Source organism: Dendrobates tinctorius, unplaced genomic scaffold (genome assembly GCF_039654945.1).
Source record: "Dendrobates tinctorius isolate UK_male_01 unplaced genomic scaffold, ASM3965494v1 ptg000099l, whole genome shotgun sequence".
In the NCBI taxonomy this organism is placed as follows: domain Eukaryota; kingdom Metazoa; phylum Chordata; class Amphibia; order Anura; family Dendrobatidae; genus Dendrobates; species Dendrobates tinctorius.
The window spans coordinates 9692024-9836202 of record NW_027361767.1 but is presented as its reverse complement, the minus strand read 5'-3'; the positions used below and the strand labels follow the sequence as shown (position 1 = coordinate 9836202).

The 144179-nt window shown below is 39.8% G+C and overlaps 36 non-coding genes across 36 annotated transcripts; all 36 read right to left on the bottom strand.

Annotated features, from left to right (window-relative positions):
* Positions 1-42708: 42708 nt before the first annotated feature.
* Positions 42709-42781, bottom strand: TRNAK-UUU (transfer RNA lysine (anticodon UUU)). Its single transcript has one exon. It is a non-coding gene; the product is annotated as a tRNA-Lys (tRNA).
* An 11912-nt stretch (positions 42782-54693) lies between these two features.
* On the bottom strand, positions 54694-54766 carry TRNAK-UUU (transfer RNA lysine (anticodon UUU)). Its single transcript has one exon. It is a non-coding gene; the product is annotated as a tRNA-Lys (tRNA).
* Positions 54767-56003: 1237 nt separating this feature from the next.
* TRNAK-UUU (transfer RNA lysine (anticodon UUU)) lies at positions 56004-56076 on the bottom strand. Its single transcript has one exon. It is a non-coding gene; the product is annotated as a tRNA-Lys (tRNA).
* A 1237-nt stretch (positions 56077-57313) lies between these two features.
* On the bottom strand, positions 57314-57386 carry TRNAK-UUU (transfer RNA lysine (anticodon UUU)). Its single transcript has one exon. It is a non-coding gene; the product is annotated as a tRNA-Lys (tRNA).
* A 1237-nt stretch (positions 57387-58623) lies between these two features.
* On the bottom strand, positions 58624-58696 carry TRNAK-UUU (transfer RNA lysine (anticodon UUU)). The gene has a single exon. It is a non-coding gene; the product is annotated as a tRNA-Lys (tRNA).
* Positions 58697-59933: 1237 nt separating this feature from the next.
* On the bottom strand, positions 59934-60006 carry TRNAK-UUU (transfer RNA lysine (anticodon UUU)). Its single transcript has one exon. It is a non-coding gene; the product is annotated as a tRNA-Lys (tRNA).
* Positions 60007-62794: 2788 nt separating this feature from the next.
* On the bottom strand, positions 62795-62867 carry TRNAK-UUU (transfer RNA lysine (anticodon UUU)). Its single transcript has one exon. It is a non-coding gene; the product is annotated as a tRNA-Lys (tRNA).
* A 1237-nt stretch (positions 62868-64104) lies between these two features.
* On the bottom strand, positions 64105-64177 carry TRNAK-UUU (transfer RNA lysine (anticodon UUU)). The gene has a single exon. It is a non-coding gene; the product is annotated as a tRNA-Lys (tRNA).
* Positions 64178-65414: 1237 nt separating this feature from the next.
* Positions 65415-65487, bottom strand: TRNAK-UUU (transfer RNA lysine (anticodon UUU)). The gene has a single exon. It is a non-coding gene; the product is annotated as a tRNA-Lys (tRNA).
* Positions 65488-66724: 1237 nt separating this feature from the next.
* On the bottom strand, positions 66725-66797 carry TRNAK-UUU (transfer RNA lysine (anticodon UUU)). The gene has a single exon. It is a non-coding gene; the product is annotated as a tRNA-Lys (tRNA).
* A 2788-nt stretch (positions 66798-69585) lies between these two features.
* On the bottom strand, positions 69586-69658 carry TRNAK-UUU (transfer RNA lysine (anticodon UUU)). The gene has a single exon. It is a non-coding gene; the product is annotated as a tRNA-Lys (tRNA).
* A 1237-nt stretch (positions 69659-70895) lies between these two features.
* Positions 70896-70968, bottom strand: TRNAK-UUU (transfer RNA lysine (anticodon UUU)). Its single transcript has one exon. It is a non-coding gene; the product is annotated as a tRNA-Lys (tRNA).
* Positions 70969-72205: 1237 nt separating this feature from the next.
* Positions 72206-72278, bottom strand: TRNAK-UUU (transfer RNA lysine (anticodon UUU)). Its single transcript has one exon. It is a non-coding gene; the product is annotated as a tRNA-Lys (tRNA).
* A 1237-nt stretch (positions 72279-73515) lies between these two features.
* On the bottom strand, positions 73516-73588 carry TRNAK-UUU (transfer RNA lysine (anticodon UUU)). The gene has a single exon. It is a non-coding gene; the product is annotated as a tRNA-Lys (tRNA).
* Positions 73589-74825: 1237 nt separating this feature from the next.
* Positions 74826-74898, bottom strand: TRNAK-UUU (transfer RNA lysine (anticodon UUU)). Its single transcript has one exon. It is a non-coding gene; the product is annotated as a tRNA-Lys (tRNA).
* A 4174-nt stretch (positions 74899-79072) lies between these two features.
* On the bottom strand, positions 79073-79145 carry TRNAK-UUU (transfer RNA lysine (anticodon UUU)). Its single transcript has one exon. It is a non-coding gene; the product is annotated as a tRNA-Lys (tRNA).
* A 4207-nt stretch (positions 79146-83352) lies between these two features.
* On the bottom strand, positions 83353-83425 carry TRNAK-UUU (transfer RNA lysine (anticodon UUU)). Its single transcript has one exon. It is a non-coding gene; the product is annotated as a tRNA-Lys (tRNA).
* Positions 83426-84747: 1322 nt separating this feature from the next.
* Positions 84748-84820, bottom strand: TRNAK-UUU (transfer RNA lysine (anticodon UUU)). Its single transcript has one exon. It is a non-coding gene; the product is annotated as a tRNA-Lys (tRNA).
* A 1322-nt stretch (positions 84821-86142) lies between these two features.
* TRNAK-UUU (transfer RNA lysine (anticodon UUU)) lies at positions 86143-86215 on the bottom strand. The gene has a single exon. It is a non-coding gene; the product is annotated as a tRNA-Lys (tRNA).
* Positions 86216-87570: 1355 nt separating this feature from the next.
* Positions 87571-87643, bottom strand: TRNAK-UUU (transfer RNA lysine (anticodon UUU)). The gene has a single exon. It is a non-coding gene; the product is annotated as a tRNA-Lys (tRNA).
* A 1355-nt stretch (positions 87644-88998) lies between these two features.
* TRNAK-UUU (transfer RNA lysine (anticodon UUU)) lies at positions 88999-89071 on the bottom strand. Its single transcript has one exon. It is a non-coding gene; the product is annotated as a tRNA-Lys (tRNA).
* A 1322-nt stretch (positions 89072-90393) lies between these two features.
* TRNAK-UUU (transfer RNA lysine (anticodon UUU)) lies at positions 90394-90466 on the bottom strand. Its single transcript has one exon. It is a non-coding gene; the product is annotated as a tRNA-Lys (tRNA).
* A 1355-nt stretch (positions 90467-91821) lies between these two features.
* TRNAK-UUU (transfer RNA lysine (anticodon UUU)) lies at positions 91822-91894 on the bottom strand. Its single transcript has one exon. It is a non-coding gene; the product is annotated as a tRNA-Lys (tRNA).
* Positions 91895-93216: 1322 nt separating this feature from the next.
* On the bottom strand, positions 93217-93289 carry TRNAK-UUU (transfer RNA lysine (anticodon UUU)). Its single transcript has one exon. It is a non-coding gene; the product is annotated as a tRNA-Lys (tRNA).
* An 8690-nt stretch (positions 93290-101979) lies between these two features.
* Positions 101980-102052, bottom strand: TRNAK-UUU (transfer RNA lysine (anticodon UUU)). Its single transcript has one exon. It is a non-coding gene; the product is annotated as a tRNA-Lys (tRNA).
* A 1322-nt stretch (positions 102053-103374) lies between these two features.
* On the bottom strand, positions 103375-103447 carry TRNAK-UUU (transfer RNA lysine (anticodon UUU)). The gene has a single exon. It is a non-coding gene; the product is annotated as a tRNA-Lys (tRNA).
* Positions 103448-104802: 1355 nt separating this feature from the next.
* TRNAK-UUU (transfer RNA lysine (anticodon UUU)) lies at positions 104803-104875 on the bottom strand. The gene has a single exon. It is a non-coding gene; the product is annotated as a tRNA-Lys (tRNA).
* Positions 104876-106230: 1355 nt separating this feature from the next.
* On the bottom strand, positions 106231-106303 carry TRNAK-UUU (transfer RNA lysine (anticodon UUU)). The gene has a single exon. It is a non-coding gene; the product is annotated as a tRNA-Lys (tRNA).
* A 1355-nt stretch (positions 106304-107658) lies between these two features.
* TRNAK-UUU (transfer RNA lysine (anticodon UUU)) lies at positions 107659-107731 on the bottom strand. The gene has a single exon. It is a non-coding gene; the product is annotated as a tRNA-Lys (tRNA).
* Positions 107732-109110: 1379 nt separating this feature from the next.
* On the bottom strand, positions 109111-109183 carry TRNAK-UUU (transfer RNA lysine (anticodon UUU)). Its single transcript has one exon. It is a non-coding gene; the product is annotated as a tRNA-Lys (tRNA).
* A 1355-nt stretch (positions 109184-110538) lies between these two features.
* TRNAK-UUU (transfer RNA lysine (anticodon UUU)) lies at positions 110539-110611 on the bottom strand. The gene has a single exon. It is a non-coding gene; the product is annotated as a tRNA-Lys (tRNA).
* A 1322-nt stretch (positions 110612-111933) lies between these two features.
* TRNAK-UUU (transfer RNA lysine (anticodon UUU)) lies at positions 111934-112006 on the bottom strand. Its single transcript has one exon. It is a non-coding gene; the product is annotated as a tRNA-Lys (tRNA).
* A 1322-nt stretch (positions 112007-113328) lies between these two features.
* On the bottom strand, positions 113329-113401 carry TRNAK-UUU (transfer RNA lysine (anticodon UUU)). The gene has a single exon. It is a non-coding gene; the product is annotated as a tRNA-Lys (tRNA).
* A 1344-nt stretch (positions 113402-114745) lies between these two features.
* TRNAK-UUU (transfer RNA lysine (anticodon UUU)) lies at positions 114746-114818 on the bottom strand. Its single transcript has one exon. It is a non-coding gene; the product is annotated as a tRNA-Lys (tRNA).
* Positions 114819-117363: 2545 nt separating this feature from the next.
* TRNAK-UUU (transfer RNA lysine (anticodon UUU)) lies at positions 117364-117436 on the bottom strand. Its single transcript has one exon. It is a non-coding gene; the product is annotated as a tRNA-Lys (tRNA).
* A 19862-nt stretch (positions 117437-137298) lies between these two features.
* TRNAK-UUU (transfer RNA lysine (anticodon UUU)) lies at positions 137299-137371 on the bottom strand. The gene has a single exon. It is a non-coding gene; the product is annotated as a tRNA-Lys (tRNA).
* Between the last annotated feature and the right edge of the window lie 6808 nt (positions 137372-144179).

Here is a 144179-nt window from a genome sequence, read left to right as displayed (position 1 = left end):
CCCTTGACTGAGTTCGCCATCCCCACCTCCTCAGACAAGGAATTCCAGATTCTCCCTGCCCTACCAGTAAAGAATCCTTTTCTATGTTGGTGGAAAAACCTTCTCTCCTCCAGATGCAGAGAATGCCCCCTTGTGACCGTCACCTTCCTTGGTATAAACAGATCCTCGGAGAGATATTTGTATTGTCCCCTTATATACTTATACATGGTTAAGAGATCACCCCTCAGTTGCCTCTTTTCTAGACTAAATAATACTTTTTTGCTAATCTCTCTGGGTATTGTAGTTGTTGCCCTTCTTTGTACTCGCTCTAGTTCCACACAGATCATAATTTCTTTAGACCTTTTATCAGCATACAAGTTACACCCACATTGCACCCCCATGATGACCTCACCTATTTTACATAACATTACCATTTATTAAAAGCTTACGTCCGAACAGGGACTTGAACCCTGGACCCTCAGATTAAAAGTCTGATGCTCTACCGACTGATAATATCGCTGGGTACCGTGATTGTTCCATCCCGTTACTAAATTTTGTTGCCCCTTTTTGGACTTGCTCTAGTTCCACAAAAATCATAATTTCCAGGCTTGAATTGGGCAGGTTAATCTTTGCGAAGAACATGTGAATCAAGCCACATACAAGGTTATCCTGGAAAAATAGTTGATTCCTTCTGCTCAGGCAACGTTCCCCAACTCTGAGGACTGGCTTTTCCAGCAGAACAATGCACCATGCCACATGGCTAGGTAAACCAACGTGTGGATGAAGGAACACTAACTCAAATCGCTGTCATGGCCAGCCCAATCTCCAAACCTGAACCCCATTGAAAACCTCTTGAATGTGAGGAAGATGGATAGTCACAAGCCATCAAACAAAGAAGAACTGCTTAAATTTTTGTACCAGGAGTGGCATAATGTCACCCAAAAGCAGTGTGAAAGACTGGTGGAAAGCATGCCAAGACACATGAAAGCTGTGATTAAAAATCATGGTTATTCCACAAAATATTGATTTCTGAACTCTTCCTGAGATAAAACATTAGTATTGTTGTTTCTAAATAATTATGAACTTGTTTTCGTAGCATTATTTGAGGTCTGCAAGCACTGCATTTTTTTTGCTATTTTGACCATTTTTCATTTTCTGAAAATAAGTACAAAATTTAGTGCTTGGAAATTCGAAGACATGTTGTCAGTAGTTTATAGAATATAAGAGCAATTTACATTTTACTCAAAAATATACCTATATAGAGAAAATTAAGACAAACTGAAGATTTTGCAGTGGTCTCTTAATTTTTGCCAGAGCTGTAGTTAGCAAGGCCGAAAAAAGACATTTGTCCGTCCAGTTCAGCCTATATTCCGTCAGAAGAAATCCCCAGATCTACGTCCTTCTAAAGAACCTAATAACTGCAAGATACAATATTGTTACGCTCCAGGAAGACATCCGGGCCTCTCTTGAACCCCTTGACTGGGTTCGCCATCCCCACCTCCTCAGACAAGGAATTCCAGATTCTCCCTGCCCTACCAGTAAAGAATCCTTTTCTATGTTGGTGGAAAAACCTTCTCTCCTCCAGATGCAGAGAATGCCCCCTTGTGACCGTCACCTTCCTTGGTATAAACAGATCCTCGGAGAGATATTTGTATTGTCCCCTTATATACTTATACATGGTTATGAGATCACCCCTCAGTTTCTAGACTAAATAATACTTTTTTACTAATCTCTCTGGGTATTGTAGTTGTTGCCCTTCTTTGTACTCGCTCTAGTTCCACACAGATCATAATTTCTTTAGACCTTTTATCAGCATACAAGTTACACCCACATTGCACCCCAATGATGACCTCACCTATTTTACATAACATTACCATTTATTAAAAGCTTACGCCCGAACAGGGACTTGAACCCTGGACCCTCAGATTAAAAGTCTGATGCTCTACCGACTGATAATATCGCTGGGTACCGTGATTGTTCCATCCCGTTACTAAATTTTGTTGCCCCTTTTTGGACTTGCTCTAGTTCCACAAAAATCATAATTTCCAGGCTTGAATTGGGCAGGTTAATCTTTGCGAAGAACATGTGAATCAAGCCACATACAAGGTTATCCTGGAAAAATAGTTGATTCCTTCTGCTCAGGCAACGTTCCCCAACTCTGAGGACTGGCTTTTCCAGCAGAACAATGCACCATGCCACACGGCTAGGTAAACCAACGTGTGGATGAAGGAACACTAGCTCAAATCGCTGTCATGGCCAGCCCAATCTCCAAACCTGAACCCCATTGAAAACCTCTTGAATGTGAGGAAGATGGATAGTCACAAGCCATCAAACAAAGAAGAACTGCTTAAATTTTTGTACCAGGAGTGGCATAATGTCACCCAAAAGCAGTGTGAAAGACTGGTGGAAAGCATGCCAAGACACATGAAAGCTGTGATTAAAAATCATGGTTATTCCACAAAATATTGATTTCTGAACTCTTCCTGAGATAAAACATTAGTATTGTTGTTTCTAAATAATTATGAACTTGTTTTCGTAGCATTATTTGAGGTCTGCAAGCACTGCATTTTTTTTGCTATTTTGACCATTTTTCATTTTCTGAAAATAAGTACAAAATTTAGTGCTTGGAAATTCGAAGACATGTTGTCAGTAGTTTATAGAATATAAGAGCAATTTACATTTTACTCAAAAATATACCTATAAAGAGAAAATTAAGACAAACTGAAGATTTTGCAGTGGTCTCTTAATTTTTGCCAGAGCTGTAGTTAGCAAGGCCGAAAAAAGACATTTGTCCGTCCAGTTCAGCCTATATTCCGTCAGAAGAAATCCCCAGATCTACGTCCTTCTAAAGAACCTAATAACTGCAAGATACAATATTGTTACGCTCCAGGAAGACATCCGGGCCTCTCTTGAACCCCTTGACTGAGTTCGCCATCCCCACCTCGTCAGACAAGGAATTCAAGATTCTCCCTGCCCTACCAGTAAAGAATCCTTTTCTATGTTGGTGGAAAAACCTTCTCTCCTCCAGATGCAGAGAATGCCCCCTTGTGACCGTCACCTTCCTTGGTATAAACAGATCCTCGGAGAGATATTTGTATTGTCCCCTTATATACTTATACATGGTTATGAGATCACCCCTCAGTTGCCTCTTTTCTAGACTAAATAATACTTTTTTGCTAATCTCTCTGGGTATTGTAGTTGTTGCCCAGAGAGATTGTTGCCCTTCTTTGTACTCGCTCTAGTTCCACACAGATCATAATTTCTTTAGACCTTTTATCAGCATACAAGTTACACCCACATTGCACCCCCATGATGACCTCACCTATTTTACATAACATTACCATTTATTAAAAGCTTACGCCCGAACAGGGACTTGAACCCTGGACCCTCAGATTAAAAGTCTGATGCTCTACCGACTGATAATATCGCTGGGTACCGTAATTCTTCCATCCCGTTACTAAATTTTGTTGCCCCTTTTTGGACTTGCTCTAGTTCCACAAAAATCATAATTTCCAGGCTTGAATTGGGCAGGTTAATCTTTGCGAAGGACATGTGAATCAAGCCACATACAAGGTTATCCTGGAAAAATAGTTGATTCTTTCTGCTCAGGCAACGTTCCCCAACTCTGAGGACTGGCTTTTCCAGCAGAACAATGCACCATGCCACACGGCTAGGTAAACCAACGTGTGGATGAAGGAACACTAGCTCAAATCGCTGTCATGGCCAGCCCAATCTCCAAACCTGAACCCCATTGAAAACCTCTTGAATGTAAGGAAGATGGATAGTCACAAGCCATCAAACAAAGAAGAACTGCTTAAATTTTTGTACCAGGAGTGGCATAATGTCACCCAAAAGCAGTGTGAAAGACTGGTGGAAAGCATGCCAAGACACATGAAAGCTGTGATTAAAAATCATGGTTATTCCACAAAATATTGATTTCTGAACTCTTCCTGAGATAAAACATTAGTATTGTTGTTTCTAAATAATTATGAACTTGTTTTCGTAGCATTATTTGAGGTCTGCAAGCACTGCATTTTTTTTGCTATTTTGACCATTTTTCATTTTCTGAAAATAAGTACAAAATTTAGTGCTTGGAAATTCGAAGACATGTTGTCAGTAGTTTATAGAATATAAGAGCAATTTACATTTTACTCAAAAATATACCTATAAAGAGAAAATTAAGACAAACTGAAGATTTTGCAGTGGTCTCTTAATTTTTGCCAGAGCTGTAGTTAGCAAGGCCGAAAAAAGACATTTGTCCGTCCAGTTCAGCCTATATTCCGTCAGAAGAAATCCCCAGATCTACGTCCTTCTAAAGAACCTAATAACTGCAAGATACAATATTGTTACGCTCCAGGAAGACATCCGGGCCTCTCTTGAACCCCTTGACTGAGTTCGCCATCCCCACCTCCTCAGACAAGGAATTCCAGATTCTCCCTGCCCTACCAGTAAAGAATCCTTTTCTATGTTGGTGGAAAAACCTTCTCTCCTCCAGATGCAGAGAATGCCCCCTTGTGACCGTCACCTTCCTTGGTATAAACAGATCCTCGGAGAGATATTTGTATTGTCCCCTTATATACTTATACATGGTTAAGAGATCACCCCTCAGTTGCCTCTTTTCTAGACTAAATAATACTTTTTTGCTAATCTCTCTGGGTATTATAGTTGTTGCCCTTCTTTGTACTCGCTCTAGTTCCACACAGATCAGAATTTCTTTAGACCTTTTATCAGCATACAAGTTAAACCCACATTGCACCCCCATGATGACCTCACCTATTTTACATAACATTACCATTTATTAAAAGCTTACGCCCGAACAGGGACTTGAACCCTGGACCCTCAGATTAAAAGTCTGATGCTCTACCGACTGATAATATCGCTGGGTACCGTGATTGTTCCATCCCGTTACTAAATTTTGTTGCCCCTTTTTGGACTTGCTCTAGTTCCACAAAAATCATAATTTCCAGGCTTGAATTGGGCAGGTTAATCTTTGCGAAGAACATGTGAATCAAGCCACATAAAAGGTTATCCTGGAAAAATAGTTGATTCCTTCTGCTCAGGCAACGTTCCCCAACTCTGAGGACTGGCTTTTCCAGCAGAACAATGCACCATGCCACACGGCTAGGTAAACCAACGTGTGGATGAAGGAACACTAACTCAAATCGCTGTCATGGCCAGCCCAATCTCCAAACCTGAACCCCATTGAAAACCTCTTGAATGTGAGGAAGATGGATAGTCACAAGCCATCAAACAAAGAAGAACTGCTTAAATTTTTGTACCAGGAGTGGCATAATGTCACCCAAAAGCAGTGTGAAAGACTGGTGGAAAGCATGCCAAGACACATGAAAGCTGTGATTAAAAATCATGGTTATTCCACAAAATATTGATTTCTGAACTCTTCCTGAGATAAAACATTAGTATTGTTGTTTCTAAATAATTATGAACTTGTTTTCGTAGCATTATTTGAGGTCTGCAAGCACTGCATTTTTTTTGCTATTTTGACCATTTTTCATTTTCTGAAAATAAGTACAAAATTTAGTGCTTGGAAATTCGAAGACATGTTGTCAGTAGTTTATAGAATATAAGAGCAATTTACATTTTACTCAAAAATATACCTATAAAGAGAAAATTAAGACAAACTGAAGATTTTGCAGTGGTCTCTTAATTTTTGCCAGAGCTGTAGTTAGCAAGGCCGAAAAAAGACATTTGTCCGTCCAGTTCAGCCTATATTCCGTCAGAAGAAATCCCCAGATCTACGTCCTTCTAAAGAACCTAATAACTGCAAGATACAATATTGTTACGCTCCAGGAAGACATCCGGGCCTCTCTTGAACCCCTTGACTGAGTTCGCCATCCCCACCTCCTCAGACAAGGAATTCCAGATTCTCCCTGCCCTACCAGTAAAGAATCCTTTTCTATGTTGGTGGAAAAACCTTCTCTCCTCCAGATGCAGAGAATGCCCCCTTGTGACCGTCACCTTCCTTGGTATAAACAGATCCTCGGAGAGATATTTGTATTGTCCCCTTATATACTTATACATGGTTATGAGATCACCCCTCAGTTTCTAGACTAAATAATACTTTTTTGCTAATCTCTCTGGGTATTGTAGTTGTTGCCCTTCTTTGTACTCGCTCTAGTTCCACACAGATCATAATTTCTTTAGACCTTTTATCAGCATACAAGTTACACCCACATTGCACCCCCATGATGACCTCACCTATTTTACATAACATTACCATTTATTAAAAGCTTACGCCCGAACAGGGACTTGAACCCTGGACCCTCAGATTAAAAGTCTGATGCTCTACCGACTGATAATATCGCTGGGTACCGTGATTGTTCCATCCCGTTACTAAATTTTGTTGCCCCTTTTTGGACTTGCTCTAGTTCCACAAAAATCATAATTTCCAGGCTTGAATTGGGCAGGTTAATCTTTGCGAAGAACATGTGAATCAAGCCACATACAAGGTTATCCTGGAAAAATAGTTGATTCCTTCTGCTCAGGCAACGTTCCCCAACTCTGAGGACTGGCTTTTCCAGCAGAACAATGCACCATGCCACACGGCTAGGTAAACCAACGTGTGGATGAAGGAACACTAGCTCAAATCGCTGTCATGGCCAGCCCAATCTCCAAACCTGAACCCCATTGAAAACCTCTTGAATGTGAGGAAGATGGATAGTCACAAGCCATCAAACAAAGAAGAACTGCTTAAATTTTTGTACCAGGAGTGGCATAATGTCACCCAAAAGCAGTGTGAAAGACTGGTGGAAAGCATGCCAAGACACATGAAAGCTGTGATTAAAAATCATGGTTATTCCACAAAATATTGATTTCTGGACTCTTCCTGAGATAAAACATTAGTATTGTTGTTTCTAAATAATTATGAACTTGTTTTCGTAGCATTACTTGAGGTCTGCAAGCACTGCATTTTTTTTGCTATTTTGACCATTTTTCATTTTCTGAAAATAAGTACAAAATTTAGTGCTTGGAAATTCGAAGACATGTTGTCAGTAGTTTATAGAATATAAGAGCAATTTACATTTTACTCAAAAATATACCTATAAAGAGAAAATTAAGACAAACTGAAGATTTTGCAGTGGTCTCTTAATTTTTGCCAGAGCTGTAGTTAGCAAGGCCGAAAAAAGACATTTGTCCGTCCAGTTCAGCCTATATTCCGTCAGAAGAAATCCCCAGATCTACGTCCTTCTAAAGAACCTAATAACTGCAAGATACAATATTGTTACGCTCCAGGAAGACATCCGGGCCTCTCTTGAACCCCTTGACTGAGTTCGCCATCCCCACCTCCTCAGACAAGGAATTCCAGATTCTCCCTGCCCTACCAGTAAAGAATCCTTTTCTATGTTGGTGGAAAAACCTTCTCTCCTCCAGATGCAGAGAATGCCCCCTTGTGACCGTGACCTTCCTTGGTATAAACAGATCCTCGGAGAGATATTTGTATTGTCCCCTTATATACTTATACATGGTTATGAGATCACCCCTCAGTTTCTAGACTAAATAATACTTTTTTGCTAATCTCTCTGGGTATTGTAGTTGTTGCCCTTCTTTGTACTCGCTCTAGTTCCACACAGATCATAATTTCTTTAGACCTTTTATCAGCATACAAGTTACACCCACATTGCACCCCCATGATGACCTCACCTATTTTACATAACATTACCATTTATTAAAAGCTTACGCCCGAACAGGGACTTGAACCCTGGACCCTCAGATTAAAAGTCTGATGCTCTACCGACTGATAATATCGCTGGGTACCGTGATTGTTCCATCCCGTTACTAAATTTTGTTGCCCCTTTTTGGACTTGCTCTAGTTCCACAAAAATCATAATTTCCAGGCTTGAATTGGGCAGGTTAATCTTTGCGAAGAACATGTGAATCAAGCCACATACAAGGTTATCCTGGAAAAATAGTTGATTCCTTCTGCTCAGGCAACGTTCCCCAACTCTGAGGACTGGCTTTTCCAGCAGAACAATGCACCATGCCACACGGCTAGGTAAACCAACGTGTGGATGAAGGAACACTAGCTCAAATCGCTGTCATGGCCAGCCCAATCTCCAAACCTGAACCCCATTGAAAACCTCTTGAATGTGAGGAAGATGGATAGTCACAAGCCATCAAACAAAGAAGAACTGCTTAAATTTTTGTACCAGGAGTGGCATAATGTCACCCAAAAGCAGTGTGAAAGACTGGTGGAAAGCATGCCAAGACACATGAAAGCTGTGATTAAAAATCATGGTTATTCCACAAAATATTGATTTCTGAACTCTTCCTGAGATAAAACATTAGTATTGTTGTTTCTAAATAATTATGAACTTGTTTTCGTAGCATTATTTGAGGTCTGCAAGCACTGCATTTTTTTTGCTATTTTGACCATTTTTCATTTTCTGAAAATAAGTACAAAATTTAGTGCTTGGAAATTCGAAGACATGTTGTCAGTAGTTTATAGAATATAAGAGCAATTTACATTTTACTCAAAAATATACCTATAAAGAGAAAATTAAGACAAACTGAAGATTTTGCAGTGGTCTCTTAATTTTTGCCAGAGCTGTAGTTAGCAAGGCCGAAAAAAGACATTTGTCCGTCCAGTTCAGCCTATATTCCGTCAGAAGAAATCCCCAGATCTACGTCCTTCTAAAGAACCTAATAACTGCAAGATACAATATTGTTACGCTCCAGGAAGACATCCGGGCCTCTCTTGAACCCCTTGACTGAGTTCGCCATCCCCACCTCGTCAGACAAGGAATTCAAGATTCTCCCTGCCCTACCAGTAAAGAATCCTTTTCTATGTTGGTGGAAAAACCTTCTCTCCTCCAGATGCAGAGAATGCCCCCTTGTGACCGTCACCTTCCTTGGTATAAACAGATCCTCGGAGAGATATTTGTATTGTCCCCTTATATACTTATACATGGTTATGAGATCACCCCTCAGTTGCCTCTTTTCTAGACTAAATAATACTTTTTTGCTAATCTCTCTGGGTATTGTAGTTGTTGCCCAGAGAGATTGTTGCCCTTCTTTGTACTCGCTCTAGTTCCACACAGATCATAATTTCTTTAGACCTTTTATCAGCATACAAGTTACACCCACATTGCACCCCCATGATGACCTCACCTATTTTACATAACATTACCATTTATTAAAAGCTTACGCCCGAACAGGGACTTGAACCCTGGACCCTCAGATTAAAAGTCTGATGCTCTACCGACTGATAATATCGCTGGGTACCGTAATTCTTCCATCCCGTTACTAAATTTTGTTGCCCCTTTTTGGACTTGCTCTAGTTCCACAAAAATCATAATTTCCAGGCTTGAATTGGGCAGGTTAATCTTTGCGAAGGACATGTGAATCAAGCCACATACAAGGTTATCCTGGAAAAATAGTTGATTCTTTCTGCTCAGGCAACGTTCCCCAACTCTGAGGACTGGCTTTTCCAGCAGAACAATGCACCATGCCACACGGCTAGGTAAACCAACGTGTGGATGAAGGAACACTAGCTCAAATCGCTGTCATGGCCAGCCCAATCTCCAAACCTGAACCCCATTGAAAACCTCTTGAATGTGAGGAAGATGGATAGTCACAAGCCATCAAACAAAGAAGAACTGCTTAAATTTTTGTACCAGGAGTGGCATAATGTCACCCAAAAGCAGTGTGAAAGACTGGTGGAAAGCATGCCAAGACACATGAAAGCTGTGATTAAAAATCATGGTTATTCCACAAAATATTGATTTCTGAACTCTTCCTGAGATAAAACATTAGTATTGTTGTTTCTAAATAATTATGAACTTGTTTTCGTAGCATTATTTGAGGTCTGCAAGCACTGCATTTTTTTTGCTATTTTGACCATTTTTCATTTTCTGAAAATAAGTACAAAATTTAGTGCTTGGAAATTCGAAGACATGTTGTCAGTAGTTTATAGAATATAAGAGCAATTTACATTTTACTCAAAAATATACCTATAAAGAGAAAATTAAGACAAACTGAAGATTTTGCAGTGGTCTCTTAATTTTTGCCAGAGCTGTAGTTAGCAAGGCCGAAAAAAGACATTTGTCCGTCCAGTTCAGCCTATATTCCGTCAGAAGAAATCCCCAGATCTACGTCCTTCTAAAGAACCTAATAACTGCAAGATACAATATTGTTACGCTCCAGGAAGACATCCGGGCCTCTCTTGAACCCCTTGACTGAGTTCGCCATCCCCACCTCCTCAGACAAGGAATTCCAGATTCTCCCTGCCCTACCAGTAAAGAATCCTTTTCTATGTTGGTGGAAAAACCTTCTCTCCTCCAGATGCAGAGAATGCCCCCTTGTGACCGTCACCTTCCTTGGTATAAACAGATCCTCGGAGAGATATTTGTATTGTCCCCTTATATACTTATACATGGTTAAGAGATCACCCCTCAGTTGCCTCTTTTCTAGACTAAATAATACTTTTTTGCTAATCTCTCTGGGTATTATAGTTGTTGCCCTTCTTTGTACTCGCTCTAGTTCCACACAGATCAGAATTTCTTTAGACCTTTTATCAGCATACAAGTTAAACCCACATTGCACCCCCATGATGACCTCACCTATTTTACATAACATTACCATTTATTAAAAGCTTACGCCCGAACAGGGACTTGAACCCTGGACCCTCAGATTAAAAGTCTGATGCTCTACCGACTGATAATATCGCTGGGTACCGTGATTGTTCCATCCCGTTACTAAATTTTGTTGCCCCTTTTTGGACTTGCTCTAGTTCCACAAAAATCATAATTTCCAGGCTTGAATTGGGCAGGTTAATCTTTGCGAAGAACATGTGAATCAAGCCACATAAAAGGTTATCCTGGAAAAATAGTTGATTCCTTCTGCTCAGGCAACGTTCCCCAACTCTGAGGACTGGCTTTTCCAGCAGAACAATGCACCATGCCACACGGCTAGGTAAACCAACGTGTGGATGAAGGAAAACTAACTCAAATCGCTGTCATGGCCAGCCCAATCTCCAAACCTGAACCCCATTGAAAACCTCTTGAATGTGAGGAAGATGGATAGTCACAAGCCATCAAACAAAGAAGAACTGCTTAAATTTTTGTACCAGGAGTGGCATAATGTCACCCAAAAGCAGTGTGAAAGACTGGTGGAAAGCATGCCAAGACACATGAAAGCTGTGATTAAAAATCATGGTTATTCCACAAAATATTGATTTCTGAACTCTTCCTGAGATAAAACATTAGTATTGTTGTTTCTAAATAATTATGAACTTGTTTTCGTAGCATTATTTGAGGTCTGCAAGCACTGCATTTTTTTTGCTATTTTGACCATTTTTCATTTTCTGAAAATAAGTACAAAATTTAGTGCTTGGAAATTCGAAGACATGTTGTCAGTAGTTTATAGAATATAAGAGCAATTTACATTTTACTCAAAAATATACCTATAAAGAGAAAATTAAGACAAACTGAAGATTTTGCAGTGGTCTCTTAATTTTTGCCAGAGCTGTAGTTAGCAAGGCCGAAAAAAGACATTTGTCCGTCCAGTTCAGCCTATATTCCGTCAGAAGAAATCCCCAGATCTACGTCCTTCTAAAGAACCTAATAACTGCAAGATACAATATTGTTACGCTCCAGGAAGACATCCGGGCCTCTCTTGAACCCCTTGACTGAGTTCGCCATCCCCACCTCCTCAGACAAGGAATTCCAGATTCTCCCTGCCCTACCAGTAAAGAATCCTTTTCTATGTTGGTGGAAAAACCTTCTCTCCTCCAGATGCAGAGAATGCCCCCTTGTGACCGTCACCTTCCTTGGTATAAACAGATCCTCGGAGAGATATTTGTATTGTCCCCTTATATACTTATACATGGTTATGAGATCACCCCTCAGTTTCTAGACTAAATAATACTTTTTTGCTAATCTCTCTTGGTATTGTAGTTGTTGCCCTTCTTTGTACTCGCTCTAGTTCCACACAGATCATAATTTCTTTAGACCTTTTATCAGCATACAAGTTACACCCACATTGCACCCCCATGATGACCTCACCTATTTTACATAACATTACCATTTATTAAAAGCTTACGCCCGAACAGGGACTTGAACCCTGGACCCTCAGATTAAAAGTCTGATGCTCTACCGACTGATAATATCGCTGGGTACCGTGATTGTTCCATCCCGTTACTAAATTTTGTTGCCCCTTTTTGGACTTGCTCTAGTTCCACAAAAGTCATAATTTCCAGGCTTGAATTGGGCAGGTTAATCTTTGCGAAGAACATGTGAATCAAGCCACATACAAGGTTATCCTGGAAAAATAGTTGATTCCTTCTGCTCAGGCAACGTTCCCCAACTCTGAGGACTGGCTTTTCCAGCAGAACAATGCACCATGCCACACGGCTAGGTAAACCAACGTGTGGATGAAGGAACACTAGCTCAAATCGCTGTCATGGCCAGCCCAATCTCCAAACCTGAACCCCATTGAAAACCTCTTGAATGTGAGGAAGATGGATAGTCACAAGCCATCAAACAAAGAAGAACTGCTTAAATTTTTGTACCAGGAGTGGCATAATGTCACCCAAAAGCAGTGTGAAAGACTGGTGGAAAGCATGCCAAGACACATGAAAGCTGTGATTAAAAATCATGGTTATTCCACAAAATATTGATTTCTGGACTCTTCCTGAGATAAAACATTAGTATTGTTGTTTCTAAATAATTATGAACTTGTTTTCGTAGCATTACTTGAGGTCTGCAAGCACTGCATTTTTTTTGCTATTTTGACCATTTTTCATTTTCTGAAAATAAGTACAAAATTTAGTGCTTGGAAATTCGAAGACATGTTGTCAGTAGTTTATAGAATATAAGAGCAATTTACATTTTACTCAAAAATATACCTATAAAGAGAAAATTAAGACAAACTGAAGATTTTGCAGTGGTCTCTTAATTTTTGCCAGAGCTGTAGTTAGCAAGGCCGAAAAAAGACATTTGTCCGTCCAGTTCAGCCTATATTCCGTCAGAAGAAATCCCCAGATCTACGTCCTTCTAAAGAACCTAATAACTGCAAGATACAATATTGTTACGCTCCAGGAAGACATCCGGGCCTCTCTTGAACCCCTTGACTGAGTTCGCCATCCCCACCTCCTCAGACAAGGAATTCCAGATTCTCCCTGCCCTACCAGTAAAGAATCCTTTTCTATGTTGGTGGAAAAACCTTCTCTCCTCCAGATGCAGAGAATGCCCCCTTGTGACCGTCACCTTCCTTGGTATAAACAGATCCTCGGAGAGATATTTGTATTGTCCCCTTATATACTTATACATGGTTATGAGATCACCCCTCAGTTTCTAGACTAAATAATACTTTTTTGCTAATCTCTCTGGGTATTGTAGTTGTTGCCCTTCTTTGTACTCGCTCTAGTTCCACACAGATCATAATTTCTTTAGACCTTTTATCAGCATACAAGTTACACCCACATTGCACCCCCATGATGACCTCACCTATTTTACATAACATTACCATTTATTAAAAGCTTACGCCCGAACAGGGACTTGAACCCTGGACCCTCAGATTAAAAGTCTGATGCTCTACCGACTGATAATATCGCTGGGTACCGTGATTGTTCCATCCCGTTACTAAATTTTGTTGCCCCTTTTTGGACTTGCTCTAGTTCCACAAAAATCATAATTTCCAGGCTTGAATTGGGCAGGTTAATCTTTGCGAAGAACATGTGAATCAAGCCACATACAAGGTTATCCTGGAAAAATAGTTGATTCCTTCTGCTCAGGCAACGTTCCCCAACTCTGAGGACTGGCTTTTCCAGCAGAACAATGCACCATGCCACACGGCTAGGTAAACCAACGTGTGGATGAAGGAACACTAGCTCAAATCGCTGTCATGGCCAGCCCAATCTCCAAACCTGAACCCCATTGAAAACCTCTTGAATGTGAGGAAGATGGATAGTCACAAGCCATCAAACAAAGAAGAACTGCTTAAATTTTTGTACCAGGAGTGGCATAATGTCACCCAAAAGCAGTGTGAAAGACTGGTGGAAAGCATGCCAAGACACATGAAAGCTGTGATTAAAAATCATGGTTATTCCACAAAATATTGATTTCTGGACTCTTCCTGAGATAAAACATTAGTATTGTTGTTTCTAAATAATTATGAACTTGTTTTCGTAGCATTATTTGAGGTCTGCAAGCACTGCATTTTTTTTGCTATTTTGACCATTTTTCATTTTCTGAAAATAAGTACAAAATTTAGTGCTTGGAAATTCGAAGACATGTTGTCAGTAGTTTATAGAATATAAGAGCAATTTACATTTTACTCAAAAATATACCTATAAAGAGAAAATTAAGACAAACTGAAGATTTTGCAGTGGTCTCTTAATTTTTGCCAGAGCTGTAGTTAGCAAGGCCGAAAAAAGACATTTGTCCGTCCAGTTCAGCCTATATTCCGTCAGAAGAAATCCCCAGATCTACGTCCTTCTAAAGAACCTAATAACTGCAAGATACAATATTGTTACACTCCAGGAAGACATCCGGGCCTCTCTTGAACCCCTTGACTGAGTTCGCCATCCCCACCTCCTCAGACAAGGAATTCCAGATTCTCCCTGCCCTACCAGTAAAGAATCCTTTTCTATGTTGGTGGAAAAACCTTCTCTCCTCCAGATGCAGAGAATGCCCCCTTGTGACCGTCACCTTCCTTGGTATAAACAGATCCTCGGAGAGATATTTGTATTGTCCCCTTATATACTTATACATGGTTATGAGATCACCCCTCAGTTTCTAGACTAAATAATACTTTTTTGCTAATCTCTCTGGGTATTGTAGTTGTTGCCCTTCTTTGTACTCGCTCTAGTTCCACACAGATCATAATTTCTTTAGACCTTTTATCAGCATACAAGTTACACCCACATTGCACCCCCATGATGACCTCACCTATTTTACATAACATTACCATTTATTAAAAGCTTACGCCCGAACAGGGACTTGAACCCTGGACCCTCAGATTAAAAGTCTGATGCTCTACCGACTGATAATATCGCTGGGTACCGTGATTGTTCCATCCCGTTACTAAATTTTGTTGCCCCTTTTTGGACTTGCTCTAGTTCCACAAAAATCATAATTTCCAGGCTTGAATTGGGCAGGTTAATCTTTGCGAAGAACATGTGAATCAAGCCACATACAAGGTTATCCTGGAAAAATAGTTGATTCCTTCTGCTCAGGCAACATTCCCCAACTCTGAGGACTGGCTTTTCCAGCAGAACAATGCACCATGCCACACGGCTAGGTAAACCAACGTGTGGATGAAGGAACACTAGCTCAAATCGCTGTCATGGCCAGCCCAATCTCCAAACCTGAACCCCATTGAAAACCTCTTGAATGTGAGGAAGATGGATAGTCACAAGCCATCAAACAAAGAAGAACTGCTTAAATTTTTGTACCAGGAGTGGCATAATGTCACCCAAAAGCAGTGTGAAAGACTGGTGGAAAGCATGCCAAGACACATGAAAGCTGTGATTAAAAATCATGGTTATTCCACAAAATATTGATTTCTGGACTCTTCCTGAGATAAAACATTAGTATTGTTGTTTCTAAATAATTATGAACTTGTTTTCGTAGCATTATTTGAGTTCTGCAAGCACTGCATTTTTTTTGCTATTTTGACCATTTTTCATTTTCTGAAAATAAGTACAAAATTTAGTGCTTGGAAATTCGAAGACATGTTGTCAGTAGTTTATAGAATATAAGAGCAATTTACATTTTACTCAAAAATATACCTATAAAGAGAAAATTAAGACAAACTGAAGATTTTGCAGTGGTCTCTTAATTTTTGCCAGAGCTGTAGTTAGCAAGGCCGAAAAAAGACATTTGTCCGTCCAGTTCAGCCTATATTCCGTCAGAAGAAATCCCCAGATCTACGTCCTTCTAAAGAACCTAATAACTGCAAGATACAATATTGTTACGCTCCAGGAAGACAACCGGGCCTCTCTTGAACCCCTTGACTGAGTTCGCCATCCCCACCTCCTCAGACAAGGAATTCCAGATTCTCCCTGCCCTACCAGTAAAGAATCCTTTTCTATGTTGGTGGAAAAACCTTCTCTCCTCCAGATGCAGAGAATGCCCCCTTGTGACCGTCACCTTCCTTGGTATAAACAGATCCTCGGAGAGATATTTGTATTGTCCCCTTATATACTTATACATGGTTATGAGATCACCCCTCAGTTTCTAGACTAAATAATACTTTTTTGCTAATCTCTCTGGGTATTGTAGTTGTTGCCCTTCTTTGTACTCGCTCTAGTTCCACACAGATCATAATTTCTTTAGACCTTTTATCAGCATACAAGTTACACCCACATTGCACCCCCATGATGACCTCACCTATTTTACATAACATTATCATTTATTAAAAGCTTACGCCCGAACAGGGACTTGAACCCTGGACCCTCAGATTAAAAGTCTGATGCTCTACCGACTGATAATATCGCTGGGTACCGTGATTGTTCCATCCCGTTACTAAATTTTGTTGCCCCTTTTTGGACTTGCTCTAGTTCCACAAAAATCATAATTTCCAGGCTTGAATTGGGCAGGTTAATCTTTGCGAAGAACATGTGAATCAAGCCACATACAAGGTTATCCTGGAAAAATAGTTGATTCCTTCTGCTCAGGCAACGTTCCCCAACTCTGAGGACTGGCTTTTCCAGCAGAACAATGCACCAAGCCACACGGCTAGGTAAACCAACGTGTGGATGAAGGAACACTAGCTCAAATCGCTGTCATGGCCAGCCCAATCTCCAAACCTGAACCCCATTGAAAACCTCTTGAATGTGAGGAAGATGGATAGTCACAAGCCATCAAACAAAGAAGAACTGCTTAAATTTTTGTACCAGGAGTGGCATAATGTCACCCAAAAGCAGTGTGAAAGACTGGTGGAAAGCATGCCAAGACACATGAAAGCTGTGATTAAAAATCATGGTTATTCCACAAAATATTGATTTCTGGACTCTTCCTGAGATAAAACATTAGTATTGTTGTTTCTAAATAATTATGAACTTGTTTTCGTAGCATTATTTGAGGTCTGCAAGCACTGCATTTTTTTTGCTATTTTGACCATTTTTCATTTTCTGAAAATAAGTACAAAATTTAGTGCTTGGAAATTCGAAGACATGTTGTCAGTAGTTTATAGAATATAAGAGCAATTTACATTTTACTCAAAAATATACCTATAAAGAGAAAATTAAGACAAACTGAAGATTTTGCAGTGGTCTCTTAATTTTTGCCAGAGCTGTAGTTAGCAAGGCCGAAAAAAGACATTTGTCCGTCCAGTTCAGCCTATATTCCGTCAGAAGAAATCCCCAGATCTACGTCCTTCTAAAGAACCTAATAACTGCAAGATACAATATTGTTACGCTCCAGGAAGACATCCGGGCCTCTCTTGAACCCCTTGACTGAGTTCGCCATCCCCACCTCCTCAGACAAGGAATTCCAGATTCTCCCTGCCCTACCAGTAAAGAATCCTTTTCTATGTTGGTGGAAAAACCTTCTCTCCTCCAGATGCAGAGAATGCCCCCTTGTGACCGTCACCTTCCTTGGTATAAACAGATCCTCGGAGAGATATTTGTATTGTCCCCTTATATACTTATACATGGTTATGAGATCACCCCTCAGTTTCTAGACTAAATAATACTTTTTTGCTAATCTCTATGGGTATTGTAGTTGTTGCCCTTCTTTGTACTCGCTCTAGTTCCACACAGATCATAATTTCTTTAGACCTTTTATCAGCATACAAGTTACACCCACATTGCACCCCCATGATGACCTCACCTATTTTACATAACATTACCATTTATTAAAAGCTTACGCCCGAACAGGGACTTGAACCCTGGACCCTCAGATTAAAAGTCTGATGCTCTACCGACTGATAATATCGCTGGGTACCGTGATTGTTCCATCCCGTTACTAAATTTTGTTGCCCCTTTTTGGACTTGCTTTAGTTCCACAAAAATCATAATTTCCAGGCTTGAATTGGGCAGGTTAATCTTTGCGAAGAACATGTGAATCAAGCCACATACAAGGTTATCCTGGAAAAATAGTTGATTCCTTCTGCTCAGGCAACGTTCCCCAACTCTGAGGACTGGCTTTTCCAGCAGAACAATGCACCATGCCACACGGCTAGGTAAACCAACGTGTGGATGAAGGAACACTAGCTCAAATCGCTGTCATGGCCAGCCCAATCTCCAAACCTGAACCCCATTGAAAACCTCTTGAATGTGAGGAAGATGGATAGTCACAAGCCATCAAACAAGGAAGAACTGCTTAAATTTTTGTACCAGGAGTGGCATAATGTCACCCAAAAGCAGTGTGAAAGACTGGTGGAAAGCATGCCAAGACACATGAAAGCTGTGATTAAAAATCATGGTTATTCCACAAAATATTGATTTCTGGACTCTTCCTGAGATAAAACATTAGTATTGTTGTTTCTAAATAATTATGAACTTGTTTTCATAGCATTATTTGAGGTCTGCAAGCACTGCATTTTTTTTGCTATTTTGACCATTTTTCATTTTCTGAAAATAAGTACAAAATTTAGTGCTTGGAAATTCGAAGACATGTTGTCAGTAGTTTATAGAATATAAGAGCAATTTACATTTTACTCAAAAATATACCTATAAAGAGAAAATTAAGACAAACTGAAGATTTTGCAGTGGTCTCTTAATTTTTGCCAGAGCTGTAGTTAGCAAGGCCGAAAAAAGACATTTGTCCGTCCAGTTCAGCCTATATTCCGTCAGAAGAAATCCCCAGATCTACGTCCTTCTAAAGAACCTAATAACTGCAAGATACAATATTGTTACGCTCCAGGAAGACATCCGGGCCTCTCTTGAACCCCTTGACTGAGTTCGCCATCCCCACCTCCTCAGACAAGGAATTCCAGATTCTCCCTGCCCTACCAGTAAAGAATCCTTTTCTATGTTGGTGGAAAAACCTTCTCTCCTCCAGATGCAGAGAATGCCCCCTTGTGACCGTCACCTTCCTTGGTATAAACAGATCCTCGGAGAGATATTTGTATTGTCCCCTTATATACTTATACATGGTTATGAGATCACCCCTCAGTTTCTAGACTAAATAATACTTTTTTGCTAATCTCTCTGGGTATTGTAGTTGTTGCCCTTCTTTGTACTCGCTCTAGTTCCACACAGATCATAATTTCTTTAGACCTTTTATCAGCATACAAGTTACACCCACATTGCACCCCCATGATGACCTCACCTATTTTACATAACATTACCATTTATTAAAAGCTTACGCCCGAACAGGGACTTGAACCCTGGACCCTCAGATTAAAAGTCTGATGCTCTACCGACTGATAATATCGCTGGGTACCGTGATTGTTCCATCCCGTTACTAAATTTTGTTGCCCCTTTTTGGACTTGCTCTAGTTCCACAAAAATCATAATTTCCAGGCTTGAATTGGGCAGGTTAATCTTTGCGAAGAACATGTGAATCAAGCCACATACAAGGTTATCCTGGAAAAATAGTTGATTCCTTCTGCTCAGGCAACGTTCCCCAACTCTGAGGACTGGCTTTTCCAGCAGAACAATGCACCATGCCACACGGCTAGGTAAACCAACGTGTGGATGAAGGAACACTAGCTCAAATCGCTGTCATGGCCAGCCCAATCTCCAAACCTGAACCCCATTGAAAACCTCTTGAATGTGAGGAAGATGGATAGTCACAAGCCATCAAACAAAGAAGAACTGCTTAAATTTTTGTACCAGGAGTGGCATAATGTCACCCAAAAGCAGTGTGAAAGACTGGTGGAAAGCATGCCAAGACACATGAAAGCTGTGATTAAAAATCATGGTTATTCCACAAAATATTGATTTCTGGACTCTTCCTGAGATAAAACATTAGTATTGTTGTTTCTAAATAATTATGAACTTGTTTTCGTAGCATTATTTGAGGTCTGCAAGCACTGCATTTTTTTTGCTATTTTGACCATTTTTCATTTTCTGAAAATAAGTACAAAATTTAGTGCTTGGAAATTCGAAGACATGTTGTCAGTAGTTTATAGAATATAAGAGCAATTTACATTTTACTCAAAAATATACCTATAAAGAGAAAATTAAGACAAACTGAAGATTTTGCAGTGGTCTCTTAATTTTTGCCAGAGCTGTAGTTAGCAAGGCCGAAAAAAGACATTTGTCCGTCCAGTTCAGCCTATATTCCGTCAGAAGAAATCCCCAGATCTACGTCCTTCTAAAGAACCTAATAACTGCAAGATACAATATTGTTACGCTCCAGGAAGACATCCGGGCCTCTCTTGAACCCCTTGACTGAGTTCGCCATCCCCACCTCCTCAGACAAGGAATTCCAGATTCTCCCTGCCCTACCAGTAAAGAATCCTTTTCTATGTTGGTGGAAAAACCTTCTCTCCTCCAGATGCAGAGAATGCCCCCTTGTGACCGTCACCTTCCTTGGTATAAACAGATCCTCGGAGAGATATTTGTATTGTCCCCTTATATACTTATACATGAGATCACCCCTCAGTTGCCTCTTTTCTAGACTAAATAATACTTTTTTGCTATTCGCAAAAAAAAATTGTAGTTGTTGCCCAGAGAGATTGTTGCCCTTCTTTGTACTCGCTCTAGTTCCACACAGATCATAATTTCTTTAGACCTTTTATCAGCATACAAGTTACACCCACATTGCACCCCCATGATGACCTCACCTATTTTACATAACATTACCGTTTATTAAAAGCTTACGCCCGAACAGGGACTTGAACCCTGGACCCTCAGATGCTCTACCGACTGAGCTATCCGGGCTCTCTACATTGATAATCTCGCTGGGTACCGTAATTCTTCCATCCCGTTACTAAATTTTGTTGCCCCTTTTTGGACTTGCTTTAGTTCCACAAAAATCATAATTTCCAGGCTTGAATTGGGCAGGTTAATCTTTGCGAAGGACATGTGAATCAAGCCACATACAAGGTTATCCTGGAAAAATAGTTGATTCCTTCTGCTCAGGCAACGTTCCCCAACTCTGAGGACTGGATTTTCCAGCATAACAATGCACCATGCCACACGGCTAGGTAAACCAACGTGTGGATGAAGGAACACTAGCTCAAATCGCTGTCATGGCCAGCCCAATCTCCAAACCTGAACCCCATTGAAAACCTCTTGAATGTGAGGAAGATGGATAGTCACAAGCCATCAAACAAGGAAGAACTGCTTAAATTTTTGTACCAGGAGTGGCATAATGTCACCCAAAAGCAGTGTGAAAGACTGGTGGAAAGCATGCCAAGACACATGAAAGCTGTGATTAAAAATCATGGTTATTCCACAAAATATTGATTTCTGGACTCTTCCTGAGATAAAACATTAGTATTGTTGTTTCTAAATAATTATGAACTTGTTTTCGTAGCATTATTTGAGGTCTGCAAGCACTGCATTTTTTTTGCTATTTTGACCATTTTTCATTTTCTGAAAATAAGTACAAAATTTAGTGCTTGGAAATTCGAAGACATGTTGTCAGTAGTTTATAGAATATAAGAGCAATTTACATTTTACTCAAAAATATACCTATAAAGAGAAAATTAAGACAAACTGAAGATTTTGCAGTGGTCTCTTAATTTTTGCCAGAGCTGTAGTTAGCAAGGCCGAAAAAAGACATTTGTCCGTCCAGTTCAGCCTATATTCCGTCTGAAGAAATCCCCAGATCTACGTCCTTCTAAAGAACCTAATAACTGCAAGATACAATATTGTTACGCTCCAGGAAGACATCCGGGCCTCTCTTGAACCCCTTGACTGAGTTCGCCATCCCCACCTCCTCAGACAAGGAATTCCAGATTCTCCCTGCCCTACCAGTAAAGAATCCTTTTCTATGTTGGTGGAAAAACCTTCTCTCCTCCAGATGCAGAGAATGCCCCCTTGTGACCGTCACCTTCCTTGGTATAAACAGATCCTCGGAGAGATATTTGTATTGTCCCCTTATATACTTATACATGGTTATGAGATCACCCCTCAGTTTCTAGACTAAATAATACTTTTTTGCTAATCTCTCTGGGTATTGTAGTTGTTGCCCTTCTTTGTACTCGCTCTAGTTCCACACAGATCATAATTTCTTTAGACCTTTTATCAGCATACAAGTTACACCCACATTGCACCCCCATGATGACCTCACCTATTTTACATAACATTACCATTTATTAAAAGCTTACGCCCGAACAGGGACTTGAACCCTGGACCCTCAGATTAAAAGTCTCTACATTGATAATCTCGCTGGGTACCGTAATTCTTCCATCCCGTTACTAAATTTTGTTGCCCCTTTTTGGACTTGCTCTAGTTCCACAAAAATCATAATTTCCAGGCTTGAATTGGGCAGGTTAATATTTGCGAAGGACATGTGAATCAAGCCACATACAAGGTTATCCTGGAAAAATAGTTGATTCCTTCTGCTCAGGCAACGTTCCCCAACTCTGAGGACTTTCTTTTCCAGCAGAACAATGCACCATGCCACACGGCTAGGTAAACCAACGTGTGGATGAAGGAACACTAGCTCAAATCGCTGTCATGGCCAGCCCAATCTCCAAACCTGAACCCCATTGAAAACCTCTTGAATGTGAGGAAGATGGATAGTCACAAGCCATCAAACAAAGAAGAACTGCTTAAATTTTTGTACCAGGAGTGGCATAATGTCACCCAAAAGCAGTGTGAAAGACTGGTGGAAAGCATGCCAAGACACATGAAAGCTGTGATTAAAAATCATGGTTATTCCACAAAATATTGATTTCTGAACTCTTCCTGAGATAAAACATTAGTATTGTTGTTTCTAAATAATTATGAACTTGTTTTCGTAGCATTATTTGAGGTCTGCAAGCACTGCATTTTTTTTGCTATTTTGACCATTTTTCATTTTCTGAAAATAAGTACAAAATTTAGTGCTTGGAAATTCGAAGACATGTTGTCAGTAGTTTATAGAATATTAGAGCAATTTACATTTTACTCAAAAATATACCTATAAAGAGAAAATTAAGACAAACTGAAGATTTTGCAGTGGTCTCTTAATTTTTGCCAGAGCTGTAGTTAGCAAGGCCGAAAAAAGACATTTGTCCGTCCAGTTCAGCCTATATTCCGTCAGAAGAAATCCCCAGATCTACGTCCTTCTAAAGAACCTAATAACTGCAAGATACAATATTGTTACGCTCCAGGAAGACATCCGGGCCTCTCTTGAACCCCTTGACTGAGTTCGCCATCCCCACCTCCTCAGACAAGGAATTCCAGATTCTCCCTGCCCTACCAGTAAAGAATCCTTTTCTATGTTGGTGGAAAAACCTTCTCTCCTCCAGATGCAGAGAATGCCCCCTTGTGACCGTCACCTTCCTTGGTATAAACAGATCCTCGGAGAGATATTTGTATTGTCCCCTTATATACTTATACATGGTTATGAGATCACCCCTCAGTTTCTAGACTAAATAATACTTTTTTGCTAATCTCTCTGGGTATTGTAGTTGTTGCCCTTCTTTGTACTCGCTCTAGTTCCACACAGATCATAATTTCTTTAGACCTTTTATCAGCATACAAGTTACACCCACATTGCACCCCCATGATGACCTCACCTATTTTACATAACATTACCATTTATTAAAAGCTTACACCCGAACAGGGACTTGAACCCTGGACCCTCAGATTAAAAGTCTCTACATTGATAATCTCGCTGGGTACCGTAATTCTTCCATCCCGTTACTAAATTTTGTTGCCCCTTTTTGGACTTGCTCTAGTTCCACAAAAATCATAATTTCCAGGCTTGAATTGGGCAGGTTAATCTTTGCGAAGAACATGTGAATCAAGCCACATACAAGGTTATCCTGGAAAAATAGTTGATTCCTTGTGCTCAGGCAACGTTTCCCAACTCTGAGGACTGGCTTTTCCAGCAGAACAATGCACCATGCCACACGGCTAGGTAAACCAACGTGTGGATGAAGGAACACTAGCTCAAATCGCTGTCATGGCCAGCCCAATCTCCAAACCTGAACCCCATTGAAAACCTCTTGAATGTGAGGAAGATGGATAGTCACAAGCCATCAAACAAAGAAGAACTGCTTAAATTTTTGTACCAGGAGTGGCATAATGTCACCCAAAAGCAGTGTGAAAGACTGGTGGAAAGCATGCCAAGACACATGAAAGCTGTGATTAAAAATCATGGTTATTCCACAAAATATTGATTTCTGAACTCTTCCTGAGATAAAACATTAGTATTGTTGTTTCTAAATAATTATGAACTTGTTTTCGTAGCATTATTTGAGGTCTGCAAGCACTGCATTTTTTTTGCTATTTTGACCATTTTTCATTTTCTGAAAATAAGTACAAAATTTAGTGCTTGGAAATTCGAAGACATGTTGTCAGTAGTTTATAGAATATAAGAGCAATTTACATTTTACTCAAAAATATACCTATAAAGAGAAAATTAAGACAAACTGAAGATTTTGCAGTGGTCTCTTAATTTTTGCCAGAGCTGTAGTTAGCAAGGCCGAAAAAAGACATTTGTCCGTCCAGTTCAGCCTATATTCCGTCAGAAGAAATCCCCAGATCTACGTCCTTCTAAAGAACCTAATAACTGCAAGATACAATATTGTTACGCTCCAGGAAGACATCCGGGCCTCTCTTGAACCCCTTGACTGAGTTCGCCATCCCCACCTCCTCAGACAAGGAATTCCAGATTCTCCCTGCCCTACCAGTAAAGAATCCTTTTCTATGTTGGTGGAAAAACCTTCTCTCCTCCAGATGCAGAGAATGCCCCCTTGTGACCGTCACCTTCCTTGGTATAAACAGATCCTCGGAGAGATATTTGTATTGTCCCCTTATATACTTATACATGGTTATGAGATCACCCCTCAGTTTCTAGACTAAATAATACTTTTTTGCTAATCTCTCTGGGTATTGTAGTTGTTGCCCTTCTTTGTACTCACTCTAGTTCCACACAGATCATAATTTCTTTAGACCTTTTATCAGCATACAAGTTACACCCACATTGCACCCCCATGATGACCTCACCTATTTTACATAACATTACCATTTATTAAAAGCTTACGCCCAAACAGGGACTTGAACCCTGGACCCTCAGATTAAAAGTCTGATGCTCTACCGACTGATAATATCGCTGGGTACCGTGATTGTTCCATCCCGTTACTAAATTTTGTTGCCCCTTTTTGGACTTGCTCTAGTTCCACAAAAATCATAATTTCCAGGCTTGAATTGGGCAGGTTAATCTTTGCGAAGAACATGTGAATCAAGCCACATACAAGGTTATCCTGGAAAAATAGTTGATTCCTTCTGCTCAGGCAACGTTCCCCAACTCTGAGGACTGGCTTTTCCAGCAGAACAATGCACCATGCCACACGGCTAGGTAAACCAACGTGTGGATGAAGGAACACTAGCTCAAATCGCTGTCATGGCCAGCGCAATCTCCAAACCTGAACCCCATTGAAAACCTCTTGAATGTGAGGAAGATGGATAGTCACAAGCCATCAAACAAAGAAGAACTGCTTAAATTTTTGTACCAGGAGTGGCATAATGTCACCCAAAAGCAGTGTGAAAGACTGGTGGAAAGCATGCCAAGACACATGAAAGCTGTGATTAAAAATCATGGTTATTCCACAAAATATTGATTTCTGAACTCTTCCTGAGATAAAACATTAGTATTGTTGTTTCTAAATAGAGAGATATATACTTATACATGGTTATGAGATCACCCCTCAGTTTCTAGACTAAATAATACTTTTTTGCTAATCTCTCTGGGTATTGTAGTTGTTGCCCTTCTTTGTACTCGCTCTAGTTCCACACAGATCATAATTTCTTTAGACCTTTTATCAGCATACAAGTTACACCCACATTGCACCCCCATGATGACCTCACCTATTTTACATAACATTACCATTTATTAAAAGCTTACGCCCGAACAGGGACTTGAACCCTGGACCCTCAGATTAAAAGTCTCTACATTGATAATCTCGCTGGGTACCGTAATTCTTCCATCCCGTTACTAAATTTTGTTGCCCCTTTTTGGACTTGCTCTAGTTCCACAAAAATCATAATTTCCAGGCTTGAATTGGGCAGGTTAATCTTTGCGAAGAACATGTGAATCAAGCCACATACAAGGTTATCCTGGAAAAATAGTTGATTCCTTCTGCTCAGGCAACGTTTCAGAACTCTGAGGACTGGCTTTTCCAGCAGAACAATGCACCATGCCACACGGCTAGGTAAACCAACGTGTGGATGAAGGAACACTAGCTCAAATCGCTGTCATGGCCAGCCCAATCTCCAAACCTGAACCCCATTGAAAACCTCTTGAATGTGAGGAAGATGGATAGTCACAAGCCATCAAACAAAGAAGAACTGCTTAAATTTTTGTACCAGGAGTGGCATAATGTCACCCAAAAGCAGTGTGAAAGACTGGTGGAAAGCATGCCAAGACACATGAAAGCTGTGATTAAAAATCATGGTTATTCCACAAAATATTGATTTCTGAACTCTTCCTGAGATAAAACATTAGTATTGTTGTTTCTAAATAATTATGAACTTGTTTTCGTAGCATTATTTGAGGTCTGCAAGCACTGCATTTTTTTTGCTATTTTGACCATTTTTCATTTTCTGAAAATAAGTACAAAATTTAGTGCTTGGAAATTCGAAGACATGTTGTCAGTAGTTTATAGAATATAAGAGCAATTTACATTTTACTCAAAAATATACCTATAAAGAGAAAATTAAGACAAACTGAAGATTTTGCAGTGGTCTCTTAATTTTTGCCAGAGCTGTAGTTAGCAAGGCCGAAAAAAGACATTTGTCCGTCCAGTTCAGCCTATATTCCGTCAGAAGAAATCCCCAGATCTACGTCCTTCTAAAGAACCTAATAACTGCAAGATACAATATTGTTGCGCTCCAGGAAGACATCCGGGCCTCTCTTGAACCCCTTGACTGAGTTCGCCATCCCCACCTCCTCAGACAAGGAATTCCAGATTCTCCCTGCCCTACCAGTAAAGAATCCTTTTCTATGTTGGTGGAAAAACCTTCTCTCCTCCAGATGCAGAGAATGCCCCTTGTGACCGTCACCTTCCTTGGTATAAACAGATCCTCGGAGAGATATTTGTATTGTCCCCTTATATACTTATACATGGTTATGAGATCACCCCTCAGTTTCTAGACTAAATAATACTTTTTTGCTAATCTCTCTGGGTATTGTAGTTGTTGCCCTTCTTTGTACTCGCTCTAGTTCCACACAGATCATAATTTCTTTAGACCTTTTATCAGCATACAAGTTACACCCACATTGCACCCCCATGATGACCTCACCTATTTTACATAACATTACCATTTATTAAAAGCTTACGCCCGAACAGGGACTTGAACCCTGGACCCTCAGATTAAAAGTCTGATGCTCTACCGACTGATAATATCGCTGGGTACCGTGATTGTTCCATCCCGTTACTAAATTTTGTTGCCCCTTTTTGGACTTGCTCTAGTTCCACAAAAATCATAATTTCCAGGCTTGAATTGGGCAGGTTAATCTTTGCGAAGAACATGTGAATCAAGCCACATACAAGGTTATCCTGGAAAAATAGTTGATTCCTTCTGCTCAGGCAACGTTCCCCAACTCTGAGGACTGGCTTTTCCAGCAGAACAATGCACCATGCCACACGGCTAGGTAAACCAACGTGTGGATGAAGGAACACTAGCTCAAATCGCTGTCATGGCCAGCCCAATCTCCAAACCTGAACCCCATTGAAAACCTCTTGAATGTGAGGAAGATGGATAGTCACAAGCCATCAAACAAAGAAGAACTGCTTAAATTTTTGTACCAGGAGTGGCATAATGTCACCCAAAAGCAGTGTGAAAGACTGGTGGAAAGCATGCCAAGACACATGAAAGCTGTGATTAAAAATCATGGTTATTCCACAAAATATTGATTTCTGAACTCTTCCTGAGATAAAACATTAGTATTGTTGTTTCTAAATAATTATGAACTTGTTTTCGTAGCATTATTTGAGGTCTGCAAGCACTGCATTTTTTTTGCTATTTTGACCATTTTTCATTTTCTGAAAATAAGTACAAAATTTAGTGCTTGGAAATTCGAAGACATGTTGTCAGTAGTTTATAGAATATAAGAGCAATTTACATTTTACTCAAAAATATACCTATAAAGAGAAAATTAAGACAAACTGAAGATTTTGCAGTGGTCTCTTAATTTTTGCCAGAGCTGTAGTTAGCAAGGCCGAAAAAAGACATTTGTCCGTCCAGTTCAGCCTATATTCCGTCAGAAGAAATCCCCAGATCTACGTCCTTCTAAAGAACCTAATAACTGCAAGATACAATATTGTTACGCTCCAGGAAGACATCCGGGCCTCTCTTGAACCCCTTGACTGAGTTCGCCATCCCCACCTCCTCAGACAAGGAATTCCAGATTCTCCCTGCCCTACCAGTAAAGAATCCTTTTCTATGTTGGTGGAAAAACCTTCTCTCCTCCAGATGCAGAGAATGCCCCCTTGTGACCGTCACCTTCCTTGGTATAAACAGATCCTCGGAGAGATATTTGTATTGTCCCCTTATATACTTATACATGGTTATGAGATCACCCCTCAGTTTCTAGACTAAATAATACTTTTTTGCTAATCTCTCTGGGTATTGTAGTTGTTGCCCTTCTTTGTACTCACTCTAGTTCCACACAGATCATAATTTCTTTAGACCTTTTATCAGCATACAAGTTACACCCACATTGCACCCCCATGATGACCTCACCTATTTTACATAACATTACCATTTATTAAAAGCTTACGCCCAAACAGGGACTTGAACCCTGGACCCTCAGATTAAAAGTCTGATGCTCTACCGACTGATAATATCGCTGGGTACCGTGATTGTTCCATCCCGTTACTAAATTTTGTTGCCCCTTTTTGGACTTGCTCTAGTTCCACAAAAATCATAATTTCCAGGCTTGAATTGGGCAGGTTAATCTTTGCGAAGAACATGTGAATCAAGCCACATACAAGGTTATCCTGGAAAAATAGTTGATTCCTTCTGCTCAGGCAACGTTCCCCAACTCTGAGGACTGGCTTTTCCAGCAGAACAATGCACCATGCCACACGGCTAGGTAAACCAACGTGTGGATGAAGGAACACTAGCTCAAATCGCTGTCATGGCCAGCGCAATCTCCAAACCTGAACCCCATTGAAAACCTCTTGAATGTGAGGAAGATGGATAGTCACAAGCCATCAAACAAAGAAGAACTGCTTAAATTTTTGTACCAGGAGTGGCATAATGTCACCCAAAAGCAGTGTGAAAGACTGGTGGAAAGCATGCCAAGACACATGAAAGCTGTGATTAAAAATCATGGTTATTCCACAAAATATTGATTTCTGAACTCTTCCTGAGATAAAACATTAGTATTGTTGTTTCTAAATAGAGAGATATATACTTATACATGGTTATGAGATCACCCCTCAGTTTCTAGACTAAATAATACTTTTTTGCTAATCTCTCTGGGTATTGTAGTTGTTGCCCTTCTTTGTACTCACTCTAGTTCCACACAGATCATAATTTCTTTAGACCTTTTATCAGCATACAAGTTACACCCACATTGCACCCCCATGATGACCTCACCTATTTTACATAACATTACCATTTATTAAAAGCTTACGCCCGAACAGGGACTTGAACCCTGGACCCTCAGATTAAAAGTCTCTACATTGATAATCTCGCTGGGTACCGTAATTCTTCCATCCCGTTACTAAATTTTGTTGCCCCTTTTTGGACTTGCTCTAGTTCCACAAAAATCATAATTTCCAGGCTTGAATTGGGCAGGTTAATCTTTGCGAAGAACATGTGAATCAAGCCACATACAAGGTTATCCTGGAAAAATAGTTGATTCCTTCTGCTCAGGCAACGTTTCAGAACTCTGAGGACTGGCTTTTCCAGCAGAACAATGCACCATGCCACACGGCTAGGTAAACCAACGTGTGGATGAAGGAACACTAGCTCAAATCGCTGTCATGGCCAGCCCAATCTCCAAACCTGAACCCCATTGAAAACCTCTTGAATGTGAGGAAGATGGATAGTCACAAGCCATCAAACAAAGAAGAACTGCTTAAATTTTTGTACCAGGAGTGGCATAATGTCACCCAAAAGCAGTGTGAAAGACTGGTGGAAAGCATGCCAAGACACATGAAAGCTGTGATTAAAAATCATGGTTATTCCACAAAATATTGATTTCTGAACTCTTCCTGAGATAAAACATTAGTATTGTTGTTTCTAAATAATTATGAACTTGTTTTCGTAGCATTATTTGAGGTCTGCAAGCACTGCATTTTTTTTGCTATTTTGACCATTTTTCATTTTCTGAAAATAAGTACAAAATTTAGTGCTTGGAAATTCGAAGACATGTTGTCAGTAGTTTATAGAATATAAGAGCAATTTACATTTTACTCAAAAATATACCTATAAAGAGAAAATTAAGACAAACTGAAGATTTTGCAGTGGTCTCTTAATTTTTGCCAGAGCTGTAGTTAGCAAGGCCGAAAAAAGACATTTGTCCGTCCAGTTCAGCCTATATTCCGTCAGAAGAAATCCCCAGATCTACGTCCTTCTAAAGAACCTAATAACTGCAAGATACAATATTGTTGCGCTCCAGGAAGACATCCGGGCCTCTCTTGAACCCCTTGACTGAGTTCGCCATCCCCACCTCCTCAGACAAGGAATTCCAGATTCTCCCTGCCCTACCAGTAAAGAATCCTTTTCTATGTTGGTGGAAAAACCTTCTCTCCTCCAGATGCAGAGAATGCCCCTTGTGACCGTCACCTTCCTTGGTATAAACAGATCCTCGGAGAGATATTTGTATTGTCCCCTTATATACTTATACATGGTTATGAGATCACCCCTCAGTTTCTAGACTAAATAATACTTTTTTGCTAATCTCTCTGGGTATTGTAGTTGTTGCCCTTCTTTGTACTCGCTCTAGTTCCACACAGATCATAATTTCTTTAGACCTTTTATCAGCATACAAGTTACACCCACATTGCACCCCCATGATGACCTCACCTATTTTACATAACATTACCATTTATTAAAAGCTTACGCCCGAACAGGGACTTGAACCCTGGACCCTCAGATTAAAAGTCTGATGCTCTACCGACTGATAATATCGCTGGGTACCGTGATTGTTCCATCCCGTTACTAAATTTTGTTGCCCCTTTTTGGACTTGCTCTAGTTCCACAAAAATCATAATTTCCAGGCTTGAATTGGGCAGGTTAATCTTTGCGAAGAACATGTGAATCAAGCCACATACAAGGTTATCCTGGAAAAATAGTTGATTCCTTCTGCTCAGGCAACGTTCCCCAACTCTGAGGACTGGCTTTTCCAGCAGAACAATGCACCATGCCACACGGCTAGGTAAACCAACGTGTGGATGAAGGAACACTAGCTCAAATCGCTGTCATGGCCAGCCCAATCTCCAAACCTGAACCCCATTGAAAACCTCTTGAATGTGAGGAAGATGGATAGTCACAAGCCATCAAACAAAGAAGAACTGCTTAAATTTTTGTACCAGGAGTGGCATAATGTCACCCAAAAGCAGTGTGAAAGACTGGTGGAAAGCATGCCAAGACACATGAAAGCTGTGATTAAAAATCATGGTTATTCCACAAAATATTGATTTCTGAACTCTTCCTGAGATAAAACATTAGTATTGTTGTTTCTAAATAATTATGAACTTGTTTTCGTAGCATTATTTGAGGTCTGCAAGCACTGCATTTTTTTTGCTATTTTGACCATTTTTCATTTTCTGAAAATAAGTACAAAATTTAGTGCTTGGAAATTCGAAGACATGTTGTCAGTAGTTTATAGAATATAAGAGCAATTTACATTTTACTCAAAAATATACCTATAAAGAGAAAATTAAGACAAACTGAAGATTTTGCAGTGGTCTCTTAATTTTTGCCAGAGCTGTAGTTAGCAAGGCCGAAAAAAGACATTTGTCCGTCCAGTTCAGCCTATATTCCGTCAGAAGAAATCCCCAGATCTACGTCCTTCTAAAGAACCTAATAACTGCAAGATACAATATTGTTACGCTCCAGGAAGACATCCGGGCCTCTCTTGAACCCCTTGACTGAGTTCGCCATCCCCACCTCCTCAGACAATGAATTCCAGATTCTCCCTGCCCTACCAGTAAAGAATCCTTTTCTATGTTGGTGGAAAAACCTTCTCTCCTCCAGATGCAGAGAATGCCCCCTTGTGACCGTATAAACTGATCCTCGGAGAGATATTTGTATTGTCCCCTTTTATACTTATACATGGTTATGAGATCACCCCTCAGTTTCTAGACAAAATAATACTTTTTTGCTAATCTCTCTGGGTATTGTAGTTGTTGCCCTTCTTTGTACTCGCTCTAGTTCCACACAGATCATAATTTCTTTAGACCTTTTATCAGCATACAAGTTACACCCACATTGCACCCCCATGATGACCTCACCTATTTTACATAACATTACCATTTATTAAAAGCTTACGCCCGAACAGGGACTTGAACCCTGGACCCTCAGATTAAAAGTCTGATGCTCTACCGACTGATAATATCGCTGGGTACCGTAATTGTTCCATCCCGTTACTAAATTTTGTTGCCCCTTTTTGGACTTGCTCTAGTTCCACAAAAATCATAATTTCCAGGCTTGAATTGGGCAGGTTAATCTTTGCGAAGGACATGTGAATCAAGCCACATACAAGGTTATCCTGGAAAAATAGTTGATTCCTTCTGCTCAGGCAACGTTCCCCAACTCTGAGGACTGGCTTTTCCAGCAGAACAATGCACCATGCCACACGGCTAGGTAAACCAACGTGTGGATGAAGGAACACTAGCTCAAATCGCTGTCATGGCCAGCCCAATCTCCAAACCTGAACCCCATTGAAAACCTCTTGAATGTGAGGAAGATGGATAGTCACAAGCCATCAAACAAAGAAGAACTGCTTAAATTTTTGTACCAGGAGTGGCATAATGTCACCCAAAAGCAGTGTGAAAGACTGGTGGAAAGCATGCCAAGACACATGAAAGCTGTGATTAAAAATCATGGTTATTCCACAAAATATTGATTTCTGAACTCTTCCTGAGATAAAACATTAGTATTGTTCTTTCTAAATAATTATGAACTTGTTTTCGTAGCATTATTTGAGGTCTGCAAGCACTGCATTTTTTTTGCTATTTTGACCATTTTTCATTTTCTGAAAATAAGTACAAAATTTAGTGCTTGGAAATTCGAAGACATGTTGTCAGTAGTTTATAGAATATAAGAGCAATTTACATTTTACTCAAAAATATACCTATAAAGAGAAAATTAAGACAAACTGAAGATTTTGCAGTGGTCTCTTAATTTTTGCCAGAGCTGTAGTTAGCAAGGCCGAAAAAAGACATTTGTCCGTCCAGTTCAGCCTATATTCCGTCAGAAGAAATCCCCAGATCTACGTCCTTCTAAAGAACCTAATAACTGCAAGATACAATATTGTTACGCTCCAGGAAGACATCCGGGCCTCTCTTGAACCCCTTGACTGAGTTCGCCATCCCCACCTCCTCAGACAAGGAATTCCAGATTCTCCCTGCCCTACCAGTAAAGAATCCTTTTCTATGTTGGTGGAAAAACCTTCTCTCCTCCAGATGCAGAGAATGCCCCCTTGTGACCGTCACCTTCCTTGGTATAAACAGATCCTCGGAGAGATATATACTTATACATGGTTATGAGATCAACCCTCAGTTTCTAGACTAAATAATACTTTTTTGCTAATCTCTCTGGGTATTGTAGTTGTTGCCCTTCTTTGTACTCGCTCTAGTTCCACACAGATCATAATTTCTCAGATTAAAAGTCTGATGCTCTACCGACTGAGCTATCCGGGCTCTCTACATTTATAATCTCGCTGGGTACTGTAATTCTTCCATCCCGTTACTAAATTTTGTTGCCCCTTTTTGGACTTGCTCTAGTTCCACAAAAATCATAATTTCCAGGCTTGAATTGGGCAGGTTAATCTTTGCGAAGGACATGTGAATCAAGCCACATACAAGGTTATCCTGGAAAAATAGTTGATTCCTTCTGCTCAGGCAACGTTCCCCAACTCTGAGGACTGGCTTTTCCAGCAGAACAATGCACCATGCCACACGGCTAGGTAAACCAACGTGTGGATGAAGGAACACTAGCTCAAATCGCTGTCATGGCCAGCCCAATCTCCAAACCTGAACCCCATTGAAAACCTCTTGAATGTGAGGAAGATGGATAGTCACAAGCCATCAAACAAAGAAGAACTGCTTAAATTTTTGTACCAGGAGTGGCATAATGTCACCCAAAAGCAGTGTGAAAGACTGGTGGAAAGCATGCCAAGACACATGAAAGCTGTGATTAAAAATCATGGTTATTCCACAAAATATTGATTTCTGAACTCTTCCTGAGATAAAACATTAGTATTGTTGTTTCTAAATAATTATGAACTTGTTTTCGTAGCATTATTTGAGGTCTGCAAGCACTGCATTTTTTTTGCTATTTTGACCATTTTTCATTTTCTGAAAATAAGTACAAAATTTAGTGCTTGGAAATTCGAAGACATGTTGTCAGTAGTTTATAGAATATAAGAGCAATTTACATTTTACTCAAAAATATACCTATAAAGAGAAAATTAAGACAAACTGAAGATTTTGCAGTGGTCTCTTAATTTTTGCCAGAGCTGTAGTTAGCAAGGCCGAAAAAAGACATTTGTCCGTCCAGTTCAGCCTATATTCCGTCAGAAGAAATCCCCAGATCTACGTCCTTCTAAAGAACCTAATAACTGCAAGATACAATATTGTTACGCTCCAGGAAGACATCCGGGCCTCTCTTGAACCCCTTGACTGAGTTCGCCATCCCCACCTCCTCAGACAAGGAATTCCAGATTCTCCCTGCCCTACCAGTAAAGAATCCTTTTCTATGTTGGTGGAAAAACCTTCTCTCCTCCAGATGCAGAGAATGCCCCCTTGTGACCATCACCTTCCTTGGTATAAACAGATCCTCGGAGAGATATATACTTATACATGGTTATGAGATCACCCCTCAGTTTCTAGACTAAATAATACTTTTTTGCTAATCTCTCTGGGTATTATAGTTGTTGAGCTTCTTTGTACTCGCTCTAGTTCCACACAGATCATAATTTCTATAGACCTTTTATCAGCATACAAGTTACACCCACATTGCACCCCCATGATGACCTCACCTATTTTACATAACATTACCATTTATTAAAAGCTTACGCCCGAACAGGGACTTGAACCCTGGACCCTCAGATTAAAAGTCTGATGCTCTACCGACTGATAATATCGCTGGGTACCGTGATTGTTCCATCCCGTTACTAAATTTTGTTGCCCCTTTTTGGACTTGCTCTAGTTCCACAAAAATCATAATTTCCAGGCTTGAATTGGGCAGGTTAATCTTTGCGAAGAACATGTGAATCAAGCCACATACAAGGTTATCCTGGAAAAATAGTTGATTCCTTCTGCTCAGGCAACGTTCCCCAACTCTGAGGACTGGCTTTTCCAGCAGAACAATGCACCATGCCACACGGCTAGGTAAACCAACATGTGGATGAAGGAACACTAGCTCAAATCGCTGTCATGGCCAGCCCAATCTCCAAACCTGAACCCCATTGAAAACCTCTTGAATGTGAGGAAGATGGATAGTCACAAGCCATCAAACAAAGAAGAACTGCTTAAATTTTTGTACCAGGAGTGGCATAATGTCACCCAAAAGCAGTGTGAAAGACTGGTGGAAAGCATGCCAAGACACATGAAAGCTGTGATTAAAAATCATGGTTATTCCACAAAATATTGATTTCTGAACTCTTCCTGAGATAAAACATTAGTATTGTTGTTTCTAAATAATTATGAACTTGTTTTCGTAGCATTATTTGAGGTCTGCAAGCACTGCATTTTTTTTGCTATTTTGACCATTTTTCATTTTCTGAAAATAAGTACAAAATTTAGTGCTTGGAAATTCGAAGACATGTTGTCAGTAGTTTATAGAATATAAGAGCAATTTACATTTTACTCAAAAATATACCTATAAAGAGAAAATTAAGACAAACTGAAGATTTTGCAGTGGTCTCTTAATTTTTACCAGAGCTGTAGTTAGCAAGGCCGAAAAAAGACATTTGTCCGTCCAGTTCAGCCTATATTCCGTCAGAAGAAATCCCCAGATCTACGTCCTTCTAAAGAACCTAATAACTGCAAGATACAATATTGTTACGCTCCAGGAAGACATCCGGGCCTCTCTTGAACCCCTTGACTGAGTTCGCCATCCCCACCTCCTCAGACAAGGAATTCCAGATTCTCCCTGCCCTACCAGTAAAGAATCCTTTTCTATGTTGGTGGAAAAACCTTCTCTCCTCCAGATGCAGAGAATGCCCCCTTGTGACCGTCACCTTCCTTGGTATAAACAGATCCTCGGAGAGATATTTGTATTGTCCCCTTATATACTTATACATGGTTATGAGATCACCCCTCAGTTTCTAGACTAAATAATACTTTTTTGCTAATCTCTCTGGGTATTGTAGTTGTTGCCCTTCTTTGTACTCGCTCTAGTTCCACACAGATCATAATTTCTATAGACCTTTTATCAGCATACAAGTTACACCCACATTGCACCCCCATGATGACCTCACCTATTTTACATAACATTACCATTTATTAAAAGCTTACGCCCGAACAGGGACTTGAACCCTGGACCCTCAGATTAAAAGTCTGATGCTCTACCGACTGATAATATCGCTGGGTACCGTGATTGTTCCATCCCGTTACTAAATTTTGTTGCCCCTTTTTGGACTTGCTCTAGTTCCACAAAAATCATAATTTCCAGGCTTGAATTGGGCAGGTTAATCTTTGCGAAGAACATGTGAATCAAGCCACATACAAGGTTATCCTGGAAAAATAGTTGATTCCTTCTGCTCAGGCAACGTTCCCCAACTCTGAGGACTGGCTTTTCCAGCAGAACAATGCACCATGCCACACGGCTAGGTAAACCAACGTGTGGATGAAGGAACACTAGCTCAAATCGCTGTCATGGCCAGCCCAATCTCCAAACCTGAACCCCATTGAAAACCTCTTGAATGTGAGGAAGATGGATAGTCACAAGCCATCAAACAAAGAAGAACTGCTTAAATTTTTGTACCAGGAGTGGCATAATGTCACCCAAAAGCAGTGTGAAAGACTGGTGGAAAGCATGCCAAGACACATGAAAGCTGTGATTAAAAATCATGGTTATTCCACAAAATATTGATTTCTGAACTCTTCCTGAGATAAAACATTAGTATTGTTGTTTCTAAATAATTATGAACTTGTTTTCGTAGCATTATTTGAGGTCTGCAAGCACTGCATTTTTTTTGCTATTTTGACCATTTTTCATTTTCTGAAAATAAGTACAAAATTTAGTGCTTGGAAATTCGAAGACATGTTGTCAGTAGTTTATAGAATATAAGAGCAATTTACATTTTACTCAAAAATATACCTATAAAGAGAAAATTAAGACAAACTGAAGATTTTGCAGTGGTCTCTTAATTTTTGCCAGAGCTGTAGTTAGCAAGGCCGAAAAAAGACATTTGTCCGTCCAGTTCAGCCTATATTCCGTCAGAAGAAATCCCCAGATCTACGTCCTTCTAAAGAACCTAATAACTGCAAGATACAATATTGTTACGCTCCAGGAAGACATCCGGGCCTCTCTTGAACCCCTTGACTGAGTTCGCCATCCCCACCTCCTCAGACAAGGAATTCCAGATTCTCCCTGCCCTACCAGTAAAGAATCCTTTTCTATGTTGGTGGAAAAACCTTCTCTCCTCCAGATGCAGAGAATGCCCCCTTGTGACCGTATAAACTGATCCTCGGAGAGATATTTGTATTGTCCCCTTATATACTTATACATGGTTATGAGATCACCCCTCAGTTTCTAGACAAAATAATACTTTTTTGCTAATCTCTCTGGGTATTGTAGTTGTTGCCCTTCTTTGTACTCGCTCTAGTTCCACACAGATCATAATTTCTTTAGACCTTTTATCAGCATACAAGTTACACCCACATTGCACCCCCATGATGACCTCACCTATTTTACATAACATTACCATTTATTAAAAGCTTACGCCCGAACAGGGACTTGAACCCTGGACCCTCAGATTAAAAGTCTGATGCTCTACTGACTGATAATATCGCTGGGTACCGTAATTGTTCCATCCCGTTACTAAATTTTGTTGCCCCTTTTTGGACTTGCTCTAGTTCCACAAAAATCATAATTTCCAGGCTTGAATTGGGCAGGTTAATCTTTGCGAAGGACATGTGAATCAAGCCACATACAAGGTTATCCTGGAAAAATAGTTGATTCCTTCTGCTGAGGCAACGTTCCCCAACTCTGAGGACTGGCTTTTCCAGCAGAACAATGCACCATGCCACACGGCTAGGTAAACCAACGTGTGGATGAAGGAACACTAGCTCAAATCGCTGTCATGGCCAGCCCAATCTCCAAACCTGAACCCCATTGAAAACCTCTTGAATGTGAGGAAGATGGATAGTCACAAGCCATCAAACAAAGAAGAACTGCTTAAATTTTTGTACCAGGAGTGGCATAATGTCACCCAAAAGCAGTGTGAAAGACTGGTGGAAAGCATGCCAAGACACATGAAAGCTGTGATTAAAAATCATGGTTATTCCACAAAATATTGATTTCTGAACTCTTCCTGAGATAAAACATTAGTATTGTTGTTTCTAAATAGAGAGATATATACTTATACATGGTTATGAGATCACCCCTCAGTTTCTAGACTAAATAATACTTTTTTGCTAATCTCTCTGGGTATTGTAGTTGTTGCCCTTCTTTGTACTCGCTCTAGTTCCACACAGATCATAATTTCTTTAGACCTTTTATCAGCATACAAGTTACACCCACATTGCACCCCCATGATGACCTCACCTATTTTACATAACATTACCATTTATTAAAAGCTTACGCCCGAACAGGGACTTGAACCCTGGACCCTCAGATTAAAAGTCTCTACATTGATAATCTCGCTGGGTACCGTAATTCTTCCATCCCGTTACTAAATTTTGTTGCCCCTTTTTGGACTTGCTCTAGTTCCACAAAAATCATAATTTCCAGGCTTGAATTGGGCAGGTTAATCTTTGCGAAGAACATGTGAATCAAGCCACATACAAGGTTATCCTGGAAAAATAGTTGATTCCTTCTGCTCAGGCAACGTTTCAGAACTCTGAGGACTGGCTTTTCCAGCAGAACAATGCACCATGCCACACGGCTAGGTAAACCAACGTGTGGATGAAGGAACACTAGCTCAAATCGCTGTCATGGCCAGCCCAATCTCCAAACCTGAACCCCATTGAAAACCTCTTGAATGTGAGGAAGATGGATAGTCACAAGCCATCAAACAAAGAAGAACTGCTTACATTTTTGTACCAGGAGTGGCATAATGTCACCCAAAAGCAGTGTGAAAGACTGGTGGAAAGCATGCCAAGACACATGAAAGCTGTGATTAAAAATCATGGTTATTCCACAAAATATTGATTTCTGAACTCTTCAAGAGATAAAACATTAGTATTGTTGTTTCTAAATAATTATGAACTTGTTTTCGTAGCATTATTTGAGGTCTGCAAGCACTGCATTTTTTTTGCTATTTTGACCATTTTTCATTTTCTGAAAATAAGTACAAAATTTAGTGCTTGGAAATTCGAAGACATGTTGTCAGTAGTTTATAGAATATAAGAGCAATTTACATTTTACTCAAAAATATACCTATAAAGAGAAAATTAAGACAAACTGAAGATTTTGCAGTGGTCTCTTAATTTTTGCCAGAGCTGTAGTTAGCAAGGCCGAAAAAAGACATTTGTCCGTCCAGTTCAGCCTATATTCCGTCAGAAGAAATCCCCAGATCTACGTCCTTCTAAAGAACCTAATAACTGCAAGATACAATATTGTTGCGCTCCAGGAAGACATCCGGGCCTCTCTTGAACCCCTTGACTGAGTTCGCCATCCCCACCTCCTCAGACAAGGAATTCCAGATTCTCCCTGCCCTACCAGTAAAGAATCCTTTTCTATGTTGGTGGAAAAACCTTCTCTCCTCCAGATGCAGAGAATGCCCCTTGTGACCGTCACCTTCCTTGGTATAAACAGATCCTCGGAGAGATATTTGTATTGTCCCCTTATATACTTATACATGGTTATGAGATCACCCCTCAGTTTCTAGACTAAATAATACTTTTTTGCTAATCTCTCTGGGTATTGTAGTTGTTGCCCTTCTTTGTACTCGCTCTAGTTCCACACAGATCATAATTTCTTTAGACCTTTTATCAGCATACAAGTTACACCCACATTGCACCCCCATGATGACCTCACCTATTTTACATAACATTACCATTTATTAAAAGCTTACGCCCGAACAGGGACTTGAACCCTGGACCCTCAGATTAAAAGTCTGATGCTCTACCGACTGATAATATCGCTGGGTACCGTGATTGTTCCATCCCGTTACTAAATTTTGTTGCCCCTTTTTGGACTTGCTCTAGTTCCACAAAAATCATAATTTCCAGGCTTGAATTGGGCAGGTTAATCTTTGCGAAGAACATGTGAATCAAGCCACATACAAGGTTATCCTGGAAAAATAGTTGATTCCTTCTGCTCAGGCAACGTTCCCCAACTCTGAGGACTGGCTTTTCCAGCAGAACAATGCACCATGCCACACGGCTAGGTAAACCAACGTGTGGATGAAGGAACACTAGCTCAAATCGCTGTCATGGCCAGCCCAATCTCCAAACCTGAACCCCATTGAAAACCTCTTGAATGTGAGGAAGATGGATAGTCACAAGCCATCAAACAAAGAAGAACTGCTTAAATTTTTGTACCAGGAGTGGCATAATGTCACCCAAAAGCAGTGTGAAAGACTGGTGGAAAGCATGCCAAGACACATGAAAGCTGTGATTAAAAATCATGGTTATTCCACAAAATATTGATTTCTGAACTCTTCCTGAGATAAAACATTAGTATTGTTGTTTCTAAATAATTATGAACTTGTTTTCGTAGCATTATTTGAGGTCTGCAAGCACTGCATTTTTTTTGCTATTTTGACCATTTTTCATTTTCTGAAAATAAGTACAAAATTTAGTGCTTGGAAATTCGAAGACATGTTGTCAGTAGTTTATAGAATATAAGAGCAATTTACATTTTACTCAAAAATATACCTATAAAGAGAAAATTAAGACAAACTGAAGATTTTGCAGTGGTCTCTTAATTTTTGCCAGAGCTGTAGTTAGCAAGGCCGAAAAAAGACATTTGTCCGTCCAGTTCAGCCTATATTCCGTCAGAAGAAATCCCCAGATCTACGTCCTTCTAAAGAACCTAATAACTGCAAGATACAATATTGTTACGCTCCAGGAAGACATCCGGGCCTCTCTTGAACCCCTTGACTGAGTTCGCCATCCCCACCTCCTCAGACAATGAATTCCAGATTCTCCCTGCCCTACCAGTAAAGAATCCTTTTCTATGTTGGTGGAAAAACCTTCTCTCCTCCAGATGCAGAGAATGCCCCCTTGTGACCGTATAAACTGATCCTCGGAGAGATATTTGTATTGTCCCCTTATATACTTATACATGGTTATGAGATCACCCCTCAGTTTCTAGACAAAATAATACTTTTTTGCTAATCTCTCTGGGTATTGTAGTTGTTGCCCTTCTTTGTACTCGCTCTAGTTCCACACAGATCATAATTTCTTTAGACCTTTTATCAGCATACAAGTTACACCCACATTGCACCCCCATGATGACCTCACCTATTTTACATAACATTACCATTTATTAAAAGCTTACGCCCGAACAGGGACTTGAACCCTGGACCCTCAGATTAAAAGTCTGATGCTCTACCGACTGATAATATCGCTGGGTACCGTAATTGTTCCATCCCGTTACTAAATTTTGTTGCCCCTTTTTGGACTTGCTCTAGTTCCACAAAAATCATAATTTCCAGGCTTGAATTGGGCAGGTTAATCTTTGCGAAGGACATGTGAATCAAGCCACATACAAGGTTATCCTGGAAAAATAGTTGATTCCTTCTGCTGAGGCAACGTTCCCCAACTCTGAGGACTGGCTTTTCCAGCAGAACAATGCACCATGCCACACGGCTAGGTAAACCAACGTGTGGATGAAGGAACACTAGCTCAAATCGCTGTCATGGCCAGCCCAATCTCCAAACCTGAACCCCATTGAAAACCTCTTGAATGTGAGGAAGATGGATAGTCACAAGCCATCAAACAAAGAAGAACTGCTTAAATTTTTGTACCAGGAGTGGCATAATGTCACCCAAAAGCAGTGTGAAAGACTGGTGGAAAGCATGCCAAGACACATGAAAGCTGTGATTAAAAATCATGGTTATTCCACAAAATATTGATTTCTGAACTCTTCCTGAGATAAAACATTAGTATTGTTGTTTCTAAATAGAGAGATATATACTTATACATGGTTATGAGATCATCCCTCAGTTTCTACACTAAATAATACTTTTTTGCTAATCTCTCTGGGTATTGTAGTTGTTGCCCTTCTTTGTACTCGCTCTAGTTCCACACAGATCATAATTTCTATAGACCTTTTATCAGCATACAAGTTACACCCACATTGCACCCCCATGATGACCTCACCTATTTTACATAACATTACCATTTATTAAAAGTTTACGCCCGAACAGGGACTTGAACCCTGGACCCTCAGATTAAAAGTCTGATGCTCTACCGACTGAGCTATCCGGGGTCTCTACATTGATAATCTCGCTGGGTACTGTAATTCTTCCATCCCGTTACTAAATTTTGTTGCCCCTTTTTGGACTTGCTCTAGTTCCACAAAAATCATAATTTCCAGGCTTGAATTGGGCAGGTTAATCTTTGCGAAGGACATGTGAATCAAGCCACATACAAGGTTATCCTGGAAAAATAGTTGATTCCTTCTGCTCAGGCAACGTTCCCCAACTCTGAGGACTGGCTTTTCCAGCAGAACAATGCACCATGCCACACGGCTAGGTAAACCAACGTGTGGATGAAGGAACACTAGCTCAAATCGCTGTCATGGCCAGCCCAATCTCCAAACCTGAACCCCATTGAAAACCTCTTGAATGTGAGGAAGATGGATAGTCACAAGCCATCAAACAAAGAAGAACTGCTTAAATTTTTGTACCAGGAGTGGCATAATGTCACCCAAAAGCAGTGTGAAAGACTGGTGGAAAGCATGCCAAGACACATGAAAGCTGTGATTAAAAATCATGGTTATTCCACAAAATATTGATTTCTGAACTCTTCCTGAGATAAAACATTAGTATTGTTGTTTCTAAATAATTATGAACTTGTTTTCGTAGCATTATTTGAGGTCTGCAAGCACTGCATTTTTTTTGCTATTTTGACCATTTTTCATTTTCTGAAAATAAGTACAAAATTTAGTGCTTGGAAATTCGAAGACATGTTGTCAGTAGTTTATAGAATATAAGAGCAATTTACATTTTACTCAAAAATATACCTATAAAGAGAAAATTAAGACAAACTGAAGATTTTGCAGTGGTCTCTTAATTTTTGCCAGAGCTGTAGTTAGCAAGGCCGAAAAAAGACATTTGTCCGTCCAGTTCAGCCTATATTCCGTCAGAAGAAATCCCCAGATCTACGTCCTTCTAAAGAACCTAATAACTGCAAGATACAATATTGTTACGCTCCAGGAAGACATCCGGGCCTCTCTTGAACCCCTTGACTGAGTTCGCCATCCCCACCTCCTCAGACAAGGAATTCCAGATTCTCCCTGCCCTACCAGTAAAGAATCCTTTTCTATGTTGGTGGAAAAACCTTCTCTCCTCCAGATGCAGAGAATGCCCCCTTGTGACCGTCACCTTCCTTGGTATAAACAGATCCTCGGAGAGATATATACTTATACATGGTTATGAGATCAACCCTCAGTTTCTAGACTAAATAATACTTTTTTGCTAATCTCTCTGGGTATTGTAGTTGTTGCCCTTCTTTGTACTCGCTCTAGTTCCACACAGATCATAATTTCTCAGATTAAAAGTCTGATGCTCTACCGACTGAGCTATCCGGGCTCTCTACATTTATAATCTCGCTGGGTACTGTAATTCTTCCATCCCGTTACTAAATTTTGTTGCCCCTTTTTGGACTTGCTCTAGTTCCACAAAAATCATAATTTCCAGGCTTGAATTGGGCAGGTTAATCTTTGCGAAGGACATGTGAATCAAGCCACATACAAGGTTATCCTGGAAAAATAGTTGATTCCTTCTGCTCAGGCAACGTTCCCCAACTCTGAGGACTGGCTTTTCCAGCAGAACAATGCACCATGCCACACGGCTAGGTAAACCAACGTGTGGATGAAGGAACACTAGCTCAAATCGCTGTCATGGCCAGCCCAATCTCCAAACCTGAACCCCATTGAAAACCTCTTGAATGTGAGGAAGATGGATAGTCACAAGCCATCAAACAAAGAAGAACTGCTTAAATTTTTGTACCAGGAGTGGCATAATGTCACCCAAAAGCAGTGTGAAAGACTGGTGGAAAGCATGCCAAGACACATGAAAGCTGTGATTAAAAATCATGGTTATTCCACAAAATATTGATTTCTGAACTCTTCCTGAGATAAAACATTAGTATTGTTGTTTCTAAATAATTATGAACTTGTTTTCGTAGCATTATTTGAGGTCTGCAAGCACTGCATTTTTTTTGCTATTTTGACCATTTTTCATTTTCTGAAAATAAGTACAAAATTTAGTGCTTGGAAATTCGAAGACATGTTGTCAGTAGTTTATAGAATATAAGAGCAATTTACATTTTACTCAAAAATATACCTATAAAGAGAAAATTAAGACAAACTGAAGATTTTGCAGTGGTCTCTTAATTTTTGCCAGAGCTGTAGTTAGCAAGGCCGAAAAAAGACATTTGTCCGTCCAGTTCAGCCTATATTCCGTCAGAAGAAATCCCCAGATCTACGTCCTTCTAAAGAACCTAATAACTGCAAGATACAATATTGTTACGCTCCAGGAAGACATCCGGGCCTCTCTTGAACCCCTTGACTGAGTTCGCCATCCCCACCTCCTCAGACAAGGAATTCCAGATTCTCCCTGCCCTACCAGTAAAGAATCCTTTTCTATGTTGGTGGAAAAACCTTCTCTCCTCCAGATGCAGAGAATGCCCCCTTGTGACCATCACCTTCCTTGGTATAAACAGATCCTCGGAGAGATATATACTTATACATGGTTATGAGATCACCCCTCAGTTTCTAGACTAAATAATACTTTTTTGCTAATCTCTCTGGGTATTGTAGTTGTTGCCCTTCTTTGTACTCGCTCTAGTTCCACACAGATCATAATTTCTATAGACCTTTTATCAGCATACAAGTTACACCCACATTGCACCCCCATGATGACCTCACCTATTTTACATAACATTACCATTTATTAAAAGCTTACGCCCGAACAGGGACTTGAACCCTGGACCCTCAGATTAAAAGTCTGATGCTCTACCGACTGATAATATCGCTGGGTACCGTGATTGTTCCATCCCGTTACTAAATTTTGTTGCCCCTTTTTGGACTTGCTCTAGTTCCACAAAAATCATAATTTCCAGGCTTGAATTGGGCAGGTTAATCTTTGCGAAGAACATGTGAATCAAGCCACATACAAGGTTATCCTGGAAAAATAGTTGATTCCTTCTGCTCAGGCAACGTTCCCCAACTCTGAGGACTGGCTTTTCCAGCAGAACAATGCACCATGCCACACGGCTAGGTAAACCAACATGTGGATGAAGGAACACTAGCTCAAATCGCTGTCATGGCCAGCCCAATCTCCAAACCTGAACCCCATTGAAAACCTCTTGAATGTGAGGAAGATGGATAGTCACAAGCCATCAAACAAAGAAGAACTGCTTAAATTTTTGTACCAGGAGTGGCATAATGTCACCCAAAAGCAGTGTGAAAGACTGGTGGAAAGCATGCCAAGACACATGAAAGCTGTGATTAAAAATCATGGTTATTCCACAAAATATTGATTTCTGAACTCTTCCTGAGATAAAACATTAGTATTGTTGTTTCTAAATAATTATGAACTTGTTTTCGTAGCATTATTTGAGGTCTGCAAGCACTGCATTTTTTTTTTGCTATTTTGACCATTTTTCATTTTCTGAAAATAAGTACAAAATTTAGTGCTTGGAAATTCGAAGACATGTTGTCAGTAGTTTATAGAATATAAGAGCAATTTACATTTTACTCAAAAATATACCTATAAAGAGAAAATTAAGACAAACTGAAGATTTTGCAGTGGTCTCTTAATTTTTGCCAGAGCTGTAGTTAGCAAGGCCGAAAAAAGACATTTGTCCGTCCAGTTCAGCCTATATTCCGTCAGAAGAAATCCCCAGATCTACGTCCTTCTAAAGAACCTAATAACTGCAAGATACAATATTGTTACGCTCCAGGAAGACATCCGGGCCTCTCTTGAACCCCTTGACTGAGTTCGCCATCCCCACCTCCTCAGACAAGGAATTCCAGATTCTCCCTGCCCTACCAGTAAAGAATCCTTTTCTATGTTGGTGGAAAAACCTTCTCTCCTCCAGATGCAGAGAATGCCCCCTTGTGACCGTCACCTTCCTTGGTATAAACAGATCCTCGGAGAGATATTTGTATTGTCCCCTTATATACTTATACATGGTTATGAGATCACCCCTCAGTTTCTAGACTAAATAATACTTTTTTGCTAATCTCTCTGGGTATTGTAGTTGTTGCCCTTCTTTGTACTCGCTCTAGTTCCACACAGATCATAATTTCTATAGACCTTTTATCAGCATACAAGTTACACCCACATTGCACCCCCATGATGACCTCACCTATTTTACATAACATTACCATTTATTAAAAGCTTACGCCCGAACAGGGACTTGAACCCTGGACCCTCAGATTAAAAGTCTGATGCTCTACCGACTGATAATATCGCTGGGTACCGTGATTGTTCCATCCCGTTACTAAATTTTGTTGCCCCTTTTTGGACTTGCTCTAGTTCCACAAAAATCATAATTTCCAGGCTTGAATTGGGCAGGTTAATCTTTGCGAAGAACATGTGAATCAAGCCACATACAAGGTTATCCTGGAAAAATAGTTGATTCCTTCTGCTCAGGCAACGTTCCCCAACTCTGAGGACTGGCTTTTCCAGCAGAACAATGCACCATGCCACACGGCTAGGTAAACCAACGTGTGGATGAAGGAACACTAGCTCAAATCGCTGTCATGGCCAGCCCAATCTCCAAACCTGAACCCCATTGAAAACCTCTTGAATGTGAGGAAGATGGATAGTCACAAGCCATCAAACAAAGAAGAACTGCTTAAATTTTTGTACCAGGAGTGGCATAATGTCACCCAAAAGCAGTGTGAAAGACTGGTGGAAAGCATGCCAAGACACATGAAAGCTGTGATTAAAAATCATGGTTATTCCACAAAATATTGATTTCTGAACTCTTCCTGAGATAAAACATTAGTATTGTTGTTTCTAAATAATTATGAACTTGTTTTCGTAGCATTATTTGAGGTCTGCAAGCACTGCATTTTTTTTGCTATTTTGACCATTTTTCATTTTCTGAAAATAAGTACAAAATTTAGTGCTTGGAAATTCGAAGACATGTTGTCAGTAGTTTATAGAATATAAGAGCAATTTACATTTTACTCAAAAATATACCTATAAAGAGAAAATTAAGACAAACTGAAGATTTTGCAGTGGTCTCTTAATTTTTGCCAGAGCTGTAGTTAGCAAGGCCGAAAAAAGACATTTGTCCGTCCAGTTCAGCCTATATTCCGTCAGAAGAAATCCCCAGATCTACGTCCTTCTAAAGAACCTAATAACTGCAAGATACAATATTGTTACGCTCCAGGAAGACATCCGGGCCTCTCTTGAACCCCTTGACTGAGTTCGCCATCCCCACCTCCTCAGACAAGGAATTCCAGATTCTCCCTGCCCTACCAGTAAAGAATCCTTTTCTATGTTGGTGGAAAAACCTTCTCTCCTCCAGATGCAGAGAATGCCCCCTTGTGACCGTATAAACTGATCCTCGGAGAGATATTTGTATTGTCCCCTTATATACTTATACATGGTTATGAGATCACCCCTCAGTTTCTAGACAAAATAATACTTTTTTGCTAATCTCTCTGGGTATTGTAGTTGTTGCCCTTCTTTGTACTCGCTCTAGTTCCACACAGATCATAATTTCTTTAGACCTTTTATCAGCATACAAGTTACACCCACATTGCACCCCCATGATGACCTCACCTATTTTACATAACATTACCATTTATTAAAAGCTTACGCCCGAACAGGGACTTGAACCCTGGACCCTCAGATTAAAAGTCTGATGCTCTACCGACTGATAATATCGCTGGGTACCGTAATTGTTCCATCCCGTTACTAAATTTTGTTGCCCCTTTTTGGACTTGCTCTAGTTCCACAAAAATCATAATTTCCAGGCTTGAATTGGGCAGGTTAATCTTTGCGAAGGACATGTGAATCAAGCCACATACAAGGTTATCCTGGAAAAATAGTTGATTCCTTCTGCTGAGGCAACGTTCCCCAACTCTGAGGACTGGCTTTTCCAGCAGAACAATGCACCATGCCACACGGCTAGGTAAACCAACGTGTGGATGAAGGAACACTAGCTCAAATCGCTGTCATGGCCAGCCCAATCTCCAAACCTGAACCCCATTGAAAACCTCTTGAATGTGAGGAAGATGGATAGTCACAAGCCATCAAACAAAGAAGAACTGCTTAAATTTTTGTACCAGGAGTGGCATAATGTCACCCAAAAGCAGTGTGAAAGACTGGTGGAAAGCATGCCAAGACACATGAAAGCTGTGATTAAAAATCATGGTTATTCCACAAAATATTGATTTCTGAACTCTTCCTGAGATAAAACATTAGTATTGTTGTTTCTAAATAGAGAGATATATACTTATACATGGTTATGAGATCACCCCTCAGTTTCTAGACTAAATAATACTTTTTTGCTAATCTCTCTGGGTATTGTAGTTGTTTCCCTTCTTTGTACTCGCTCTAGTTCCACACAGATCATAATTTCTTTAGACCTTTTATCAGCATACAAGTTACACCCACATTGCACCCCCATGATGACCTCACCTATTTTACATAACATTACCATTTATTAAAAGCTTACGCCCGAACAGGGACTTGAACCCTGGACCCTCAGATTAAAAGTCTCTACATTGATAATCTCGCTGGGTACCGTAATTCTTCCATCCCGTTACTAAATTTTGTTGCCCCTTTTTGGACTTGCTCTAGTTCCACAAAAATCATAATTTCCAGGCTTGAATTGGGCAGGTTAATCTTTGCGAAGAACATGTGAATCAAGCCACATACAAGGTTATCCTGGAAAAATAGTTGATTCCTTCTGCTCAGGCAACGTTTCCCAACTCTGAGGACTGGCTTTTCCAGCAGAACAATGCACCATGCCACACGGCTAGGTAAACCAACGTGTGGATGAAGGAACACTAGCTCAAATCGCTGTCATGGCCAGCCCAATCTCCAAACCTGAACCCCATTGAAAACCTCTTGAATGTGAGGAAGATGGATAGTCACAAGCCATCAAACAAAGAAGAACTGCTTAAATTTTTGTACCAGGAGTGGCATAATGTCACCCAAAAGCAGTGTGAAAGACTGGTGGAAAGCATGCCAAGACACATGAAAGCTGTGATTAAAAATCATGGTTATTCCACAAAATATTGATTTCTGAACTCTTCCTGAGATAAAACATTAGTATTGTTGTTTCTAAATAATTATGAACTTGTTTTCGTAGCATTATTTGAGGTCTGCAAGCACTGCATTTTTTTTGCTATTTTGACCATTTTTCATTTTCTGAAAATAAGTACAAAATTTAGTGCTTGGAAATTCGAAGACATGTTGTCAGTAGTTTATAGAATATAAGAGCAATTTACATTTTACTCAAAAATATACCTATAAAGAGAAAATTAAGACAAACTGAAGATTTTGCAGTGGTCTCTTAATTTTTGCCAGAGCTGTAGTTAGCAAGGCCGAAAAAAGACATTTGTCCGTCCAGTTCAGCCTATATTCCGTCAGAAGAAATCCCCAGATCTACGTCCTTCTAAAGAACCTAATAACTGCAAGATACAATATTGTTACGCTCCAGGAAGACATCCGGGCCTCTCTTGAACCCCTTGACTGAGTTCGCCATCCCCACCTCCTCAGACAAGGAATTCCAGATTCTCCCTGCCCTACCAGTAAAGAATCCTTTTCTATGTTGGTGGAAAAACCTTCTCTCCTCCAGATGCAGAGAATGCCCCCTTGTGACCGTCACCTTCCTTGGTATAAACAGATCCTCGGAGAGATATTTGTATTGTCCCCTTATATACTTATACATGGTTATGAGATCACCCCTCAGTTTCTAGACTAAATAATACTTTTTTGCTAATCTCTCTGGGTATTGTAGTTGTTGCCCTTCTTTGTACTCGCTCTAGTTCCACACAGATCATAATTTCTTTAGACCTTTTATCAGCATACAAGTTACACCCACATTGCACCCCCATGATGACCTCACCTATTTTACATAACATTACCATTTATTAAAAGCTTACGCCCGAACAGGGACTTGAACCCTGGACCCTCAGATTAAAAGTCTGATGCTCTACCGACTGATAATATCGCTGGGTACCGTGATTGTTCCATCCCGTTACTAAATTTTGTTGCCCCTTTTTGGACTTGCTCTAGTTCCACAAAAATCATAATTTCCAGGCTTGAATTGGGCAGGTTAATCTTTGCAAAGAACATGTGAATCAAGCCACATACAAGGTTATCCTGGAAAAATAGTTGATTCCTTCTGCTCAGGCAACGTTCCCCAACTCTGAGGACTGGCTTTTCCAGCAGAACAATGCACCATGCCACACGGCTAGGTAAACCAACGTGTGGATGAAGGAACACTAGCTCAAATCGCTGTCATGGCCAGCCCAATCTCCAAACCTGAACCCCATTGAAAACCTCTTGAATGTGAGGAAGATGGATAGTCACAAGCCATCAAACAAAGAAGAACTGCTTAAATTTTTGTACCAGGAGTGGCATAATGTCACCCAAAAGCAGTGTGAAAGACTGGTGGAAAGCATGCCAAGACACATGAAAGCTGTGATTAAAAATCATGGTTATTCCACAAAATATTGATTTCTGAACTCTTCCTGAGATAAAACATTAGTATTGTTGTTTCTAAATAATTATGAACTTGTTTTCGTAGCATTATTTGAGGTCTGCAAGCACTGCATTTTTTTTGCTATTTTGACCATTTTTCATTTTCTGAAAATAAGTACAAAATTTAGTGCTTGGAAATTCGAAGACATGTTGTCAGTAGTTTATAGAATATAAGAGCAATTTACATTTTACTCAAAAATATACCTATAAAGAGAAAATTAAGACAAACTGAAGATTTTGCAGTGGTCTCTTAATTTTTGCCAGAGCTGTAGTTAGCAAGGCCGAAAAAAGACATTTGTCCGTCCAGTTCAGCCTATATTAAGTCAGAAGAAATCCCCAGATCTACGTCCTTCTAAAGAACCTAATAACTGCAAGATACAATATTGTTACGCTCCAGGAAGACATCCGGGCCTCTCTTGAACCCCTTGACTGAGTTCGCCATCCCCACCTCCTCAGACAAGGAATTCCAGATTCTCCCTGCCCTACCAGTAAAGCATCCTTTTCTATGTTGGTGGAAAAACCTTCTCTCCTCCAGATGCAGAGAATGCCCCCTTGTGACCGTATAAACTGATCCTCGGAGAGATATTTGTATTGTCCCCTTATATACTTATACATGGTTATGAGATCACCCCTCAGTTTCTAGACAAAATAATACTTTTTTGCTAATCTCTCTGGGTATTGTAGTTGTTGCCCTTCTTTGTACTCGCTCTAGTTCCACACAGATCATAATTTCTTTAGACCTTTTATCAGCATACAAGTTACACCCACATTGCACCCCCATGATGACCTCACCTATTTTACATAACATTACCATTTATTAAAAGCTTACGCCCGAACAGGGACTTGAACCCTGGACCCTCAGATTAAAAGTCTGATGCTCTACCGACTGATAATATCGCTGGGTACCGTAATTGTTCCATCCCGTTACTAAATTTTGTTGCCCCTTTTTGGACTTGCTCTAGTTCCACAAAAATCATAATTTCCAGGCTTGAATTGGGCAGGTTAATCTTTGCGAAGGACATGTGAATCAAGCCACATACAAGGTTATCCTGGAAAAATAGTTGATTCCTTCTGCTGAGGCAACGTTCCCCAACTCTGAGGACTGGCTTTTCCAGCAGAACAATGCACCATGCCACACGGCTAGGTAAACCAACGTGTGGATGAAGGAACACTAGCTCAAATCGCTGTCATGGCCAGCCCAATCTCCAAACCTGAACCCCATTGAAAACCTCTTGAATGTGAGGAAGATGGATAGTCACAAGCCATCAAACAAAGAAGAACTGCTTAAATTTTTGTACCAGGAGTGGCATAATGTCACCCAAAAGCAGTGTGAAAGACTGGTGGAAAGCATGCCAAGACACATGAAAGCTGTGATTAAAAATCATGGTTATTCCACAAAATATTGATTTCTGAACTCTTCCTGAGATAAAACATTAGTATTGTTGTTTCTAAATAATTATGAACTTGTTTTCGTAGCATTATTTGAGGTCTGCAAGCACTGCATTTTTTTTGCTATTTTGACCATTTTTCATTTTCTGAAAATAAGTACAAAATTTAGTGCTTGGAAATTCGAAGACATGTTGTCAGTAGTTTATAGAATATAAGAGCAATTTACATTTTACTCAAAAATATACCTATAAAGAGAAAATTAAGACAAACTGAAGATTTTGCAGTGGTCTCTTAATTTTTGCCAGAGCTGTAGTTAGCAAGGCCGAAAAAAGACATTTGTCCGTCCAGTTCAGCCTATATTCCGTCAGAAGAAATCCCCAGATCTACGTCCTTCTAAAGAACCTAATAACTGCAAGATACAATATTGTTACGCTCCAGGAAGACATCCGGGCCTCTCTTGAACCCCTTGACTGAGTTCGCCATCCCCACCTCCTCAGACAAGGAATTCCAGATTCTCCCTGCCCTACCAGTAAAGAATCCTTTTCTATGTTGGTGGAAAAACCTTCTCTCCTCCAGATGCAGAGAATGCCCCCTTGTGACCGTCACCTTCCTTGGTATAAACAGATCCTCGGAGAGATATATACTTATACATGGTTATGAGATCAACCCTCAGTTTCTAGACTAAATAATACTTTTTTGCTAATCTCTCTGGGTATTGTAGTTGTTGCCCTTATTTGTACTCGCTCTAGTTCCACACAGATCATAATTTCTCAGATTAAAAGTCTGATGCTCTACCGACTGAGCTATCCGGGCTCTCTACATTGATAATCTCGCTGGGTACTGTAATTCTTCCATCCCGTTACTAAATTTTGTTGCCCCTTTTTGGACTTGCTCTAGTTCCACAAAAATCATAATTTCCAGGCTTGAATTCGGCAGGTTAATCTTTGCGAAGGACATGTGAATCAAGCCACATACAAGGTTATCCTGGAAAAATAGTTGATTCCTTCTGCTCAGGCAACGTTCCCCAACTCTGAGGACTGGCTTTTCCAGCAGAACAATGCACCATGCCACACGGCTAGGTAAACCAACGTGTGGATGAAGGAACACTAGCTCAAATCGCTGTCATGGCCAGCCCAATCTCCAAACCTGAACCCCATTGAAAACCTCTTGAATGTGAGGAAGATGGATAGTCACAAGCCATCAAACAAAGAAGAACTGCTTAAATTTTTGTACCAGGAGTGGCATAATGTCACCCAAAAGCAGTGTGAAAGACTGGTGGAAAGCATGCCAAGACACATGAAAGCTGTGATTAAAAATCATGGTTATTCCACAAAATATTGATTTCTGAACTCTTCCTGAGATAAAACATTAGTATTGTTGTTTCTAAATAATTATGAACTTGTTTTCGTAGCATTATTTGAGGTCTGCAAGCACTGCATTTTTTTTGCTATTTTGACCATTTTTCATTTTCTGAAAATAAGTACAAAATTTAGTGCTTGGAAATTCGAAGACATGTTGTCAGTAGTTTATAGAATATAAGAGCAATTTACATTTTACTCAAAAATATACCTATAAAGAGAAAATTAAGACAAACTGAAGATTTTGCAGTGGTCTCTTAATTTTTGCCAGAGCTGTAGTTAGCAAGGCCGAAAAAAGACATTTGTCCGTCCAGTTCAGCCTATATTCCGTCAGAAGAAATCCCCAGATCTACGTCCTTCTAAAGAACCTAATAACTGCAAGATACAATATTGTTACGCTCCAGGAAGACATCCGGGCCTCTCTTGAACCCCTTGACTGAGTTCGCCATCCCCACAAGGAATTCCAGATTCTCCCTGCCCTACCAGTAAAGAATCCTTTTCTATGTTGGTGGAAAAACCTTCTCTCCTCCAGATGCAGAGAATTGTAGTTGTTGCCCTTCTTTGTACTCGCTCTAGTTCCACACAGATCATAATTTCTATAGACCTTTTATCAGCATACAAGTTACACCCACATTGCACCCCCATGATGACCTCACCTATTTTACATAACATTACCATTTATTAAAAGCTTACGCCCAAACAGGGACTTGAACCCTAGACCCTCAGATTAAAAGTCTGATGCTGTACCGACTGAGCTATCCGGGCTCTCTACATTGATAATCTCGCTGGGTACTGTAATTCTTCCATCCCGTTACTAAATTTTGTTGCCCCTTTTTGGACTTGCTCTAGTTCCACAAAAATCATAATTTCCAGGCTTGAATTGGGCAGGTTAATCTTTGCGAAGGACATGTGAATCAAGCCACATACAAGGTTATCCTGGAAAAATAGTTGATTCCTTCTGCTCAGGCAACGTTCCCCAACTCTGAGGACTGGCTTTTCCAGCAGAACAATGCACCATGCCACACGGCTAGGTAAACCAACGTGTGGATGAAGGAACACTAGCTCAAATCGCTGTCATGGCCAGCCCAATCTCCAAACCTGAACCCCATTGAAAACCTCTTGAATGTGAGGAAGATGGATAGTCACAAGCCATCAAACAAAGAAGAACTGCTTAAATTTTTGTACCAGGAGTGGCATAATGTCACCCAAAAGCAGTGTGAAAGACTGGTGGAAAGCATGCCAAGACACATGAAAGCTGTGATTAAAAATCATGGTTATTCCACAAAATATTGATTTCTGAACTCTTCCTGAGATAAAACATTAGTATTGTTGTTTCTAAATAATTATGAACTTGTTTTCGTAGCATTATTTGAGGTCTGCAAGCACTGCATTTTTTTTGCTATTTTGACCATTTTTCATTTTCTGAAAATAAGTACAAAATTTAGTGCTTGGAAATTCGAAGACATGTTGTCAGTAGTTTATAGAATATAAGAGCAATTTACATTTTACTCAAAAATATACCTATAAAGAGAAAATTAAGACAAACTGAAGATTTTGCAGTGGTCTCTTAATTTTTGCCAGAGCTGTAGTTAGCAAGGCCGAAAAAAGACATTTGTCCGTCCAGTTCAGCCTATATTCCGTCAGAAGAAATCCCCAGATCTACGTCCTTCTAAAGAACCTAATAACTGCAAGATACAATATTGTTACGCTCCAGGAAGACATCCGGGCCTCTCTTGAACCCCTTGACTGAGTTCGCCATCCCCACAAGGAATTCCAGATTCTCCCTGCCCTACCAGTAAAGAATCCTTTTCTATGTTGGTGGAAAAACCTTCTCTCCTCCAGATGCAGAGAATTGTAGTTGTTGCCCTTCTTTGTACTCGCTCTAGTTCCACACAAATCATAATTTCTATAGACCTTTTATCAGCATACAAGTTACACCCACATTGCACCCCCATGATGACCTCACCTATTTTACATAACATTACCATTTATTAAAAGCTTACGCCCAAACAGGGACTTGAACCCTAGACCCTCAGATTAAAAGTCTGATGCTGTACCGACTGAGCTATCCGGGATCTCTACATTGATAATCTCGCTGGGTACTGTAATTCTTCCATCCCGTTACTAAATTTTGTTGCCCCTTTTTGGACTTGCTCTAGTTCCACAAAAATCATAATTTCCAGGCTTGAATTGGGCAGGTTAATCTTTGCGAAGGACATGTGAATCAAGCCACATACAAGGTTATCCTGGAAAAATAGTTGATTCCTTCTGCTCAGGCAACGTTCCCCAACTCTGAGGACTGGCTTTTCCAGCAGAACAATGCACCATGCCACACGGCTAGGTAAACCAACGTGTGGATGAAGGAACACTAGCTCAAATCGCTGTCATGGCCAGCCCAATCTCCAAACCTGAACCCCATTGAAAACCTCTTGAATGTGAGGAAGATGGATAGTCACAAGCCATCAAACAAAGAAGAACTGCTTAAATTTTTGTACCAGGAGTGGCATAATGTCACCCAAAAGCAGTGTGAAAGACTGGTGGAAAGCATGCCAAGACACATGAAAGCTGTGATTAAAAATCATGGTTATTCCACAAAATATTGATTTCTGAACTCTTCCTGAGATAAAACATTAGTATTGTTGTTTCTAAATAATTATGAACTTGTTTTCGTAGCATTATTTGAGGTCTGCAAGCACTGCATTTTTTTTGCTATTTTGACCATTTTTCATTTTCTGAAAATAAGTACAAAATTTAGTGCTTGGAAATTCGAAGACATGTTGTCAGTAGTTTATAGAATATAAGAGCAATTTACATTTTACTCAAAAATATACCTATAAAGAGAAAATTAAGACAAACTGAAGATTTTGCAGTGGTCTCTTAATTTTTGCCAGAGCTGTAGTTAGCAAGGCCGAAAAAAGACATTTGTCCGTCCAGTTCAGCCTATATTCCGTCAGAAGAAATCCCCAGATCTACGTCCTTCTAAAGAACCTAATAACTGCAAGATACAATATTGTTACGCTCCAGGAAGACATCCGGGCCTCTCTTGAACCCCTTGACTGAGTTCGCCATCCCCACAAGGAATTCCAGATTCTCCCTGCCCTACCAGTAAAGAATCCTTTTCTATGTTGGTGGAAAAACCTTCTCTCCTCCAGATGCAGAGAATTGTAGTTGTTGCCCTTCTTTGTAGTCGCTCTAGTTCCACACAAATCATAATTTCTATAGACCTTTTATCAGCATACAAGTTACACCCACATTGCACCCCCATGATGACCTCACCTATTTTACATAACATTACCATTTATTAAAAGCTTACGCCCAAACAGGGACTTGAACCCTAGACCCTCAGATTAAAAGTCTGATGCTGTACCGACTGAGCTATCCGGGATCTCTACATTGATAATCTCGCTGGGTACTGTAATTCTTCCATCCCGTTACTAAATTTTGTTGCCCCTTTTTGGACTTGCTCTAGTTCCACAAAAATCATAATTTCCAGGCTTGAATTGGGCAGGTTAATCTTTGCGAAGGACATGTGAATCAAGCCACATACAAGGTTATCCTGGAAAAATAGTTGATTCCTTCTGCTCAGGCAACGTTCCCCAACTCTGAGGACTGGCTTTTCCAGCAGAACAATGCACCATGCCACACGGCTAGGTAAACCAACGTGTGGATGAAGGAACACTAGCTCAAATCGCTGTCATGGCCAGCCCAATCTCCAAACCTGAACCCCATTGAAAACCTCTTGAATGTGAGGAAGATGGATAGTCACAAGCCATCAAACAAAGAAGAACTGCTTAAATTTTTGTACCAGGAGTGGCATAATGTCACCCAAAAGCAGTGTGAAAGACTGGTGGAAAGCATGCCAAGACACATGAAAGCTGTGATTAAAAATCATGGTTATTCCACAAAATATTGATTTCTGAACTCTTCCTGAGATAAAACATTAGTATTGTTGTTTCTAAATAATTATGAACTTGTTTTCGTAGCATTATTTGAGGTCTGCAAGCACTGCATTTTTTTTGCTATTTTGACCATTTTTCATTTTCTGAAAATAAGTACAAAATTTAGTGCTTGGAAATTCGAAGACATGTTGTCAGTAGTTTATAGAATATAAGAGCAATTTACATTTTACTCAAAAATATACCTATAAAGAGAAAATTAAGACAAACTGAAGATTTTGCAGTGGTCTCTTAATTTTTGCCAGAGCTGTAGTTAGCAAGGCCGAAAAAAGACATTTGTCCGTCCAGTTCAGCCTATATTCCGTCAGAAGAAATCCCCAGATCTACGTCCTTCTAAAGAACCTAATAACTGCAAGATACAATATTGTTACGCTCCAGGAAGACATCCGGGCCTCTCTTGAACCCCTTGACTGAGTTCGCCATCCCCACAAGGAATTCCAGATTCTCCCTGCCCTACCAGTAAAGAATCCTTTTCTATGTTGGTGGAAAAACCTTCTCTCCTCCAGATGCAGAGAATTGTAGTTGTTGCCCTTCTTTGTACTCGCTCTAGTTCCACACAAATCATAATTTCTATAGACCTTTTATCAGCATACAAGTTACACCCACATTGCACCCCCATGATGACCTCACCTATTTTACATAACATTACCATTTATTAAAAGCTTACGCCCAAACAGGGACTTGAACCCTAGACCCTCAGATTAAAAGTCTGATGCTGTACCGACTGAGCTATCCGGGATCTCTACATTGATAATCTCGCTGGGTACTGTAATTCTTCCATCCCGTTACTAAATTTTGTTGCCCCTTTTTGGACTTGCTCTAGTTCCACAAAAATCATAATTTCCAGGCTTGAATTGGGCAGGTTAATCTTTGCGAAGGACATGTGAATCAAGCCACATACAAGGTTATCCTGGAAAAATAGTTGATTCCTTCTGCTCAGGCAACGTTCCCCAACTCTGAGGACTGGCTTTTCCAGCAGAACAATGCACCATGCCACACGGCTAGGTAAACCAACGTGTGGATGAAGGAACACTAGCTCAAATCGCTGTCATGGCCAGCCCAATCTCCAAACCTGAACCCCATTGAAAACCTCTTGAATGTGAGGAAGATGGATAGTCACAAGCCATCAAACAAAGAAGAACTGCTTAAATTTTTGTACCAGGAGTGGCATAATGTCACCCAAAAGCAGTGTGAAAGACTGGTGGAAAGCATGCCAAGACACATGAAAGCTGTGATTAAAAATCATGGTTATTCCACAAAATATTGATTTCTGAACTCTTCCTGAGATAAAACATTAGTATTGTTGTTTCTAAATAATTATGAACTTGTTTTCGTAGCATTATTTGAGGTCTGCAAGCACTGCATTTTTTTTGCTATTTTGACCATTTTTCATTTTCTGAAAATAAGTACAAAATTTAGTGCTTGGAAATTCGAAGACATGTTGTCAGTAGTTTATAGAATATAAGAGCAATTTACATTTTACTCAAAAATATACCTATAAAGAGAAAATTAAGACAAACTGAAGATTTTGCAGTGGTCTCTTAATTTTTGCCAGAGCTGTAGTTAGCAAGGCCGAAAAAAGACATTTGTCCATCCAGTTCAGCCTATATTCCGTCAGAAGAAATCCCCAGATCTACGTCCTTCTAAAGAACCTAATAACTGCAAGATACAATATTGTTACGCTCCAGGAAGACATCCGGGCCTCTCTTGAACCCCTTGACTGAGTTCGCCATCCCCACAAGGAATTCCAGATTCTCCCTGCCCTACCAGTAAAGAATCCTTTTCTATGTTGGTGGAAAAACCTTCTCTCCTCCAGATGCAGAGAATTGTAGTTGTTGCCCTTCTTTGTACTCGCTCTAGTTCCACACAAATCATAATTTCTATAGACCTTTTATCAGCATACAAGTTACACCCACATTGCACCCCCATGATGACCTCACCTATTTTACATAACATTACCATTTATTAAAAGCTTACACCCAAACAGGGACTTGAACCCTAGACCCTCAGATTAAAAGTCTGATGCTGTACCGACTGAGCTATCCGGGATCTCTACATTGATAATTTCGCTGGGTACTGTAATTCTTCCATCCCGTTACTAAATTTTGTTGCCCCTTTTTGGACTTGCTCTAGTTCCACAAAAATCATAATTTCCAGGCTTGAATTGGGCAGGTTAATCTTTGCGAAGGACATGTGAATCAAGCCACATACAAGGTTATCCTGGAAAAATAGTTGATTCCTTCTGCTCAGGCAACGTTCCCCAACTCTGAGGACTGGCTTTTCCAGCAGAACAATGCACCATGCCACACGGCTAGGTAAACCAACGTGTGGATGAAGGAACACTAGCTCAAATCGCTGTCATGGCCAGCCCAATCTCCAAACCTGAACCCCATTGAAAACCTCTTGAATGTGAGGAAGATGGATAGTCACAAGCCATCAAACAAAGAAGAACTGCTTAAATTTTTGTACCAGGAGTGGCATAATGTCACCCAAAAGCAGTGTGAAAGACTGGTGGAAAGCATGCCAAGACACATGAAAGCTGTGATTAAAAATCATGGTTATTCCACAAAATATTGATTTCTGAACTCTTCCTGAGATAAAACATTAGTATTGTTGTTTCTAAATAATTATGAACTTGTTTTCGTAGCATTATTTGAGGTCTGCAAGCACTGCATTTTTTTTGCTATTTTGACCATTTTTCATTTTCTGAAAATAAGTACAAAATTTAGTGCTTGGAAATTCGAAGACATGTTGTCAGTAGTTTATAGAATATAAGAGCAATTTACATTTTACTCAAAAATATACCTATAAAGAGAAAATTAAGACAAACTGAAGATTTTGCAGTGGTCTCTTAATTTTTGCCAGAGCTGTAGTTAGCAAGGCCGAAAAAAGACATTTGTCCGTCCAGTTCAGCCTATATTCCGTCAGAAGAAATCCCCAGATCTACGTCCTTCTAAAGAACCTAATAACTGCAAGATACAATATTGTTACGCTCCAGGAAGACATCCGGGCCTCTCTTGAACCCCTTGACTGAGTTCGCCATCCCCACCTCCTCAGACAAGGAATTCCAGATTCTCCCTGCCCTACCAGTAAAGAATCCTTTTCTATGTTGGTGGAAAAACCTTCTCTCCTCCAGATGCAGAGAATGCCCCCTTGTGACCGTCACCTTCCTTGGTATAAACAGATCCTCGGAGAGATATATACTTATACATGGTTATGAGATCACCCCTCAGTTTCTAGACTAAATAATACTTTTTTGCTAATCTCTCTGGGTATTGTAGTTGTTGCCCTTCTTTGTACTCGCTCTAGTTCCACACAGATCATAATTTCTATAGACCTTTTATCAGCATACAAGTTACACCCACATTGCACCCCCATGATGACCTCACCTATTTTACATAACATTACCATTTATTAAAAGCTTACGCCCGAACAGGGACTTGAACCCTGGACCCTCAGATTAAAAGTCTGATGCTCTACCGACTGATAATATCGCTGGGTACCGTGATTGTTCCATCCCGTTACTAAATTTTGTTGCCCCTTTTTGGACTTGCTCTAGTTCCACAAAAATCATAATTTCCAGGCTTGAATTGGGCAGGTTAATCTTTGCGAAGAACATGTGAATCAAGCCACATACAAGGTTATCCTGGAAAAATAGTTGATTCCTTCTGCTCAGGCAACGTTCCCCAACTCTGAGGACTGGCTTTTCCAGCAGAACAATGCACCATGCCACACGGCTAGGTAAACCAACGTGTGGATGAAGGAACACTAGCTCAAATCGCTGTCATGGCCAGCCCAATCTCCAAACCTGAACCCCATTGAAAACCTCTTGAATGTGAGGAAGATGGATAGTCACAAGCCATCAAACAAAGAAGAACTGCTTAAATTTTTGTACCAGGAGTGGCATAATGTCACCCAAAAGCAGTGTGAAAGACTGGTGGAAAGCATGCCAAGACACATGAAAGCTGTGATTAAAAATCATGGTTATTCCACAAAATATTGATTTCTGAACTCTTCCTGAGATAAAACATTAGTATTGTTGTTTCTAAATAATTATGAACTTGTTTTCGTAGCATTATTTGAGGTCTGCAAGCACTGCATTTTTTTTGCTATTTTGACCATTTTTCATTTTCTGAAAATAAGTACAAAATTTAGTGCTTGGAAATTCGAAGACATGTTGTCAGTAGTTTATAGAATATAAGAGCAATTTACATTTTACTCAAAAATATACCTATAAAGAGAAAATTAAGACAAACTGAAGATTTTGCAGTGGTCTCTTAATTTTTGCCAGAGCTGTAGTTAGCAAGGCTGAAAAAAGACATTTGTCCGTCCAGTTCAGCCTATATTCCATCAGAAGAAATCCCCAGATCTACGTCCTTCTAAAGAACCTAATAACTGCAAGATACAATATTGTTACGCTCCACGAAGACATCCGGGCCTCTCTTGAACCCCTTGACTGAGTTCGCCATCCCCACTTCCTCAGACAAGGAATTCCAGATTCTCCCTGCCCTACCAGTAAAGAATCCTTTTCTATGTTGGTGGAAAAACCTTCTCTCCTCCAGATGCAGAGAATGCCCCCTTGTGACCGTCACCTTCCTTGGTATAAACAGATCCTTGGAGAGATATATACTTATACATGGTTATGAGATCACCCCTCAGTTTCTAGACTAAATAATACTTTTTTGCTAATCTCTCTGGGTATTGTAGTTGTTGCCCTTCTTTGTACTCGCTCTAGTTCCACACAGATGATAATTTCTTTAGACCTTTTATCAGCATACAAGTTACACCCACATTGCACCCCCATGATGACCTCACCTATTTTACATAACATTAACATTACATGAACAGGGACTTGAACCCTGGACCCTCAGATTAAAATTCTGATGCTTTACCGACTGAGCTATCCGGGCTCTCTACATTGATAATCTCGCTGGGTACTGTAATTCTTCCATCCCGTTACTAAATTTTGTTGCCCCTTTTTGGACTTGCTCTAGTTCCACAAAAATCATAATCTCCAGGCTTGAATTGGGCAGGTTAATCTTTGCGAAGGACATGTGAATCAAGCCACATACAAGGTTATCCTGGAAAAATAGTTGATTCCTTCTGCTCAGGAAACGTTCCCCAACTCTGAGGACTGGCTTTTCCAGCAGAACAATGCACCATGCCACACGGCTAGGTAAACCAACGTGTGGATGAAGGAACACTAGCTCAAATCGCTGTCATGGCCAGCCCAATCTCCAAACCTGAACCCCATTGAAAACCTCTTGAATGTGAGGAAGATGGATAGTCACAAGCCATCAAACAAAGAAGAACTGCTTAAATTTTTGTACCAGGAGTGGCATAATGTCACCCAAAAGCAGTGTGAAAGACTGGTGGAAAGCATGCCAAGACACATGAAAGCTGTGATTAAAAATCATGGTTATTCCACAAAATATTGATTTCTGAACTCTTCCTGAGATAAAACATTAGTATTGTTGTTTCTAAATAATTATGAACTTGTTTTCGTAGCATTATTTGAGGTCTGCAAGCACTGCATTTTTTTTGCTATTTTGACCATTTTTCATTTTCTGAAAATAAGTACAAAATTTAGTGCTTGGAAATTCGAAGACATGTTGTCAGTAGTTTATAGAATATAAGAGCAATTTACATTTTACTCAAAAATATACCTATAAAGAGAAAATTAAGACAAACTGAAGATTTTGCAGTGGTCTCTTAATTTTTGCCAGAGCTGTAGTTAGCAAGGCCGAAAAAAGACATTTGTCCGTCCAGTTCAGCCTATATTCCGTCAGAAGAAATCCCCAGATCTACGTCCTTCAAAAGAACCTAATAACTGCAAGATACAATATTGTTACGCTCCAGGAAGACATCCGGGCCTCTCTTGAACCCCTTGACTGAGTTCGCCATCCCCACAAGGAATTCCAGATTCTCCCTGCCCTACCAGTAAAGAATCCTTTTCTATGTTGGTGGAAAAACCTTCTCTCCTCCAGATGCAGAGAATTGTAGTTGTTGCCCTTCTTTGTACTCGCTCTAGTTCCACACAAATCATAATTTCTATAGACCTTTTATCAGCATACAAGTTACACCCACATTGCACCCCCATGATGACCTCACCTATTTTACATAACATTACCATTTATTAAAAGCTTACGCCCAAACAGGGACTTGAACCCTAGACCCTCAGATTAAAAGTCTGATGCTGTACCGACTGAGCTATCCGGGCTCTCTACATTGATAATCTCGCTGGGTACTGTAATTCTTCCATCCCGTTACTAAATTTTGTTGCCCCTTTTTGGACTTGCTCTAGTTCCACAAAAATCATAATTTCCAGGCTTGAATTGGGCAGGTTAATCTTTGCGAAGGACATGTGAATCAAGCCACATACAAGGTTATCCTGGAAAAATAGTTGATTCCTTCTGCTCAGGCAACGTTCCCCAACTCTGAGGACTGGCTTTTCCAGCAGAACAATGCACCATGCCACACGGCTAGGTAAACCAACGTGTGGATGAAGGAACACTAGCTCAAATCGCTGTCATGGCCAGCCCAATCTCCAAACCTGAACCCCATTGAAAACCTCTTGAATGTGAGGAAGATGGATAGTCACAAGCCATCAAACAAAGAAGAACTGCTTAAATTTTTGTACCAGGAGTGGCATAATGTCACCCAAAAGCAGTGTGAAAGACTGGTGGAAAGCATGCCAAGACACATGAAAGCTGTGATTAAAAATCATGGTTATTCCACAAAATATTGATTTCTGAACTCTTCCTGAGATAAAACATTAGTATTGTTGTTTCTAAATAATTATGAACTTGTTTTCGTAGCATTATTTGAGGTCTGCAAGCACTGCATTTTTTTTGCTATTTTGACCATTTTTCATTTTCTGAAAATAAGTACAAAATTTAGTGCTTGGAAATTCGAAGACATGTTGTCAGTAGTTTATAGAATATAAGAGCAATTTACATTTTACTCAAAAATATACCTATAAAGAGAAAATTAAGACAAACTGAAGATTTTGCAGTGGTCTCTTAATTTTTGCCAGAGCTGTAGTTAGCAAGGCCGAAAAAAGACATTTGTCCGTCCAGTTCAGCCTATATTCCGTCAGAAGAAATCCCCAGATCTACGTCCTTCTAAAGAACCTAATAACTGCAAGATACAATATTGTTACGCTCCAGGAAGACATCCGGGCCTCTCTTGAACCCCTTGACTGAGTTCGCCATCCCCACAAGGAATTGCAGATTCTCCCTGCCCTACCAGTAAAGAATCCTTTTCTATGTTGGTGGAAAAACCTTCTCTCCTCCAGATGCAGAGAATTGTAGTTGTTGCCCTTCTTTGTACTCGCTCTAGTTCCACACAGATCATAATTTCTATAGACCTTTTATCAGCATACAAGTTACACCCACATTGCACCCCCATGATGACCTCACCTATTTTACATAACATTACCATTTATTAAAAGCTTACGCCCAAACAGGGACTTGAACCCTAGACCCTCAGATTAAAAGTCTGATGCTGTACCGACTGAGCTATCCGGGCTCTCTACATTGATAATCTCGCTGGGTACTGTAATTCTTCCATCCCGTTACTAAATTTTGTTGCCCCTTTTTGGACTTGCTCTAGTTCCACAAAAATCATAATTTCCAGGCTTGAATTGGGCAGGTTAATCTTTGCGAAGGACATGTGAATCAAGCCACATACAAGGTTATCCTGGAAAAATAGTTGATTCCTTCTGCTCAGGCAACGTTCCCCAACTCTGAGGACTGGCTTTTCCAGCAGAACAATGCACCATGCCACACGGCTAGGTAAACCAACGTGTGGATGAAGGAACACTAGCTCAAATCGCTGTCATGGCCAGCCCAATCTCCAAACCTGAACCCCATTGAAAACCTCTTGAATGTGAGGAAGATGGATAGTCACAAGCCATCAAACAAAGAAGAACTGCTTAAATTTTTGTACCAGGAGTGGCATAATGTCACCCAAAAGCAGTGTGAAAGACTGGTGGAAAGCATGCCAAGACACATGAAAGCTGTGATTAAAAATCATGGTTATTCCACAAAATATTGATTTCTGAACTCTTCCTGAGATAAAACATTAGTATTGTTGTTTCTAAATAATTATGAACTTGTTTTCGTAGCATTATTTGAGGTCTGCAAGCACTGCATTTTTTTTGCTATTTTGACCATTTTTCATTTTCTGAAAATAAGTACAAAATTTAGTGCTTGGAAATTCGAAGACATGTTGTCAGTAGTTTATAGAATATAAGAGCAATTTACATTTTACTCAAAAATATACCTATAAAGAGAAAATTAAGACAAACTGAAGATTTTGCAGTGGTCTCTTAATTTTTGCCAGAGCTGTAGTTAGCAAGGCCGAAAAAAGACATTTGTCCGTCCAGTTCAGCCTATATTCCGTCAGAAGAAATCCCCAGATCTACGTCCTTCTAAAGAACCTAATAACTGCAAGATACAATATTGTTACGCTCCAGGAAGACATCCGGGCCTCTCTTGAACCCCTTGACTGAGTTCGCCATCCCCACAAGGAATTGCAGATTCTCCCTGCCCTACCAGTAAAGAATCCTTTTCTATGTTGGTGGAAAAACCTTCTCTCCTCCAGATGCAGAGAATTGTAGTTGTTGCCCTTCTTTGTACTCGCTCTAGTTCCACACAGATCATAATTTCTATAGACCTTTTATCAGCATACAAGTTACACCCACATTGCACCCCCATGATGACCTCACCTATTTTACATAACATTACCATTTATTAAAAGCTTACGCCCAAACAGGGACTTGAACCCTAGACCCTCAGATTAAAAGTCTGATGCTGTACCGACTGAGCTATCCGGGCTCTCTACATTGATAATCTCGCTGGGTACTGTAATTCTTCCATCCCGTTACTAAATTTTGTTGCCCCTTTTTGGACTTGCTCTAGTTCCACAAAAATCATAATTTCCAGGCTTGAATTGGGCAGGTTAATCTTTGCGAAGGACATGTGAATCAAGCCACATACAAGGTTATCCTGGAAAAATAGTTGATTCCTTCTGCTCAGGCAACGTTCCCCAACTCTGAGGACTGGCTTTTCCAGCAGAACAATGCACCATGCCACACGGCTAGGTAAACCAACGTGTGGATGAAGGAACACTAGCTCAAATCGCTGTCATGGCCAGCCCAATCTCCAAACCTGAACCCCATTGAAAACCTCTTGAATGTGAGGAAGATGGATAGTCACAAGCCATCAAACAAAGAAGAACTGCTTAAATTTTTGTACCAGGAGTGGCATAATGTCACCCAAAAGCAGTGTGAAAGACTGGTGGAAAGCATGCCAAGACACATGAAAGCTGTGATTAAAAATCATGGTTATTCCACAAAATATTGATTTCTGAACTCTTCCTGAGATAAAACATTAGTATTGTTGTTTCTAAATAATTATGAACTTGTTTTCGTAGCATTATTTGAGGTCTGCAAGCACTGCATTTTTTTTGCTATTTTGACCATTTTTCATTTTCTGAAAATAAGTACAAAATTTAGTGCTTGGAAATTCGAAGACATGTTGTCAGTAGTTTATAGAATATAAGAGCAATTTACATTTTACTCAAAAATATACCTATAAAGAGAAAATTAAGACAAACTGAAGATTTTGCAGTGGTCTCTTAATTTTTGCCAGAGCTGTAGTTAGCAAGGCCGAAAAAAGACATTTGTCCGTCCAGTTCAGCCTATATTCCGTCAGAAGAAATCCCCAGATCTACGTCCTTCTAAAGAACCTAATAACTGCAAGATACAATATTGTTACGCTCCAGGAAGACATCCGGGCCTCTCTTGAACCCCTTGACTGAGTTCGCCATCCCCACCTCCTCAGACAAGGAATTCCAGATTCTCCCTGCCCTACCAGTAAAGAATCCTTTTCTATGTTGGTGGAAAAACCTTCTCTCCTCCAGATGCAGAGAATGCCCCCTTGTGACCGTCACCTTCCTTGGTATAAACAGATCCTCGGAGAGATATATACTTATACATGGTTATGAGATCACCCCTCAGTTTCTAGACTAAATAATACTTTTTTGCTAATCTCTCTGGGTATTGTAGTTGTTGCCCTTCTTTGTACTCGCTCTAGTTCCACACAGATCATAATTTCTATAGACCTTTTATCAGCATACAAGTTACACCCACATTGCACCCCCATGATGACCTCACCTATTTTACATAACATTACCATTTATTAAAAGCTTACGCCCGAACAGGGACTTGAACCCTGGACCCTCAGATTAAAAGTCTGATGCTCTACCGACTGATAATATCGCTGGGTACCGTGATTGTTCCATCCCGTTACTAAATTTTGTTGCCCCTTTTTGGACTTGCTCTAGTTCCACAAAAATCATAATTTCCAGGCTTGAATTGGGCAGGTTAATCTTTGCGAAGAACATGTGAATCAAGCCACATACAAGGTTATCCTGGAAAAATAGTTGATTCCTTCTGCTCAGGCAACGTTCCCCAACTCTGAGGACTGGCTTTTCCAGCAGAACAATGCACCATGCCACACGGCTAGGTAAACCAACGTGTGGATGAAGGAACACTAGCTCAAATCGCTGTCATGGCCAGCCCAATCTCCAAACCTGAACCCCATTGAAAACCTCTTGAATGTGAGGAAGATGGATAGTCACAAGCCATCAAACAAAGAAGAACTGCTTAAATTTTTGTACCAGGAGTGGCATAATGTCACCCAAAAGCAGTGTGAAAGACTGGTGGAAAGCATGCCAAGACACATGAAAGCTGTGATTAAAAATCATGGTTATTCCACAAAATATTGATTTCTGAACTCTTCCTGAGATAAAACATTAGTATTGTTGTTTCTAAATAATTATGAACTTGTTTTCGTAGCATTATTTGAGGTCTGCAAGCACTGCATTTTTTTTGCTATTTTGACCATTTTTCATTTTCTGAAAATAAGTACAAAATTTAGTGCTTGGAAATTCGAAGACATGTTGTCAGTAGTTTATAGAATATAAGAGCAATTTACATTTTACTCAAAAATATACCTATAAAGAGAAAATTAAGACAAACTGAAGATTTTGCAGTGGTCTCTTAATTTTTGCCAGAGCTGTAGTTAGCAAGGCTGAAAAAAGACATTTGTCCGTCCAGTTCAGCCTATATTCCATCAGAAGAAATCCCCAGATCTACGTCCTTCTAAAGAACCTAATAACTGCAAGATACAATATTGTTACGCTCCACGAAGACATCCGGGCCTCTCTTGAACCCCTTGACTGAGTTCGCCATCCCCACTTCCTCAGACAAGGAATTCCAGATTCTCCCTGCCCTACCAGTAAAGAATCCTTTTCTATGTTGGTGGAAAAACCTTCTCTCCTCCAGATGCAGAGAATGCCCCCTTGTGACCGTCACCTTCCTTGGTATAAACAGATCCTTGGAGAGATATATACTTATACATGGTTATGAGATCACCCCTCAGTTTCTAGACTAAATAATACTTTTTTGCTAATCTCTCTGGGTATTGTAGTTGTTGCCCTTCTTTGTACTCGCTCTAGTTCCACACAGATGATAATTTCTTTAGACCTTTTATCAGCATACAAGTTACACCCACATTGCACCCCCATGATGACCTCACCTATTTTACATAACATTAACATTACATGAACAGGGACTTGAACCCTGGACCCTCAGATTAAAATTCTGATGCTTTACCGACTGAGCTATCCGGGCTCTCTACATTGATAATCTCGCTGGGTACTGTAATTCTTCCATCCCGTTACTAAATTTTGTTGCCCCTTTTTGGACTTGCTCTAGTTCCACAAAAATCATAATCTCCAGGCTTGAATTGGGCAGGTTAATCTTTGCGAAGGACATGTGAATCAAGCCACATACAAGGTTATCCTGGAAAAATAGTTGATTCCTTCTGCTCAGGAAACGTTCCCCAACTCTGAGGACTGGCTTTTCCAGCAGAACAATGCACCATGCCACACGGCTAGGTAAACCAACGTGTGGATGAAGGAACACTAGCTCAAATCGCTGTCATGGCCAGCCCAATCTCCAAACCTGAACCCCATTGAAAACCTCTTGAATGTGAGGAAGATGGATAGTCACAAGCCATCAAACAAAGAAGAACTGCTTAAATTTTTGTACCAGGAGTGGCATAATGTCACCCAAAAGCAGTGTGAAAGACTGGTGGAAAGCATGCCAAGACACATGAAAGCTGTGATTAAAAATCATGGTTATTCCACAAAATATTGATTTCTGAACTCTTCCTGAGATAAAACATTAGTATTGTTGTTTCTAAATAATTATGAACTTGTTTTCGTAGCATTATTTGAGGTCTGCAAGCACTGCATTTTTTTTGCTATTTTGACCATTTTTCATTTTCTGAAAATAAGTACAAAATTTAGTGCTTGGAAATTCGAAGACATGTTGTCAGTAGTTTATAGAATATAAGAGCAATTTACATTTTACTCAAAAATATACCTATAAAGAGAAAATTAAGACAAACTGAAGATTTTGCAGTGGTCTCTTAATTTTTGCCAGAGCTGTAGTTAGCAAGGCCGAAAAAAGACATTTGTCCGTCCAGTTCAGCCTATATTCCGTCAGAAGAAATCCCCAGATCTACGTCCTTCAAAAGAACCTAATAACTGCAAGATACAATATTGTTACGCTCCAGGAAGACATCCGGGCCTCTCTTGAACCCCTTGACTGAGTTCGCCATCCCCACAAGGAATTCCAGATTCTCCCTGCCCTACCAGTAAAGAATCCTTTTCTATGTTGGTGGAAAAACCTTCTCTCCTCCAGATGCAGAGAATTGTAGTTGTTGCCCTTCTTTGTACTCGCTCTAGTTCCACACAAATCATAATTTCTATAGACCTTTTATCAGCATACAAGTTACACCCACATTGCACCCCCATGATGACCTCACCTATTTTACATAACATTACCATTTATTAAAAGCTTACGCCCAAACAGGGACTTGAACCCTAGACCCTCAGATTAAAAGTCTGATGCTGTACCGACTGAGCTATCCGGGCTCTCTACATTGATAATCTCGCTGGGTACTGTAATTCTTCCATCCCGTTACTAAATTTTGTTGCCCCTTTTTGGACTTGCTCTAGTTCCACAAAAATCATAATTTCCAGGCTTGAATTGGGCAGGTTAATCTTTGCGAAGGACATGTGAATCAAGCCACATACAAGGTTATCCTGGAAAAATAGTTGATTCCTTCTGCTCAGGCAACGTTCCCCAACTCTGAGGACTGGCTTTTCCAGCAGAACAATGCACCATGCCACACGGCTAGGTAAACCAACGTGTGGATGAAGGAACACTAGCTCAAATCGCTGTCATGGCCAGCCCAATCTCCAAACCTGAACCCCATTGAAAACCTCTTGAATGTGAGGAAGATGGATAGTCACAAGCCATCAAACAAAGAAGAACTGCTTAAATTTTTGTACCAGGAGTGGCATAATGTCACCCAAAAGCAGTGTGAAAGACTGGTGGAAAGCATGCCAAGACACATGAAAGCTGTGATTAAAAATCATGGTTATTCCACAAAATATTGATTTCTGAACTCTTCCTGAGATAAAACATTAGTATTGTTGTTTCTAAATAATTATGAACTTGTTTTCGTAGCATTATTTGAGGTCTGCAAGCACTGCATTTTTTTTGCTATTTTGACCATTTTTCATTTTCTGAAAATAAGTACAAAATTTAGTGCTTGGAAATTCGAAGACATGTTGTCAGTAGTTTATAGAATATAAGAGCAATTTACATTTTACTCAAAAATATACCTATAAAGAGAAAATTAAGACAAACTGAAGATTTTGCAGTGGTCTCTTAATTTTTGCCAGAGCTGTAGTTAGCAAGGCCGAAAAAAGACATTTGTCCGTCCAGTTCAGCCTATATTCCGTCAGAAGAAATCCCCAGATCTACGTCCTTCTAAAGAACCTAATAACTGCAAGATACAATATTGTTACGCTCCAGGAAGACATCCGGGCCTCTCTTGAACCCCTTGACTGAGTTCGCCATCCCCACAAGGAATTGCAGATTCTCCCTGCCCTACCAGTAAAGAATCCTTTTCTATGTTGGTGGAAAAACCTTCTCTCCTCCAGATGCAGAGAATTGTAGTTGTTGCCCTTCTTTGTACTCGCTCTAGTTCCACACAGATCATAATTTCTATAGACCTTTTATCAGCATACAAGTTACACCCACATTGCACCCCCATGATGACCTCACCTATTTTACATAACATTACCATTTATTAAAAGCTTACGCCCAAACAGGGACTTGAACCCTAGACCCTCAGATTAAAAGTCTGATGCTGTACCGACTGAGCTATCCGGGCTCTCTACATTGATAATCTCGCTGGGTACTGTAATTCTTCCATCCCGTTACTAAATTTTGTTGCCCCTTTTTGGACTTGCTCTAGTTCCACAAAAATCATAATTTCCAGGCTTGAATTGGGCAGGTTAATCTTTGCGAAGGACATGTGAATCAAGCCACATACAAGGTTATCCTGGAAAAATAGTTGATTCCTTCTGCTCAGGCAACGTTCCCCAACTCTGAGGACTGGCTTTTCCAGCAGAACAATGCACCATGCCACACGGCTAGGTAAACCAACGTGTGGATGAAGGAACACTAGCTCAAATCGCTGTCATGGCCAGCCCAATCTCCAAACCTGAACCCCATTGAAAACCTCTTGAATGTGAGGAAGATGGATAGTCACAAGCCATCAAACAAAGAAGAACTGCTTAAATTTTTGTACCAGGAGTGGCATAATGTCACCCAAAAGCAGTGTGAAAGACTGGTGGAAAGCATGCCAAGACACATGAAAGCTGTGATTAAAAATCATGGTTATTCCACAAAATATTGATTTCTGAACTCTTCCTGAGATAAAACATTAGTATTGTTGTTTCTAAATAATTATGAACTTGTTTTCGTAGCATTATTTGAGGTCTGCAAGCACTGCATTTTTTTTGCTATTTTGACCATTTTTCATTTTCTGAAAATAAGTACAAAATTTAGTGCTTGGAAATTCGAAGACATGTTGTCAGTAGTTTATAGAATATAAGAGCAATTTACATTTTACTCAAAAATATACCTATAAAGAGAAAATTAAGACAAACTGAAGATTTTGCAGTGGTCTCTTAATTTTTGCCAGAGCTGTAGTTAGCAAGGCCGAAAAAAGACATTTGTCCGTCCAGTTCAGCCTATATTCCGTCAGAAGAAATCCCCAGATCTACGTCCTTCTAAAGAACCTAATAACTGCAAGATACAATATTGTTACGCTCCAGGAAGACATCCGGGCCTCTCTTGAACCCCTTGACTGAGTTCGCCATCCCCACAAGGAATTGCAGATTCTCCCTGCCCTACCAGTAAAGAATCCTTTTCTATGTTGGTGGAAAAACCTTCTCTCCTCCAGATGCAGAGAATTGTAGTTGTTGCCCTTCTTTGTACTCGCTCTAGTTCCACACAGATCATAATTTCTATAGACCTTTTATCAGCATACAAGTTACACCCACATTGCACCCCCATGATGACCTCACCTATTTTACATAACATTACCATTTATTAAAAGCTTACGCCCAAACAGGGACTTGAACCCTAGACCCTCAGATTAAAAGTCTGATGCTGTACCGACTGAGCTATCCGGGCTCTCTACATTGATAATCTCGCTGGGTACTGTAATTCTTCCATCCCGTTACTAAATTTTGTTGCCCCTTTTTGGACTTGCTCTAGTTCCACAAAAATCATAATTTCCAGGCTTGAATTGGGCAGGTTAATCTTTGCGAAGGACATGTGAATCAAGCCACATACAAGGTTATCCTGGAAAAATAGTTGATTCCTTCTGCTCAGGCAACGTTCCCCAACTCTGAGGACTGGCTTTTCCAGCAGAACAATGCACCATGCCACACGGCTAGGTAAACCAACGTGTGGATGAAGGAACACTAGCTCAAATCGCTGTCATGGCCAGCCCAATCTCCAAACCTGAACCCCATTGAAAACCTCTTGAATGTGAGGAAGATGGATAGTCACAAGCCATCAAACAAAGAAGAACTGCTTAAATTTTTGTACCAGGAGTGGCATAATGTCACCCAAAAGCAGTGTGAAAGACTGGTGGAAAGCATGCCAAGACACATGAAAGCTGTGATTAAAAATCATGGTTATTCCACAAAATATTGATTTCTGAACTCTTCCTGAGATAAAACATTAGTATTGTTGTTTCTAAATAATTATGAACTTGTTTTCGTAGCATTATTTGAGGTCTGCAAGCACTGCATTTTTTTTGCTATTTTGACCATTTTTCATTTTCTGAAAATAAGTACAAAATTTAGTGCTTGGAAATTCGAAGACATGTTGTCAGTAGTTTATAGAATATAAGAGCAATTTACATTTTACTCAAAAATATACCTATAAAGAGAAAATTAAGACAAACTGAAGATTTTGCAGTGGTCTCTTAATTTTTGCCAGAGCTGTAGTTAGCAAGGCCGAAAAAAGACATTTGTCCGTCCAGTTCAGCCTATATTCCGTCAGAAGAAATCCCCAGATCTACGTCCTTCTAAAGAACCTAATAACTGCAAGATACAATATTGTTACGCTCCAGGAAGACATCCGGGCCTCTCTTGAACCCCTTGACTGAGTTCGCCATCCCCACAAGGAATTCCAGATTCTCCCTGCCCTACCAGTAAAGAATCCTTTTCTATGTTGGTGGAAAAACCTTCTCTCCTCCAGATGCAGAGAATTGTAGTTGTTGCCCTTCTTTGTACTCGCTCTAGTTCCACACAGATCATAATTTCTATAGACCTTTTATCAGCATACAAGTTACACCCACATTGCACCCCCATGATGACCTCACCTATTTTACATAACATTACCATTTATTAAAAGCTTACGCCCAAACAGGGACTTGAACCCTAGACCCTCAGATTAAAAGTCTGATGCTGTACCGACTGAGCTATCCGGGCTCTCTACATTGATAATCTCGCTGGGTACTGTAATTCTTCCATCCCGTTACTAAATTTTGTTGCCCCTTTTTGGACTTGCTCTAGTTCCACAAAAATCATAATTTCCAGGCTTGAATTGGGCAGGTTAATCTTTGCGAAGGACATGTGAATCAAGCCACATACAAGGTTATCCTGGAAAAATAGTTGATTCCTTCTGCTCAGGCAACGTTCCCCAACTCTGAGGACTGGCTTTTCCAGCAGAACAATGCACCATGCCACACGGCTAGGTAAACCAACGTGTGGATGAAGGAACACTAGCTCAAATCGCTGTCATGGCCAGCCCAATCTCCAAACCTGAACCCCATTGAAAACCTCTTGAATGTGAGGAAGATGGATAGTCACAAGCCATCAAACAAAGAAGAACTGCTTAAATTTTTGTACCAGGAGTGGCATAATGTCACCCAAAAGCAGTGTGAAAGACTGGTGGAAAGCATGCCAAGACACATGAAAGCTGTGATTAAAAATCATGATTATTCCACAAAATATTGATTTCTGAACTCTTCCTGAGATAAAACATTAGTATTGTTGTTTCTAAATAATTATGAACTTGTTTTCGTAGCATTATTTGAGGTCTGCAAGCACTGCATTTTTTTTGCTATTTTGACCATTTTTCATTTTCTGAAAATAAGTACAAAATTTAGTGCTTGGAAATTCGAAGACATGTTGTCAGTAGTTTATAGAATATAAGAGCAATTTACATTTTACTCAAAAATATACCTATAAAGAGAAAATTAAGACAAACTGAAGATTTTGCAGTGGTCTCTTAATTTTTGCCAGAGCTGTAGTTAGCAAGGCCGAAAAAAGACATTTGTCCGTCCAGTTCAGCCTATATTCCGTCAGAAGAAATCCCCAGATCTACGTCCTTCTAAAGAACCTAATAACTGCAAGATACAATATTGTTACGCTCCAGGAAGACATCCGGGCCTCTCTTGAACCCCTTGACTGAGTTCGCCATCCCCACCTCCTCAGACAAGGAATTCCAGATTCTCCCTGCCCTACCAGTAAAGAATCCTTTTCTATGTTGGTGGAAAAACCTTCTCTCCTCCAGATGCAGAGAATGCCCCCTTGTGACCGTCACCTTCCTTGGTATAAACAGATCCTCGGAGAGATATATACTTATACATGGTTATGAGATCACCCCTCAGTTTCTAGACTAAATAATACTTTTTTGCTAATCTCTCTGGGTATTGTAGTTGTTGCCCTTCTTTGTACTCGCTCTAGTTCCACACAGATCATAATTTCTATAGACCTTTTATCAGCATACAAGTTACACCCACATTGCACCCCCATGATGACCTCACCTATTTTACATAACATTACCATTTATTAAAAGCTTACGCCCGAACAGGGACTTGAACCCTGGACCCTCAGATTAAAAGTCTGATGCTCTACCGACTGATAATATCGCTGGGTACCGTGATTGTTCCATCCCGTTACTAAATTTTGTTGCCCCTTTTTGGACTTGCTCTAGTTCCACAAAAATCATAATTTCCAGGCTTGAATTGGGCAGGTTAATCTTTGCGAAGAACATGTGAATCAAGCCACATACAAGATTATCCTGGAAAAATAGTTGATTCCTTCTGCTCAGGCAACGTTCCCCAACTCTGAGGACTGGCTTTTCCAGCAGAACAATGCACCATGCCACACGGCTAGGTAAACCAACGTGTGGATGAAGGAACACTAGCTCAAATCGCTGTCATGGCCAGCCCAATCTCCAAACCTGAACCCCATTGAAAACCTCTTGAATGTGAGGAAGATGGATAGTCACAAGCCATCAAACAAAGAAGAACTGCTTAAATTTTTGTACCAGGAGTGGCATAATGTCACCCAAAAGCAGTGTGAAAGACTGGTGGAAAGCATGCCAAGACACATGAAAGCTGTGATTAAAAATCATGGTTATTCCACAAAATATTGATTTCTGAACTCTTCCTGAGATAAAACATTAGTATTGTTGTTTCTAAATAATTATGAACTTGTTTTCGTAGCATTATTTGAGGTCTGCAAGCACTGCATTTTTTTTGCTATTTTGACCATTTTTCATTTTCTGAAAATAAGTACAAAATTTAGTGCTTGGAAATTCGAAGACATGTTGTCAGTAGTTTATAGAATATAAGAGCAATTTACATTTTACTCAAAAATATACCTATAAAGAGAAAATTAAGACAAACTGAAGATTTTGCAGTGGTCTCTTAATTTTTGCCAGAGCTGTAGTTAGCAAGGCTGAAAAAAGACATTTGTCCGTCCAGTTCAGCCTATATTCCATCAGAAGAAATCCCCAGATCTACGTCCTTCTAAAGAACCTAATAACTGCAAGATACAATATTGTTACGCTCCACGAAGACATCCGGGCCTCTCTTGAACCCCTTGACTGAGTTCGCCATCCCCACTTCCTCAGACAAGGAATTCCAGATTCTCCCTGCCCTACCAGTAAAGAATCCTTTTCTATGTTGGTGGAAAAACCTTCTCTCCTCCAGATGCAGAGAATGCCCCCTTGTGACCGTCACCTTCCTTGGTATAAACAGATCCTTGGAGAGATATATACTTATACATGGTTATGAGATCACCCCTCAGTTTCTAGACTAAATAATACTTTTTTGCTAATCTCTCTGGGTATTGTAGTTGTTGCCCTTCTTTGTACTCGCTCTAGTTCCACACAGATGATAATTTCTTTAGACCTTTTATCAGCATACAAGTTACACCCACATTGCACCCCCATGATGACCTCACCTATTTTACATAACATTACCATTTATTAAAAGCTTACGCCCGAACAGGGACTTGAACCCTGGACCCTCAGACTAAAAGTCTGATGCTCTACCGACTGATAATATCGCTGGGTACCGTGATTGTTCCATCCCGTTACTAAATTTTGTTGCCCCTTTTTGGACTTGCTCTAGTTCCACAAAAATCATAATTTCCAGGCTTGAATTGGGCAGGTTAATCTTTGCGAAGGACATGTGAATCAAGCCACATACAAGATTATCCTGGAAAAATAGTTGATTCCTTCTGCTCAGGAAACGTTCCCCAACTCTGAGGACTGGCTTTTCCAGCAGAACAATGCACCATGCCACACGGCTAGGTAAACCAACGTGTGGATGAAGGAACACTAGCTCAAATCGCTGTCATGGCCAGCCCAATCTCCAAACCTGAACCCCATTGAAAACCTCTTGAATGTGAGGAAGATGGATAGTCACAAGCCATCAAACAAAGAAGAACTGCTTAAATTTTTGTACCAGGAGTGGCATAATGTCACCCAAAAGCAGTGTGAAAGACTGGTGGAAAGCATGCCAAGACACATGAAAGCTGTGATTAAAAATCATGGTTATTCCACAAAATATTGATTTCTGAACTCTTCCTGAGATAAAACATTAGTATTGTTGTTTCTAAATAATTATGAACTTGTTTTCGTAGCATTATTTGAGGTCTGCAAGCACTGCATTTTTTTTGCTATTTTGACCATTTTTCATTTTCTGAAAATAAGTACAAAATTTAGTGCTTGGAAATTCGAAGACATGTTGTCAGTAGTTTATAGAATATAAGAGCAATTTACATTTTACTCAAAAATATACCTATAAAGAGAAAATTAAGACAAACTGAAGATTTTGCAGTGGTCTCTTAATTTTTGCCAGAGCTGTAGTTAGCAAGGCCGAAAAAAGACATTTGTCCGTCCAGTTCAGCCTATATTCCGTCAGAAGAAATCCCCAGATCTACGTCCTTCTAAAGAACCTAATAACTGCAAGATACAATATTGTTACGCTCCAGGAAGACATCCGGGCCTCTCTTGAACCCCTTGACTGAGTTCGCCATCCCCACCTCCTCAGACAAGGAATTCCAGATTCTCCCTGCCCTACCAGTAAAGAATCCTTTTCTATGTTGGTGGAAAAACCTTCTCTCCTCCAGATGCAGAGAATGCCCCCTTGTGACCGTCACCTTCCTTGGTATAAACAGATCCTCGGAGAGATATTTGTATTGTCCCCTTATATACTTATACATGGTTATGAGATCACCCCTCAGTTTCTAGACAAAATAATACTTTTTTGCTAATCTCTCTGGGTATTGTAGTTGTTGCACCCACATTGTACCCCCATGATGACCTCACCTATTACCTATAACATTACCATTTAATAAAACCTTACGCCCGAACAGGGACTTGAACCCTGGACCCTCAGATTAAAAGTCTGATGCTCTACCGACTGAGCTATCCGGGCTCTCTACATTGATAATCTCGCTGGGTACCGTAATTCTTCCATCCCGTTACTAAATTTTGTTGCCGCTTTTTGGACTTGCTCTAGTTCCACAAAAATCATAATTTCCAGGCTTGAATTGGGCAGGTTAATCTTTGCGAAGGACATGTGAATCAAGCCACATACAAGGTTATCCTGGAAAAATAGTTGATTCCTTCTGCTCAGGAAACGTTCCCCAACTCTGAGGACTGGCTTTTCCAGCAGAACAATGCACCATGCCACACGGCTAGGTAAACCAACGTGTGGATGAAGGAACACTAGCTCAAATCGCTGTCATGGCCAGCCCAATCTCCAAACCTGAACCCCATTGAAAACCTCTTGAATGTGAGGAAGATGGATAGTCACAAGCCATCAAACAAAGAAGAACTGCTTAAATTTTTGTACCAGGAGTGGCATAATGTCACCCAAAAGCAGTGTGAAAGACTGGTGGAAAGCATGCCAAGACACATGAAAGCTGTGATTAAAAATCATGATTATTCCACAAAATATTGATTTCTGAACTCTTCCTGAGATAAAACATTAGTATTGTTGTTTCTAAATAATTATGAACTTGTTTTCGTAGCATTATTTGAGGTCTGCAAGCACTGCATTTTTTTTGCTATTTTGACCATTTTTCATTTTCTGAAAATAAGTACAAAATTTAGTGCTTGGAAATTCGAAGACATGTTGTCAGTAGTTTATAGAATATAAGAGCAATTTACATTTTACTCAAAAATATACCTATAAAGAGAAAATTAAGACAAACTGAAGATTTTGCAGTGGTCTCTTAATTTTTGCCAGAGCTGTAGTTAGCAAGGCCGAAAAAAGACATTTGTCCGTCCAGTTCAGCCTATATTCCGTCAGAAGAAATCCCCAGATCTACGTCCTTCTAAAGAACCTAATAACTGCAAGATACAATATTGTTACGCTCCAGGAAGACATCCGGGCCTCTCTTGAACCCCTTGACTGAGTTCGCCATCCCCACCTCCTCAGACAAGGAATTCCAGATTCTCCCTGCCCTACCAGTAAAGAATCCTTTTCTATGTTGGTGGAAAAACCTTCTCTCCTCCAGATGCAGAGAATGCCCCCTTGTGACCGTCACCTTCCTTGGTATAAACAGATCCTCGGAGAGATATATACTTATACATGGTTATGAGATCACCCCTCAGTTTCTAGACTAAATAATACTTTTTTGCTAATCTCTCTGGGTATTGTAGTTGTTGCCCTTCTTTGTACTCGCTCTAGTTCCACACAGATCATAATTTCTATAGACCTTTTATCAGCATACAAGTTACACCCACATTGCACCCCCATGATGACCTCACCTATTTTACATAACATTACCATTTATTAAAAGCTTACGCCCGAACAGGGACTTGAACCCTGGACCCTCAGATTAAAAGTCTGATGCTCTACCGACTGATAATATCGCTGGGTACCGTGATTGTTCCATCCCGTTACTAAATTTTGTTGCCCCTTTTTGGACTTGCTCTAGTTCCACAAAAATCATAATTTCCAGGCTTGAATTGGGCAGGTTAATCTTTGCGAAGAACATGTGAATCAAGCCACATACAAGATTATCCTGGAAAAATAGTTGATTCCTTCTGCTCAGGCAACGTTCCCCAACTCTGAGGACTGGCTTTTCCAGCAGAACAATGCACCATGCCACACGGCTAGGTAAACCAACGTGTGGATGAAGGAACACTAGCTCAAATCGCTGTCATGGCCAGCCCAATCTCCAAACCTGAACCCCATTGAAAACCTCTTGAATGTGAGGAAGATGGATAGTCACAAGCCATCAAACAAAGAAGAACTGCTTAAATTTTTGTACCAGGAGTGGCATAATGTCACCCAAAAGCAGTGTGAAAGACTGGTGGAAAGCATGCCAAGACACATGAAAGCTGTGATTAAAAATCATGGTTATTCCACAAAATATTGATTTCTGAACTCTTCCTGAGATAAAACATTAGTATTGTTGTTTCTAAATAATTATGAACTTGTTTTCGTAGCATTATTTGAGGTCTGCAAGCACTGCATTTTTTTTGCTATTTTGACCATTTTTCATTTTCTGAAAATAAGTACAAAATTTAGTGCTTGGAAATTCGAAGACATGTTGTCAGTAGTTTATAGAATATAAGAGCAATTTACATTTTACTCAAAAATATACCTATAAAGAGAAAATTAAGACAAACTGAAGATTTTGCAGTGGTCTCTTAATTTTTGCCAGAGCTGTAGTTAGCAAGGCTGAAAAAAGACATTTGTCCGTCCAGTTCAGCCTATATTCCATCAGAAGAAATCCCCAGATCTACGTCCTTCTAAAGAACCTAATAACTGCAAGATACAATATTGTTACGCTCCACGAAGACATCCGGGCCTCTCTTGAACCCCTTGACTGAGTTCGCCATCCCCACTTCCTCAGACAAGGAATTCCAGATTCTCCCTGCCCTACCAGTAAAGAATCCTTTTCTATGTTGGTGGAAAAACCTTCTCTCCTCCAGATGCAGAGAATGCCCCCTTGTGACCGTCACCTTCCTTGGTATAAACAGATCCTTGGAGAGATATATACTTATACATGGTTATGAGATCACCCCTCAGTTTCTAGACTAAATAATACTTTTTTGCTAATCTCTCTGGGTATTGTAGTTGTTGCCCTTCTTTGTACTCGCTCTAGTTCCACACAGATGATAATTTCTTTAGACCTTTTATCAGCATACAAGTTACACCCACATTGCACCCCCATGATGACCTCACCTATTTTACATAACATTACCATTTATTAAAAGCTTACGCCCGAACAGGGACTTGAACCCTGGACCCTCAGACTAAAAGTCTGATGCTCTACCGACTGATAATATCGCTGGGTACCGTGATTGTTCCATCCCGTTACTAAATTTTGTTGCCCCTTTTTGGACTTGCTCTAGTTCCACAAAAATCATAATTTCCAGGCTTGAATTGGGCAGGTTAATCTTTGCGAAGGACATGTGAATCAAGCCACATACAAGATTATCCTGGAAAAATAGTTGATTCCTTCTGCTCAGGAAACGTTCCCCAACTCTGAGGACTGGCTTTTCCAGCAGAACAATGCACCATGCCACACGGCTAGGTAAACCAACGTGTGGATGAAGGAACACTAGCTCAAATCGCTGTCATGGCCAGCCCAATCTCCAAACCTGAACCCCATTGAAAACCTCTTGAATGTGAGGAAGATGGATAGTCACAAGCCATCAAACAAAGAAGAACTGCTTAAATTTTTGTACCAGGAGTGGCATAATGTCACCCAAAAGCAGTGTGAAAGACTGGTGGAAAGCATGCCAAGACACATGAAAGCTGTGATTAAAAATCATGGTTATTCCACAAAATATTGATTTCTGAACTCTTCCTGAGATAAAACATTAGTATTGTTGTTTCTAAATAATTATGAACTTGTTTTCGTAGCATTATTTGAGGTCTGCAAGCACTGCATTTTTTTTGCTATTTTGACCATTTTTCATTTTCTGAAAATAAGTACAAAATTTAGTGCTTGGAAATTCGAAGACATGTTGTCAGTAGTTTATAGAATATAAGAGCAATTTACATTTTACTCAAAAATATACCTATAAAGAGAAAATTAAGACAAACTGAAGATTTTGCAGTGGTCTCTTAATTTTTGCCAGAGCTGTAGTTAGCAAGGCCGAAAAAAGACATTTGTCCGTCCAGTTCAGCCTATATTCCGTCAGAAGAAATCCCCAGATCTACGTCCTTCTAAAGAACCTAATAACTGCAAGATACAATATTGTTACGCTCCAGGAAGACATCCGGGCCTCTCTTGAACCCCTTGACTGAGTTCGCCATCCCCACCTCCTCAGACAAGGAATTCCAGATTCTCCCTGCCCTACCAGTAAAGAATCCTTTTCTATGTTGGTGGAAAAACCTTCTCTCCTCCAGATGCAGAGAATGCCCCCTTGTGACCGTCACCTTCCTTGGTATAAACAGATCCTCGGAGAGATATTTGTATTGTCCCCTTATATACTTATACATGGTTATGAGATCACCCCTCAGTTTCTAGACAAAATAATACTTTTTTGCTAATCTCTCTGGGTATTGTAGTTGTTGCACCCACATTGCACCCACATTGTACCCCCATGATGACCTCACCTATTACCTATAACATTACCATTTATTACCTATAACATTACCATTTAATAAAACCTTACGCCCGAACAGGGACTTGAACCCTGGACCCTCAGATTAAAAGTCTGATGCTCTACCGACTGAGCTATCCGGGCTCTCTACATTGATAATCTCGCTGGGTACCGTAATTCTTCCATCCCGTTACTAAATTTTGTTGCCCCTTTTTGGACTTGCTCTAGTTCCACAAAAATCATAATTTCCAGGCTTGAATTGGGCAGGTTAATCTTTGCGAAGGACATGTGAATCAAGCCACATACAAGGTTATCCTGGAAAAATAGTTGATTCCTTCTGCTCAGGAAACGTTCCCCAACTCTGAGGACTGGCTTTTCCAGCAGAACAATGCACCATGCCACACGGCTAGGTAAACCAACGTGTGGATGAAGGAACACTAGCTCAAATCGCTGTCATGGCCAGCCCAATCTCCAAACCTGAACCCCATTGAAAACCTCTTGAATGTGAGGAAGATGGATAGTCACAAGCCATCAAACAAAGAAGAACTGCTTAAATTTTTGTACCAGGAGTGGCATAATGTCACCCAAAAGCAGTGTGAAAGACTGGTGGAAAGCATGCCAAGACACATGAAAGCTGTGATTAAAAATCATGGTTATTCCACAAAATATTGATTTCTGAACTCTTCCTGAGATAAAACATTAGTATTGTTGTTTCTAAATAATTATGAACTTGTTTTCGTAGCATTATTTGAGGTCTGCAAGCACTGCATTTTTTTTGCTATTTTGACCATTTTTCATTTTCTGAAAATAAGTACAAAATTTAGTGCTTGGAAATTCGAAGACATGTTGTCAGTAGTTTATAGAATATAAGAGCAATTTACATTTTACTCAAAAATATACCTATAAAGAGAAAATTAAGACAAACTGAAGATTTTGCAGTGGTCTCTTAATTTTTGCCAGAGCTGTAGTTAGCAAGGCCGAAAAAAGACATTTGTCCGTCCAGTTCAGCCTATATTCCGTCAGAAGAAATCCCCAGATCTACGTCCTTCTAAAGAACCTAATAACTGCAAGATACAATATTGTTACGCTCCAGGAAGACATCCGGGCCTCTCTTGAACCCCTTGACTGAGTTCGCCATCCCCACCTCCTCAGACAAGGAATTCCAGATTCTCCCTGCCCTACCAGTAAAGAATCCTTTTCTATGTTGGTGGAAAAACCTTCTCTCCTCCAGATGCAGAGAATGCCCCCTTGTGACCGTCACCTTCCTTGGTATAAACAGATCCTCGGAGAGATATTTGTATTGTCCCCTTATATACTTATACATGGTTATGAGATCACCCCTCAGTTTCTAGACAAAATAATACTTTTTTGCTAATCTCTCTGGGTATTGTAGTTGTTGCACCCACATTGTACCCCCATGATGACCTCACCTATTACCTATAACATTACCATTTAATAAAACCTTACGCCCGAACAGGGACTTGAACCCTGGACCCTCAGATTAAAAGTCTGATGCTCTACCGACTGAGCTATCCGGGCTCTCTACATTGATAATCTCGCTGGGTACCGTAATTCTTCCATCCCGTTACTAAATTTTGTTGCCCCTTTTTGGACTTGCTCTAGTTCCACAAAAATCATAATTTCCAGGCTTGAATTGGGCAGGTTAATCTTTGCGAAGGACATGTGAATCAAGCCACATACAAGGTTATCCTGGAAAAATAGTTGATTCCTTCTGCTCAGGAAACGTTCCCCAACTCTGAGGACTGGCTTTTCCAGCAGAACAATGCACCATGCCACACGGCTAGGTAAACCAACGTGTGGATGAAGGAACACTAGCTCAAATCGCTGTCATGGCCAGCCCAATCTCCAAACCTGAACCCCATTGAAAACCTCTTGAATGTGAGGAAGATGGATAGTCACAAGCCATCAAACAAAGAAGAACTGCTTAAATTTTTGTACCAGGAGTGGCATAATGTCACCCAAAAGCAGTGTGAAAGACTGGTGGAAAGCATGCCAAGACACATGAAAGCTGTGATTAAAAATCATGGTTATTCCACAAAATATTGATTTCTGAACTCTTCCTGAGATAAAACATTAGTATTGTTGTTTCTAAATAATTATGAACTTGTTTTCGTAGCATTATTTGAGGTCTGCAAGCACTGCATTTTTTTTGCTATTTTGACCATTTTTCATTTTCTGAAAATAAGTACAAAATTTAGTGCTTGGAAATTCGAAGACATGTTGTCAGTAGTTTATAGAATATAAGAGCAATTTACATTTTACTCAAAAATATACCTATAAAGAGAAAATTAAGACAAACTGAAGATTTTGCAGTGGTCTCTTAATTTTTGCCAGAGCTGTAGTTAGCAAGGCCGAAAAAAGACATTTGTCCGTCCAGTTCAGCCTATATTCCGTCAGAAGAAATCCCCAGATCTACGTCCTTCTAAAGAACCTAATAACTGCAAGATACAATATTGTTACGCTCCAGGAAGACATCCGGGCCTCTCTTGAACCCCTTGACTGAGTTCGCCATCCCCACCTCCTCAGACAAGGAATTCCAGATTCTCCCTGCCCTACCAGTAAAGAATCCTTTTCTATGTTGGTGGAAAAACCTTCTCTCCTCCAGATGCAGAGAATGCCCCCTTGTGACCGTCACCTTCCTTGGTATAAACAGATCCTCGGAGAGATATTTGTATTGTCCCCTTATATACTTATACATGGTTATGAGATCACCCCTCAGTTTCTAGACAAAATAATACTTTTTTGCTAATCTCTCTGGGTATTGTAGTTGTTGCACCCACATTGTACCCCCATGATGACCTCACCTATTACCTATAACATTACCATTTAATAAAACCTTACGCCCGAACAGGGACTTGAACCCTGGACCCTCAGATTAAAAGTCTGATGCTCTACCGACTGAGCTATCCGGGCTCTCTACATTGATGATCTCGCTGGGTACCGTAATTCTTCCATCCCGTTACTAAATTTTGTTGCCCCTTTTTGGACTTGCTCTAGTTCCACAAAAATCATAATTTCCAGGCTTGAATTGGGCAGGTTAATCTTTGCGAAGGACATGTGAATCAAGCCACATACAAGGTTATCCTGGAAAAATAGTTGATTCCTTCTGCTCAGGAAACGTTCCCCAACTCTGAGGACTGGCTTTTCCAGCAGAACAATGCACCATGCCACACGGCTAGGTAAACCAACGTGTGGATGAAGGAACACTAGCTCAAATCGCTGTCATGGCCAGCCCAATCTCCAAACCTGAACCCCATTGAAAACCTCTTGAATGTGAGGAAGATGGATAGTCACAAGCCATCAAACAAAGAAGAACTGCTTAAATTTTTGTACCAGGAGTGGCATAATGTCACCCAAAAGCAGTGTGAAAGACTGGTGGAAAGCATGCCAAGACACATGAAAGCTGTGATTAAAAATCATGGTTATTCCACAAAATATTGATTTCTGAACTCTTCCTGAGATAAAACATTAGTATTGTTGTTTCTAAATAATTATGAACTTGTTTTCGTAGCATTATTTGAGGTCTGCAAGCACTGCATTTTTTTTGCTATTTTGACCATTTTTCATTTTCTGAAAATAAGTACAAAATTTAGTGCTTGGAAATTCGAAGACATGTTGTCAGTAGTTTATAGAATATAAGAGCAATTTACATTTTACTCAAAAATATACCTATAAAGAGAAAATTAAGACAAACTGAAGATTTTGCAGTGGTCTCTTAATTTTTGCCAGAGCTGTAGTTAGCAAGGCCGAAAAAAGACATTTGTCCGTCCAGTTCAGCCTATATTCCGTCAGAAGAAATCCCCAGATCTACGTCCTTCTAAAGAACCTAATAACTGCAAGATACAATATTGTTACGCTCCAGGAAGACATCCGGGCCTCTCTTGAACCCCTTGACTGAGTTCGCCATCCCCACCTCCTCAGACAAGGAATTCCAGATTCTCCCTGCCCTACCAGTAAAGAATCCTTTTCTATGTTGGTGGAAAAACCTTCTCTCCTCCAGATGCAGAGAATGCCCCCTTGTGACCGTCACCTTCCTTGGTATAAACAGATCCTCGGAGAGATATTTGTATTGTCCCCTTATATACTTATACATGGTTATGAGATCACCCCTCAGTTTCTAGACAAAATAATACTTTTTTGCTAATCTCTCTGGGTATTGTAGTTGTTGCACCCACATTGCACCCACATTGTACCCCCATGATGACCTCACCTATTACCTATAACATTACCATTTATTACCTATAACATTACCATTTAATAAAACCTTACGCCCGAACAGGGACTTGAACCCTGGACCCTCAGATTAAAAGTCTGATGCTCTACCGACTGAGCTATCCGGGCTCTCTACATTGATGATCTCGCTGGGTACCGTAATTCTTCCATCCCGTTACTAAATTTTGTTGCCCCTTTTTGGACTTGCTCTAGTTCCACAAAAATCATAATTTCCAGGCTTGAATTGGGCAGGTTAATCTTTGCGAAGGACATGTGAATCAAGCCACATACAAGGTTATCCTGGAAAAATAGTTGATTCCTTCTGCTCAGGAAACGTTCCCCAACTCTGAGGACTGGCTTTTCCAGCAGAACAATGCACCATGCCACACGGCTAGGTAAACCAACGTGTGGATGAAGGAACACTAGCTCAAATCGCTGTCATGGCCAGCCCAATCTCCAAACCTGAACCCCATTGAAAACCTCTTGAATGTGAGGAAGATGGATAGTCACAAGCCATCAAACAAAGAAGAACTGCTTAAATTTTTGTACCAGGAGTGGCATAATGTCACCCAAAAGCAGTGTGAAAGACTGGTGGAAAGCATGCCAAGACACATGAAAGCTGTGATTAAAAATCATGGTTATTCCACAAAATATTGATTTCTGAACTCTTCCTGAGATAAAACATTAGTATTGTTGTTTCTAAATAATTATGAACTTGTTTTCGTAGCATTATTTGAGGTCTGCAAGCACTGCATTTTTTTTGCTATTTTGACCATTTTTCATTTTCTGAAAATAAGTACAAAATTTAGTGCTTGGAAATTCGAAGACATGTTGTCAGTAGTTTATAGAATATAAGAGCAATTTACATTTTACTCAAAAATATACCTATAAAGAGAAAATTAAGACAAACTGAAGATTTTGCAGTGGTCTCTTAATTTTTGCCAGAGCTGTAGTTAGCAAGGCCGAAAAAAGACATTTGTCCGTCCAGTTCAGCCTATATTCCGTCAGAAGAAATCCCCAGATCTACGTCCTTCTAAAGAACCTAATAACTGCAAGATACAATATTGTTACGCTCCAGGAAGACATCCGGGCCTCTCTTGAACCCCTTGACTGAGTTCGCCATCCCCACCTCCTCAGACAAGGAATTCCAGATTCTCCCTGCCCTACCAGTAAAGAATCCTTTTCTATGTTGGTGGAAAAACCTTCTCTCCTCCAGATGCAGAGAATGCCCCCTTGTGACCGTCACCTTCCTTGGTATAAACAGATCCTCGGAGAGATATTTGTATTGTCCCCTTATATACTTATACATGGTTATGAGATCACCCCTCAGTTTCTAGACAAAATAATACTTTTTTGCTAATCTCTCTGGGTATTGTAGTTGTTGCACCCACATTGCACCCACATTGTACCCCCATGATGACCTCACCTATTACCTATAACATTACCATTTATTACCTATAACATTACCATTTAATAAAACCTTACGCCCGAACAGGGACTTGAACCCTGGACCCTCAGATTAAAAGTCTGATGCTCTACCGACTGAGCTATCCGGGCTCTCTACATTGATAATCTCGCTGGGTACCGTAATTCTTCCATCCCGTTACTAAATTTTGTTGCCCCTTTTTGGACTTGCTCTAGTTCCACAAAAATCATAATTTCCAGGCTTGAATTGGGCAGGTTAATCTTTGCGAAGGACATGTGAATCAAGCCACATACAAGGTTATCCTGGAAAAATAGTTGATTCCTTCTGCTCAGGAAACGTTCCCCAACTCTGAGGACTGGCTTTTCCAGCAGAACAATGCACCATGCCACACGGCTAGGTAAACCAACGTGTGGATGAAGGAACACTAGCTCAAATCGCTGTCATGGCCAGCCCAATCTCCAAACCTGAACCCCATTGAAAACCTCTTGAATGTGAGGAAGATGGATAGTCACAAGCCATCAAACAAAGAAGAACTGCTTAAATTTTTGTACCAGGAGTGGCATAATGTCACCCAAAAGCAGTGTGAAAGACTGGTGGAAAGCATGCCAAGACACATGAAAGCTGTGATTAAAAATCATGGTTATTCCACAAAATATTGATTTCTGAACTCTTCCTGAGATAAAACATTAGTATTGTTGTTTCTAAATAATTATGAACTTGTTTTCGTAGCATTATTTGAGGTCTGCAAGCACTGCATTTTTTTTGCTATTTTGACCATTTTTCATTTTCTGAAAATAAGTACAAAATTTAGTGCTTGGAAATTCGAAGACATGTTGTCAGTAGTTTATAGAATATAAGAGCAATTTACATTTTACTCAAAAATATACCTATAAAGAGAAAATTAAGACAAACTGAAGATTTTGCAGTGGTCTCTTAATTTTTGCCAGAGCTGTAGTTAGCAAGGCCGAAAAAAGACATTTGTCCGTCCAGTTCAGCCTATATTCCGTCAGAAGAAATCCCCAGATCTACGTCCTTCTAAAGAACCTAATAACTGCAAGATACAATATTGTTACGCTCCAGGAAGACATCCGGGCCTCTCTTGAACCCCTTGACTGAGTTCGCCATCCCCACCTCCTCAGACAAGGAATTCCAGATTCTCCCTGCCCTACCAGTAAAGAATCCTTTTCTATGTTGGTGGAAAAACCTTCTCTCCTCCAGATGCAGAGAATGCCCCCTTGTGACCGTCACCTTCCTTGGTATAAACAGATCCTCGGAGAGATATTTGTATTGTCCCCTTATATACTTATACATGGTTATGAGATCACCCCTCAGTTTCTAGACAAAATAATACTTTTTTGCTAATCTCTCTGGGTATTGTAGTTGTTGCACCCACATTGTACCCCCATGATGACCTCACCTATTACCTATAACATTACCATTTATTAAAACCTTACGCCCGAACAGGGACTTGAACCCTGGACCCTCAGATTAAAAGTCTGATGCTCTACCGACTGAGCTATCCGGGCTCTCTACATTGATAATCTCGCTGGGTACCGTAATTCTTCCATCCCGTTACTAAATTTTGTTGCCCCTTTTTGGACTTGCTCTAGTTCCACAAAAATCATAATTTCCAGGCTTGAATTGGGCAGGTTAATCTTTGCGAAGGACATGTGAATCAAGCCACATACAAGGTTATCCTGGAAAAATAGTTGATTCCTTCTGCTCAGGAAACGTTCCCCAACTCTGAGGACTGGCTTTTCCAGCAGAACAATGCACCATGCCACACGGCTAGGTAAACCAACGTGTGGATGAAGGAACACTAGCTCAAATCGCTGTCATGGCCAGCCCAATCTCCAAACCTGAACCCCATTGAAAACCTCTTGAATGTGAGGAAGATGGATAGTCACAAGCCATCAAACAAAGAAGAACTGCTTAAATTTTTGTACCAGGAGTGGCATAATGTCACCCAAAAGCAGTGTGAAAGACTGGTGGAAAGCATGCCAAGACACATGAAAGCTGTGATTAAAAATCATGGTTATTCCACAAAATATTGATTTCTGAACTCTTCCTGAGATAAAACATTAGTATTGTTGTTTCTAAATAATTATGAACTTGTTTTCGTAGCATTATTTGAGGTCTGCAAGCACTGCATTTTTTTTGCTATTTTGACCATTTTTCATTTTCTGAAAATAAGTACAAAATTTAGTGCTTGGAAATTCGAAGACATGTTGTCAGTAGTTTATAGAATATAAGAGCAATTTACATTTTACTCAAAAATATACCTATAAAGAGAAAATTAAGACAAACTGAAGATTTTGCAGTGGTCTCTTAATTTTTGCCAGAGCTGTAGTTAGCAAGGCCGAAAAAAGACATTTGTCCGTCCAGTTCAGCCTATATTCCGTCAGAAGAAATCCCCAGATCTACGTCCTTCTAAAGAACCTAATAACTGCAAGATACAATATTGTTACGCTCCAGGAAGACATCCGGGCCTCTCTTGAACCCCTTGACTGAGTTCGCCATCCCCACCTCCTCAGACAAGGAATTCCAGATTCTCCCTGCCCTACCAGTAAAGAATCCTTTTCTATGTTGGTGGAAAAACCTTCTCTCCTCCAGATGCAGAGAATGCCCCCTTGTGACCGTCACCTTCCTTGGTATAAACAGATCCTCGGAGAGATATTTGTATTGTCCCCTTATATACTTATACATGGTTATGAGATCACCCCTCAGTTTCTAGACAAAATAATACTTTTTTGCTAATCTCTCTGGGTATTGTAGTTGTTGCACCCACATTGCACCCACATTGTACCCCCATGATGACCTCACCTATTACCTATAACATTACCATTTATTACCTATAACATTACCATTTAATAAAACCTTACGCCCGAACAGGGACTTGAACCCTGGACCCTCAGATTAAAAGTCTGATGCTCTACCGACTGAGCTATCCGGGCTCTCTACATTGATAATCTCGCTGGGTACCGTAATTCTTCCATCCCGTTACTAAATTTTGTTGCCCCTTTTTGGACTTGCTCTAGTTCCACAAAAATCATAATTTCCAGGCTTGAATTGGGCAGGTTAATCTTTGCGAAGGACATGTGAATCAAGCCACATACAAGGTTATCCTGGAAAAATAGTTGATTCCTTCTGCTCAGGAAACGTTCCCCAACTCTGAGGACTGGCTTTTCCAGCAGAACAATGCACCATGCCACACGGCTAGGTAAACCAACGTGTGGATGAAGGAACACTAGCTCAAATCGCTGTCATGGCCAGCCCAATCTCCAAACCTGAACCCCATTGAAAACCTCTTGAATGTGAGGAAGATGGATAGTCACAAGCCATCAAACAAAGAAGAACTGCTTAAATTTTTGTACCAGGAGTGGCATAATGTCACCCAAAAGCAGTGTGAAAGACTGGTGGAAAGCATGCCAAGACACATGAAAGCTGTGATTAAAAATCATGGTTATTCCACAAAATATTGATTTCTGAACTCTTCCTGAGATAAAACATTAGTATTGTTGTTTCTAAATAATTATGAACTTGTTTTCGTAGCATTATTTGAGGTCTGCAAGCACTGCATTTTTTTTGCTATTTTGACCATTTTTCATTTTCTGAAAATAAGTACAAAATTTAGTGCTTGGAAATTCGAAGACATGTTGTCAGTAGTTTATAGAATATAAGAGCAATTTACATTTTACTCAAAAATATACCTATAAAGAGAAAATTAAGACAAACTGAAGATTTTGCAGTGGTCTCTTAATTTTTGCCAGAGCTGTAGTTAGCAAGGCCGAAAAAAGACATTTGTCCGTCCAGTTCAGCCTATATTCCGTCAGAAGAAATCCCCAGATCTACGTCCTTCTAAAGAACCTAATAACTGCAAGATACAATATTGTTACGCTCCAGGAAGACATCCGGGCCTCTCTTGAACCCCTTGACTGAGTTCGCCATCCCCACCTCCTCAGACAAGGAATTCCAGATTCTCCCTGCCCTACCAGTAAAGAATCCTTTTCTATGTTGGTGGAAAAACCTTCTCTCCTCCAGATGCAGAGAATGCCCCCTTGTGACCGTCACCTTCCTTGGTATAAACAGATCCTCGGAGAGATATTTGTATTGTCCCCTTATATACTTATACATGGTTATGAGATCACCCCTCAGTTTCTAGACAAAATAATACTTTTTTGCTAATCTCTCTGGGTATTGTAGTTGTTGCACCCACATTGTACCCCCATGATGACCTCACCTATTACCTATAACATTACCATTTAATAAAACCTTACGCCCGAACAGGGACTTGAACCCTGGACCCTCAGATTAAAAGTCTGATGCTCTACCGACTGAGCTATCCGGGCTCTCTACATTGATAATCTCGCTGGGTACCGTAATTCTTCCATCCCGTTACTAAATTTTGTTGCCCCTTTTTGGACTTGCTCTAGTTCCACAAAAATCATAATTTCCAGGCTTGAATTGGGCAGGTTAATCTTTGCGAAGGACATGTGAATCAAGCCACATACAAGGTTATCCTGGAAAAATAGTTGATTCCTTCTGCTCAGGAAACGTTCCCCAACTCTGAGGACTGGCTTTTCCAGCAGAACAATGCACCATGCCACACGGCTAGGTAAACCAACGTGTGGATGAAGGAACACTAGCTCAAATCGCTGTCATGGCCAGCCCAATCTCCAAACCTGAACCCCATTGAAAACCTCTTGAATGTGAGGAAGATGGATAGTCACAAGCCATCAAACAAAGAAGAACTGCTTAAATTTTTGTACCAGGAGTGGCATAATGTCACCCAAAAGCAGTGTGAAAGACTGGTGGAAAGCATGCCAAGACACATGAAAGCTGTGATTAAAAATCATGGTTATTCCACAAAATATTGATTTCTGAACTCTTCCTGAGATAAAACATTAGTATTGTTGTTTCTAAATAATTATGAACTTGTTTTCGTAGCATTATTTGAGGTCTGCAAGCACTGCATTTTTTTTGCTATTTTGACCATTTTTCATTTTCTGAAAATAAGTACAAAATTTAGTGCTTGGAAATTCGAAGACATGTTGTCAGTAGTTTATAGAATATAAGAGCAATTTACATTTTACTCAAAAATATACCTATAAAGAGAAAATTAAGACAAACTGAAGATTTTGCAGTGGTCTCTTAATTTTTGCCAGAGCTGTAGTTAGCAAGGCCGAAAAAAGACATTTGTCCGTCCAGTTCAGCCTATATTCCGTCAGAAGAAATCCCCAGATCTACGTCCTTCTAAAGTGACCGTCACCTTCCTTGGTATAAACAGATCCTCGGAGAGATATTTGTATTGTCCCCTTATATACTTATACATGGTTATGAGATCACCCCTCAGTTTCTAGACTAAATAATACTTTTTTGCTAAACTCTCTGGGTATTGTAGTTGTTGCCCTTCTTTGTACTCGCTCTAGTTCCACACAGATCATAATTTCTTTAGACCTTTTAGGTGATGACCTCACCTATTTTACATAACATTACCATTTATTAAAAGCTTACGCCCGAACAGGGACTTGAACCCTGGACCCTCAGATTAAAAGTCTGATGCTCTACCGACATCCGGGCTCTCTACATTGATAATCTCGCTGGGTACCGTAATTCTTCCATCCCGTTACTAAATTTTGTTGCCCCTTTTTGGACTTGCTCTAGTTCCACAAAAATCATAATTTCCAGGCTTGAATTGGGCAGGTTAATCTTTGCGAAGGACATGTGAATCAAGCCACATACAAGGTTATCCTGGAAAAATAGTTGATTCCTTCTGCTCAGGAAACGTTCCCCAACTCTGAGGACTGGCTTTTCCAGCAGAACAATGCACCATGCCACACGGCTAGGTAAACCAACGTGTGGATGAAGGAACACTAGCTCAAATCGCTGTCATGGCCAGCCCAATCTCCAAACCTGAACCCCATTGAAAACCTCTTGAATGTGAGGAAGATGGATAGTCACAAGCCATCAAACAAAGAAGAACTGCTTAAATTTTTGTACCAGGAGTGGCATAATGTCACCCAAAAGCAGTGTGAAAGACTGGTGGAAAGCATGCCAAGACACATGAAAGCTGTGATTAAAAATCATGGTTATTCCACAAAATATTGATTTCTGAACTCTTCCTGAGATAAAACATTAGTATTGTTGTTTCTTAATAATTATGAACTTGTTTTCGTAGCATTATTTGAGGTCTGCAAGCACTGCATTTTTTTTGCTATTTTGACCATTTTTCATTTTCTGAAAATAAGTACAAAATTTAGTGCTTGGAAATTCGAAGACATGTTGTCAGTAGTTTATAGAATATAAGAGCAATTTACATTTTACTCAAAAATATACCTATAAAGAGAAAATTAAGACAAACTGAAGATTTTGCAGTGGTCTCTTAATTTTTGCCAGAGCTGTAGTTAGCAAGGCCGAAAAAAGACATTTGTCCGTCCAGTTCAGCCTATATTCCGTCAGAAGAAATCCCCAGATCTACGTCCTTCTAAAGTGACCGTCACCTTCCTTGGTATAAACAGATCCTCGGAGAGATATTTGTATTGTCCCCTTATATACTTATACATGGTTATGAGATCACCCCTCAGTTTCTAGACTAAATAATACTTTTTTGCTAAACTCTCTGGGTATTGTAGTTGTTGCCCTTCTTTGTACTCGCTCTAGTTCCACACAGATCATAATTTCTTTAGACCTTTTAGGTGATGACCTCACCTATTTTACATAACATTACCATTTATTAAAAGCTTACGCCCGAACAGGGACTTGAACCCTGGACCCTCAGATTAAAAGTCTGATGCTCTACCGACATCCGGGCTCTCTACATTGATAATCTCGCTGGGTACCGTAATTCTTCCATCCCGTTACTAAATTTTGTTGCCCCTTTTTGGACTTGCTCTAGTTCCACAAAAATCATAATTTCCAGGCTTGAATTGGGCAGGTTAATCTTTGCGAAGGACATGTGAATCAAGCCACATACAAGGTTATCCTGGAAAAATAGTTGATTCCTTCTGCTCAGGAAACGTTCCCCAACTCTGAGGACTTGCTTTTCCAGCAGAACAATGCACCATGCCACACGGCTAGGTAAACCAACGTGTGGATGAAGGAACACTAGCTCAAATCGCTGTCATGGCCAGCCCAATCTCCAAACCTGAACCCCATTGAAAACCTCTTGAATGTGAGGAAGATGGATAGTCACAAGCCATCAAACAAAGAAGAACTGCTTAAATTTTTGTACCAGGAGTGGCATAATGTCACCCAAAAGCAGTGTGAAAGACTGGTGGAAAGCATGCCAAGACACATGAAAGCTGTGATTAAAAATCATGGTTATTCCACAAAATATTGATTTCTGAACTCTTCCTGAGATAAAACATTAGTATTGTTGTTTCTTAATAATTATGAACTTGTTTTCGTAGCATTATTTGAGGTCTGCAAGCACTGCATTTTTTTTGCTATTTTGACCATTTTTCATTTTCTGAAAATAAGTACAAAATTTAGTGCTTGGAAATTCGAAGACATGTTGTCAGTAGTTTATAGAATATAAGAGCAATTTACATTTTACTCAAAAATATACCTATAAAGAGAAAATTAAGACAAACTGAAGATTTTGCAGTGGTCTCTTAATTTTTGCCAGAGCTGTAGTTAGCAAGGCCGAAAAAAGACATTTGTCCGTCCAGTTCAGCCTATATTCCGTCAGAAGAAATCCCCAGATCTACGTCCTTCTAAAGTGACCGTCACCTTCCTTGGTATAAACAGATCCTCGGAGAGATATTTGTATTGTCCCCTTATATACTTATACATGGTTATGAGATCACCCCTCAGTTTCTAGACTAAATAATACTTTTTTGCTAAACTCTCTGGGTATTGTAGTTGTTGCCCTTCTTTGTACTCGCTCTAGTTCCACACAGATCATAATTTCTTTAGACCTTTTAGGTGATGACCTCACCTATTTTACATAACATTACCATTTATTAAAAGCTTACGCCCGAACAGGGACTTGAACCCTGGACCCTCAGATTAAAAGTCTGATGCTCTACCGACATCCGGGCTCTCTACATTGATAATCTCGCTGGGTACCGTAATTCCTCCATCCCGTTACTAAATTTTGTTGCCCCTTTTTGGACTTGCTCTAGTTCCACAAAAATCATAATTTCCAGGCTTGAATTGGGCAGGTTAATCTTTGCGAAGGACATGTGAATCAAGCCACATACAAGGTTATCCTGGAAAAATAGTTGATTCCTTCTGCTCAGGAAACGTTCCCCAACTCTGAGGACTGGCTTTTCCAGCAGAACAATGCACCATGCCACACGGCTAGGTAAACCAACGTGTGGATGAAGGAACACTAGCTCAAATCGCTGTCATGGCCAGCCCAATCTCCAAACCTGAACCCCATTGAAAACCTCTTGAATGTGAGGAAGATGGATAGTCACAAGCCATCAAACAAAGAAGAACTGCTTAAATTTTTGTACCAGGAGTGGCATAATGTCACCCAAAAGCAGTGTGAAAGACTGGTGGAAAGCATGCCAAGACACATGAAAGCTGTGATTAAAAATCATGGTTATTCCACAAAATATTGATTTCTGAACTCTTCCTGAGATAAAACATTAGTATTGTTGTTTCTTAATAATTATGAACTTGTTTTCGTAGCATTATTTGAGGTCTGCAAGCACTGCATTTTTTTTGCTATTTTGACCATTTTTCATTTTCTGAAAATAAGTACAAAATTTAGTGCTTGGAAATTCGAAGACATGTTGTCAGTAGTTTATAGAATATAAGAGCAATTTACATTTTACTCAAAAATATACCTATAAAGAGAAAATTAAGACAAACTGAAGATTTTGCAGTGGTCTCTTAATTTTTGCCAGAGCTGTAGTTAGCAAGGCCGAAAAAAGACATTTGTCCGTCCAGTTCAGCCTATATTCCGTCAGAAGAAATCCCCAGATCTATGTCCTTCTAAAGTGACCGTCACCTTCCTTGGTACAAACAGATCCTCGGAGAGATATTTGTATTGTCCCCTTATATACTTATACATGGTTATGAGATCACCCCTCAGTTTCTAGACTAAATAATACTTTTTTGCTAAACTCTCTGGGTATTGTAGTTGTTGCCCTTCTTTGTACTCGCTCTAGTTCCACACAGATCATAATTTCTTTAGACCTTTTAGGTGATGACCTCACCTATTTTACATAACATTACCATTTATTTAAAGCTTATGCCCGAACAGGGACTTGAACCCTGGACCCTCAGATTAAAAGTCTGATGCTCTACCGACATCCGGGCTCTCTACATTGATAATCTCGCTGGGTACCGTAATTCTTCCATCCCGTTACTAAATTTTGTTGCCCCTTTTTGGACTTGCTCTAGTTCCACAAAAATCATAATTTCCAGGCTTGAATTGGGCAGGTTAATCTTTGCGAAGGACATGTGAATCAAGCCACATACAAGGTTATCCTGGAAAAATAGTTGATTCCTTCTGCTCAGGAAACGTTCCCCAACTCTGAGGACTGGCTTTTCCAGCAGAACAATGCACCATGCCACACGGCTAGGTAAACCAACGTGTGGATGAAGGAACACTAGCTCAAATCGCTGTCATGGCCAGCCCAATCTCCAAACCTGAACCCCATTGAAAACCTCTTGAATGTGAGGAAGATGGATAGTCACAAGCCATCAAACAAAGAAGAACTGCTTAAATTTTTGTACCAGGAGTGGCATAATGTCACCCAAAAGCAGTGTGAAAGACTGGTGGAAAGCATGCCAAGACACATGAAAGCTGTGATTAAAAATCATGGTTATTCCACAAAATATTGATTTCTGAACTCTTCCTGAGATAAAACATTAGTATTGTTGTTTCTTAATAATTATGAACTTGTTTTCGTAGCATTATTTGAGGTCTGCAAGCACTGCATTTTTTTTGCTTTTTTGACCATTTTTCATTTTCTGAAAATAAGTACAAAATTTAGTGCTTGGAAATTCGAAGACATGTTGTCAGTAGTTTATAGAATATAAGAGCAATTTACATTTTACTCAAAAATATACCTATAAAGAGAAAATTAAGACAAACTGAAGATTTTGCAGTGGTCTCTTAATTTTTGCCAGAGCTGTAGTTAGCAAGGCCGAAAAAAGACATTTGTCCGTCCAGTTCAGCCTATATTCCGTCAGAAGAAATCCCCAGATCTACGTCCTTCTAAAGTGACCGTCACCTTCCTTGGTATAAACAGATCCTCGGAGAGATATTTGTATTGTCCCCTTATATACTTATACATGGTTATGAGATCACCCCTCAGTTTCTAGACTAAATAATACTTTTTTGCTAAACTCTCTGGGTATTGTAGTTGTTGCCCTTCTTTGTACTCGCTCTAGTTCCACACAGATCATAATTTCTTTAGACCTTTTAGGTGATGACCTCACCTATTTTACATAACATTACCATTTATTAAAAGCTTACGCCCGAACAGGGACTTGAACCCTGGACCCTCAGATTAAAAGTCTGATGCTCTACCGACATCCGGGCTCTCTACATTGATAATCTCGCTGGGTACCGTAATTCTTCCATCCCGTTACTAAATTTTGTTGCCCCTTTTTGGACTTGCTCTAGTTCCACAAAAATCATAATTTCCAGGCTTGAATTGGGCAGGTTAATCTTTGCGAAGGACATGTGAATCAAGCCACATACAAGGTTATCCTGGAAAAATAGTTGATTCCTTCTGCTCAGGAAACGTTCCCCAACTCTGAGGACTGGCTTTTCCAGCAGAACAATGCACCATGCCACACGGCTAGGTAAACCAACGTGTGGATGAAGGAACACTAGCTCAAATCGCTGTCATGGCCAGCCCAATCTCCAAACCTGAACCCCATTGAAAACCTCTTGAATGTGAGGAAGATGGATAGTCACAAGCCATCAAACAAAGAAGAACTGCTTAAATTTTTGTACCAGGAGTGGCATAATGTCACCCAAAAGCAGTGTGAAAGACTGGTGGAAAGCATGCCAAGACACATGAAAGCTGTGATTAAAAATCATGGTTATTCCACAAAATATTGATTTCTGAACTCTTCCTGAGATAAAACATTAGTATTGTTGTTTCTTAATAATTATGAACTTGTTTTCGTAGCATTATTTGAGGTCTGCAAGCACTGCATTTTTTTTGCTATTTTGACCATTTTTCATTTTCTGAAAATAAGTACAAAATTTAGTGCTTGGAAATTCGAAGACATGTTGTCAGTAGTTTATAGAATATAAGAGCAATTTACATTTTACTCAAAAATATACCTATAAAGAGAAAATTAAGACAAACTGAAGATTTTGCAGTGGTCTCTTAATTTTTGCCAGAGCTGTAGTTAGCAAGGCCGAAAAAAGACATTTGTCCGTCCAGTTCAGCCTATATTCCATCAGAAGAAATCCCCAGATCTACGTCCTTCTAAAGTGACCGTCACCTTCCTTGGTATAAACAGATCCTCGGAGAGATATTTGTATTGTCCCCTTATATACTTATACATGGTTATGAGATCACCCCTCAGTTTCTAGACTAAATAATACTTTTTTGCTAAACTCTCTGGGTATTGTAGTTGTTGCCCTTCTTTGTACTCGCTCTAGTTCCACACAGATCATAATTTCTTTAGACCTTTTAGGTGATGACCTCACCTATTTTACATAACATTACCATTTATTAAAAGCTTACGCCCGAACAGGGACTTGAACCCTGGACCCTCAGATTAAAAGTCTGATGCTCTACCGACATCCGGGCTCTCTACATTGATAATCTCGCTGGGTACCGTAATTCTTCCATCCCGTTACTAAATTTTGTTGCCCCTTTTTGGACTTGCTCTAGTTCCACAAAAATCATAATTTCCAGGCTTGAATTGGGCAGGTTAATCTTTGCGAAGGACATGTGAATCAAGCCACATACAAGGTTATCCTGGAAAAATAGTTGATTCCTTCTGCTCAGGAAACGTTCCCCAACTCTGAGGACTGGCTTTTCCAGCAGAACAATGCACCATGCCACACGGCTAGGTAAACCAACGTGTGGATGAAGGAACACTAGCTCAAATCGCTGTCATGGCCAGCCCAATCTCCAAACCTGAACCCCATTGAAAACCTCTTGAATGTGAGGAAGATGGATAGTCACAAGCCATCAAACAAAGAAGAACTGCTTAAATTTTTGTACCAGGAGTGGCATAATGTCACCCAAAAGCAGTGTGAAAGACTGGTGGAAAGCATGCCAAGACACATGAAAGCTGTGATTAAAAATCATGGTTATTCCACAAAATATTGATTTCTGAACTCTTCCTGAGATAAAACATTAGTATTGTTGTTTCTAAATAATTATGAACTTGTTTTCGTAGCATTATTTGAGGTCTGCAAGCACTGCATTTTTTTTGCTATTTTGACCATTTTTCATTTTCTGAAAATAAGTACAAAATTTAGTGCTTGGAAATTCGAAGACATGTTGTCAGTAGTTTATAGAATATAAGAGCAATTTACATTTTACTCAAAAATATACCTATAAAGAGAAAATTAAGACAAACTGAAGATTTTGCAGTGGTCTCTTAATTTTTGCCAGAGCTGTAGTTAGCAAGGCCGAAAAAAGACATTTGTCCGTCCAGTTCAGCCTATATTCCGTCAGAAGAAATCCCCAGATCTACGTCCTTCTAAAGAACCTAATAACTGCAAGATAAAATATTGTTACGCTCCAGGAAGACATCCGGGCCTCTCTTGAACCCCTTGACTGAGTTCGCCATCCCCACAAGGAATTCCAGATTCTCCCTGCCCTACCAGTAAAGAATCCTTTTCTATGTTGGTGGAAAAACCTTCTCTCCTCCAGATGCAGAGAATTGTAGTTGTTGCCCTTCTTTGTACTCGCTCTAGTTCCACACAAATCATAATTTCTATAGATCTTTTATCAGCATACAAGTTACACCCACATTGCACCCCCATGATGACCTCACCTATTTTACATAACATTACCATTTATTAAAAGCTTACGCCCACATTGCACCCCCATGATGACCTCACCTATTTTACATAACATTACCATTTATTAAAAGCTTACGCCCAAACAGGGACTTGAACCCTAGACCCTCAGATTAAAAGTCTGATGCTGTACCGACTGAGCTATCCGGGATCTCTACATTGATAATCTCGCTGGGTACCGTAATTCTTCCATCCCGTTACTAAATTTTGTTGCCCCTTTTTGGACTTGCTCTAGTTCCACAAAAATCATAATTTCCAGGCTTGAATTGGGCAGGTTAATCTTTGCGAAGGACATGTGAATCAAGCCACATACAAGGTTATCCTGGAAAAATAGTTGATTCCTTCTGCTCAGGAAACGTTCCCCAACTCTGAGGACTGGCTTTTCCAGCAGAACAATGCACCATGCCACACGGCTAGGTAAACCAACGTGTGGATGAAGGAACACTAGCTCAAATCGCTGTCATGGCCAGCCCAATCTCCAAACCTGAACCCCATTGAAAACCTCTTGAATGTGAGGAAGATGGATAGTCACAAGCCATCAAACAAAGAAGAACTGCTTAAATTTTTGTACCAGGAGTGGCATAATGTCACCCAAAAGCAGTGTGAAAGACTGGTGGAAAGCATGCCAAGACACATGAAAGCTGTGATTAAAAATCATGGTTATTCCACAAAATATTGATTTCTGAACTCTTCCTGAGATAAAACATTAGTATTGTTGTTTCTAAATAATTATGAACTTGTTTTCGTAGCATTATTTGAGGTCTGCAAGCACTGCATTTTTTTTGCTATTTTGACCATTTTTCATTTTCTGAAAATAAGTACAAAATTTAGTGCTTGGAAATTCGAAGACATGTTGTCAGTAGTTTATAGAATATAAGAGCAATTTACATTTTACTCAAAAATATACCTATAAAGAGAAAATTAAGACAAACTGAAGATTTTGCAGTGGTCTCTTAATTTTTGCCAGAGCTGTAGTTAGCAAGGCCGAAAAAAGACATTTGTCCGTCCAGTTCAGCCTATATTCCGTCAGAAGAAATCCCCAGATCTACGTCCTTCTAAAGAACCTAATAACTGCAAGATACAATATTGTTACGCTCCAGGAAGACATCCGGGCCTCTCTTGAACCCCTTGACTGAGTTCGCAATCCCCACCTCCTCAGACAAGGAATTCCAGATTCTCCCTGCCCTACCAGTAAAGAATCCTTTTCTATGTTGGTGGAAAAACCTTCTCTCCTCCAGATGCAGAGAATGCCCCCTTGTGACCGTCACCTTCCTTGGTATAAACAGATCCTCGGAGAGATATTTGTATTGTCCCCTTATATACTTATACATGGTTATGAGATCACCCCTCAGTTTCTAGACAAAATAATACTTTTTTGCTAATCTCTCTGGGTATTGTAGTTGTTGCACCCACATTGTACCCCCATGATGACCTCACCTATTACCTATAACATTACCATTTATTAAAACCTTACGCCCGAACAGGGACTTGAACCCTGGACCCTCAGATTAAAAGTCTGATGCTCTACCGACTGAGCTATCCGGGCTCTCTACATTGATAATCTCGCTGGGTACCGTAATTCTTCCATCCCGTTACTAAATTTTGTTGCCCCTTTTTGGACTTGCTCTAGTTCCACAAAAATCATAATTTCCAGGCTTGAATTGGGCAGGTTAATCTTTGCGAAGGACATGTGAATCAAGCCACATACAAGGTTATCCTGGAAAAATAGTTGATTCCTTCTGCTCAGGAAACGTTCCCCAACTCTGAGGACTGGCTTTTCCAGCAGAACAATGCACCATGCCACACGGCTAGGTAAACCAACGTGTGGATGAAGGAACACTAGCTCAAATCGCTGTCATGGCCAGCCCAATCTCCAAACCTGAACCCCATTGAAAACCTCTTGAATGTGAGGAAGATGGATAGTCACAAGCCATCAAACAAAGAAGAACTGCTTAAATTTTTGTACCAGGAGTGGCATAATGTCACCCAAAAGCAGTGTGAAAGACTGGTGGAAAGCATGCCAAGACACATGAAAGCTGTGATTAAAAATCATGGTTATTCCACAAAATATTGATTTCTGAACTCTTCCTGAGATAAAACATTAGTATTGTTGTTTCTAAATAATTATGAACTTGTTTTCGTAGCATTATTTGAGGTCTGCAAGCACTGCATTTTTTTTGCTATTTTGACCATTTTTCATTTTCTGAAAATAAGTACAAAATTTAGTGCTTGGAAATTCGAAGACATGTTGTCAGTAGTTTATAGAATATAAGAGCAATTTACATTTTACTCAAAAATATACCTATAAAGAGAAAATTAAGACAAACTGAAGATTTTGCAGTGGTCTCTTAATTTTTGCCAGAGCTGTAGTTAGCAAGGCCGAAAAAAGACATTTGTCCGTCCAGTTCAGCCTATATTCCGTCAGAAGAAATCCCCAGATCTACGTCCTTCTAAAGAACCTAATAACTGCAAGATACAATATTGTTACGCTCCAGGAAGACATCCGGGCCTCTCTTGAACCCCTTGACTGAGTTCGCCATCCCCACCTCCTCAGACAAGGAATTCCAGATTCTCCCTGCCCTACCAGTAAAGAATCCTTTTCTATGTTGGTGGAAAAACCTTCTCTCCTCCAGATGCAGAGAATGCCCCCTTGTGACCGTCACCTTCCTTGGTATAAACAGATCCTCGGAGAGATATTTGTATTGTCCCCTTATATACTTATACATGGTTATGAGATCACCCCTCAGTTTCTAGACAAAATAATACTTTTTTGCTAATCTCTCTGGGTATTGTAGTTGTTGCACCCACATTGCACCCACATTGTACCCCCATGATGACCTCACCTATTACCTATAACATTACCATTTATTACCTATAACATTACCATTTAATAAAACCTTACGCCCGAACAGGGACTTGAACCCTGGACCCTCAGATTAAAAGTCTGATGCTGTACCGACTGAGCTATCCGGGCTCTCTACATTGATAATCTCGCTGGGTACCGTAATTCTTCCATCCCGTTACTAAATTTTGTTGCCCCTTTTTGGACTTGCTCTAGTTCCACAAAAATCATAATTTCCAGGCTTGAATTGGGCAGGTTAATCTTTGCGAAGGACATGTGAATCAAGCCACATACAAGGTTATCCTGGAAAAATAGTTGATTCCTTCTGCTCAGGAAACGTTCCCCAACTCTGAGGACTGGCTTTTCCAGCAGAACAATGCACCATGCCACACGGCTAGGTAAACCAACGTGTGGATGAAGGAACACTAGCTCAAATCGCTGTCATGGCCAGCCCAATCTCCAAACCTGAACCCCATTGAAAACCTCTTGAATGTGAGGAAGATGGATAGTCACAAGCCATCAAACAAAGAAGAACTGCTTAAATTTTTGTACCAGGAGTGGCATAATGTCACCCAAAAGCAGTGTGAAAGACTGGTGGAAAGCATGCCAAGACACATGAAAGCTGTGATTAAAAATCATGGTTATTCCACAAAATATTGATTTCTGAACTCTTCCTGAGATAAAACATTAGTATTGTTGTTTCTAAATAATTATGAACTTGTTTTCGTAGCATTATTTGAGGTCTGCAAGCACTGCATTTTTTTTGCTATTTTGACCATTTTTCATTTTCTGAAAATAAGTACAAAATTTAGTGCTTGGAAATTCGAAGACATGTTGTCAGTAGTTTATAGAATATAAGAGCAATTTACATTTTACTCAAAAATATACCTATAAAGAGAAAATTAAGACAAACTGAAGATTTTGCAGTGGTCTCTTAATTTTTGCCAGAGCTGTAGTTAGCAAGGCCGAAAAAAGACATTTGTCCGTCCAGTTCAGCCTATATTCCGTCAGAAGAAATCCCCAGATCTACGTCCTTCTAAAGAACCTAATAACTGCAAGATACAATATTGTTACGCTCCAGGAAGACATCCGGGCCTCTCTTGAACCCCTTGACTGAGTTCGCCATCCCCACCTCCTCAGACAAGGAATTCCAGATTCTCCCTGCCCTACCAGTAAAGAATCCTTTTCTATGTTGGTGGAAAAACCTTCTCTCCTCCAGATGCAGAGAATGCCCCCTTGTGACCGTCACCTTCCTTGGTATAAACAGATCCTCGGAGAGATATTTGTATTGTCCCCTTATATACTTATACATGGTTATGAGATCACCCCTCAGTTTCTAGACAAAATAATACTTTTTTGCTAATCTCTCTGGGTATTGTAGTTGTTGCACCCACATTGCACCCACATTGTACCCCCATGATGACCTCACCTATTACCTATAACATTACCATTTATTACCTATAACATTACCATTTAATAAAACCTTACGCCCGAACAGGGACTTGAACCCTGGACCCTCAGATTAAAAGTCTGATGCTCTACCGACTGAGCTATCCGGGCTCTCTACATTGATAATCTCGCTGGGTACCGTAATTCTTCCATCCCGTTACTAAATTTTGTTGCCCCTTTTTGGACTTGCTCTAGTTCCACAAAAATCATAATTTCCAGGCTTGAATTGGGCAGGTTAATCTTTGCGAAGGACATGTGAATCAAGCCACATACAAGGTTATCCTGGAAAAATAGTTGATTCCTTCTGCTCAGGAAACGTTCCCCAACTCTGAGGACTGGCTTTTCCAGCAGAACAATGCACCATGCCACACGGCTAGGTAAACCAACGTGTGGATGAAGGAACACTAGCTCAAATCGCTGTCATGGCCAGCCCAATCTCCAAACCTGAACCCCATTGAAAACCTCTTGAATGTGAGGAAGATGGATAGTCACAAGCCATCAAACAAAGAAGAACTGCTTAAATTTTTGTACCAGGAGTGGCATAATGTCACCCAAAAGCAGTGTGAAAGACTGGTGGAAAGCATGCCAAGACACATGAAAGCTGTGATTAAAAATCATGGTTATTCCACAAAATATTGATTTCTGAACTCTTCCTGAGATAAAACATTAGTATTGTTGTTTCTAAATAATTATGAACTTGTTTTCGTAGCATTATTTGAGGTCTGCAAGCACTGCATTTTTTTTGCTATTTTGACCATTTTTCATTTTCTGAAAATAAGTACAAAATTTAGTGCTTGGAAATTCGAAGACATGTTGTCAGTAGTTTATAGAATATAAGAGCAATTTACATTTTACTCAAAAATATACCTATAAAGAGAAAATTAAGACAAACTGAAGATTTTGCAGTGGTCTCTTAATTTTTGCCAGAGCTGTAGTTAGCAAGGCCGAAAAAAGACATTTGTCCGTCCAGTTCAGCCTATATTCCGTCAGAAGAAATCCCCAGATCTACGTCCTTCTAAAGAACCTAATAACTGCAAGATACAATATTGTTACGCTCCAGGAAGACATCCGGGCCTCTCTTGAACCCCTTGACTGAGTTCGCCATCCCCACCTCCTCAGACAAGGAATTCCAGATTCTCCCTGCCCTACCAGTAAAGAATCCTTTTCTATGTTGGTGGAAAAACCTTCTCTCCTCCAGATGCAGAGAATGCCCCCTTGTGACCGTCACCTTCCTTGGTATAAACAGATCCTCGGAGAGATATTTGTATTGTCCCCTTATATACTTATACATGGTTATGAGATCACCCCTCAGTTTCTAGACAAAATAATACTTTTTTGCTAATCTCTCTGGGTATTGTAGTTGTTGCACCCACATTGCACCCACATTGTACCCCCATGATGACCTCACCTATTACCTATAACATTACCATTTATTACCTATAACATTACCATTTAATAAAACCTTACGCCCGAACAGGGACTTGAACCCTGGACCCTCAGATTAAAAGTCTGATGCTCTACCGACTGAGCTATCCGGGCTCTCTACATTGATAATCTCGCTGGGTACCGTAATTCTTCCATCCCGTTACTAAATTTTGTTGCCCCTTTTTGGACTTGCTCTAGTTCCACAAAAATCATAATTTCCAGGCTTGAATTGGGCAGGTTAATCTTTGCGAAGGACATGTGAATCAAGCCACATACAAGGTTATCCTGGAAAAATAGTTGATTCCTTCTGCTCAGGAAACGTTCCCCAACTCTGAGGACTGGCTTTTCCAGCAGAACAATGCACCATGCCACACGGCTAGGTAAACCAACGTGTGGATGAAGGAACACTAGCTCAAATCGCTGTCATGGCCAGCCCAATCTCCAAACCTGAACCCCATTGAAAACCTCTTGAATGTGAGGAAGATGGATAGTCACAAGCCATCAAACAAAGAAGAACTGCTTAAATTTTTGTACCAGGAGTGGCATAATGTCACCCAAAAGCAGTGTGAAAGACTGGTGGAAAGCATGCCAAGACACATGAAAGCTGTGATTAAAAATCATGGTTATTCCACAAAATATTGATTTCTGAACTCTTCCTGAGATAAAACATTAGTATTGTTGTTTCTAAATAATTATGAACTTGTTTTCGTAGCATTATTTGAGGTCTGCAAGCACTGCATTTTTTTTGCTATTTTGACCATTTTTCATTTTCTGAAAATAAGTACAAAATTTAGTGCTTGGAAATTCGAAGACATGTTGTCAGTAGTTTATAGAATATAAGAGCAATTTACATTTTACTCAAAAATATACCTATAAAGAGAAAATTAAGACAAACTGAAGATTTTGCAGTGGTCTCTTAATTTTTGCCAGAGCTGTAGTTAGCAAGGCCGAAAAAAGACATTTGTCCGTCCAGTTCAGCCTATATTCCGTCAGAAGAAATCCCCAGATCTACGTCCTTCTAAAGAACCTAATAACTGCAAGATACAATATTGTTACGCTCCAGGAAGACATCCGGGCCTCTCTTGAACCCCTTGACTGAGTTCGCCATCCCCACCTCCTCAGACAAGGAATTCCAGATTCTCCCTGCCCTACCAGTAAAGAATCCTTTTCTATGTTGGTGGAAAAACCTTCTCTCCTCCAGATGCAGAGAATGCCCCCTTGTGACCGTCACCTTCCTTGGTATAAACAGATCCTCGGAGAGATATTTGTATTGTCCCCTTATATACTTATACATGGTTATGAGATCACCCCTCAGTTTCTAGACAAAATAATACTTTTTTGCTATTCTCTCTGGGTATTGTAGTTGTTGCCCTTCTTTGTACTCGCTCTAGTTCCACACAGATCTTCCACACGACCTTTTATCAGCATACAAGTTACACCCACATTGCACCCCTCACCTATTTTACATAACATTACCATTTATTAAAAGCTTACGCCTGAACAGGGACTTGAACCCTGGACCCTCAGATTAAAAGTCTGATGCTCTACCAACTGAGCTATCGGGGTTCTCTACATTTATAATCTCGCTGGGTACCGTAATTCTTCCATCCCGTTACTAAATTTTGATGCCCCTTTTTGGACTTGCTCTAGTTCCACAAAAATCATAATTTCCAGGCTTGAATTGGGCAGGTTAATCTTTGCGAAGGACATGTGAATCAAGCCACATACAAGGTTATCCTGGAAAAATAGTTGATTCCTTCTGCTCAGGAAACGTTCCCCAACTCTGAGGACTGGCTTTTCCAGCAGAACAATGCACCATGCCACACGGCTAGGTAAACCAACGTGTGGATGAAGGAACACTAGCTCAAATCGCTGTCATGGCCAGCCCAATCTCCAAACCTGAACCCCATTGAAAACCTCTTGAATGTGAGGAAGATGGATAGTCACAAGCCATCAAACAAAGAAGAACTGCTTAAATTTTTGTACCAGGAGTGGCATAATGTCACCCAAAAGCAGTGTGAAAGACTGGTGGAAAGCATGCCAAGACACATGAAAGCTGTGATTAAAAATCATGGTTATTCCACAAAATATTGATTTCTGAACTCTTCCTGAGATAAAACATTAGTATTGTTGTTTCTAAATAATTATGAACTTGTTTTCGTAGCATTATTTGAGGTCTGCAAGCACTGCATTTTTTTTGCTATTTTGACCATTTTTCATTTTCTGAAAATAAGTACAAAATTTAGTGCTTGGAAATTCGAAGACATGTTGTCAGTAGTTTATAGAATATAAGAGCAATTTACATTTTACTCAAAAATATACCTATAAAGAGAAAATTAAGACAAACTGAAGATTTTGCAGTGGTCTCTTAATTTTTGCCAGAGCTGTAGTTAGCAAGGCCGAAAAAAGACATTTGTCCGTCCAGTTCAGCCTATATTCCGTCAGAAGAAATCCCCAGATCTACGTCCTTCTAAAGAACCTAATAACTGCAAGATACAATATTGTTACGCTCCAGGAAGACATCCGGGCCTCTCTTGAACCCCTTGACTGAGTTCGCCATCCCCACCTCCTCAGACAAGGAATTCCAGATTCTCCCTGCCCTACCAGTAAAGAATCCTTTTCTATGTTGGTGGAAAAACCTTCTCTCCTCCAGATGCAGAGAATGCCCCCTTGTGACCGTCACCTTCCTTGGTATAAACAGATCCTCGGAGAGATATTTGTATTGTCCCCTTATATACTTATACATGGTTATGAGATCACCCCTCAGTTTCTAGACAAAATAATACTTTTTTGCTAATCTCTCTGGGTATTGTAGTTGTTGCACCCACATTGCACCCACATTGTACCCCCATGATGACCTCACCTATTACCTATAACATTACCATTTATTACCTATAACATTACCATTTAATAAAACCTTACGCCCGAACAGGGACTTGAACCCTGGACCCTCAGATTAAAAGTCTGATGCTCTACCGACTGAGCTATCCGGGCTCTCTACATTGATAATCTCGCTGGGTACCGTAATTCTTCCATCCCGTTACTAAATTTTGTTGCCCCTTTTTGGACTTGCTCTAGTTCCACAAAAATCATAATTTCCAGGCTTGAATTGGGCAGGTTAATCTTTGCGAAGGACATGTGAATCAAGCCACATACAAGGTTATCCTGGAAAAATAGTTGATTCCTTCTGCTCAGGAAACGTTCCCCAACTCTGAGGACTGGCTTTTCCAGCAGAACAATGCACCATGCCACACGGCTAGGTAAACCAACGTGTGGATGAAGGAACACTAGCTCAAATCGCTGTCATGGCCAGCCCAATCTCCAAACCTGAACCCCATTGAAAACCTCTTGAATGTGAGGAAGATGGATAGTCACAAGCCATCAAACAAAGAAGAACTGCTTAAATTTTTGTACCAGGAGTGGCATAATGTCACCCAAAAGCAGTGTGAAAGACTGGTGGAAAGCATGCCAAGACACATGAAAGCTGTGATTAAAAATCATGGTTATTCCACAAAATATTGATTTCTGAACTCTTCCTGAGATAAAACATTAGTATTGTTGTTTCTAAATAATTATGAACTTGTTTTCGTAGCATTATTTGAGGTCTGCAAGCACTGCATTTTTTTTGCTATTTTGACCATTTTTCATTTTCTGAAAATAAGTACAAAATTTAGTGCTTGGAAATTCGAAGACATGTTGTCAGTAGTTTATAGAATATAAGAGCAATTTACATTTTACTCAAAAATATACCTATAAAGAGAAAATTAAGACAAACTGAAGATTTTGCAGTGGTCTCTTAATTTTTGCCAGAGCTGTAGTTAGCAAGGCCGAAAAAAGACATTTGTCCGTCCAGTTCAGCCTATATTCCGTCAGAAGAAATCCCCAGATCTACGTCCTTCTAAAGAACCTAATAACTGCAAGATACAATATTGTTACGCTCCAGGAAGACATCCGGGCCTCTCTTGAACCCCTTGACTGAGTTCGCCATCCCCACCTCCTCAGACAAGGAATTCCAGATTCTCCCTGCCCTACCAGTAAAGAATCCTTTTCTATGTTGGTGGAAAAACCTTCTCTCCTCCAGATGCAGAGAATGCCCCCTTGTGACCGTCACCTTCCTTGGTATAAACAGATCCTCGGAGAGATATTTGTATTGTCCCCTTATATACTTATACATGGTTATGAGATCACCCCTCAGTTTCTAGACAAAATAATACTTTTTTGCTAATCTCTCTGGGTATTGTAGTTGTTGCACCCACATTGTACCCCCATGATGACCTCACCTATTACCTATAACATTACCATTTATTAAAACCTTACGCCCGAACAGGGACTTGAACCCTGGACCCTCAGATTAAAAGTCTGATGCTCTACCGACTGAGCTATCCGGGCTCTCTACATTGATAATCTCGCTGGGTACCGTAATTCTTCCATCCCGTTACTAAATTTTGTTGCCCCTTTTTGGACTTGCTCTAGTTCCACAAAAATCATAATTTCCAGGCTTGAATTGGGCAGGTTAATCTTTGCGAAGGACATGTGAATCAAGCCACATACAAGGTTATCCTGGAAAAATAGTTGATTCCTTCTGCTCAGGAAACGTTCCCCAACTCTGAGGACTGGCTTTTCCAGCAGAACAATGCACCATGCCACACGGCTAGGTAAACCAACGTGTGGATGAAGGAACACTAGCTCAAATCGCTGTCATGGCCAGCCCAATCTCCAAACCTGAACCCCATTGAAAACCTCTTGAATGTGAGGAAGATGGATAGTCACAAGCCATCAAACAAAGAAGAACTGCTTAAATTTTTGTACCAGGAGTGGCATAATGTCACCCAAAAGCAGTGTGAAAGACTGGTGGAAAGCATGCCAAGACACATGAAAGCTGTGATTAAAAATCATGGTTATTCCACAAAATATTGATTTCTGAACTCTTCCTGAGATAAAACATTAGTATTGTTGTTTCTAAATAATTATGAACTTGTTTTCGTAGCATTATTTGAGGTCTGCAAGCACTGCATTTTTTTTGCTATTTTGACCATTTTTCATTTTCTGAAAATAAGTACAAAATTTAGTGCTTGGAAATTCGAAGACATGTTGTCAGTAGTTTATAGAATATAAGAGCAATTTACATTTTACTCAAAAATATACCTATAAAGAGAAAATTAAGACAAACTGAAGATTTTGCAGTGGTCTCTTAATTTTTGCCAGAGCTGTAGTTAGCAAGGCCGAAAAAAGACATTTGTCCGTCCAGTTCAGCCTATATTCCGTCAGAAGAAATCCCCAGATCTACGTCCTTCTAAAGAACCTAATAACTGCAAGATACAATATTGTTACGCTCCAGGAAGACATCCGGGCCTCTCTTGAACCCCTTGACTGAGTTCGCCATCCCCACCTCCTCAGACAAGGAATTCCAGATTCTCCCTGCCCTACCAGTAAAGAATCCTTTTCTATGTTGGTGGAAAAACCTTCTCTCCTCCAGATGCAGAGAATGCCCCCTTGTGACCGTCACCTTCCTTGGTATAAACAGATCCTCGGAGAGATATTTGTATTGTCCCCTTATATACTTATACATGGTTATGAGATCACCCCTCAGTTTCTAGACAAAATAATACTTTTTTGCTAATCTCTCTGGGTATTGTAGTTGTTGCACCCACATTGTACCCCCATGATGACCTCACCTATTACCTATAACATTACCATTTATTAAAACCTTACGCCCGAACAGGGACTTGAACCCTGGACCCTCAGATTAAAAGTCTGATGCTCTACCGACTGAGCTATCCGGGCTCTCTACATTGATAATCTCGCTGGGTACCGTAATTCTTCCATCCCGTTACTAAATTTTGTTGCCCCTTTTTGGACTTGCTCTAGTTCCACAAAAATCATAATTTCCAGGCTTGAATTGGGCAGGTTAATCTTTGCGAAGGACATGTGAATCAAGCCACATACAAGGTTATCCTGGAAAAATAGTTGATTCCTTCTGCTCAGGAAACGTTCCCCAACTCTGAGGACTGGCTTTTCCAGCAGAACAATGCACCATGCCACACGGCTAGGTAAACCAACGTGTGGATGAAGGAACACTAGCTCAAATCGCTGTCATGGCCAGCCCAATCTCCAAACCTGAACCCCATTGAAAACCTCTTGAATGTGAGGAAGATGGATAGTCACAAGCCATCAAACAAAGAAGAACTGCTTAAATTTTTGTACCAGGAGTGGCATAATGTCACCCAAAAGCAGTGTGAAAGACTGGTGGAAAGCATGCCAAGACACATGAAAGCTGTGATTAAAAATCATGGTTATTCCACAAAATATTGATTTCTGAACTCTTCCTGAGATAAAACATTAGTATTGTTGTTTCTAAATAATTATGAACTTGTTTTCGTAGCATTATTTGAGGTCTGCAAGCACTGCATTTTTTTTGCTATTTTGACCATTTTTCATTTTCTGAAAATAAGTACAAAATTTAGTGCTTGGAAATTCGAAGACATGTTGTCAGTAGTTTATAGAATATAAGAGCAATTTACATTTTACTCAAAAATATACCTATAAAGAGAAAATTAAGACAAACTGAAGATTTTGCAGTGGTCTCTTAATTTTTGCCAGAGCTGTAGTTAGCAAGGCCGAAAAAAGACATTTGTCCGTCCAGTTCAGCCTATATTCCGTCAGAAGAAATCCCCAGATCTACGTCCTTCTAAAGAACCTAATAACTGCAAGATACAATATTGTTACGCTCCAGGAAGACATCCGGGCCTCTCTTGAACCCCTTGACTGAGTTCGCCATCCCCACCTCCTCAGACAAGGAATTCCAGATTCTCCCTGCCCTACCAGTAAAGAATCCTTTTCTATGTTGGTGGAAAAACCTTCTCTCCTCCAGATGCAGAGAATGCCCCCTTGTGACCGTCACCTTCCTTGGTATAAACAGATCCTCGGAGAGATATTTGTATTGTCCCCTTATATACTTATACATGGTTATGAGATCACCCCTCAGTTTCTAGACAAAATAATACTTTTTTGCTAATCTCTCTGGGTATTGTAGTTGTTGCACCCACATTGTACCCCCATGATGACCTCACCTATTACCTATAACATTACCATTTATTACCTATAACATTACCATTTAATAAAACCTTACGCCCGAACAGGGACTTGAACCCTGGACCCTCAGATTAAAAGTCTGATGCTCTACCGACTGAGCTATCCGGGCTCTCTACATTGATAATCTCGCTGGGTACCGTAATTCTTCCATCCCGTTACTAAATTTTGTTGCCCCTTTTTGGACTTGCTCTAGTTCCACAAAAATCATAATTTCCAGGCTTGAATTGGGCAGGTTAATCTTTGCGAAGGACATGTGAATCAAGCCACATACAAGGTTATCCTGGAAAAATAGTTGATTCCTTCTGCTCAGGAAACGTTCCCCAACTCTGAGGACTGGCTTTTCCAGCAGAACAATGCACCATGCCACACGGCTAGGTAAACCAACGTGTGGATGAAGGAACACTAGCTCAAATCGCTGTCATGGCCAGCCCAATCTCCAAACCTGAACCCCATTGAAAACCTCTTGAATGTGAGGAAGATGGATAGTCACAAGCCATCAAACAAAGAAGAACTGCTTAAATTTTTGTACCAGGAGTGGCATAATGTCACCCAAAAGCAGTGTGAAAGACTGGTGGAAAGCATGCCAAGACACATGAAAGCTGTGATTAAAAATCATGGTTATTCCACAAAATATTGATTTCTGAACTCTTCCTGAGATAAAACATTAGTATTGTTGTTTCTAAATAATTATGAACTTGTTTTCGTAGCATTATTTGAGGTCTGCAAGCACTGCATTTTTTTTGCTATTTTGACCATTTTTCATTTTCTGAAAATAAGTACAAAATTTAGTGCTTGGAAATTCGAAGACATGTTGTCAGTAGTTTATAGAATATAAGAGCAATTTACATTTTACTCAAAAATATACCTATAAAGAGAAAATTAAGACAAACTGAAGATTTTGCAGTGGTCTCTTAATTTTTGCCAGAGCTGTAGTTAGCAAGGCCGAAAAAAGACATTTGTCCGTCCAGTTCAGCCTATATTCCGTCAGAAGAAATCCCCAGATCTACGTCCTTCTAAAGTGACCGTCACCTTCCTTGGTATAAACAGATCCTCGGAGAGATATTTGTATTGTCCCCTTATATACTTATACATGGTTATGAGATCACCCCTCAGTTTCTAGACTAAATAATACTTTTTTGCTAAACTCTCTGGGTATTGTAGTTGTTGCCCTTCTTTGTACTCGCTCTAGTTCCACACAGATCATAATTTCTTTAGACCTTTTAGGTGATGACCTCACCTATTTTACATAACATTACCATTTATTAAAAGCTTACGCCCGAACAGGGACTTGAACCCTGGACCCTCAGATTAAAAGTCTGATGCTCTACCGACATCCGGGCTCTCTACATTGATAATCTCGCTGGGTACCGTAATTCTTCCATCCCGTTACTAAATTTTGTTGCCCCTTTTTGGACTTGCTCTAGTTCCACAAAAATCATAATTTCCAGGCTTGAATTGGGCAGGTTAATCTTTGCGAAGGACATGTGAATCAAGCCACATACAAGGTTATCCTGGAAAAATAGTTGATTCCTTCTGCTCAGGAAACGTTCCCCAACTCTGAGGACTGGCTTTTCCAGCAGAACAATGCACCATGCCACACGGCTAGGTAAACCAACGTGTGGATGAAGGAACACTAGCTCAAATCGCTGTCATGGCCAGCCCAATCTCCAAACCTGAACCCCATTGAAAACCTCTTGAATGTGAGGAAGATGGATAGTCACAAGCCATCAAACAAAGAAGAACTGCTTAAATTTTTGTACCAGGAGTGGCATAATGTCACCCAAAAGCAGTGTGAAAGACTGGTGGAAAGCATGCCAAGACACATGAAAGCTGTGATTAAAAATCATGGTTATTCCACAAAATATTGATTTCTGAACTCTTCCTGAGATAAAACATTAGTATTGTTGTTTCTAAATAATTATGAACTTGTTTTCGTAGCATTATTTGAGGTCTGCAAGCACTGCATTTTTTTTGCTATTTTGACCATTTTTCATTTTCTGAAAATAAGTACAAAATTTAGTGCTTGGAAATTCGAAGACATGTTGTCAGTAGTTTATAGAATATAAGAGCAATTTACATTTTACTCAAAAATATACCTATAAAGAGAAAATTAAGACAAACTGAAGATTTTGCAGTGGTCTCTTAATTTTTGCCAGAGCTGTAGTTAGCAAGGCCGAAAAAAGACATTTGTCCGTCCAGTTCAGCCTATATTCCGTCAGAAGAAATCCCCAGATCTACGTCCTTCTAAAGAACCTAATAACTGCAAGATACAATATTGTTACGCTCCAGGAAGACATCCGGGCCTCTCTTGAACCCCTTGACTGAGTTCGCCATCCCCACCTCCTCAGACAAGGAATTCCAGATTCTCCCTGCCCTACCAGTAAAGAATCCTTTTCTATGTTGGTGGAAAAACCTTCTCTCCTCCAGATGCAGAGAATGCCCCCTTGTGACCGTCACCTTCCTTGGTATAAACAGATCCTCGGAGAGATATTTGTATTGTCCCCTTATATACTTATACATGGTTATGAGATCACCCCTCAGTTTCTAGACAAAATAATACTTTTTTGCTAATCTCTCTGGGTATTGCAGTTGTTGCACCCACATTGTGATGACCTCACCTATTACCTATAACATTACCATTTATTAAAACCTTACGCCCGAACAGGGACTTGAACCCTGGACCCTCAGATTAAAAGTCTGATGCTCTACCGACTGAGCTATCCGGGCTCTCTACATTGATAATCTCGCTGGGTACCGTAATTCTTCCATCCCGTTACTAAATTTTGTTGCCCCTTTTTGGACTTGCTCTAGTTCCACAAAAATCATAATTTCCAGGCTTAAATTGGGCAGGTTAATCTTTGCAAAGGAAATGTGAATCAAGCCACATACAAGGTTATCCTGGAAAAATAGTTGATTCCTTCTGCTCAGGAAACGTTCCCCAACTCTGAGGACTGGCTTTTCCAGCAGAACAATGCACCATGCCACACGGCTAGGTAAACCAACGTGTGGATGAAGGAACACTAGCTCAAATCGCTGTCATGGCCAGCCCAATCTCCAAACCTGAACCCCATTGAAAACCTCTTGAATGTGAGGAAGATGGATAGTCACAAGCCATCAAACAAAGAAGAACTGCTTAAATTTTTGTACCAGGAGTGGCATAATGTCACCCAAAAGCAGTGTGAAAGACTGGTGGAAAGCATGCCAAGACACATGAAAGCTGTGATTAAAAATCATGGTTATTCCACAAAATATTGATTTCTGAACTCTTCCTGAGATAAAACATTAGTATTGTTGTTTCTTAATAATTATGAACTTGTTTTCGTAGCATTATTTGAGGTCTGCAAGCACTGCATTTTTTTTGCTATTTTGACCATTTTTCATTTTCTGAAAATAAGTACAAAATTTAGTGCTTGGAAATTCGAAGACATGTTGTCAGTAGTTTATAGAATATAAGAGCAATTTACATTTTACTCAAAAATATACCTATAAAGAGAAAATTAAGACAAACTGAAGATTTTGCAGTGGTCTCTTAATTTTTGCCAGAGCTGTAGTTAGCAAGGCCGAAAAAAGACATTTGTCCGTCCAGTTCAGCCTATATTCCGTCAGAAGAAATCCCCAGATCTACGTCCTTCTAAAGTGACCGTCACCTTCCTTGGTATAAACAGATCCTCGGAGAGATATTTGTATTGTCCCCTTATATACTTATACATGGTTATGAGATCACCCCTCAGTTTCTAGACTAAATAATACTTTTTTGCTAAACTCTCTGGGTATTGTAGTTGTTGCCCTTCTTTGTACTCGCTCTAGTTCCACACAGATCATAATTTCTTTAGACCTTTTAGGTGATGACCTCACCTATTTTACATAACATTACCATTTATTAAAAGCTTACGCCCGAACAGGGACTTGAACCCTGGACCCTCAGATTAAAAGTCTGATGCTCTACCGACATCCGGGCTCTCTACATTGATAATCTCGCTGGGTACCGTAATTCTTCCATCCCGTTACTAAATTTTGTTGCCCCTTTTTGGACTTGCTCTAGTTCCACAAAAATCATAATTTCCAGGCTTGAATTGGGCAGGTTAATCTTTGCGAAGGACATGTGAATCAAGCCACATACAAGGTTATCCTGGAAAAATAGTTGATTCCTTCTGCTCAGGAAACGTTCCCCAACTCTGAGGACTTGCTTTTCCAGCAGAACAATGCACCATGCCACACGGCTAGGTAAACCAACGTGTGGATGAAGGAACACTAGCTCAAATCGCTGTCATGGCCAGCCCAATCTCCAAACCTGAACCCCATTGAAAACCTCTTGAATGTGAGGAAGATGGATAGTCACAAGCCATCAAACAAAGAAGAACTGCTTAAATTTTTGTACCAGGAGTGGCATAATGTCACCCAAAAGCAGTGTGAAAGACTGGTGGAAAGCATGCCAAGACACATGAAAGCTGTGATTAAAAATCATGGTTATTCCACAAAATATTGATTTCTGAACTCTTCCTGAGATAAAACATTAGTATTGTTGTTTCTTAATAATTATGAACTTGTTTTCGTAGCATTATTTGAGGTCTGCAAGCACTGCATTTTTTTTGCTATTTTGACCATTTTTCATTTTCTGAAAATAAGTACAAAATTTAGTGCTTGGAAATTCGAAGACATGTTGTCAGTAGTTTATAGAATATAAGAGCAATTTACATTTTACTCAAAAATATACCTATAAAGAGAAAATTAAGACAAACTGAAGATTTTGCAGTGGTCTCTTAATTTTTGCCAGAGCTGTAGTTAGCAAGGCCGAAAAAAGACATTTGTCCGTCCAGTTCAGCCTATATTCCGTCAGAAGAAATCCCCAGATCTACGTCCTTCTAAAGTGACCGTCACCTTCCTTGGTATAAACAGATCCTCGGAGAGATATTTGTATTGTCCCCTTATATACTTATACATGGTTATGAGATCACCCCTCAGTTTCTAGACTAAATAATACTTTTTTGCTAAACTCTCTGGGTATTGTAGTTGTTGCCCTTCTTTGTACTCGCTCTAGTTCCACACAGATCATAATTTCTTTAGACCTTTTAGGTGATGACCTCACCTATTTTACATAACATTACCATTTATTAAAAGCTTACGCCCGAACAGGGACTTGAACCCTGGACCCTCAGATTAAAAGTCTGATGCTCTACCGACATCCGGGCTCTCTACATTGATAATCTCGCTGGGTACCGTAATTCCTCCATCCCGTTACTAAATTTTGTTGCCCCTTTTTGGACTTGCTCTAGTTCCACAAAAATCATAATTTCCAGGCTTGAATTGGGCAGGTTAATCTTTGCGAAGGACATGTGAATCAAGCCACATACAAGGTTATCCTGGAAAAATAGTTGATTCCTTCTGCTCAGGAAACGTTCCCCAACTCTGAGGACTGGCTTTTCCAGCAGAACAATGCACCATGCCACACGGCTAGGTAAACCAACGTGTGGATGAAGGAACACTAGCTCAAATCGCTGTCATGGCCAGCCCAATCTCCAAACCTGAACCCCATTGAAAACCTCTTGAATGTGAGGAAGATGGATAGTCACAAGCCATCAAACAAAGAAGAACTGCTTAAATTTTTGTACCAGGAGTGGCATAATGTCACCCAAAAGCAGTGTGAAAGACTGGTGGAAAGCATGCCAAGACACATGAAAGCTGTGATTAAAAATCATGGTTATTCCACAAAATATTGATTTCTGAACTCTTCCTGAGATAAAACATTAGTATTGTTGTTTCTTAATAATTATGAACTTGTTTTCGTAGCATTATTTGAGGTCTGCAAGCACTGCATTTTTTTTGCTATTTTGACCATTTTTCATTTTCTGAAAATAAGTACAAAATTTAGTGCTTGGAAATTCGAAGACATGTTGTCAGTAGTTTATAGAATATAAGAGCAATTTACATTTTACTCAAAAATATACCTATAAAGAGAAAATTAAGACAAACTGAAGATTTTGCAGTGGTCTCTTAATTTTTGCCAGAGCTGTAGTTAGCAAGGCCGAAAAAAGACATTTGTCCGTCCAGTTCAGCCTATATTCCGTCAGAAGAAATCCCCAGATCTATGTCCTTCTAAAGTGACCGTCACCTTCCTTGGTACAAACAGATCCTCGGAGAGATATTTGTATTGTCCCCTTATATACTTATACATGGTTATGAGATCACCCCTCAGTTTCTAGACTAAATAATACTTTTTTGCTAAACTCTCTGGGTATTGTAGTTGTTGCCCTTCTTTGTACTCGCTCTAGTTCCACACAGATCATAATTTCTTTAGACCTTTTAGGTGATGACCTCACCTATTTTACATAACATTACCATTTATTTAAAGCTTATGCCCGAACAGGGACTTGAACCCTGGACCCTCAGATTAAAAGTCTGATGCTCTACCGACATCCGGGCTCTCTACATTGATAATCTCGCTGGGTACCGTAATTCTTCCATCCCGTTACTAAATTTTGTTGCCCCTTTTTGGACTTGCTCTAGTTCCACAAAAATCATAATTTCCAGGCTTGAATTGGGCAGGTTAATCTTTGCGAAGGACATGTGAATCAAGCCACATACAAGGTTATCCTGGAAAAATAGTTGATTCCTTCTGCTCAGGAAACGTTCCCCAACTCTGAGGACTGGCTTTTCCAGCAGAACAATGCACCATGCCACACGGCTAGGTAAACCAACGTGTGGATGAAGGAACACTAGCTCAAATCGCTGTCATGGCCAGCCCAATCTCCAAACCTGAACCCCATTGAAAACCTCTTGAATGTGAGGAAGATGGATAGTCACAAGCCATCAAACAAAGAAGAACTGCTTAAATTTTTGTACCAGGAGTGGCATAATGTCACCCAAAAGCAGTGTGAAAGACTGGTGGAAAGCATGCCAAGACACATGAAAGCTGTGATTAAAAATCATGGTTATTCCACAAAATATTGATTTCTGAACTCTTCCTGAGATAAAACATTAGTATTGTTGTTTCTTAATAATTATGAACTTGTTTTCGTAGCATTATTTGAGGTCTGCAAGCACTGCATTTTTTTTGCTTTTTTGACCATTTTTCATTTTCTGAAAATAAGTACAAAATTTAGTGCTTGGAAATTCGAAGACATGTTGTCAGTAGTTTATAGAATATAAGAGCAATTTACATTTTACTCAAAAATATACCTATAAAGAGAAAATTAAGACAAACTGAAGATTTTGCAGTGGTCTCTTAATTTTTGCCAGAGCTGTAGTTAGCAAGGCCGAAAAAAGACATTTGTCCGTCCAGTTCAGCCTATATTCCGTCAGAAGAAATCCCCAGATCTACGTCCTTCTAAAGTGACCGTCACCTTCCTTGGTATAAACAGATCCTCGGAGAGATATTTGTATTGTCCCCTTATATACTTATACATGGTTATGAGATCACCCCTCAGTTTCTAGACTAAATAATACTTTTTTGCTAAACTCTCTGGGTATTGTAGTTGTTGCCCTTCTTTGTACTCGCTCTAGTTCCACACAGATCATAATTTCTTTAGACCTTTTAGGTGATGACCTCACCTATTTTACATAACATTACCATTTATTAAAAGCTTACGCCCGAACAGGGACTTGAACCCTGGACCCTCAGATTAAAAGTCTGATGCTCTACCGACATCCGGGCTCTCTACATTGATAATCTCGCTGGGTACCGTAATTCTTCCATCCCGTTACTAAATTTTGTTGCCCCTTTTTGGACTTGCTCTAGTTCCACAAAAATCATAATTTCCAGGCTTGAATTGGGCAGGTTAATCTTTGCGAAGGACATGTGAATCAAGCCACATACAAGGTTATCCTGGAAAAATAGTTGATTCCTTCTGCTCAGGAAACGTTCCCCAACTCTGAGGACTGGCTTTTCCAGCAGAACAATGCACCATGCCACACGGCTAGGTAAACCAACGTGTGGATGAAGGAACACTAGCTCAAATCGCTGTCATGGCCAGCCCAATCTCCAAACCTGAACCCCATTGAAAACCTCTTGAATGTGAGGAAGATGGATAGTCACAAGCCATCAAACAAAGAAGAACTGCTTAAATTTTTGTACCAGGAGTGGCATAATGTCACCCAAAAGCAGTGTGAAAGACTGGTGGAAAGCATGCCAAGACACATGAAAGCTGTGATTAAAAATCATGGTTATTCCACAAAATATTGATTTCTGAACTCTTCCTGAGATAAAACATTAGTATTGTTGTTTCTTAATAATTATGAACTTGTTTTCGTAGCATTATTTGAGGTCTGCAAGCACTGCATTTTTTTTGCTATTTTGACCATTTTTCATTTTCTGAAAATAAGTACAAAATTTAGTGCTTGGAAATTCGAAGACATGTTGTCAGTAGTTTATAGAATATAAGAGCAATTTACATTTTACTCAAAAATATACCTATAAAGAGAAAATTAAGACAAACTGAAGATTTTGCAGTGGTCTCTTAATTTTTGCCAGAGCTGTAGTTAGCAAGGCCGAAAAAAGACATTTGTCCGTCCAGTTCAGCCTATATTCCATCAGAAGAAATCCCCAGATCTACGTCCTTCTAAAGTGACCGTCACCTTCCTTGGTATAAACAGATCCTCGGAGAGATATTTGTATTGTCCCCTTATATACTTATACATGGTTATGAGATCACCCCTCAGTTTCTAGACTAAATAATACTTTTTTGCTAAACTCTCTGGGTATTGTAGTTGTTGCCCTTCTTTGTACTCGCTCTAGTTCCACACAGATCATAATTTCTTTAGACCTTTTAGGTGATGACCTCACCTATTTTACATAACATTACCATTTATTAAAAGCTTACGCCCGAACAGGGACTTGAACCCTGGACCCTCAGATTAAAAGTCTGATGCTCTACCGACATCCGGGCTCTCTACATTGATAATCTCGCTGGGTACCGTAATTCTTCCATCCCGTTACTAAATTTTGTTGCCCCTTTTTGGACTTGCTCTAGTTCCACAAAAATCATAATTTCCAGGCTTGAATTGGGCAGGTTAATCTTTGCGAAGGACATGTGAATCAAGCCACATACAAGGTTATCCTGGAAAAATAGTTGATTCCTTCTGCTCAGGAAACGTTCCCCAACTCTGAGGACTGGCTTTTCCAGCAGAACAATGCACCATGCCACACGGCTAGGTAAACCAACGTGTGGATGAAGGAACACTAGCTCAAATCGCTGTCATGGCCAGCCCAATCTCCAAACCTGAACCCCATTGAAAACCTCTTGAATGTGAGGAAGATGGATAGTCACAAGCCATCAAACAAAGAAGAACTGCTTAAATTTTTGTACCAGGAGTGGCATAATGTCACCCAAAAGCAGTGTGAAAGACTGGTGGAAAGCATGCCAAGACACATGAAAGCTGTGATTAAAAATCATGGTTATTCCACAAAATATTGATTTCTGAACTCTTCCTGAGATAAAACATTAGTATTGTTGTTTCTTAATAATTATGAACTTGTTTTCGTAGCATTATTTGAGGTCTGCAAGCACTGCATTTTTTTTGCTATTTTGACCATTTTTCATTTTCTGAAAATAAGTACAAAATTTAGTGCTTGGAAATTCGAAGACATGTTGTCAGTAGTTTATAGAATATAAGAGCAATTTACATTTTACTCAAAAATATACCTATAAAGAGAAAATTAAGACAAACTGAAGATTTTGCAGTGGTCTCTTAATTTTTGCCAGAGCTGTAGTTAGCAAGGCCGAAAAAAGACATTTGTCCGTCCAGTTCAGCCTATATTCCGTCAGAAGAAATCCCCAGATCTACGTCCTTCTAAAGTGACCGTCACCTTCCTTGGTATAAACAGATCCTCGGAGAGATATTTGTATTGTCCCCTTATATACTTATACATGGTTATGAGATCACCCCTCAGTTTCTAGACTAAATAATACTTTTTTGCTAAACTCTCTGGGTATTGTAGTTGTTGCCCTTCTTTGTACTCGCTCTAGTTCCACACAGATCATAATTTCTTTAGACCTTTTAGGTGATGACCTCACCTATTTTACATAACATTACCATTTATTAAAAGCTTACGCCCGAACAGGGACTTGAACCCTGGACCCTCAGATTAAAAGTCTGATGCTCTACCGACATCCGGGCTCTCTACATTGATAATCTCGCTGGGTACCGTAATTCTTCCATCCCGTTACTAAATTTTGTTGCCCCTTTTTGGACTTGCTCTAGTTCCACAAAAATCATAATTTCCAGGCTTGAATTGGGCAGGTTAATCTTTGCGAAGGACATGTGAATCAAGCCACATACAAGGTTATCCTGGAAAAATAGTTGATTCCTTCTGCTCAGGAAACGTTCCCCAACTCTGAGGACTGGCTTTTCCAGCAGAACAATGCACCATGCCACACGGCTAGGTAAACCAACGTGTGGATGAAGGAACACTAGCTCAAATCGCTGTCATGGCCAGCCCAATCTCCAAACCTGAACCCCATTGAAAACCTCTTGAATGTGAGGAAGATGGATAGTCACAAGCCATCAAACAAAGAAGAACTGCTTAAATTTTTGTACCAGGAGTGGCATAATGTCACCCAAAAGCAGTGTGAAAGACTGGTGGAAAGCATGCCAAGACACATGAAAGCTGTGATTAAAAATCATGGTTATTCCACAAAATATTGATTTCTGAACTCTTCCTGAGATAAAACATTAGTATTGTTGTTTCTTAATAATTATGAACTTGTTTTCGTAGCATTATTTGAGGTCTGCAAGCACTGCATTTTTTTTGCTATTTTGACCATTTTTCATTTTCTGAAAATAAGTACAAAATTTAGTGCTTGGAAATTCGAAGACATGTTGTCAGTAGTTTATAGAATATAAGAGCAATTTACATTTTACTCAAAAATATACCTATAAAGAGAAAATTAAGACAAACTGAAGATTTTGCAGTGGTCTCTTAATTTTTGCCAGAGCTGTAGTTAGCAAGGCCGAAAAAAGACATTTGTCCGTCCAGTTCAGCCTATATTCCGTCAGAAGAAATCCCCAGATCTACGTCCTTCTAAAGTGACCGTCACCTTCCTTGGTATAAACAGATCCTCGGAGAGATATTTGTATTGACCCCTTATATACTTATACATGGTTATGAGATCACCCCTCAGTTTCTAGACTAAATAATACTTTTTTGCTAATCTCTCTGGGTATTTTAGTTGTTGCCCTTCTTTGTACTCGCTCTAGTTCCACACAGATCATAATTTCTTTAGACCTTTTATCAGCATACAAGTTACACCCACATTGCACCCCCATGATGACCTCACCTATTTTACATAACATTACCATTTATTAAAAGCTTACGCCCACATTGCACCCCCATGATGACCTCACCTATTTTACATAACATTACCATTTATTAAAAGCTTACGCCCGAACAGGGACTTGAACCCTGGACCCTCAGATTAAAAGTCTGATGCTCTACCGACATCCGGGCTCTCTACATTGATAATCTCGCTGGGTACCGTAATTCTTCCATCCCGTTACTAAATTTTGTTGCCCCTTTTTGGACTTGCTCTAGTTCCACAAAAATCATAATTTCCAGGCTTGAATTGGGCAGGTTAATCTTTGCGAAGGACATGTGAATCAAGCCACATACAAGGTTATCCTGGAAAAATAGTTGATTCCTTCTGCTCAGGAAACGTTCCCCAACTCTGAGGACTGGCTTTTCCAGCAGAACAATGCACCATGCCACACGGCTAGGTAAACCAACGTGTGGATGAAGGAACACTAGCTCAAATCGCTGTCATGGCCAGCCCAATCTCCAAACCTGAACCCCATTGAAAACCTCTTGAATGTGAGGAAGATGGATAGTCACAAGCCATCAAACAAAGAAGAACTGCTTAAATTTTTGTACCAGGAGTGGCATAATGTCACCCAAAAGCAGTGTGAAAGACTGGTGGAAAGCATGCCAAGACACATGAAAGCTGTGATTAAAAATCATGGTTATTCCACAAAATATTGATTTCTGAACTCTTCCTGAGATAAAACATTAGTATTGTTGTTTCTTAATAATTATGAACTTGTTTTCGTAGCATTATTTGAGGTCTGCAAGCACTGCATTTTTTTTGCTATTTTGACCATTTTTCATTTTCTGAAAATAAGTACAAAATTTAGTGCTTGGAAATTCGAAGACATGTTGTCAGTAGTTTATAGAATATAAGAGCAATTTACATTTTACTCAAAAATATACCTATAAAGAGAAAATTAAGACAAACTGAAGATTTTGCAGTGGTCTCTTAATTTTTGCCAGAGCTGTAGTTAGCAAGGCCGAAAAAAGACATTTGTCCGTCCAGTTCAGCCTATATTCCGTCAGAAGAAATCCCCAGATCTACGTCCTTCTAAAGTGACCGTCACCTTCCTTGGTATAAACAGATCCTCGGAGAGATATTTGTATTGTCCCCTTATATACTTATACATGGTTATGAGATCACCCCTCAGTTTCTAGACTAAATAATACTTTTTTGCTAAACTCTCTGGGTATTGTAGTTGTTGCCCTTCTTTGTACTCGCTCTAGTTCCACACAGATCATAATTTCTTTAGACCTTTTAGGTGATGACCTCACCTATTTTACATAACATTACCATTTATTAAAAGCTTACGCCCGAACAGGGACTTGAACCCTGGACCCTCAGATTAAAAGTCTGATGCTCTACCGACATCCGGGCTCTCTACATTGATAATCTCGCTGGGTACCGTAATTCCTCCATCCCGTTACTAAATTTTGTTGCCCCTTTTTGGACTTGCTCTAGTTCCACAAAAATCATAATTTCCAGGCTTGAATTGGGCAGGTTAATCTTTGCGAAGGACATGTGAATCAAGCCACATACAAGGTTATCCTGGAAAAATAGTTGATTCCTTCTGCTCAGGAAACGTTCCCCAACTCTGAGGACTGGCTTTTCCAGCAGAACAATGCACCATGCCACACGGCTAGGTAAACCAACGTGTGGATGAAGGAACACTAGCTCAAATCGCTGTCATGGCCAGCCCAATCTCCAAACCTGAACCCCATTGAAAACCTCTTGAATGTGAGGAAGATGGATAGTCACAAGCCATCAAACAAAGAAGAACTGCTTAAATTTTTGTACCAGGAGTGGCATAATGTCACCCAAAAGCAGTGTGAAAGACTGGTGGAAAGCATGCCAAGACACATGAAAGCTGTGATTAAAAATCATGGTTATTCCACAAAATATTGATTTCTGAACTCTTCCTGAGATAAAACATTAGTATTGTTGTTTCTTAATAATTATGAACTTGTTTTCGTAGCATTATTTGAGGTCTGCAAGCACTGCATTTTTTTTGCTATTTTGACCATTTTTCATTTTCTGAAAATAAGTACAAAATTTAGTGCTTGGAAATTCGAAGACATGTTGTCAGTAGTTTATAGAATATAAGAGCAATTTACATTTTACTCAAAAATATACCTATAAAGAGAAAATTAAGACAAACTGAAGATTTTGCAGTGGTCTCTTAATTTTTGCCAGAGCTGTAGTTAGCAAGGCCGAAAAAAGACATTTGTCCGTCCAGTTCAGCCTATATTCCGTCAGAAGAAATCCCCAGATCTATGTCCTTCTAAAGTGACCGTCACCTTCCTTGGTACAAACAGATCCTCGGAGAGATATTTGTATTGTCCCCTTATATACTTATACATGGTTATGAGATCACCCCTCAGTTTCTAGACTAAATAATACTTTTTTGCTAAACTCTCTGGGTATTGTAGTTGTTGCCCTTCTTTGTACTCGCTCTAGTTCCACACAGATCATAATTTCTTTAGACCTTTTAGGTGATGACCTCACCTATTTTACATAACATTACCATTTATTTAAAGCTTATGCCCGAACAGGGACTTGAACCCTGGACCCTCAGATTAAAAGTCTGATGCTCTACCGACATCCGGGCTCTCTACATTGATAATCTCGCTGGGTACCGTAATTCTTCCATCCCGTTACTAAATTTTGTTGCCCCTTTTTGGACTTGCTCTAGTTCCACAAAAATCATAATTTCCAGGCTTGAATTGGGCAGGTTAATCTTTGCGAAGGACATGTGAATCAAGCCACATACAAGGTTATCCTGGAAAAATAGTTGATTCCTTCTGCTCAGGAAACGTTCCCCAACTCTGAGGACTGGCTTTTCCAGCAGAACAATGCACCATGCCACACGGCTAGGTAAACCAACGTGTGGATGAAGGAACACTAGCTCAAATCGCTGTCATGGCCAGCCCAATCTCCAAACCTGAACCCCATTGAAAACCTCTTGAATGTGAGGAAGATGGATAGTCACAAGCCATCAAACAAAGAAGAACTGCTTAAATTTTTGTACCAGGAGTGGCATAATGTCACCCAAAAGCAGTGTGAAAGACTGGTGGAAAGCATGCCAAGACACATGAAAGCTGTGATTAAAAATCATGGTTATTCCACAAAATATTGATTTCTGAACTCTTCCTGAGATAAAACATTAGTATTGTTGTTTCTTAATAATTATGAACTTGTTTTCGTAGCATTATTTGAGGTCTGCAAGCACTGCATTTTTTTTGCTTTTTTGACCATTTTTCATTTTCTGAAAATAAGTACAAAATTTAGTGCTTGGAAATTCGAAGACATGTTGTCAGTAGTTTATAGAATATAAGAGCAATTTACATTTTACTCAAAAATATACCTATAAAGAGAAAATTAAGACAAACTGAAGATTTTGCAGTGGTCTCTTAATTTTTGCCAGAGCTGTAGTTAGCAAGGCCGAAAAAAGACATTTGTCCGTCCAGTTCAGCCTATATTCCGTCAGAAGAAATCCCCAGATCTACGTCCTTCTAAAGTGACCGTCACCTTCCTTGGTATAAACAGATCCTCGGAGAGATATTTGTATTGTCCCCTTATATACTTATACATGGTTATGAGATCACCCCTCAGTTTCTAGACTAAATAATACTTTTTTGCTAAACTCTCTGGGTATTGTAGTTGTTGCCCTTCTTTGTACTCGCTCTAGTTCCACACAGATCATAATTTCTTTAGACCTTTTAGGTGATGACCTCACCTATTTTACATAACATTACCATTTATTAAAAGCTTACGCCCGAACAGGGACTTGAACCCTGGACCCTCAGATTAAAAGTCTGATGCTCTACCGACATCCGGGCTCTCTACATTGATAATCTCGCTGGGTACCGTAATTCTTCCATCCCGTTACTAAATTTTGTTGCCCCTTTTTGGACTTGCTCTAGTTCCACAAAAATCATAATTTCCAGGCTTGAATTGGGCAGGTTAATCTTTGCGAAGGACATGTGAATCAAGCCACATACAAGGTTATCCTGGAAAAATAGTTGATTCCTTCTGCTCAGGAAACGTTCCCCAACTCTGAGGACTGGCTTTTCCAGCAGAACAATGCACCATGCCACACGGCTAGGTAAACCAACGTGTGGATGAAGGAACACTAGCTCAAATCGCTGTCATGGCCAGCCCAATCTCCAAACCTGAACCCCATTGAAAACCTCTTGAATGTGAGGAAGATGGATAGTCACAAGCCATCAAACAAAGAAGAACTGCTTAAATTTTTGTACCAGGAGTGGCATAATGTCACCCAAAAGCAGTGTGAAAGACTGGTGGAAAGCATGCCAAGACACATGAAAGCTGTGATTAAAAATCATGGTTATTCCACAAAATATTGATTTCTGAACTCTTCCTGAGATAAAACATTAGTATTGTTGTTTCTTAATAATTATGAACTTGTTTTCGTAGCATTATTTGAGGTCTGCAAGCACTGCATTTTTTTTGCTATTTTGACCATTTTTCATTTTCTGAAAATAAGTACAAAATTTAGTGCTTGGAAATTCGAAGACATGTTGTCAGTAGTTTATAGAATATAAGAGCAATTTACATTTTACTCAAAAATATACCTATAAAGAGAAAATTAAGACAAACTGAAGATTTTGCAGTGGTCTCTTAATTTTTGCCAGAGCTGTAGTTAGCAAGGCCGAAAAAAGACATTTGTCCGTCCAGTTCAGCCTATATTCCATCAGAAGAAATCCCCAGATCTACGTCCTTCTAAAGTGACCGTCACCTTCCTTGGTATAAACAGATCCTCGGAGAGATATTTGTATTGTCCCCTTATATACTTATACATGGTTATGAGATCACCCCTCAGTTTCTAGACTAAATAATACTTTTTTGCTAAACTCTCTGGGTATTGTAGTTGTTGCCCTTCTTTGTACTCGCTCTAGTTCCACACAGATCATAATTTCTTTAGACCTTTTAGGTGATGACCTCACCTATTTTACATAACATTACCATTTATTAAAAGCTTACGCCCGAACAGGGACTTGAACCCTGGACCCTCAGATTAAAAGTCTGATGCTCTACCGACATCCGGGCTCTCTACATTGATAATCTCGCTGGGTACCGTAATTCTTCCATCCCGTTACTAAATTTTGTTGCCCCTTTTTGGACTTGCTCTAGTTCCACAAAAATCATAATTTCCAGGCTTGAATTGGGCAGGTTAATCTTTGCGAAGGACATGTGAATCAAGCCACATACAAGGTTATCCTGGAAAAATAGTTGATTCCTTCTGCTCAGGAAACGTTCCCCAACTCTGAGGACTGGCTTTTCCAGCAGAACAATGCACCATGCCACACGGCTAGGTAAACCAACGTGTGGATGAAGGAACACTAGCTCAAATCGCTGTCATGGCCAGCCCAATCTCCAAACCTGAACCCCATTGAAAACCTCTTGAATGTGAGGAAGATGGATAGTCACAAGCCATCAAACAAAGAAGAACTGCTTAAATTTTTGTACCAGGAGTGGCATAATGTCACCCAAAAGCAGTGTGAAAGACTGGTGGAAAGCATGCCAAGACACATGAAAGCTGTGATTAAAAATCATGGTTATTCCACAAAATATTGATTTCTGAACTCTTCCTGAGATAAAACATTAGTATTGTTGTTTCTTAATAATTATGAACTTGTTTTCGTAGCATTATTTGAGGTCTGCAAGCACTGCATTTTTTTTGCTATTTTGACCATTTTTCATTTTCTGAAAATAAGTACAAAATTTAGTGCTTGGAAATTCGAAGACATGTTGTCAGTAGTTTATAGAATATAAGAGCAATTTACATTTTACTCAAAAATATACCTATAAAGAGAAAATTAAGACAAACTGAAGATTTTGCAGTGGTCTCTTAATTTTTGCCAGAGCTGTAGTTAGCAAGGCCGAAAAAAGACATTTGTCCGTCCAGTTCAGCCTATATTCCGTCAGAAGAAATCCCCAGATCTACGTCCTTCTAAAGTGACCGTCACCTTCCTTGGTATAAACAGATCCTCGGAGAGATATTTGTATTGTCCCCTTATATACTTATACATGGTTATGAGATCACCCCTCAGTTTCTAGACTAAATAATACTTTTTTGCTAAACTCTCTGGGTATTGTAGTTGTTGCCCTTCTTTGTACTCGCTCTAGTTCCACACAGATCATAATTTCTTTAGACCTTTTAGGTGATGACCTCACCTATTTTACATAACATTACCATTTATTAAAAGCTTACGCCCGAACAGGGACTTGAACCCTGGACCCTCAGATTAAAAGTCTGATGCTCTACCGACATCCGGGCTCTCTACATTGATAATCTCGCTGGGTACCGTAATTCTTCCATCCCGTTACTAAATTTTGTTGCCCCTTTTTGGACTTGCTCTAGTTCCACAAAAATCATAATTTCCAGGCTTGAATTGGGCAGGTTAATCTTTGCGAAGGACATGTGAATCAAGCCACATACAAGGTTATCCTGGAAAAATAGTTGATTCCTTCTGCTCAGGAAACGTTCCCCAACTCTGAGGACTGGCTTTTCCAGCAGAACAATGCACCATGCCACACGGCTAGGTAAACCAACGTGTGGATGAAGGAACACTAGCTCAAATCGCTGTCATGGCCAGCCCAATCTCCAAACCTGAACCCCATTGAAAACCTCTTGAATGTGAGGAAGATGGATAGTCACAAGCCATCAAACAAAGAACTGCTTAAATTTTTGTACCAGGAGTGGCATAATGTCACCCAAAAGCAGTGTGAAAGACTGGTGGAAAGCATGCCAAGACACATGAAAGCTGTGATTAAAAATCATGGTTATTCCACAAAATATTGATTTCTGAACTCTTCCTGAGATAAAACATTAGTATTGTTGTTTCTTAATAATTATGAACTTGTTTTCGTAGCATTATTTGAGGTCTGCAAGCACTGCATTTTTTTTGCTATTTTGACCATTTTTCATTTTCTGAAAATAAGTACAAAATTTAGTGCTTGGAAATTCGAAGACATGTTGTCAGTAGTTTATAGAATATAAGAGCAATTTACATTTTACTCAAAAATATACCTATAAAGAGAAAATTAAGACAAACTGAAGATTTTGCAGTGGTCTCTTAATTTTTGCCAGAGCTGTAGTTAGCAAGGCCGAAAAAAGACATTTGTCCGTCCAGTTCAGCCTATATTCCGTCAGAAGAAATCCCCAGATCTACGTCCTTCTAAAGTGACCGTCACCTTCCTTGGTATAAACAGATCCTCGGAGAGATATTTGTATTGTCCCCTTATATACTTATACATGGTTATGAGATCACCCCTCAGTTTCTAGACTAAATAATACTTTTTTGCTAATCTCTCTGGGTATTGTAGTTGTTGCCCTTCTTTGTACTCGCTCTAGTTCCACACAGATCATAATTTCTTTAGACCTTTTATCAGCATACAAGTTACACCCACATTGCACCCCCATGATGACCTCACCTATTTTACATAACATTACCATTTATTAAAAGCTTACGCCCACATTGCACCCCCATGATGACCTCACCTATTTTACATAACATTACCATTTATTAAAAGCTTACGCCCGAACAGGGACTTGAACCCTGGACCCTCAGATTAAAAGTCTGATGCTCTACCGACATCCGGGCTCTCTACATTGATAATCTCGCTGGGTACCGTAATTCTTCCATCCCGTTACTAAATTTTGTTGCCCCTTTTTGGACTTGCTCTAGTTCCACAAAAATCATAATTTCCAGGCTTGAATTGGGCAGGTTAATCTTTGCGAAGGACATGTGAATCAAGCCACATACAAGGTTATCCTGGAAAAATAGTTGATTCCTTCTGCTCAGGAAACGTTCCCCAACTCTGAGGACTGGCTTTTCCAGCAGAACAATGCACCATGCCACACGGCTAGGTAAACCAACGTGTGGATGAAGGAACACTAGCTCAAATCGCTGTCATGGCCAGCCCAATCTCCAAACCTGAACCCCATTGAAAACCTCTTGAATGTGAGGAAGATGGATAGTCACAAGCCATCAAACAAAGAAGAACTGCTTAAATTTTTGTACCAGGAGTGGCATAATGTCACCCAAAAGCAGTGTGAAAGACTGGTGGAAAGCATGCCAAGACACATGAAAGCTGTGATTAAAAATCATGGTTATTCCACAAAATATTGATTTCTGAACTCTTCCTGAGATAAAACATTAGTATTGTTGTTTCTTAATAATTATGAACTTGTTTTCGTAGCATTATTTGAGGTCTGCAAGCACTGCATTTTTTTTGCTATTTTGACCATTTTTCATTTTCTGAAAATAAGTACAAAATTTAGTGCTTGGAAATTCGAAGACATGTTGTCAGTAGTTTATAGAATATAAGAGCAATTTACATTTTACTCAAAAATATACCTATAAAGAGAAAATTAAGACAAACTGAAGATTTTGCAGTGGTCTCTTAATTTTTGCCAGAGCTGTAGTTAGCAAGGCCGAAAAAAGACATTTGTCCGTCCAGTTCAGCCTATATTCCGTCAGAAGAAATCCCCAGATCTACGTCCTTCTAAAGTGACCGTCACCTTCCTTGGTATAAACAGATCCTCGGAGAGATATTTGTATTGTCCCCTTATATACTTATACATGGTTATGAGATCACCCCTCAGTTTCTAGACTAAATAATACTTTTTTGCTAAACTCTCTGGGTATTGTAGTTGTTGCCCTTCTTTGTACTCGCTCTAGTTCCACACAGATCATAATTTCTTTAGACCTTTTAGGTGATGACCTCACCTATTTTACATAACATTACCATTTATTAAAAGCTTACGCCCGAACAGGGACTTGAACCCTGGACCCTCAGATTAAAAGTCTGATGCTCTACCGACATCCGGGCTCTCTACATTGATAATCTCGCTGGGTACCGTAATTCTTCCATCCCGTTACTAAATTTTGTTGCCCCTTTTTGGACTTGCTCTAGTTCCACAAAAATCATAATTTCCAGGCTTGAATTGGGCAGGTTAATCTTTGCGAAGGACATGTGAATCAAGCCACATACAAGGTTATCCTGGAAAAATAGTTGATTCCTTCTGCTCAGGAAACGTTCCCCAACTCTGAGGACTGGCTTTTCCAGCAGAACAATGCACCATGCCACACGGCTAGGTAAACCAACGTGTGGATGAAGGAACACTAGCTCAAATCGCTGTCATGGCCAGCCCAATCTCCAAACCTGAACCCCATTGAAAACCTCTTGAATGTGAGGAAGATGGATAGTCACAAGCCATCAAACAAAGAAGAACTGCTTAAATTTTTGTACCAGGAGTGGCATAATGTCACCCAAAAGCAGTGTGAAAGACTGGTGGAAAGCATGCCAAGACACATGAAAGCTGTGATTAAAAATCATGGTTATTCCACAAAATATTGATTTCTGAACTCTTCCTGAGATAAAACATTAGTATTGTTGTTTCTTAATAATTATGAACTTGTTTTCGTAGCATTATTTGAGGTCTGCAAGCACTGCATTTTTTTTGCTATTTTGACCATTTTTCATTTTCTGAAAATAAGTACAAAATTTAGTGCTTGGAAATTCGAAGACATGTTGTCAGTAGTTTATAGAATATAAGAGCAATTTACATTTTACTCAAAAATATACCTATAAAGAGAAAATTAAGACAAACTGAAGATTTTGCAGTGGTCTCTTAATTTTTGCCAGAGCTGTAGTTAGCAAGGCCGAAAAAAGACATTTGTCCGTCCAGTTCAGCCTATATTCCGTCAGAAGAAATCCCCAGATCTACGTCCTTCTAAAGTGACCGTCACCTTCCTTGGTATAAACAGATCCTCGGAGAGATATTTGTATTGTCCCCTTATATACTTATACATGGTTATGAGATCACCCCTCAGTTTCTAGACTAAATAATACTTTTTTGCTAATCTCTCTGGGTATTGTAGTTGTTGCCCTTCTTTGTACTCGCTCTAGTTCCACACAGATCATAATTTCTTTAGACCTTTTATCAGCATACAAGTTACACCCACATTGCACCCCCATGATGACCTCACCTATTTTACATAACATTACCATTTATTAAAAGCTTACGCCCACATTGCACCCCCATGATGACCTCACCTATTTTACATAACATTACCATTTATTAAAAGCTTACGCCCGAACAGGGACTTGAACCCTGGACCCTCAGATTAAAAGTCTGATGCTCTACCGACATCCGGGCTCTCTACATTGATAATCTCGCTGGGTACCGTAATTCTTCCATCCCGTTACTAAATTTTGTTGCCCCTTTTTGGACTTGCTCTAGTTCCACAAAAATCATAATTTCCAGGCTTGAATTGGGCAGGTTAATCTTTGCGAAGGACATGTGAATCAAGCCACATACAAGGTTATCCTGGAAAAATAGTTGATTCCTTCTGCTCAGGAAACGTTCCCCAACTCTGAGGACTGGCTTTTCCAGCAGAACAATGCACCATGCCACACGGCTAGGTAAACCAACGTGTGGATGAAGGAACACTAGCTCAAATCGCTGTCATGGCCAGCCCAATCTCCAAACCTGAACCCCATTGAAAACCTCTTGAATGTGAGGAAGATGGATAGTCACAAGCCATCAAACAAAGAAGAACTGCTTAAATTTTTGTACCAGGAGTGGCATAATGTCACCCAAAAGCAGTGTGAAAGACTGGTGGAAAGCATGCCAAGACACATGAAAGCTGTGATTAAAAATCATAGTTATTCCACAAAATATTGATTTCTGAACTCTTCCTGAGATAAAACATTAGTATTGTTGTTTCTTAATAATTATGAACTTGTTTTCGTAGCATTATTTGAGGTCTGCAAGCACTGCATTTTTTTTGCTATTTTGACCATTTTTCATTTTCTGAAAATAAGTACAAAATTTAGTGCTTGGAAATTCGAAGACATGTTGTCAGTAGTTTATAGAATATAAGAGCAATTTACATTTTACTCAAAAATATACCTATAAAGAGAAAATTAATACAAACTGAAGATTTTGCAGTGGTCTCTTAATTTTTGCCAGAGCTGTAGTTAGCAAGGCCGAAAAAAGACATTTGTCCGTCCAGTTCAGCCTATATTCCGTCAGAAGAAATCCCCAGATCTACGTCCTTCTAAAGTGACCGTCACCTTCCTTGGTATAAACAGATCCTCAGAGAGATATTTGTATTGTCCCCTTATATACTTATACATGGTTATGAGATCACCCCTCAGTTTCTAGACTAAATAACACACACAGATCATAATTTCTTTAGACCTTTTAGGTGATGACCTCACCTATTTTACATAACATTACCATTTATTAAAAGCTTTCGCCCGAACAGGGACTTGAACCCTGGACCCTCAGATTAAAAGTCTGATGCTCTACCGACTGAGCTATCCGGGCTCTCTACATTGATAATCTCGCTGGGTACTGTAATTCTTCCATCCCGTTACTAAATTTTGTTGCCCCTTTTTGGACTTGCTCTAGTTCCACAAAAATCATAATTTCCAGGCTTGAATTGGGCAGGTTAATCTTTGCGAAGGACATGTGAATCAAGCCACATACAAGGTTATCCTGGAAAAATAGTTGATTCCTTCTGCTCAGGCAACGTTCCCCAACTCTGAGGACTGGCTTTTCCAGCAGAACAATGCACCATGCCACACGGCTAGGTAAACCAACGTGTGGATGAAGGAACACTAGCTCAAATCGCTGTCATGGCCAGCCCAATCTCCAAACCTGAACCCCATTGAAAACCTCTTGAATGTGAGGAAGATGGATAGTCACAAGCCATCAAACAAAGAAGAACTGCTTAAATTTTTGTACCAGGAGTGGCATAATGTCACCCAAAAGCAGTGTGAAAGACTGGTGGAAAGCATGCCAAGACACATGAAAGCTGTGATTAAAAATCATGGTTATTCCACAAAATATTGATTTCTGAACTCTTCCTGAGATAAAACATTAGTATTGTTGTTTCTAAATAATTATGAACTTGTTTTCGTAGCATTATTTGAGGTCTGCAAGCACTGCATTTTTTTTGCTATTTTGACCATTTTTCATTTTCTGAAAATAAGTACAAAATTTAGTGCTTGGAAATTCGAAGACATGTTGTCAGTAGTTTATAGAATATAAGAGCAATTTACATTTTACTCAAAAATATACCTATAAAGAGAAAATTAAGACAAACTGAAGATTTTGCAGTGGTCTCTTAATTTTTGCCAGAGCTGTAGTTAGCAAGGCCGAAAAAAGACATTTGTCCGTCCAGTTCAGCCTATATTCCGTCAGAAGAAATCCCCAGATCTACGTCCTTCTAAAGTGACCGTCACCTTCCTTGGTATAAACAGATCCTCGGAGAGATATTTGTATTGTCCCCTTATATACTTATACATGGTTATGAGATCACCCCTCAGTTTCTAGACTAAATAATACTTTTTTGCTAAACTCTCTGGGTATTGTAGTTGTTGCCCTTCTTTGTACTCGCTCTAGTTCCACACAGATCATAATTTCTTTAGACCTTTTGATGCTCTACCGACTGAGCTATCCGGGCTCTCTACATTGATAATCTCGCTGGGTACCGTAATTTTTCCATCCCGTTACTAAATTTTGTTGCCCCTTTTTGGACTTGCTCTAGTTCCACAAAAATCATAATTTCCAGGCTTGAATTGGGCAGGTTAATCTTTGCGAAGGACATGTGAATCAAGCCACATACAAGGTTATCCTGGAAAAATAGTTGATTCCTTCTGCTCAGGCAACGTTCCCCAACTCTGAGGACTGGCTTTTCCAGCAGAACAATGCACCATGCCACACGGCTAGGTAAACCAACGTGTGGATGAAGGAACACTAGCTCAAATCGCTGTCATGGCCAGCCCAATCTCCAAACCTGAACCCCATTGAAAACCTCTTGAATGTGAGGAAGATGGATAGTCACAAGCCATCAAACAAAGAAGAACTGCTTAAATTTTTGTACCAGGAGTGGCATAATGTCACCCAAAAGCAGTGTGAAAGACTGGTGGAAAGCATGCCAAGACACATGAAAGCTGTGATTAAAAATCATGGTTATTCCACAAAATATTGATTTCTGAACTCTTCCTGAGATAAAACATTAGTATTGTTGTTTCTAAATAATTATGAACTTGTTTTCGTAGCATTATTTGAGGTCTGCAAGCACTGCATTTTTTTTGCTATTTTGACCATTTTTCATTTTCTGAAAATAAGTACAAAATTTAGTGCTTGGAAATTCGAAGACATGTTGTCAGTAGTTTATAGAATATAAGAGCAATTTACATTTTACTCAAAAATATACCTATAAAGAGAAAATTAAGACAAACTGAAGATTTTGCAGTGGTCTCTTAATTTTTGCCAGAGCTGTAGTTAGCAAGGCCGAAAAAAGACATTTGTCCGTCCAGTTCAGCCTATATTCCGTCAGAAGAAATCCCCAGATCTACGTCCTTCTAAAGTGACCGTCACCTTCCTTGGTATAAACAGATCCTCGGAGAGATATTTGTATTGTCCCCTTATATACTTATACATGGTTATGAGATCACCCCTCAGTTTCTAGACTAAATAATACTTTTTTGCTAAACTCTCTGGGTATTGTAGTTGTTGCCCTTCTTTGTACTCGCTCTAGTTCCACACAGATCATAATTTCTTTAGACCTTTTGATGCTCTACCGACTGAGCTATCCGGGCTCTCTACATTGATAATCTCGCTGGGTACCGTAATTTTTCCATCCCGTTACTAAATTTTGTTGCCCCTTTTTGGACTTGCTCTAGTTCCACAAAAATCATAATTTCCAGGCTTGAATTGGGCAGGTTAATCTTTGCGAAGGACATGTGAATCAAGCCACATACAAGGTTATCCTGGAAAAATAGTTGATTCCTTCTGCTCAGGAAACGTTCCCCAACTCTGAGGACTGGCTTTTCCAGCAGAACAATGCACCATGCCACACGGCTAGGTAAACCAACGTGTGGATGAAGGAACACTAGCTCAAATCGCTGTCATGGCCAGCCCAATCTCCAAACCTGAACCCCATTGAAAACCTCTTGAATGTGAGGAAGATGGATAGTCACAAGCCATCAAACAAAGAAGAAATGCTTAAATTTTTGTACCAGGAGTGGCATAATGTCACCCAAAAGCAGTGTGAAAGACTGGTGGAAAGCATGCCAAGACACATGAAAGCTGTGATTAAAAATCATGGTTATTCCACAAAATATTGATTTCTGAACTCTTCCTGAGATAAAACATTAGTATTGTTGTTTCTTAATAATTATGAACTTGTTTTCGTAGCATTATTTGAGGTCTGCAAGCACTGCATTTTTTTTGCTATTTTGACCATTTTTCATTTTCTGAAAATAAGTACAAAATTTAGTGCTTGGAAATTCGAAGACATGTTGTCAGTAGTTTATAGAATATAAGAGCAATTTACATTTTACTCAAAAATATACCTATAAAGAGAAAATTAAGACAAACTGAAGATTTTGCAGTGGTCTCTTAATTTTTGCCAGAGCTGTAGTTAGCAAGGCCGAAAAAAGACATTTGTCCGTCCAGTTCAGCCTATATTCCGTCAGAAGAAATCCCCAGATCTACGTCCTTCTAAAGTGACCGTCACCTTCCTTGGTATAAACAGATCCTCGGAGAGATATTTGTATTGTCCCCTTATATACTTATACATGGTTATGAGATCACCCCTCAGTTTCTAGACTAAATAATACACACAGATCATAATTTCTTTAGACCTTTTAGGTGATGACCTCACCTATTTTACATAACATTACCATTTACCCTGGACCCTGGACCCTCAGATTAAAAGTCTGATGCTCTACCGACTGAGCTATCCGGACTCTCTACATTGATAATCTCGCTGGGTACCGTAATTCTTCCATCCCGTTACTAAATTTTGTTGCCCCTTTTTGGACTTGCTCTAGTTCCACAAAAATCATAATTTCCAGGCTTGAATTGGGCAGGTTAATCTTTGCGAAGGACATGTGAATCAAGCCACATACAAGGTTATCCTGGAAAAATAGTTGATTCCTTCTGCTCAGGAAACGTTCCCCAACTCTGAGGACTGGCTTTTCCAGCAGAACAATGCACCATGCCACACGGCTAGGTAAACCAACGTGTGGATGAAGGAACACTAGCTCAAATCGCTGTCATGGCCAGCCCAATCTCCAAACCTGAACCCCATTGAAAACCTCTTGAATGTGAGGAAGATGGATAGTCACAAGCCATCAAACAAAGAAGAACTGCTTAAATTTTTGTACCAGGAGTGGCATAATGTCACCCAAAAGCAGTGTGAAAGACTGGTGGAAAGCATGCCAAGACACATGAAAGCTGTGATTAAAAATCATGGTTATTCCACAAAATATTGATTTCTGAACTCTTCCTGAGATAAAACATTAGTATTGTTGTTTCTAAATAATTATGAACTTGTTTTCGTAGCATTATTTGAGGTCTGCAAGCACTGCATTTTTTTTGCTATTTTGACCATTTTTCATTTTCTGAAAATAAGTACAAAATTTAGTGCTTGGAAATTCGAAGACATGTTGTCAGTAGTTTATAGAATATAAGAGCAATTTACATTTTACTCAAAAATATACCTATAAAGAGAAAATTAAGACAAACTGAAGATTTTGCAGTGGTCTCTTAATTTTTGCCAGAGCTGTAGTTAGCAAGGCCGAAAAAAGACATTTGTCCGTCCAGTTCAGCCTATATTCCGTCAGAAGAAATCCCCAGATCTACGTCCTTCTAAAGTGACCGTCACCTTCCTTGGTATAAACAGATCCTCAGAGAGATATTTGTATTGTCCCCTTATATACTTATACATGGTTATGAGATCACCCCTCAGTTTCTAGACTAAATAATACTTTTTTGCTAAACTCTCTGGGTATTGTAGTTGTTGCCCTTCTTTGTACTCGCTCTAGTTCCACACAGATCATAATTTCTTTAGACCTTTTGATGCTCTACCGACTGAGCTATCCGGGCTCTCTACATTGATAATCTCGCTGGGTACCGTAATTTTTCCATCCCGTTACTAAATTTTGTTGCCCCTTTTTGGACTTGCTCTAGTTCCACAAAAATCATAATTTCCAGGCTTGAATTGGGCAGGTTAATCTTTGCGAAGGACATGTGAATCAAGCCACATACAAGGTTATCCTGGAAAAATAGTTGATTCCTTCTGCTCAGGCAACGTTCCCCAACTCTGAGGACTGGCTTTTCCAGCAGAACAATGCACCATGCCACACGGCTAGGTAAACCAACGTGTGGATGAAGGAACACTAGCTCAAATCGCTGTCATGGCCAGCCCAATCTCCAAACCTGAACCCCATTGAAAACCTCTTGAATGTGAGGAAGATGGATAGTCACAAGCCATCAAACAAAGAAGAACTGCTTAAATTTTTGTACCAGGAGTGGCATAATGTCACCCAAAAGCAGTGTGAAAGACTGGTGGAAAGCATGCCAAGACACATGAAAGCTGTGATTAAAAATCATGGTTATTCCACAAAATATTGATTTCTGAACTCTTCCTGAGATAAAACATTAGTATTGTTGTTTCTAAATAATTATGAACTTGTTTTCGTAGCATTATTTGAGGTCTGCAAGCACTGCATTTTTTTTGCTATTTTGACCATTTTTCATTTTCTGAAAATAAGTACAAAATTTAGTGCTTGGAAATTCGAAGACATGTTGTCAGTAGTTTATAGAATATAAGAGCAATTTACATTTTACTCAAAAATATACCTATAAAGAGAAAATTAAGACAAACTGAAGATTTTGCAGTGGTCTCTTAATTTTTGCCAGAGCTGTAGTTAGCAAGGCCGAAAAAAGACATTTGTCCGTCCAGTTCAGCCTATATTCCGTCAGAAGAAATCCCCAGATCTACGTCCTTCTAAAGTGACCGTCACCTTCCTTGGTATAAACAGATCCTCGGAGAGATATTTGTATTGTCCCCTTATATACTTATACATGGTTATGAGATCACCCCTCAGTTTCTAGACTAAATAATACTTTTTTGCTAAACTCTCTGGGTATTGTAGTTGTTGCCCTTCTTTGTACTCGCTCTAGTTCCACACAGATCATAATTTCTTTAGACCTTTTGATGCTCTACCGACTGAGCTATCCGGGCTCTCTACATTGATAATCTCGCTGGGTACCGTAATTCTTCCATCCCGTTACTAAATTTTGTTGCCCCTTTTTGGACTTGCTCTAGTTCCACAAAAATCATGATTTCCAGGCTTGAATTGGGCAGGTTAATCTTTGCGAAGGACATGTGAATCAAGCCACATACAAGGTTATCCTGGAAAAATAGTTGATTCCTTCTGCTCAGGAAACGTTCCCCAACTCTGAGGACTGGCTTTTCCAGCAGAACAATGCACCATGCCACACGGCTAGGTAAACCAACGTGTGGATGAAGGAACACTAGCTCAAATCGCTGTCATGGCCAGCCCAATCTCCAAACCTCAACCCCATTGAAAACCTCTTGAATGTGAGGAAGATGGATAGTCACAAGCCATCAAACAAAGAAGAACTGCTTAAATTTTTGTACCAGGAGTGGCATAATGTCACCCAAAAGCAGTGTGAAAGACTGGTGGAAAGCATGCCAAGACACATGAAAGCTGTGATTAAAAATCATGGTTATTCCACAAAATATTGATTTCTGAACTCTTCCTGAGATAAAACATTAGTATTGTTGTTTCTTAATTATTATGAACTTGTTTTCGTAGCATTATTTGAGGTCTGCAAGCACTGCATTTTTTTTGCTATTTTGACCATTTTTCATTTTCTGAAAATAAGTACAAAATTTAGTGCTTGGAAATTCGAAGACATGTTGTCAGTAGTTTATAGAATATAAGAGAAATTTACATTTTACTCAAAAATATACCTATAAAGAGAAAATTAAGACAAACTGAAGATTTTGCAGTGGTCTCTTAATTTTTGCCAGAGCTGTAGTTAGCAAGGCCGAAAAAAGACATTTGTCCGTCCAGTTCAGCCTATATTCCGTCAGAAGAAATCCCCAGATCTACGTCCTTCTAAAGTGACCGTCACCTTCCTTGGTATAAACAGATCCTCGGAGAGATATTTGTATTGTCCCCTTATATACTTATACATGGTTATGAGATCACCCCTCAGTTTCTAGACTAAATAATACTTTTTTGCTAAACTCTCTGGGTATTGTAGTTGTTGCCCTTCTTTGTACTCGCTCTAGTTCCACACAGAT